The sequence below is a fragment of the Xenopus tropicalis genome, chromosome 2, assembly GCF_000004195.4.
Source record: "Xenopus tropicalis strain Nigerian chromosome 2, UCB_Xtro_10.0, whole genome shotgun sequence".
NCBI classification, from domain to species: Eukaryota; Metazoa; Chordata; class Amphibia; order Anura; family Pipidae; genus Xenopus; species Xenopus tropicalis.
This window is the reverse complement of record NC_030678.2, coordinates 32728332-32846635: the sequence shown is the minus strand read 5'-3', so window position 1 is coordinate 32846635 and position 118304 is coordinate 32728332. Positions and strand designations below refer to the sequence as shown.

At 41.8% G+C, this 118304-nt stretch overlaps 2 protein-coding genes across 4 annotated transcripts; one reads left to right on the top strand and one right to left on the bottom strand.

The window, feature by feature from the left end:
- Positions 1–3218: 3218 nt before the first annotated feature.
- LOC101730287 (protein kinase C theta type-like) lies at positions 3219–10106 on the top strand. The gene is made up of 9 exons (XM_031896671.1): positions 3219–3923; positions 4952–5058; positions 5387–5554; positions 5801–5892; positions 6983–7045; positions 8218–8356; positions 8714–8905; positions 9028–9156; positions 9705–10106. The coding sequence occupies exons 1-9, from the start codon at positions 3470–3472 to the stop codon at positions 9819–9821; spliced, it is 1461 nt and encodes a 486-aa protein (XP_031752531.1). The 5' UTR covers positions 3219–3469; the 3' UTR covers positions 9822–10106.
- Positions 10107–23842: 13736 nt separating this feature from the next.
- Positions 23843–95968, bottom strand: git1 (G protein-coupled receptor kinase interacting ArfGAP 1). Of its 3 annotated transcripts, XM_031896668.1 has the most exons (21): positions 95573–95967; positions 65723–65856; positions 64624–64736; positions 64443–64548; positions 62956–63042; positions 59968–60098; positions 57398–57492; positions 56044–56086; positions 52772–52798; positions 49743–49791; positions 48185–48257; positions 36745–36842; positions 36485–36596; positions 33600–33724; positions 32902–33054; positions 32524–32739; positions 31353–31442; positions 29413–29489; positions 28519–28701; positions 27332–27395; positions 23843–26696 (listed from the first exon to the last, which is right to left on the bottom strand). In XM_031896668.1, exons 1-21 carry the CDS (start codon positions 95622–95624, stop codon positions 26484–26486), a joined length of 2241 nt encoding a protein of 746 aa, XP_031752528.1. In that variant the 5' UTR covers positions 95625–95967; the 3' UTR covers positions 23843–26483. The 3 variants fall into 3 exon arrangements, with proteins under 3 accessions (XP_031752528.1, XP_031752530.1, XP_031752529.1); XM_031896670.1 differs by lacking the exon at positions 31353–31442 and having other exon boundaries at positions 95573–95968; XM_031896669.1 differs by lacking the exon at positions 52772–52798 and having other exon boundaries at positions 95573–95964.
- Between the last annotated feature and the right edge of the window lie 22336 nt (positions 95969–118304).

The window sequence follows — 118304 nt, the reverse complement described above, 5'->3', positions numbered from 1 at the left end:
GTAACTAGGGCTGAAGCCTTGACGCGGCGTTACTGCTCACATGGGTAACCGTGTGCCAATTCAGCCATTTGTGAGACTGCGATTATAACGTGTGTGTGTTATGGCATTCAGAGTGCCTTGTAATGTACTCACACCCTTTCTATTGTATTTCCCTGAGTATCTCATCCTACACTCAAATGTTTCTGCTCATTCTTATTCCAAAGCACTGAAACCCAAACTATGTTAGAATAAAGGGAATTTGCTTATTCACTCCCCACTATTTCATATGTTGTAGCGCCACCTTTTGCCGCAATAGGAGCTTTAAGAGTTTTTGGGGTAAGTACCAATTTTGGATTACAAAGAAAGGGATCAGCAGGCTTGGACTGGGGACACAGGCCTTACCCAGTTCAGGTATGAAATTGCCCAGCATTTCTGCTGCTTATACAGGACTGACTGCACTCAGTATTTACCTTCACTCCTGGAATATATTCACCTTGCAGGGTTTGCATTACAGACATAAACTGAGCTTGTTTGCCTACATGGGGAATATGACACAGGCTAAAGCACTCCAAAACCTGCAGCTATTTGCGCACACCCAGATGCAGCGCGCAAAGTGCAGAAAACTGACCGATTGTGCCCTTTTTGTTGCACTTTGCACCCTTCACCTGGGTTCACAAATAAGGCCTTTTGTGCTTTTGTAGCAGTCCCCTCTGATGGGGCCCATTTCTGCTAACTCACAGCACAGCACATGACGATTCAGCTATGAACATTGCAAACGATCTTTCCTGCAATCATTGGTCACAGAAAAGGTCAAAATTATAAAGTGTATGGCCACCATTATTGTCTTTGACCACTCACATCGTCATTTATAACAGTAGAGTCGCTAACTCCTGGGCTGTATTTCTATATGGTAGCACACCAATAAAATACACAAAGGCAATGTTTTGGGCCCCATCGGCCTTTTGTCAAGTCTGATAAATGGCCCGGGGGGGGGGGGGGGGCAAAATGGTGCCCGTTGTGGTTATGTATATGGGCTTATTATACACCTTTTTCACCATGTAATGTATTGGTAAGTTATTGGTTTTTTCTACTGATGTCTAAAAACGTAGTCCTATATTTTTAAACACCAAGCACCAATCACTAGCAAGGGCTGGGTGCATACAGCCAGTAAAGCCCATAGGGAAACTCTTAAAGAGACAGTGATGTGGAAAAAAGGAAAACTGATAGCTCTGCAGTCCCTTGGATACATACAGTAATTACAGTAATTCTTATCCAGGGCAAATTTGTTTGTTGAGACTGGTAGGGAGTGAACTGTGGCCCTGGAATTATAAATTCTACTTATACATTGTAGGTCAGTTGCAACTTCACTTATTTCTGCCGGCTGCCAGTACTGCCCTATGCCTGCTATGAGACCCAGTTTATCTGCACAGGAATTCAGTAGGTTGTTGGGAATTGAACTTGTAGATGGAAAACAAATGCATTGGCAGCTATGAACAAAAAGTCTACACACGGCTGGGTTGGGGAGTCATTGGAGGCAATCTGGAATTGCAGGGTCTTTGTAACAAGCTATATATGATATACTGATGTATTATGTAATATAAATGCTGCCTGTCTCCCTGCCCGCTTGCTATATATACATTCTATTCTACCTTCACCCTCTATTCTTATTTGCATTAGTCTCTTGTTCAACACCTCACCAGTTAGTGGTTTTATTATACATTATGCGCTGGTCACACTCTTTTCTCTGTCCATCTCCCAACCTTGTACATTATTCCTATGATTACAATATGCAGAGCTTTCTCTGACTTCATGTAAAATAGTAATTGCAGAGCATCCTCAGGCAGTGTTTCACATGCAGAGCAATCGCTTAATAATATATATCTTGTTTAAGAAGAGAGAGACACTATGGGGTGAAATATAAGTGGGAACCTGCCCGTCCCAAAGCACAGGAGTGAAGTTGGCCCTTTCTTTGATGCTAAAAGAGCTTTCACCCTCAGCTCTTCTGGGGGGGTCCATTAGATGTTGGAACATTGTTGGTGGGAGTTTGTCACTTATGTTAGGCCTGGCTCACACTTGGGGTTCCAGTTCATCCTGCAGGTTTGGGTTGGGGTCAGGGGTCTGTGTAGGTCAGTCAATTTCTACCAGTCCCATCCCAGCAAACCCACTCTGTATGGACCTTGCTTTGTGCATTATTGTGCCAAACAAGCCAAATTCTCGCCACAAAGTAGGAAAAAGAGGATTTGTTTACTCACCGATAAAGCCTTTTCTCAGAGTCCCGTCACGGCAGCACAGGTACTAGTGGGTTAATGCAGTCTTCCCTTTAGGAGGCAGGATAGCAAGAAGGGATTTTGGCGAGAGGTGCTTAGCTACGCTGAGTCGGCACTGGCACTTTCCAATATTTTGTCACCCAGTCTATGTTTACTAGGCATACTGGACACCCTACAATTGAGACCTCCAGCTAAATTATGCTACTTACAACTGCAATACTATGCCAAAAAGGCATTATTATTACACTGGAAATCTACAGGACCACCCTCGCTGAACTTCTGGAAAAAGACTCTGTACCAAAACAGAAACTAGTGTATCAAGCCTGCGGATGCCTGGACAAATTCGAGGCTATATGGGGGGCATGGCTCTTGGCAAACACATCACCTTAACTGACTCCGAACAGTCAGCAAAAAAGACACTGGGTTTTCTTTTTAATTTTTTTTTTTCTACAAATGTAATCTTCTGACTTTACACCCCCCCAGCTCATTTCCCTCTTCCTTCTTCTGACTCCTCTTGATCTTCTCTTCTTGCTTTTCCTTAAAGGGACTGTTCTCTTATGTTGTTAAAATTTAAAAATGTAAAATAAAATCTTTAGAAATGAAATACTTTACAAACACATCTGCTCCATGGCATTGAGTACTTGGGAACGTGCATCCACTGAGTTTTGACTCATTTACTTCATTCCCCAAAAGTGACATTTCTGTGGGTTAGTAGAAAAATTGCAAAAGTTGGTTAAATATGCTTGCTGGCTTGGTAAGGTGAGCAGCAATGTCTAATTTCCCCTGTAGGAGTGGAAGTGAATACAAAATCGCAGCAAAGTTCTGGAATTGTGAAACAATGAGCATCAATCAGTATAGGGATATAACAGCTCTAACTGTTAGCAGGTCATGTTTAATAAACATTATGGGCTAAATAGCAGGTCTGCCCTTTTATATTCTTACTAATAAATCATATTTCTGAACTTTATTAATCTCCATCAACTTAAAATGTTTGCTCTTAGAGCAGTTTGCTTCTCTGTAGTGACATAACCAGCTCTCTATGTCAATGTCTATGACAATGCCACTGTCTTTGGTCACATGTCTCAACTGGGTCAGTTACCAACTGCCATTAGGACAGTGAGGAGAGAGGACAGGGAGTTAGAGCAGAGCGAGTTAAATAGCGATAAATAGAGATAAAAACTACAAAAACTGAGGAAAAACAGTGAAGGAGGAGAGAGGCGAAGATGGAGGTGAGGAAGAGAAGGAGTCGGAGTTTGGATGAGGAAGGAAAGGAAGAAAAAATGAAGAAAATCCATGTAGAGGAGAAGCCCAACAATGAAGAGAGGCCGTTGGAAGACCAGAAGAAAAGCCCCATGGAAAAGACAAGTAAAGATAAGAGCAAAGAAAGGAAAAAGAGTGAAGATCAGTTGGAAGATGGGAAGAAAAGCCCCATGGAGAAGCGGAGCATTGAAAATGGGGCCAATAAAAGAATGAGGAGTGAAGAAGGACAGTTGGAAGATGGGAAGGAAAGCCTGAGGAAGATCTGTGAAGATGAGAAGAAAAGCCCCATGGAGAAGCGGAGCATTGAAAATGGGACCCATAAAAGAAGGAGGAGTGAAAAAGGACAGTTGGAAGATGAGAAGAAAATCAGTGAAGATCAGAATAAAAGATCAAGAAGCCCGGAGGATCCCTTGGAAGGTAAGGAAACGCAATTGCTGCTCTTGTGTTTAACCTCTATAATAACAAGTAGCCCCATAGGTACCAACCGCACTAACTTACTAATAATAAGTAGCCCCATAGGTACTGACTGCCCTAACTTTTTATTAATTAATCTTTTCATATTTTTTTTTTTAATCTTGGTTTTAACTTAGGATTGGTTTACTATAGCATAGGAAATACATATATAACAGTGATGTTGCTTGTGTCAACCAGTCAGGGCTGTTTTACTAAAGCACAGGGAATACATATCATCACTGGTTTTGTTGGGTTAACCGATCAGAGCTGGTTTTATATAGCATAGGGAATAAATATGGTAAGTGATTTTGCCAATGTCAGCCAATCATATATTTGCTTTCATATTCGCATATAATCACTGATTTATTCTGCGTAAGATAGGTCTGCTATGTTAGTATGCCAGAAACGCGGGCTTCCAGCATCCTGTTTTGGGAGTTGTAGTCTCTAAATGTGAAGACCCAGGGTTAGGGAAGTGCAGATACATGCAGACAATCGAGACGATTCATCAAAGTGTAAAATTAGAGCTCCCCATAGTAAAATTACCCCACTCTCCATTCACTTTAAGACACATATTTGCAAATGGAAAATTCTAATCTTTCACCCATTGATAAATACGCCTCTAAAAATCCCATGGGAATGAATAAAGAGTAGAGGAATGTTACTATGTTGAGCTCTAATTTCACACTTTGATAAATCTGCCCCAATATTGTACACAGAGAGTCTTTGCACTACATTTTGTGCACTGGCTCAGACAGTTAAGGAAAGGTATTTTACACTTTCCCCATCATTTTTAAATGAGCCATTATGCTTGTTACATGTGAGGGATCATTTACAGAACGTGGGTTCGGGTGCCGGGGCCTCTCCAGTCCTGTAGTGCCCATAGTGCTAAGGAGCCCTGCCTTGTGCCTGGGGTTTGCTGATGGGTTCATTAAGATGTGTTATGTACAGGTTATTTGTAATACAAGTTACTAATAGAATATTTCCCTAACAAGGTGGAAGCAAGCCGAAGAAACTCCGCGTGGACACCGATAGACCTGCCCCCTTGGATATTAAAAACTACAGGTTTTATTCAGAGCTGGCAAGTGGAGGTTTTGGCCAGGTAAGTGAGGGGCTTCCCAAGCATTATTTCTCTTGGTATAAATCCTAGGGAAGCAGGAAACATGGGGGAGAATGAAGGCTTTGGTAGTTTAGTATTAACCTCTATTCTACAGTTGTAAGGCTGTCAGTGTAAAGTAGGGGCAGGGGGTGACAGTAATTTTGGGGGGTATCAATGGAAGCCTTTAGGCTGGAGAAGTTCTGAAATCTTCATTATTCTTCACTGATGGTGCAAAGTGGGTATAAATAACATTTTCATTTTAGTCTCAGTTTTATTGCCTGTAGCTTTACACCGCACTGTGCCATATTTAATATCTGCCCTTCTTTATTAGGTGATGTTGGCTTCGTATGCACCGACGAAGCAGCTGGTAGCAGTCAAGATCATGAAGAAAAAACCAGACAAGAGCAACTTCGCCATCATGATGAAGGAGGCGCGGCTGCTGAAGGTCGCAAGAGGATGCACATTTCTGTGCCATTCCTACGCAGCTTTTCAATCAGAGGTAAATAATACTGTTATTATTATTTAAAGGGAATCTAGCATTTAAATGAACTTTTAGCATGATGTAGCCCAGTGTTGTTCAGTGCGACGGGGTCTCATTTGATCCCCATACAGGCCTGTTACTGTTTCTCCATAAAGCACCATAATGTTACGTTCCACTTATTCACTTACCACTTCCATTCAGACAATTTAACATTTTTGGGTGGGGGATTCTGTGTCTCACCTTCTTCTACTCTTTCTTTAACAGCTGGAAGCCTTCCTCATTCTGGAGTACGCCAGCGGGAAGTCTCTAATGGAAATGATTAATCGCAAAGGAAATCTGCCAATGGGAAGAATCATGTAAGTGACATTAAGATCTATTTACAATACACAGGTGGGTGCAAAGCAAAACAAATAGGTGGAAGCCTTAGTAGGTCTTAGTGCTCCACAATGGCAGCGCTGTATTACTGAGGGGCAAGCTGTAGTGGGTGAAGGTGCAGGCCCGGATTTGTGGTGAGGCCACAATTGCCCGGGCCTAGGGCGGCAGAAATTTAGGGGAGCCCCGCCGCACCAGAATAATTTGCACTCGTAGTGGGGAGAGGACACGCAGAAACTTTAGTGCTGTCCCCTCAGCTCCAAATGAATGAAGTGGCGCGCATGCGCTGCCGTGGCGGGATGGAGGGGGAGGTGCATGCACATGCGTGTGGCTTGGGTGCCGTGTTTGGCGGCAAAAGGGGTGGCTTCGGGGCGCCCTATTGAGAAATCTGGCCCTGTGAAAGTGCCCCCATCCTGCCCCCTAACTTGTGCCATTCAGATGCTGTATTTACGTCAGGACAGGATGCAGCTGGGCCCTGTACTGAGCACTTGCCATAGATAAGTACAGGGCTGCTTTATACAGGAGTTTGGTAAATGACCCCCATAATTTTTACAACAGGGCAATGTGGGGCACATATTTAGCTTACAGAGGTCCATGTAGTGCCTATTACTCTATTTAAGTTTCCTACGTTGGGAATTTTATCCAGCTGCACATTGTCAGGCCCAGACTGGCAATCTTTAAACTCATTTCCCTGTTTAATTTATCTGGTTTAACCTTACTGACATGCGCTTGACACTTTCTAAGGCAATGTAGCTGGATCACTTCGGGACAGTGTCGTTAGAGGTATTTTTTTACTGGAAGACAGAAGAGCCGGACACTTTAAAGGGACTAAAATTATATCCATAAACAAGTTATAGATGTAATGTGTATATTTGCCTGTGCTCTCAGTAAGACACGCTCTGCAGCCTTGTGTATGTTACACTTAGATAAGTGCATTCGGTGCAAGCACAGAGAACAGAGCAAGGGAACACTATAGTTAGCCTTTACCATAGGAGTTTTGACAACTTAAATAAAAATATCCTATGCATTGGGTGTGATTTAGGAATGATGATGATGATTTTGTTTTTGCGAAAGGTTCTACACAGCAGAGATGGTGGTCGGCCTCCAGTTCCTGCACTCTAAGGGCATCGTTCATCGGTGAGTAAAATCTCAGTATATTGTGTCTATGTGCTTTCTGACTCACAGATACATTCACTGTAGCATGATTCCATTCACCGTGCTATGGCTGCTGGTCTGTCACCTTTAAATGTGCTTTAAGCAGGCATTTCCCACAGGAGCCGCTCATCTCTCAGAGTGAGGGGTGCAACACCTTTTTATAAATGGGGAGACTCTTCAAGCTGTGGTGCTTGTACTTTCTCATAAGCAGGGCGTCATTAAAAATCATTGGCCCCATATGAAGCTAGGGGCCAACCAAACAAATTCGATAGAATCTGGGGAGGCTGGCTAGATGCTCATTTAAATGACCTACCTTGAAGCACATATGTGAATAAATTTATATGTTCTGTATAATAAAATGGAAAACTCAACGATGGCTGTATCCCCCCCCCCCCCCCCTTTCTTTCCTTCTGTATCCCAACCCTATATATTGGAAAACCAATAAAAAGAATTTCTGTTAAAAAAAAAAAATCATTGGCCCAATACTATGTAGAACCTACCCTTAAGAAAGCCCAGAGTTTTATTCTGCTGCAGAGTTGCGCTATGAGAAAATACCATTCTAAGCAACTATTCCATTTATATTAAGTAAAAATTGAACTGGGTTTAAAGTTACTGAGTTTAATTTATTTATAACTGTAATATAAATAAATCCCTTTCAGTTCTCCAGCACTGTTTATCAGCTGTCACCTGCTACATTGTCTCAGGAGTGAGAACCAGGAGTGCAGTAGATACAAACAGCCAGACAGATACTAAGTTACACTTACAGTTACTGTAATTAATGTATATTGGAAAAGGGAATTCACTTTTTAATTGCAGAAAAGACTGGAAAAATTGGAATGGGAGAACCCCTTCATCTGTAATCTGTTCAGATAGTTTTTTAATTAGCTCCAGGGTTCATACTGAATAATTCAAACAAATATTCAAATAGGCTTTCTATCCATGAAGTCCTTTCAGGAGCCCACATTTCATTATATCATACATTCTCCAGATATTTAATGTTAGAAAATTCATATTCTGAACACAACTAGTTCATTGTTTTTCCACATTCAAATTTCTGTCTCTTTATTACTTGAGCCTCAGACTTTCATCTTCTTCCTTGTCCTCCGCCCAAGAACTCTTCCCTATGTCAGTTGCTCTTTATGCTTATCCTACAGTGATGTGAAACCTGACAACACCTTGGTGGACAGAGACGGCCATATAAAGATCTGCGACTTTGGCCTCGCCGCGGAGGGCATCTTCGATGAGGAAAGGACGAGTGGAGTAGCGGGAACCCCTGGATACCGGGCGCCAGAGGTGACAAAGATCATGTGCAATATGAACATGGGGTTTAAATAAGGGCAAGGTTTTGTTTCCAAACAATAGAGAACTGCATGTCCGATGATACCTGGTGTAGGGGGATCTGTGCCCAGTTAATATGATGTTACTATTTAGAGAGCAGATGCACTTCTTTTTAGGTGAAGCAGAATACAGAATACATGTATGGGGGATTCCAATTCAAAATATACTTTTCAGATTACTTGAAAAACCAGGAACACTTTTAATAAATGCTCATTGCTGGGTGGCACTGATTGCAAACCGATTGCATTTATAGGATAAGAATCAGTGCAGCCCTGCTTCTTATGTTTTCTCTGTATTCATTTTCTTTTACAGGTTCTATTAAAGGCTAATTACAACGCAGGCGTGGATTGGTGGTCGTTTGGGATTACCATGTACCAAATGGCCACGGGCCGCTTGCCATTTTCACCAACAGGCAGTATTGTAAGGCAGTACTATGCTATAGAGAAGAACAAGCCTAATTACCCCTATTACATGAGCCAGGAAATGCTGGACCTCCTGCCGAAGGTAAATTTCAGCAAACAGAAGAATTTATTATTACAGAATAATTTGTATAATATATATAATATATATTAATGCTAGGAGGTACGTGACATATTAAAATGCATGTTTATTTTTATTTTTTTTAGCTTTTGGAGATGAAAGAGAATAAGAGAATTGGAGTCAATGGAAACATCCGGGAGCATTCATTCTACAGAACGGTCATCTGGGAAGAGCTGGAGAACCGAAGAGTGAAGAGCCCCTTCCAGCCAGGAATGGTAAATACATGCGCTAGACCAAGCAATTCCATACATCTATCCTCTCTCATCCTGCTGGGCAACTGCTGCTCTTTTTGTTTTTATACTTATCCGCCACTTGGCAGAGCAGGGGGTCTTCAGAGATTTTGGTTTCAGGCCCTCAACATTCACTTAGCACACAACTCTGTTAAAAAGGTATGAAAACATGATGGTAACTATAACGTTCCCATAGTTCTAGTAATACTCGATGCTGGTAATAACAAGTCACCTTCAGATTTCAGCTAATCTGGCCTTCAGCCTGGGTTCCACTTTGGCAACCACCATAATAGAGGATAAATAATTGTGTGTCCATAGTGAGGTTAATGTTGAGGTTTACCTTTAATAGCTCCATTGTTGGCCTTCTGATAGACTGATTCATTTTGTTTTAGCTTTCCCCTGCTTCTCATTTTCCTGGGCATAGTTATCTGAATCCTATGAAAACTTTTAATAGATAATTCAAGCCACATTTTTAAAGTTTTTCCTTGAATGAAAGGAAGTATGTGAGAAGTGCCTTGTTTGCTTTCTTATAGCCATCAGCAGATGACTTCACCGAATGCCAGCAAACATTCTCTGCTAATGTTCGGAAGGAAGAAACCAACCTGGAAGATTTCTCCTACGTGGATCCCAACTGGGAAGGGCAGGGGTAAGGCATTAACTGGCTCTAACATGGGATAACATCGTTCATTACTGCCTGAACTTAACAACAACCAGGGCCAATAACATCATAGCGCCTATGGCAAGCTGCGCTACTCAGCAATCCATCCGCCTGCGCCAGCCTGAATCCACCAGCAACGGCGCCACCACACAGGCTTGTGTGGTGATTAGAAAGCCGGAAAGAAGAACAGGAGTTAAGTATTGTAGGTATAACTTTAGTGTGTGTGTGTTTGTATGTATGTGTATGTGTGTGTGTGTGTGTATGGGTGTGTGTGTGTGTGTATGTGTGTGTGTGTCTGTGTGTGTGTATGGGTGTGTCTGTGTGTGTGTATGTATGTGTGTGTGTGTATGTGTATCTGTGTGTGTATCTGTGTATGTGTGTTTGTGTGTGTGTGTGTATCTGTGTGTGTGTGTGTGCCTGTGCATGAGTGAGTGAGTGTGTGTGTCTGCGTATGTGTGTGTTTGCGTGTCTGTGAGTGTTTGTGTCTGCGTGTGTGTGTATCTGTGTGTGTGTGTGTGCCTGTGCATGAGTGAGTGAGTGTGTATTAGTGGAATTAGTTAGTGGAAATGCTCACCCATTCCTTGAACAGGAGAACCCTGAGTTGAACTGATTCTCTTTTTGAATCTTCACTCAGTTCTAGATTAGAAATAATCAGTTCTCCCCTTCAAGGAACCAGTTAGTTGTGTCGGGATATTTCTATAACCTGATGCTTCACCAACTGCAGCCAATACGGGATCAATAGAGCCCGTACCCTCCCCATGTGGCATTGTATTTCCTTTACAAGGCTACTGTGATAAATACACTCAGCTCCTACTGACCCAGGGACTTGTCCGACTGCCATTTTGGAGTCAGGAAGGAATTTTTCCCCGTTTGAGGCAGATTCGAATCTGCCTGGGTTTTTTGCCTTCCTTTGGGTCATCTAGGTCAGTGCTGTACAATAGGACAGCCCTGATCTAGTAAGGTAGGATTTATTTCCAACCTAAGTAATTATTTAATTGCACATAATTGGCCATTATATATTAATACAACTAAATGAAACACCCCCCAAAACAAAAGACATGCTAAAGCCCATGTTGGCTTCCATAAGGCAGCAGTTGGTTAGGGAGGAGCAGGGAAGTAGGGTCTTAGGGAGACTAATAAAGGAAGAACTTATACTTAACTATATATGAATTTATAGTATGGTCCCTATGGATAGGAGAGTATGATAGGATGGGAGACTACTGCAGGTATAGCAATAATATAACAACTACTTATTGTGTCATATTCTGCAGTATGTATGAATGCTGTATGGCTGTGTGAGACTCGTGTGTGAATGTGAATATTGGTCCCTTTATAGTAATTGGTCCAAAAGATCTAGGTCCGTGTTTGGAATAAAGTGCAGGTTTAGCTCAGGGTTTGGGGGAAAAGGTAAAGAACAGACAGGGCAGAATGCTACTTAGGAACAGCCATATTTCTTATTTAGTCTGCTAAATAGGCCCATCATGATTCCTTTATCAGTATATAGCATCTTAAATGCTTCCTGGGTAGGGAACTATATCAGCAAATCATATGGCTAGCAAAGTAACGTGGATTTAATCCCATTTATAGCTCTGCTCCCCATGTGATGCTCCAACTAAATAGGATTAACCATTGTGTGTGTGAGTAAAAGCCAACGGTGTGTGTGTGAATAGTCAGGTACCTCTCAGTATTTGCTGAAGAGGAAAGGTCCCATGACAGTTTATGTCATGTGCTGGACCAGATAGGGAACTATTGCAGCAAGTGATTGGGTGAGCCATTTGCTGCAATGGGTGTGTGAATGGACAGTAACTAGGGCTGAAGCCTTGACGCGGCGTTACTGCTCACATGGGTAACCGTGTGCCAATTCAGCCATTTGTGAGACTGCGATTATAACGTGTGTGTGTTATGGCATTCAGAGTGCCTTGTAATGTACTCACACCCTTTCTATTGTATTTCCCTGAGTATCTCATCCTACACTCAAATGTTTCTGCTCATTCTTATTCCAAAGCACTGAAACCCAAACTATGTTAGAATAAAGGGAATTTGCTTATTCACTCCCCACTATTTCATATGTTGTAGCGCCACCTTTTGCCGCAATAGGAGCTTTAAGAGTTTTTGGGGTAAGTACCAATTTTGGATTACAAAGAAAGGGATCAGCAGGCTTGGACTGGGGACACAGGCCTTACCCAGTTCAGGTATGAAATTGCCCAGCATTTCTGCTGCTTATACAGGACTGACTGCACTCAGTATTTACCTTCACTCCTGGAATATATTCACCTTGCAGGGTTTGCATTACAGACATAAACTGAGCTTGTTTGCCTACATGGGGAATATGACACAGGCTAAAGCACTCCAAAACCTGCAGCTATTTGCGCACACCCAGATGCAGCGCGCAAAGTGCAGAAAACTGACCGATTGTGCCCTTTTTGTTGCACTTTGCACCCTTCACCTGGGTTCACAAATAAGGCCTTTTGTGCTTTTGTAGCAGTCCCCTCTGATGGGGCCCATTTCTGCTAACTCACAGCACATGCGCTGCTCTCACTTACCTGCATATCTGACGATTCAGCTATGAACGTTGCAAAGATCTTTCCTGCAATCATTGGTCACAGAAAAGGTCAAAATTATAAAGTGTATGGCCACCATTATTGTCTTTGACCACTCACATCGTCATTTATAACAGTAGAGTCGCTAACTCCTGGGCTGTATTTCTATATGGTAGCACACCAATAAAATACACAAAGGCAATGTTTTGGGCCCCATCGGCCTTTTGTCAAGTCTGATAAATGGCCCGGGGGGGGGGGGCAAAATGGTGCCCGTTGTGGTTATGTATATGGGCTTATTATACACCTTTTTCACCATGTAATGTATTGGTGAGTTATTGGTTTTTTCTACTGATGTCTAAAAACGTAGTCCTATATTTTTAAACACCAAGCACCAATCACTAGCAAGGGCCGGGTGCATACAGCCAGTAAAGCCCATAGGGAAACTCTTAAAGAGACAGTGATGTGGAAAAAAGGAAAACTGATAGCTCTGCAGTCCCTTGGATACATACAGTAATTACAGTAATTCTTATCCAGGGCAAATTTGTTTGTTGAGACTGGTAGGGAGCGAACTGTGGCCCTGGAATTATAAATTCTACTTATACATTGTAGGTCAGTTGCAACTTCACTTATTTCTGCCGGCTGCCAGTACTGCCCTATGCCTGCTATGAGTCCCAGTTTATCTGCACAGGAATTCAGTAGGTTGTTGGGAATTGAACTTGTAGATGGAAAACAAATGCATTGGCAGCTATGAACAAAAAGTCTACACACGGCTGGGTTGGGGAGTCATTGGAGGCAATCTGGAATTGCAGGGTCTTTGTAACAAGCTATATATGATATACTGATGTATTATGTAATATAAATGCTGCCTGTCTCCCTGCCCGCTTGCTATATATACATTCTATTCTACCTTCACCCTCTATTCTTATTTGCATTAGTCTCTTGTTCAACACCTCACCAGTTAGTGGTTTTATTATACTTTATGCGCTGGTCACACTCTTTTCTCTGTCCATCTCCCAACCTTGTACATTATTCCTATGATTACAATATGCAGAGCATCCTCAGGCAGTGTTTCACATGCAGAGCAATCGCTTAATAATATATATCTTGTTTAAGAAGAGAGAGACACTATGGGGTGAAATATAAGTGGGAACCTGCCCGTCCCAAAGCACAGGAGTGAAGTTGGCCCTTTCTTTGATGCTAAAAGAGCTTTCACCCTCAGCTCTTCTGGGGGGGTCCATTAGATGTTGGAACATTGTTGGTGGGAGTTTGTCACTTATGTTAGGCCTGGCTCACACTTGGGGTTCCAGTTCATCCTGCAGGTTTGGGTTGGGGTCAGGGGTCTGTGTAGGTCAGTCAATTTCTACCAGTCCCATCCCAGCAAACCCACTCTGTATGGACCTTGCTTTGTGCATTATTGTGCCAAACAAGCCAAATTCTCGCCACAAAGTAGGAAAAAGAGGATTTGTTTACTCACCGATAAAGCCTTTTCTCAGAGTTCCGTCACGGCAGCACAGGTACTAGTGGGTTAATGCAGTCTTCCCTTTAGGAGGCAGGATAGCAAGAAAAAAGACTAGGGTCTGTCCCCTGACTCCCCTCCCTCCTCCCTGCATTAGCCCCACCTCCAACAGTTACGGCTAGCACAGCTCAAACTGGAGAAAAGAAAAGAAAGGATGGGACTTCCTGTGCTGCCGTGATGGGACTCCGAGAAAAGGCTTTATCGGTGAGTAAACAAATCCTCTTTTCTCAGTCGTCCCTAGGCAGCACAGGTACTAGTGGGTTGTCCTAAAGCAGAGAGAGTGGGTGGGATACTTAGAGAGCAGGAGTAGGAACAGGAAAAAACCTAGAAACAACAGAAGACTATAGGTGCTCTAACATGGCAACTGAGGGTGAGCATTATGATCTCACCGCGGACTGAAGAACTTTGCGGCCGAAGGCTGCTTCCGCCAATGAAAAAACATGAAACTTGTAAAACTTTGTGAAAGTATGTAGAGATGACCATGTAGCAGCTTTACATAACTGCTCAGCAGATGCTGCATTGGCCAGTGCCCATGAGGTGCTGAGGGCTCTGGTAGTGTGTGCCGAGGTCTTGAACGGAATAGGTAAGCCCTTGTCCCTGTAGGTTAAAGTAATTAGGCTTTTGATCTAGCGGGTGATGGATGCTTTGGAGGCCCTAGCGCCCATGCGTTGGGGGCCATAGACAAATAAGGAGTCTGACTTGCGAAAGTCTGCTGTTCTATGAACATAGAACTTTAGTGCCCTCATCACTTCCAGGTTGTGGAGAAGTTGTTCTTGTGGAGATGACGGCTTGGGACAGAGGGAGGGGAGGACAATCTCCTGATAAAGGTGAAAGCCTGAGGTGACCTTTGGTAGGAATGTGGGGGGAGTTCGAAGTACTACTTTGTCCCTATGGAAAATACAGTATGGAGTCTTATGGGACAAGGCTCCTAACTCCGAGGTCTGTCTGGCCAAAGAGATTGCTACTAAGAAGGCTACTTACCAAGTTAGAAGCTTCAGATCAATTGTAGCCAATGGCTCAAAGGGTGTGCTCTGTAGTGCGTGGAGGACTAGATTCAAATCCCATGGGGGGGGTTGGGTTTTTGTATGGGGGCTTGATGTGTGTCGCCGCCTGAATGAAAGTCCTGACATCTGGGTGCATTGCAAGTTGGAGTTAAAAGAGTAGCGAAAGTGCAGACACCTGTACCTTTAAGGAGTTAACTCCTAGGCCCTTGTCAAGGCCTTCTTGGAGAAAGTCCAGTAGCGTGGGGATGTGACTACTGAAAGTATTGCGCTGCACCTTCGTGCACCATGTAAGGAAAGTATTCCAGATCCGGTGGTAGGATGCAACGGTAACTAAAGTCTTGGTGTAGGAAGGAAGGGTTTGGGTTCCTAGAGCACTGGGCTGACTTTTCCTTGGGGTACAATCTATACAGCCCTGACGGATTGCACCTCAATGGAAGGGGGTCTGCTGTGCTAGGGGAGAGAATGGTTAAGAGGTTGGAGGAGTGTTTAAACTAGACAAGGGGGGGTGGGTGAGCTAGAATTCCATGGGAAAATTAGTGTAGACGGGGTAGGGGGACTAGCAAAGGGTTGTGGGGGAGGAGTGAGGGGGGCATATAGTTTATCAGATAAGGAGCTTCCGTTACAAGGAAAGCAGTCTCATAATTGCCTTAGCTCTAATTCTCCCTTAGCTAATGTAAACATCAGAGGGAGAAGTAATAATCTCCGCTGCATGCTGGCTAATGCGCGTAGCTTGTCGGGTAAATTAGGGGAGCTGCAAGCTATTGCATGTATTGAAAATTATGATTTAATAGGTATCACTGAGACCTGGTGGGATGATAAATGCGACTGGGCTGTGAATTTAAATGGGTATACACTTTTTAGGAGGGACAGAGAGATTAAAAAGGGTGGAGGGGTTTGTCTTTACGTAAAGTCAGACTTAAAGCCATGTAATAAAGACATTACCAATGAAAACGTCGAATCTCTTTGGGTAGAAATTTCAGTAGGGCTGAAGGTCACAAAGAAAATGATCATTGGTGTATGTTATAAACCACCCCGTATAGATGAGGGGGATGAGGCCCAGCTATTGTTGCAAATGGAGGAGGCTTCAAAACTGGGTCAAGTTGTTGTTATGGGGGACTTTAATTATCCGGACATTGACTGGAGTAATGGGGTGGCTAAGTCAGAAAAAGCTAGTAGGTTTGTAAATATGCTAAATGACAACTTTTTATTTCAGGCAGTTCAAGAACCCACTAGGAATGACGCTATTTTGGACCTGGTGATTTCTAATAATAATGAACTTATCTTTAACATTTGTGTGGGTGAGCATTTGGGGAACAGTGATCACAACATGGTCTCCTTTGAGATAATGCTGCAGAGACAGCGCTATAAGGGAGTAACTAAAACACTCAATTTTAGACGTGCAGACTTTGCCAGTATAAGGGCATCTCTGCAATGTGTCAACTGGGAAAGGCTTTTCATGGGGTTAGACACAGAAGGAAAATGGAACATCTTTAAAACATTGCTTTGTAGGTATACGCAACAGTATATCCCCCTAGTAAGCAAGGAGAGGCATCGCAAAGCAAAACCTTTATGGCTGAATAAAAGTGTTATTGTCGAGGTTGGTAAGAAAAAACGTGCTTTTAGGGCATTCAAGTTAGCTGGGACAGCAGAAACTTTCATCAGGTACAAGGAAGCAAATAAAGCATGCAAAAAAGCTATCAGGCAAGCTAAAATAGAGATGGAAAGGGATATTGCTGCTAGGAGTAAAAAGAATCCAAAATTATTTTTTAATTATGTGAATAGTAAAAAAATGAAGCAAGAAGGGGTGGGAACTTTATTATCACGGGGGGGTACGTTGGTTGATGAAAACGGGGAAAAAGCTGAAATTTTGAACTCTTATTTTTCATCTGTCTATACATCTGAGGAGCCAGATAATGAAGGCTTCCCTTGTAATATGCCCAGTTCTAGTAATTTAGCTACTGACGCATGGGTCACTCGGGAGGAAATTCAAAAGAGACTTGAACATGTAAAGGTAAACAAAGGTCCAGGGCCGGATGGGATTCATCCCAGGGTATTAAATGAGCTGAGCGCTGTGATTGCCAAACCTCTTCACTTAATTTTTCAGGATTCATTGAGGTCTGGCATGGTGCCAAGAGACTGGCGGATTGCTAATGTGGTGCCGTTATTTAAAAAGGGATCCCGTTCTCAGCCTGAAAACTATAGGCCTGTTAGTCTGACATCAGTAGTAGGAAAACTTTTGGAAGGGGTAATAAGGGATAGGGTACTTGAATACATTGCAGTTCACAATACTATTAGTTTGTGCCAGCATGGTTTTATGCGTAACAGATCTTGCCAGACTAATTTAGTTGCCTTTTATGAGGAGGTGAGTAGGAACCTTGATGCTGGAATGGCAGTTGATGTCATCTACTTGGACTTTGCTAAAGCGTTTGATACAGTACCTCACAGAAGGTTAATGATCAAATTAAGGAATATTGGCCTAGAACATAATATTTGTAATTGGATAGAGAACTGGCTGAAGGATAGAGTACAAAGAGTGGTTGTAAATGGAACATTTTCTAATTGGACCAGTGTGGTTAGTGGAGTACCGCAGGGGTCAGTCCTTGGGCCTTTGCTGTTTAACTTGTTTATTAATGACCTGGAGGTGGGCATAGACAGTATTGTTTCTATTTTTGCTGATGACACTAAATTGTGCAAAACTATAAGTTCCATGCAGGATGCTGCCACTTTGCAGAGCGATTTGACAAAATTAGATAACTGGGCAGCAAACTGGAAAATGAGGTTCAATGTTGATAAGTGCAAAGTTATGCACTTTGGTAGAAATAATATAAACGCAAACTATCTACTGAATGGTAGTGTGTTGGGGGTATCCTTAATGGAGAAGGATCTAGGGGTTTTTGTTGATAACAAGTTGTCTAATTCCAGGCAGTGTCATTCTGTGGCTACTAAAGCAAATAAAGTGCTGTCTTGTATAAAAAGGGCATTGACTCAAGGGATGAGAACATAATTTTGCCCCTTTATAGGTCCCTGGTAAGGCCTCACCTTGAGTATGCAGTGCAGTTTTGGGCTCCAGTCCTTAAGAAGGATATTAATGAGCTGGAGAGAGTGCAGAGACGTGCAACTAAACTGGTTAAGGGGATGGAAGATTTAAACTATGAGGTTAGACTGTCGAGGTTGGGGTTGTTTTCTCTGGAAAAGAGGCGCTTGCGAGGGGACATGATTACTCTGTACAAGTACATTAGAGGGGATTATAGGCAGTTGGGGGATGTTCTTTTTTCCCATAAAAACAATCAACGCACCAGAGGTCACCCCTATAGATTAGAGGAAAGGAGTTTCCATTTGAAGCAGCGTAGGTGGTTTTTCACGGTGAGGGCAGTGAGGTTATGGAATGCCCTTCCTAGTGATGTGGTAATGGCAGATTCTGTTAATGCCTTTAAGAGGGGCCTGGATGAGTTCTTGATCAATCAGAATATCCAAGGCTATTGTGATACTAATATCTACAGTTAGTACTAGTGGTTGTATTTATAGTTTATGTATGTGAGTATATATTGGTAGGTGTGGGTTAGGTGTGCTGGGTTTACTTGGATGGGTTGAACTTGATGGACACAGGTCTTTTTTCAACCCTATGTAACTATGTAACTATAACTATGTATGTAACTGGTTTATGGGCTTTCACGAGTGTAGATGTCACCTTGGTGGAGAAGCCCTTCCTTTCCCAGATGGGTGCCAGGTTTTCCAGCCCAGGATGGTGGAGCTTGCCCTGGTGTAGGAGATCCGGTCTCAGAGGGAGCCTCCAGGGTGGTGCTATTGCTAGTGCCTGAAGGTCAGAGAACCACTCTCTTCGTGGCCAAAACGGAGTGAGGACTATGGCCGTCATCTGGAACTGAAGAAGTCTGCGGAGGATTGGGTGGATCATGGGTATGGGAGGAAAGATGTATACGAGGTCGAAATTCCAAGGGGTGGTCATTGCATCGATCGCGAATGCCTGTGGATCCCGGTATCTGGTGCAATAGTGGGGGACCTGGTGATTGATCCGGGAGGCCATAAGGTCTACCTGTTGTGTTCCCCAGCGGTATGTAAGTTGTCGGAATACGGTCTTGTGAAGGGACCATTCCCCTGGGTCTACAAAGTTTCGGCTGAGGAAGTCCACCTCCCAGTTGAGGTGGCCTGGAATGTATACTGCTGCGAGGTGGGAATGGTTGTCCTCTGCCCATTGAGGTAGTCGGGATACCACCTTCCAGGAGGTGCGGCTCTTTGTGCCTCCCTGGTGGTTGATGTAAGCTACTGTGGTGATGTTGTCGGACTGGATCTTGATTGGGCATCCGTGTAGGATCTGTGCCCAGTGAGTGATGGATAGGTATACTGCTCGGATTTCCAGTAAGTTGATGTGAAGCTTTGCTTCCTGTGGGGACCATTTTCCTTGTACCGTCCTGTGATCGAAAACACTGCCTCAACTGAGTAAGCTGGCGTCTGTTGTAATTACGGCCCAATTGTCAAATGAGCAGGTTCTACCCCTTAGGAGTTTGTTGGGTTGGAGCCACCATTGTAAGGAGCATTTTGTGGGGCAGGATAGGACTATTGGGCTTCTGAGGTCATGGTGAATTCTTGACCAATGTCTGAGGAAGTCTAGTTGTAGTAGACGCATATAGTATTGGGCAAAAGGGACTACCTCTATCGTTGAGGTCATCAGTCCTAGGAGTCGCATGCAAGTTCTTGCAGTGAATGCCATCGAGGTTATGGCTTGTTGTGCTGCCGCCTTCAGGCATCTCTGTTTTTTGTTGTGAGAAAGACCTTATGTTGGTTGGCGTAGAAGAGGACGCCTAGAAAGATAATGGTTTGCGTAGGGATCAATGTACTTTTTTGAGGTGTATTTGCCACCCGTGTGCTTCTAGGATGCATATGCATTGGTCAGTTCCGGTGAGTGAATGAGAGTGTGATGGAGCTCGTAGCAGGAGGTTGTCCAGGTAAGGGAGGATGTGTAGTCCTTGTTGTCGCATATGGGCCACTAAGGATGCCATTACCTTTGTGAAGACCCGCGGGGCCGTGGCTAGGCTGAAGGGGAGGGCTTGAAACTGGAAATGTCTTCCTTCAAAGGCAAATCGGTGGTGGCATGGGGACATGTAGGTAAGCGTCCCGAAGATCGATGGACGTGAAGAAGTCTCATTGTTGGACGTTGGCTATGACAGATCGGAGGGATTCCATCTTGAATAATGGTACCCTGAGTGACCCGTCCTTTTTTGGGACTAGGAAAAGGTTTGAGTAGAAACCGGTTTCCCTTTCTGGCGTTGGGACTGGTACAATTGCTTTGGAAAGTAACATATTGTTTATGGCTTGCGTGAGAGCGAGCCTCTTTTGGGCTGTAGGGAGGATGTTTGATTCTAGAAACTTGCGGGTGGGGGGGGGGTTGTGATGGAATTGGATCCGGTAGCCCGAAGAAACGAGTTGATGGACCCATTTGTCTGTAGTTGTGGACAGCCATGCCTCCCTGAAGAGTAGGAGGCGACTCCCTACTGCCTCCTGCATTCCGGGAAGGGCTTGATCTTCATGCGTTCTGAGACTTGTCTGCGGTGCTCTTAAAGGGGTGTCTGTGTGTTCCAAGATGTTTTTTTGTTGGGCCGATAGCTCTTTGTTGGGCCTGAGTATGAGTTCTGTGGCCTAGAGCGTTGGGGGTAACGGCCGGTATAGCTAGTGGAACGAAAGGGACGCTTAGGTTGAGAGCTGCTAGGGCGTGGTTTCTTATCTTGAGGGAGAAAGTTACTTTTCTCGCCTGTGATTTTGTTGATGAGTGAGTCCAGCTCTGGGCCGAATAATGAAGCGCCTGTAAAGGGTAAAGCTTCTAGATTTTTCTTTGAAGCTGGGTCAGAGTTCCAGGTCTTCATCCAGAGGGCCCGTCTGGCTCCAATAGACATGGCGGAGGTTTTGGCTAGTAGCTGTGTGTCCATGGAGGAATCACAGAGGAAATGGACTGCGTTGAGGATCTTAGAAAGTTGGCCATGCATGTCAAAAGATTCATCTGTGACCACTGTAAGGGCTTCTTCAAGCCATAAGACTACCGTGCGCGATACGCAAGCTGAGGCTGTTGTGGGTTTAAGGGCTGAATTGGTGGAAGAGAAAATGGTTTTAAGTAAACTTTCGGCCTTTCTGGCCATGGGGTCCCGAAAGGACGTCCCGTCCTCTAGTGGGATGGTAGTGCGTTTAGCCAATGTGGCAACTGGTGTATCCACCTTAGGGATGTTGTCCCATAAGTCTTTGTGTGATTGGTCAAATACATATAGAGTATCTACTCTTTTGTCTTTAGCTAAGAGTCAAATACATATAGAGTATCTACTCTTTTGTCTTTAGCTAATCGGCGATCCGGGGTTTTCCATTCTTCTTCTACTGTCTCGTGTACTGGAAAATGTTTTTGTTGTCGTTGAGACGAACCAAAGAGTTTATCTAGTGTCTTTTGTTCTTTCACTTCTTCTTGTATGCCCAGTGTTTGAAACATGTCTGTAAGTAAGACATTAACCACCTCTGCCTGAGATCTATGAGATAGGCCAGCTGAGTGGTTGACCGGGTCTGTGCTTTCTGAGTCACTAATAGCTGGGTTCTCTTCATCAGAAGTACAACCCTCTGTTTCTAGCTGTATGGGCTCTGCCAATGCACTGGTTGCTGGGGTGGCTATAGTGGCCTTGTCTGATGTAGTGCTCTGGTGAGCTAGTTGAATAGTGGACAATTTTTCAAGTGAAGAAGAAATAGCCAGTAGAGTGGTCTGGAATGGTTTAAACCAGTCAGGTATTTCTGGGGTGCTCTCTGTATGCTGTGGAGAGAGTTTACTTCGTTTATTGTCTTGGGCATGTTCCCTGGGCTTAGCGCGTTTGTTTAGTCGTTTGCCCGTACCCTGAAGTGGGTCAGAGGACCTGGGTGGATCTCCTGTGTCTGGTCTGGGAGAGTTAGACCTTTCAGAAGCCATGTTAGGCTAATTAGTGTTTAATAGTGTGAAGGAGAGAGAGAGGTGCGGTGCTAACTGTACCTGTGGTGGCTGTAAGTGCCCTTTATAGTGCTGCCACCGTGCTAAGATGTGCACTCCGGGTGTTACTGATCGCAGCCTGTTGTCCCACACTGTGTTCCCCTGCTCTGCGCCGTAAAGGAAGTGCACGGCGAGTTTTGAACCAGAACTTCCGGTTGGCGTGTCTCTTGCGAAGAGAGGAGAAATGGCGCCACATTTGAAAAGAGGCGCCAGATGACGGGGGAACACGGCCGTTATGCGGGCGGGTGAATGTATTTGTAACAGTGCTGTACCTGTAACAGCGTTATGGCTTGTTTATGTGCGGGTCGGTGGGGGTGGATAAGGCAGCGCTAAAGCATGCCGTGTAGTCCCCGTGTGAGAAGGCTAGTGGCAGCACTGCAACATGCCCTTGTAGCCCCTTCTCCCTTATTTAGCAGAGCAAAAGCATGCCATAGGTGCTCTGGATGTGGCCAGAAACTCTGGAAGATGGAAAAGGGGGTTGCCCAATCGGTGTCCTGAGGAAAGCAGTAAAGGAAAAAACCTAAATAAAATTAAAAGAATAAAATAAAATAAAATGAAGGGAGCCGAGCTCCCAAACCTCCTTCCTCCAGGAAGCAGGATAGCAAAAAACTGTTGGAGGTGGGGCTAATGCAGACATAAGGGAGGGGAGTCAGGGGACAGACCCAAGTCTTTTTTTCTTGCTATCCTGCCTCCTAAAGGGAACACTGCATTAACCCACTAGTACCTGTGCTGCCTAGGGACGACTGAGAAAGTGGAATTGTCTAGAACAGTGCTGTCCAACTGGCGGCCCGCGGGCCGCATGCGGCCCTCGACCCCCCTCTGTGTGGCCCCCCACCTCTCTGGCTGCTTTGATGGCTTACCTTTGTGTAAGCTTTAAATGGTATCAGTACTGAGATTAAATGGCCCCTGCATGGTTCTCACCTCAGATTCAGGCTGTAATCCCCCTGTATTGTTTAAAAATGTAATCCCCTGTGTTGTTCACACCTTTTAATCTCTGCATTGTTCCCACCCTGCAGTGTTCACACCTAAGGCTCAGGCTCTAATGAACCACATTGTTCACCTCTTCACACCTCATTGTATGTACTGCCTGGCCTATGCTGCCTGTGTATAGGCAGCATAGGGTAGGCAGAGTATGGCACATAGGTAGCATAGGACAGGGAGGGTATGGCACAAACAGGCAGAGGATGGCACCCACAGGCAGCATAGGACAGGCAGAGTATGGCACACACAGGCAGCATAGGACAGGCAGAGTATGGCACACACAGGCAGCATAGGACAGGCAGAGTGCTGCCTGTGTGTGCCATACTCTGCCTACCCTATGCTGCCTGTGGGAGGTGAACCTGGCAGGGGTTTGTTCTGGGAGTTTGTTAGCAGTTGGAAATAGCCATTAAATGGTCCCTAAGGTGTGTAATTATATGCTGGGGGTTGCTGTGCTATCCACAGGGGAGGAGGAGGCATATGGATGTAAGGGTGTGTCTTAATATGACATAATTCTTTAACATATGAATGATGGTTGATATCCCATTGTGATAAAATGGGTGTGGTTTGAAGTGGGTGTGGTTTAAAACGGGGGCGTGGCCAAAACTGGCTTCCATTAGCGGCCCTCCACCATGTATGCAAGAGAAATTCCGGCCATCGGCACCGCAGAAGTTGGACAGCACTGGTCTAGAATGTCTATATTCACCTGTAGAGTTAGGTTTTCTATAATTGGAACAGAGACCTAGCCAAAACCAACAAATCAGCCCCAGACCATTACTCCTCCTCCACCAACCATTTCCAATTGGCATGATGCATTCAGGCAGGTAGTGTTCCCCTGGCATCTGCTAGACCCAAACTTTTCCATCAGACTGGCATGTGGTGAAATGCAATTTATCCATTTATTTCACCAATACCATCCAAGAGATCAATCTCCAAGAATTCAGCTTATAACAGACTCCATGGGACACATTCCATTGTTAGTTGTTTAATTTGATACAAATGTACAATATGAGCAATTTTATACATTACACCCACCACCAAGCTCTCACAAATAACAGGATGGAGAAGGTCGGCCATTTTGCACTAATCTGTATGAACAAGTACGGCAAGGGGGGAGCTGAGAGATTCTGAGCAGCAGGTTTTTTAAAATACAAATCCCCAGCAAGATCAGTGGGTGGCAGCGGGTCCCTCTCATGTAGTGGCTTCTGGGAGCATCTTGTAAGAAGTACAATCATTTTGCCTACTGTGTAAGAACAAAGCTTGCAGATACGCGCGGATGGAACAGCAGGACCGCTGCTCACATTCAATGCCCAAACTACCTTTAGTCTAACCTTACGGCGCTAACCCAACAGCAACATTATTCCGGAAAGATCTAGCCAATATGAAAAGATGGCTTCATGTATGAGGTCCTTTTTCTGTCCTTTACAGTCCATTTAGCTCCTTACGGCTTTCCAAAGAATGCAAAGGGGCATTTGCTGTAAAGAGCAATAGACTTTTGGCCACTAACATAGAATAAAAGACAACGTTACTAGTCCTTGCCATAATAAAAAAAAAGGGCATCTGCTTGCATGTTTTTTGGCACAGAAAGTGACACACAGAAACAGAGAATTGAGGAATCTACACTCTTATTCCATTTAATCTAGCTTTTTATTTTGCCCCCTTCTTACAAAAACATAACGATCTCCAAAAATATAAGTGACTTCTACTTGGCAGCAGCAGGGTCTATATCTCGCCACAGCTGCTTTGTTTTTATGTATTTCCATCTTCTGTGTAAAGAGATTTCCATAAGGCATTATACCGGGACTGTGCAACCTGTGCCCTCTGCCAGTATCAAATATGGCTGCCAAGAGCTGCAATCCATTACAGCGAAAAAGCCACAGGTTGGCATCCCTTGTTTTGGCAAAGGCAAGCATTCCTACAAAGCCAATCTACTAATGAAAGTGGATAATTTTTCATCTGAATGTGAAATTCAGGATACAAATTATATGAGTCATTTCCAGGGTAATAATTGGTCAGCTTGTGGGGGTTTAAAATTAATTTAAAAAAAAAAAAATTCAGTTGGTGTGTGGATTCTACCCAATAGAAGTGTAAGGTCTCTGCCAGCGGCTGTATCTATGGCAGACACTGGTAACATTACTTACGGCAATAGGTAAAATGTTGCGACTCCCACACTAAGTGCAGGCCCCAAGGATACGGCAAGCATAAAATCCATTGGAGCAGCACTGCCAGTGGGATACTGAGCCTTACATTGTACTTCACGTCAGCAGGCAATATATATATATATATATATATATATATATATAATATACATGATTTTGATACATAGACATCCGGGGAGGAGGCAGGGTTAGGGTAGGGGCCTGTCTGCCACAGGGTGCCTAAGAAGTCAGTGCAAACATCAAGTTATATTTCTGGCCACTCTGAGCATTGCCGTTGTGCTACTCTTTAGAGTAAAACATTAAAGTGGTTATCATATCAATTATTTAACAGTCGTCCAACATCAATCCCCCTACTGTTCACATAAAAAATGCTTAGTAAATATTATATGTATATATTCATATATATACACACGCATTGATTCCAGTGTATGTTTAGCATTGGCCTTGATCACATTAATAACAATCTGCGGCACTGCATGGTAAGGACTGGCTGCTCTAGTGCTGGAGCGAATGCATGTCCGGCTCAGCATGAGTCTTGTGCTTTGCCTAGTGTTTGCAGCATGGCGCATGTAACTGCCACCTATGGATGAGTGCTGCCCCCTGCTTGGTGCCAGGGAAGTGTATGTGATTGGCTGCCTGACACAGGCTATGCATGGGCCCTGCTCTAGAGCAAACAGACTGGGGAACATACAATGTGCACCTTTAGCTGCTGTCTATTTGCTGCATAGTACATAGTCATGATGCCTCCTGCCTCAGGGTGCTGCCTGGTCACAGCTAAAGGGTGCCAAAATATGCAGCCCCACAACACAGCTTCAATCACACGCGTCATATCCTACAGCACAGATTACATATTAGTCTCTTCAAACCACTATCAGAACAAGGAAATATGAAAGACTATAAAAGGAAATTGTGCTATTCTGGAACTCTATGATTGCACCTTTAAACTTAAATAAAAGGCGCTGGTTACAGCTCTGTGGGGCTTGGGGTGACATATTCTAGCTGCAGTTGCACACAAGTACATTATGGAACCTGATCCACCTGTACTGTGAGAACCACTTGTACTGTATACTCTGTTCTGCTACATATGATGATAGTGATGGGGAGAGAATTTCACCCAGGCCCAAATCTTTACAATAGGAGAACACACAGGACTGTACTTATATTGCAATCATTATATTCCTTCAGCGTTTAGCGTTTGTTAGGAACGTCCAACCAGAGAGTACAGACAGTAGGATGGTACAGAGCAAGGTCAGTATTGCACATATACAGGGGGGTTATGGGGCTGCACATTTCATCCAGCTATTGTGGAATGTAGGAAGCCAATTCCTAGGGTTAGAGGGGTGACGGGCTGTGCCCGCCCCTCGGAGTCATGTGTGAAATATGAAAGGATAGCAAAATTGATTGCAAATTGACAGTTTGGAAATGGAAATGCCAGTTGGCTGCTGGAGTGGTCACTGCTTCTTCTCGCGGGTGGTGATGGTGACCAGCTGTTTGGCAGCTTTTGCGATGTCATAAGCGCACTGGATGACCTGCTGTGTCAGAAGTTGGAAGTCCACAGAGGCCCCAGGTTCTGGCGGGATGGTTTTGCGGCACTCACTTTGCAGTCGGTAGGCGCTAGCGTTCAGTAGCCGCAGTGATGATCGCACTGTCTCCAGGGCAGGTTTCTGCCACAAACACAGGAGAAAATACAGTGGAGGTTAGAGAGTCACTGGCCAACTGCATAGGGGATCCATGTCTTCTACATCACTGGGAACTAGTTACATCCACACAGATACACAAATACTTTTCTGCCCTCATTTTCTATTGCTTGATTACTTGTGCTCTTATTAGTTCTTTAGTTCTTCTAATATATATATATATATATATATATATATATATATATATATATATTATATATATATTATATATATATATATATATATATATATATATATATATATATATATAAAATCTGAGTTAGTACTGTGTAGCACCAAACATGTAAGGCTTTTTGTATAGAATATATATATATGTATATATATGTATATAGTATATCGTATATATGTATATAGTAAGTTAGTACTGTGTAGCACCAAACATGTAAGGCTTTTTGTATTTCTCCTCTATTAAAGTCTGTTTTAACTTTAAACACCTCTTTTGTCGGATCTATGAGTGCCTGCTGACATTGTAAGTATTTAACAACTCCCAGCACCCCTAAAACTCTTGGCTATGTTGAGTTTAGCAGGGGAGCAACAAACTGAGCCACTCCCAGACAACTGGTTGGCTATAATGTTGCCCTGTGTGAGTAGAAGGCGCTTACCTTGGGGAAGAGAGATGCCATCTCCGTTACTGCTGAGTGAATCTTTTCCGAGCAAGGGACAAAGCTAAATAAAAAGCAGAATGAAAGAAACTGAGTGCAGGAGCCAAAGCCAGCGATGCAGGCAAACGTAGCTCACTTGGTACATGAGTGGGCATGTGGAGCAATACAGTAAGAAGCCAACATGAACAAAACTAAGGAAAGCATATTGTTTACTCACCCATTCTCTCGCCTCTTGCCCTCCCCTTTGTCTTCTGCTCTCCCTGTCTCCTTCTGTCCCTTCCTGCTCTCCCTTTCTCTCCCCTTTCCTATTCTTCTTCCTTACTATCCTCTTATTTGATTTTTACTGTATACCAACTTCTCTCTCATACATCTTGTGTTCTCTCAACATCCATTTTCTCCAATGCACCCTTCTTTCTGCCGCTCTCCTATTTGGCAGCCTGCTTATTACATCCCCGTTCTGTTCTTTTTCTCTCATTGCCATTGATTTTCATCCATTATTTTGTTTATTCTCAACCTTTCTATTCCATTCTGCTTTTCCCCTTTTCCCTTCTGATTTTCCCTTTCCTGCTCTCCATATTTTCCTAACATTCTCTGATGCTGCTCCCGCTATCCTACCCCCCCAACCAATTCTCATTATTATTAGAATGCCATGAGGATGTGCCCTGCTGCAAATCCAACTTTGCTCATCATCTACTTAGGCCATGTTTCACACTGTATTAAAATGTGTTGTTATTGCTTTTTAATGAAAGCTTCTATAGAAACCCCCCTCTTTTTGTCATAAAATCATTCATTTGAATATAAAAGGACAATGGTGCATAACCACAGGCAGATTATCATGGTTGTTGTAGTGTTTATGCACCCTTTTTATATAAAGTGGAATGAGTTCATGCCAAAAGCCTGTTTATTTTCCCTTGAAATCTCTCCTGCATGCCCATCCTATCCAGTTGCTGCTCACTGATCCCATATAGTGCAATCTCCCTGTAAAAAAAAGCCAGAGAAGGTCCCAAATCCAGGCAAAGATACTGTGTATTATTAGACAGTGCTGCAGAATAGTATTTTCTCCCTGCGACTATTATTTTAATAAATGCTGCCCCAATGTCTGTTGCAACACCCCCTAGTTTGCTGCAGTATTATTATGGGGTGCTTTCTTGCAAATGATCCTCAGTTGTGCCGCTGCTCTCCCTCACCTGTCGTGCTTGAACTCCTGTGCAGCCCGCAGCAGCTCCTGGATGTTTTTGGTAACTTGCTCTGTTCGAAGGATCACATCCTCTGTGCTGGGCAGGGCAGGGTCTAACTCCAGTTCCACATCTTCAGCCTCCGTGTGGGGATCCTCATCCCGGGACACATCCAGGTACCGCCTGCCATCGAGCCTAGAAAGAGTTCAATATACAGAGCTCATTACCCACTGTGCACTGGGAGAGAGTGGAACTATCACTGTTACGGCTATAGCACAGGGGTGCACAACACATCCCTATGTCCTACAGATCCCTGCTTGCCCTATTACCATCCATACAACTGTATAATTAGTCAGGGCTCAGCAACCTTCTGTAGCTTAAAGTCAACTGAATTAAGAACTGGTAGTAGAAGTCACTTGAAAAAGGGCCAGGTTAGGGCCTGAAACATTGCTTGGAGTCGGAGATCTAAGCCATGAATTTCCAATAAAAAGGCTATTTACATTTCTAACCCTGGATGGTTCAGTGATTCTGCTAGCTATTATCACCATCCATACTCAGTTGACAACCATATGTTTGAGGTAACTGGCCCCCCAGTGATATTACCTTTCCTTGCCCTTCATGCATTGGTTGAGTTGATGCTGCTTATTTAACAAACTGGATGTTTTTTCAGTAAAGCAAAATATGTGGAGCTATTAAGATGGCTTTTTGAAAACATTAGCAAAAGGTCTGAGTAACCCAACTGCCACATTGGTGACCAGCTCCTACACCATATATAGCAACAGCCAGTCTTGTAAGCACCCCAGAGTATTTTTAGCAATTACTTTGCCCCATGCCAGATACATGATGTATCCTAATAGGCGGCACTTCGGCAAAGGGTTCATTTATTGCCCTTGCATTGTCACATACCCGCTGCTGGTTTCTGTGCTCTGCGTATTATCATAGTCACTGTCTGTGCCGCTGCCATGCCGCTCCGGTTTTGTAGGCTGGGGAAAAAACAAACATTAGGAATCTCATTTTCCTACAACTTGGCTGCTGGAAGTCCCAGGCTCTGTCCCAATAGGGCGTTCAGTATGGATGGAGAGACTGGTAATGCAGGCTCAAACCTGCCATTTGCCCAAAGCTTTTTGTTCCAAAATGTATTACACTAAGTATTTTGTGTATATATTTAGCTACACTAAGGGGCCTATTTATTATGCTGTGTAAAACAGGGCAACAAAATTCGCCACGCATTGCCAGGACTCGCCATGTTAAAAACTGCAGAATCCTTTAAATGCATTTTTTTTCTTCCACTGGAACTTACATAAAATAACAGCGTGAAATGTGGCATACGGACGGTAAAATTCACCATTTATTTTACACAGCATAATGAATAGGCCCCTTAGTATGTTGTGTATATGCTTAGCTACACTTAGTATTCTGTTGTGGCTCTTTAAGTTACATGAAACATAAAGGTCACTAGTGGTTAAGGGGTTAAAAACCTGTATTACAGGAGAGAAATAGGGTGGCACTCAGCAGAACGAAATGCATTCTATTTTTTCCCTGTTGGACTGTTTGGCTAGTTTTAGCTCCCAGGCATATATTTAGTAGTCTGAATCACTGCATTTCTCATTATAACCCCCCCAAAGTTCCCATAATGAAGACAGAGTTGCCAGTACAGAGCGGCACTGCAGGGAGTAAATTGCTCATAAATGAAAAAAATCGCTGGCTGTGTGCATGATAATGGCATGAATCAGCCCAGGCTAATGCAATACATTAAGCTCCTGTACATTCTGCGCAACTGTACAACTCTGGTTCTTAAAGCACCAACATATATTATTCATTTATCATCGTTAACCAGCTTCCACCACATAGAGACAGTAGAGGCTGCTAAATGGCATTTACCTGGCCCAGCCGGCAAAAATAATCCTGGTGTTATTAACAGGGAAAGACATAGCAGGCTGGGTGGAACCCCTGCTGGTAGCTTAGTAGAACTACAGACTACCTTGTATCCCTGTGTAGCCAAGACAGTCTGGATTTGCCGAGCCCGATAAAATCAAGACTTAGGCAAAAGTGGGCGAAGTTTCAGGTACTCCAGAAAGGTGTATAACCGCCCTAGTAGCAGAGTGTTGTACAGGTATGGGATCCTTTATCTGGAAACCCGTTATCCAGAAAGCTCCGAATTACGGAAAGCCCGTCTCCCAGAGACTCCATTTTAATCAAATAATTCAGAATTTTAAACTGACGATCTTTTTCTCTGTAGTAATAAAACAGTACCTTATAACTGATCCCAACTAAGATATAAATAATCCTTATTGGAGGCAAAACAATCCTATTGAGTTTAATTAATGTTTAATTGATTTTTTAGTAGACTTAAGGTGTGGAGCTCCAAATTACGGAAAGACCCCTTATCCGGAATACCCTTGGTCCCGAGCATTCTGGATAACGGGTCCTATACATGTACTGTGTTAGCCATAGATCAAAACCAGAAAATATAGAGTAGGTGATACCTTTTATTGGTAGATAATAAAATGCCAGCTTCCTGGGACTACTTAGGCCTCTGCTTCAGGCATGGGATATATCTCTTACTCTATATTTACTGTAACTGCACTAGGCTGGGCAGATCATGGGCATGGCAGAAGTTTGCATTTTTAATTTTTAATGTCAGAAGGGATTGTACTATGGGAAAGAATAAAGCATTTGTCTACAAGTTGTGGCTACTAGTTCTTCTCTATTACAAACCTTTAAGCCTTAAACGGAAAGTGACAATTCAAGTTGAAATGCAAATTCTGCATTCTTCCCACCATATATTCATTCCATGTGTAATAAAAATAAATAAATAAAAGAATATAAATCGAGGGGTACGTCACCATGTTCCGGCCAGTGTCCGGGGGTCCAGAGAACAGAGGGGAAGACAAGGGGGGAAAGGGCACAGAAGAGGCAGAAATGCCTTTCCGGATCTAAAACAGGAAGGGGAGTGTCAGGGGGCATGCAAACAAACACGAGGAGAACGCTAAATAACAGGAGGAATGGCAAACAGCTATCAACTCACTACATAGAACAAAGACACCACCACCACCGAGTATAACAGGCAGACAATACCCATAAACTACAGGGGCCCGACAGACTCTGGCCAGACACCAGTAGTAAGAAAATGGCAAGTTTATTGTATTGGGTTAAGAACCTCTAAGATTGGGTTCATTAGTATTCATGATTCATACTTGTTTCCCTTTATCCTTAAGCTTCATCTACTCGGTGATCTTTACTGGTTTAAAGATGGCGCTGCTGCTATTTGCTGCCTTTATTGCTTTTTAAACAATTTCAATATGGCAGCTCCTGGTCATTTGTTCAAATGCAAATACAAATTAATATAAGCGAAGATAACTCAAATCTGCATCAATGGCAATGGAGAAAGACAATCTGTTCATAATAAGTTGCATTGCTATACGGTGGATAAGCACCTGACTCCTCCACCAGTGTATGCTACAAAGTGGGTCAAGCTTTCCATTATTGTGCATTGCAGTAAGTTGCATTCCACAATCTATTCACTTCCGGGTTCAGGAAGTGAATCCATCAGAGTATCTCAGATGAAGTACTAGTAACAGGGCACAAGACGCGTCATTATTTATGTGATGTGCACTGTAGCCACGCTGACAGCCTTTAATACTTAATGAGAGAATTAAAGTGATTTTGGATTTTTAAATAAAGTTTGGAGACCTGTGTGTTGTATCCTGAACCCGGACGTTTATCGATTGTGGAAGGACGCTATTGCAGAGAGATTCATCAGGGCAGTTACAAAGCAGCAGTGAGCTCCATAGACATGGTGGTTAAGTGTCTGCAATAAGTTGTTTTGCATCTTAAAAAAAAAAAAGCCCCCCCCTTCCCCAATGATGTTTAAGCAAACATTACTGTTCATCCTGAGATAAGATGATAAATGTAACAGCCACGTATGGGAGTGATTTAATGATGGAGATGCCATGCCTGTTACTGGGTTCCTCTCTGCATTTCAAAGCTTGAGAAACAGATCTTACATTCACTTACCCCAGAGTGAAAAGGCTGCAGTCTGTTACTTAGTTCATCTGTGGACTGCCCAAAAGGCTTGAGTGCAGAGCCCGGCTCATACATAGAAAACGCCTGGCGGACCCGTTGGTGGGCAGCGGACACGGGGTGTTCAGTCCGGTCAGGGTTTGCAGGTGGTGGAGGTGAAGGACCTGTCTGATGTCTAATTTGTGTGTTCTCTGATTGTAGCTTTTGGATCTGTAACAATGACAAACAGCATATTCCTCAGTCCCTATACTGGAACCTAAGCAAGAACATTTATGAGATAATAAATCTGTAGGAGAGACAGACAGGCAGGCAGGGCTCAGCAGCGCTTGGAATACTCAGCAGCAGCAACGCTGTACAGCAATATGCACTTACCTCCCTCTGCAGCCGACGCAGCTCCTCACTCAGATTGTTATTCACCTTCATCAGTTGCTGCACTTTGGCGTCTGATGTCGCAAGTGCTTTTTTAACTTCTAAGTACTCTTGGAGCGTGATGGGGCCGTCTGACAGGTCTGAGGAGTCCATACTCTGCACAAGCAGGAGGAGCATATGTGACATCCTTACACTATGAAATTTGACCACCAAGCATAAAGTGAAGGCAGTTTGAAGGGCTATTGTCATTACATAATCCCCCATTTTTATAATATAATTGAACATGCCACAGGCTACCTAAGGGCAATGGCCCACGGGTAGATTAGTCACCCTTGGTTAAATCTCAGCTACTGCAGGAAACTAATCTCCCTGAAATGCCTTTCCACTGGCAATAAGTGAATCGCCGGTGGGATGGCATATGTGTCATTTCGTTATCCAAAGTTTTGCAAAAGTTTCCAGCAGAAGGAACGTGATTGCTTTCCTTACTTCCTTACAACATTCATGCACAATATCACATCGCTATTTATTCATTCATTTGCTATTCTTCCTCCAACAGCTTCAAGATCTACTACTACAACCTTATAAAATCCCAGGAAATGTAAAAAAACAGGAGGAAGACAAGGCTAATGACAGCCCTCTTAGGACAATGCCCCTGATAAGCAATCATATGAAATGAATATGGGGTATTACTAGGTACTAACCCTTGCTCTGTTGTTTCTGGAGTTCCTGAGCACCTCCTGGTCGGTGTCTTCATCTGATGCTACACTATCATAGTCATGCTGGTCATCGCAGTCATTCGCATTCCGGAATGAGTAGTCTAGATTGTCTAGAAATTAGAGCATAGGAGTTAAAATCTGAGCACCTGTGCTAGGTATTTCTTCAGTTCTAACTCACTACTGTTGTAGCTGTATCAGGCTGGACTGGGATTTCAGGTACCAAGAGGCCCAAACAGCCCCAATAAATAGTGACTGTCTATGGCATCTTACAGCAGCCCCTCTGGCATTTGCCAGAATCCTGATTGCCAATCCGGGCCTGAGCTGTATTATTTCCCTGATGTGTAATTTTTCTGCCACCCAGAATGCCCATAATCTACTTTGTCACTGAGCCCTCAACATATCGGCCAACAGTTAATTCACTGTCACACTAAGGCTGGCCATAACCACTCAGTTGCATTTCTTCCATTTGATTGTTACAAGAACACTGACCCAGGGTCACACATTGCTGTGATAACATACAAATTATACCATGCTTCCAGCGTCAAATACTGTGTTTTGTATAATGCAAGAAAATGTCATTCAAAGCAACTTTCCAGTTTTGAATGGATTTAAAGTTATGTCTAAGGGCTGTGACACACAGGGAGATTAATCGATTTCCTCAAGGCAACTCCTGAAACTTGGGCAAATCGTGCCGCCGTGTATGCCATCCCACCGGCAATTTACATTTTTGCCGGTGGGATGGCATTTCCGGGTGATTAGTGTTTGTCACGCGGCGACTAATCTTCCCGTGTCACAGCCCTAAGAGTTACTGCAGTATTTGGTTATGCCTTTCTTCTTTTTTTGGTCCTGACTTTTGAAACAATGAAGTGGAAATCAATTCCTTCCTGGTCTGTGAAACACCTGGCTTCTGCTAAATAGACGGATACTGCCTTTAACAGTGACCACATTTACAAATTACCATTAGAAATATTTAACGGGTGTGTACTGGAAAGTTGCTCAGAATTATATTTTTGATGCTTATTCAAACTTTTTGGCTGGAGGACCCCCAGTTAATACTGTAGCAATGGGAAACGTGAACTGCATTTTTGTCATCATATCTGTTAATCTACACTGAAACACTTCTAATTTGTATGTAATTTGCACAATATAATGTACTTTTGGGTTATCCTGTATAGAAATCCTACTGTCTCACACTTTGGAATCACTCCAGCTCCAGGTTGAGGTACTTATACCCTTTAGTTTCCAGACAGAAAATACCATGCCATAGAGTTTTCCCAGAACAAGGGCACTGCCACTTCTGGGAATGATAAGATTGCGGCACCATTAGCTTTATGGTATGCATTACGTTTAGTTGTTAAAAGGAGCTGTCCTCTTGCAGCTGATGGAAAAGATCTGCTGGGCAAAAGGCAAACAGGTGACAAAACTATCTAAACTGCCTTTCAACTGCAATCACTTATCCAAGCAAGTCCTAGAGAAAGCAGACTAACCTTTCATTTCAGCTGAATATTAAAGGTGGCCATACTCGTAGCAATAACGATCGTTCCCACCCTCCACTGACGTTCAGGGCTGAATTGTTAGATATGGAGGTAGAAACAACAGAAATTCTACCTCCTGCTGCTGATTCAGCACTAAACGTAGATTTTGCTTGGGCACCATCAACGGTGTCCGATCAAATCTTTTAACCTGCCCGATTGGTTGTCTCGTCGAGCCACCATACACGCACCGAATATTGTACGAAATTAGGTTTTGTATAATATCGGTGTGTGTGTATGGCCAGCTTAAAGGAACAGTAACACCAAAAAATGAAGAGCTTTAAAGTAATAAATATATAATGTACTGTTGCCCTGCACTGGTAAAACTGGTGTGTTTGCTACAGTAACACTACTATAATTTATATAATAAGCTGCCGTGTAGCCCTGGGGGCAGCCATTCAAGCTGGAAAAAAGGATAAAAGGCACAGGTTACATTGCAGATAACAGATAAGTTCTGTAGAATACAATAGTGTTTTATCTGTTATCTGCTATGTGCCCTTGCCTTTCCTCCTTTGAATGGCTGCCTCCATGGCTACATAGCAGCTTATTTATATAAATTATAGTAGACTTTCTGAAGTAAACACAACTTTTACCAGTGCAGGGCAGCAGCACATTATATTTTAGTTACTTTCATTTTTTGGTGTTACTGTTCCTTTAAGTGGTTTCCAAACTGAGGTGTTGGCTCCAAGGGGACAGTTATAGAGCTGTCAGCTGAAATAAAGGCTCAGAATGACTTTTCTGTAGGTTTTTTTTTTATACCAGTAGGTGGGAACGGACAGCCTAAAGGCCACTTCAGGTAAGAAGGAATGCCAATTTGCTCTTCTAAACACTCATAACACAGTCACAGGGCTGATCTTTTATTCTAACTGGAAACTCAGACACATTGTGGAGCAGTGGTTGTAGGACTGCGTTTGGTTTTAGTGCCCTTTTTGATCCAGTATTTGGTCATGGCCAAGGTTGAATAAATAGGAAAACATTTATCAGCCTTAGTTCCAAAAATATCTACTACATAAAGTATTCACTGCAAATCTCATCTTAAATGACCTTTAGGGTGGGCCCTGATCACATATTGGACATCAAAGTGGAACTAGAACCAAACGCAGTCCTACTACCATTGCTCTATAATGTGTCAGACTTGAGAAAGATTATACATAGATCCCTCTCTTTTAAGTTATAATTCTTTTGAAACTGGGATCTAAGGCTGGCACATACTATTACAATATCCGGATTGCTTTCATTCTTTCAAACTAAGCAGAATAAAATGACTAGATACACATAAAACAGTAAAGAGAGGGGTGGATAATAATAATAATAATAATAATAAAAAGGCACCATTACCTGTGGGGATTACGGGGGTCTTTCCTTGCTGTCGCCTCTTGGCCTCGCTTAGGATGTCTATGATCAGAGTAGCAAATTCCCGTGCATTGAATCGTGCCAGCTTTTGGCGCCCCTACAAAAAGTATATTGATAATAAATGAAGTGTGAGTATCCAGCATACAGACAGCAAAAAGCCCTGACAGAGTACAGGACTGCAGGAGGGTACAGACTGAGAATTAGGAAGGTCCTCAGCCAATCCAGAAGGCCCGTCCGTGACTCACCTGATTCCTTGTGGCTGAATACTCAGGGTTAACTGGAAGAAAGGGGACAGCACTGCGTTCCGTGACCAAAGTGCTGTGGTTCTGTGTGGTCAGCCAAACTACAGGGAAAGGAAAGAGTAGGAAGAGAAAATTAGAGAGAAAACATAGTTACACCCTATGCTGGCACACACAAGTATGACTGCTTCCCTTGCCCCACCAGACTGGGCGACGTTACCATGGGGAGACACACTTTTTCCTTAACAGTCCAGTAATCCTGTCATTATAAGACAACATGACATGATACATAGCAACAGAATTTAAATTGGATCAGTGGGAGAGAGTTTGTGAAATGATTCATGTTTTATACCAGGGCACTCCAATAACTAGAGAGACAGAGAAAGGTTATATATAAAAGCCACACTGTTTGCACTAGATCAAGTTACCACAGCACCCTGGTTTTTGCTCTCAAACAGGTAACGACTGATTGCTACCTGCTGATTGGTTACTGGGTGAAAAATGTAATTAATAAACCCCAAAGACTTAAGGAAATAAAAAAAACCGATTTGTGTTACAGTTAACCACATGTAACAGTTGTTACCTGGGATTTGTGCTCCGTGAAAAGTTTTATTTTGCTCATACTGGATTCAGAGATTGGTGCAATAAAGTTCAACACCATGGATATATTACAGTGGCATAACTAGGGGTTACTGGGCCAAAAGATGCAGGGGAGTGGGCAGACGGAGATCCAGTGCCTAGAGCTTCTGGAGTCCCCGGCAGTTGCAGGTCTATAGTTTTTTCTATAGATCCAACTCAGGATATATGCTAAGAAACAGCAATTAATTAGTGGAACAAAGGAAATTGCTATTCTTTATTGAACACCTTGAATTTATTCCTAGCACACTGCCAAACTCTCGAATGAAAAGGAAGTTGCTTGCTGGAGGTCTTTGCCTTTCTATGGACCAACTTTTAGAGGGATTTGGAAAGCCGGAACCTGACCAATTGGCAGTGTATCCTGTTTTCAACTGAGCAAATAGCATAACTATGCATTCATATATAAGTTTATATTGGGAAGATTTTAGCCTTGCTGCAAAATCAGAAGTGATTGTTTTCATATAAAATGGATTTAAGTCATTCATTAAAAGGAAATTCCAGTTATCAAAGTAAAAAAGGGCAGCTCAGCATAACAAAGAGCAGAGACAGGTACAGTAATACATAGGGGAGTGCAGCTCTCATGTTCTGACTCAGCACTACTTTGTTTCTCTGGGCAGGCAAACGCTAATAACGCTTCTTACATTAATTTCATTTTGTTTTGCCAGCTGCGTTAGTGTGAAGGATATCCATACACAACAGATTCTCCACATAACCCTGCCATCCAAAGAAACTCTTTGGTCCTTGTATTGCTGGGGGCAGATGTAAGTATGTATATTTTTATTTATCTAGTGCTACGTGTATATGCAGTGCTATACGCATGTTATTAATGCATTCATACTGCAGAGTCTTGCAGACATAAACATGCACAAAGATGAAGTTATTGTATAAATAACTTTGTTTCTAAGCTTTCCATGCACAGCCTGCCCTATTTAGAGAATAAATATCTGCATCCCAGCACAAATCTGCTCCGACACTCCCTGATCAGCCTAGTATGCAGAATAATTTTTAATGGGCCTCATTTTAACCATATTCCTTGTATTTAGCTAATGGGAATATTAATAAATAGCTATACATAGTTCTACTGGATGACTTCCCTTGTTAGAGGGTTCTACCTTGCATTGTAACTGGTTACTATAAGCAGCCAATCGTCATAACAAGCAAGAAGCAAACTGATCAACCTAAGCTTGCCCATAACCAGTACACAATGACCCCCTATTTCTTTATCAGTGCAGACAGTGCCCTGTACTAGGCATAAGTCTGCTAGGAAATATTAGAATGTAGGCACTAGTGCTTTGCTGAAAATACAACAATAGCATGCTGCTTATTACTTTGCATATTGCCACAGTGCCTTTATAGAAGGCATCTAAAACACTGTCTTGATACAAATTCATAAAGTCATAAATGAAATGCAAACACTGCTGCTGGCCCACCAAGGGATGCAAAGGAGAAGAGAGGCCCACAAAGAGTAACTGGTTATTAACTAGCTTTGACTTTCCTCCATAAATGAATACTATAACCACCTTTTTATCTGTATCCTTGTTTAGAACTAAAGAAGACCTGATGAAATGACAGAGGCCATAATGACAAACATTGTGTTTTTGTTAGTCTAGTTTTTTTTCTTCTCCATGCTGGAAGTCTGATATCAAAACATTCCATACTGCCATCAACTGCCTCCTATGGGAATGATGCTGAGATGCCAGCATGGGAAGAGTTTCTGTTCATCCATCCTAAAAATGTATTTGTAAAAAATACAGGAGAGATTTGAGTGCTGTGATTCCCGAAGGCAATGGAGCCGATTTCGGATGCTTATTAGAGTGGAAAACTGTGCTGTGGTTTGAATGGGAAGCAGCGGCACGTGGTCCCATGCGTAGCCAAGAGAGGATTTTGGAGCAAAGAGAATTTGTTCTGTAACCAGGGACATGTATAACACAGACATCTAAATTATAACCCAGTTAGCATGAAGGTAACCCCACCTCTATTTTCTCCATATCGTGGCTAATTTTAGAGTTTCCCATCCAGCCGACAATTAGGTGTGACCAAATGCTCTTAATGAGAACAGCAGCCAGCGCTTCCAGGCAGGTTTATAAATAGTGCTGGCTGCTAAGTAAGTGCAGCTCTAAATCTGGAATGTGTCTGCTGGATACATGTGTTGGCTTAGCCGGGGCAGATAAACAGTATGCACTTTTTACCTATTTTAACTGTACTAATATCAAAAAAAATTCCATTTTACCCATCCAAGCAGTGAGCACCTTCTGTGACCAGGGATATACTAAATGTACCTGGCTTACAGGTGGTGTCTGTAGGTTTCAGCTCCATGAAAGTTTCTTGATCAGAGCTAAAGACATGGCATGCCTGTGCTCATTATCTTGTCAGCTTTGGGCAAACAATCCCTTTGGCCATTTATTACATTGGCTGAATGAATCAATGTCCCTGGCCTATGGCTATCTTTAAAGGAATACTACACCCCTGAATAATGCAGCTCTCTATAAAGATATAATCGGAGATACCAGCAGATATGTGAAAACCTGCTTCATTAAAATAAAGCATTTTCATAAAAATATACATTTTTAGTAGTATGTGCCATTGGGTAATCCTAAATAGAAAACTGCTATTTTAAGTACTAAAGGCCACCCCTTGGGTTCAAATAATTCATGGTGCACACAAACAAAACAAAGGTACACATACCTTAGGTCACATCATATATATTCCAGTTTGGTAAGATTCCTTCATAGGCCACTTAAAATCATAAACTTTTAATATATAAATTACAAGCATGTCTTGATGAGATGATATAAACTATACGATCACCCAATGCTGGCTCAGGAAGCTGGGAATGCTAGCCAACTGATAAACATTGTGACTGCACACTCACATACTTTGTATTCTCTTGTTTTTAAGATGGCAGTCTGTTTCCAATGCTAGCGGCTGTGGCATGCCATTCCCTCTTCTGCACTGTAAAAAGATAGCACTGTTCCATCTGAACAGCACTAATGAGCATTTTGCCAAAAGCCGGATATTAATAGTATGGAAAGTATTTTCTGTATTGAGGGGGGAATCCTTTGGTTAAACCAGTGGCTCTCAAACTGTGCATCTGGCTCCCTAAGGGCTACGGAACAGTGGCTATGGGCCCAGCCAGACAGGGTGACATCTGGAGAGAATAAGTATTTGTTCTCCTAGGTACGTCTGGTTCATTTGGGGTGAACAGTATTTTTGGAACTATGGTTGAATGGCTGATACAGCAATGATTTATAGTTCTCAGCTAAAGGAGGTCCTTGACAAACGTTGGTCCTCAAAGCAGGGCTTAAAATGGAAAAAAATTCAACAATCACACCAACCATTCTTACAGTGCTTCTCTCCACCTGCTGTTGAATGGCAACTCCTGGCCAATGGTGTTTGATCGATGTTGGACCCAATAACTAACACTGGTTGCAGGAAATATAAGTGTAGTATACCCTATTACATACATATTTCTCTTATGTCACTAAAAAGGAAAAAGATGGATGAAAGCAAGACACTATGGGACAATGGAATAACTACAAACACATAGCAAGAAACCATATTTCTGATTTTATCATTCTAACTGTAGTAGGCTACTTAACCATGAGTTAACTCCATACCTGCCATTACATGCTATTTTACCAGCATCAGTTTAGCACTGAAACCTCCTAGCTTTAGAGCAGGTATGACAATATAACCTTGGGTGAAGTTACAAAAAAAAAAATATATATACCTACAGATGATGGACAGGGCACGATAATGATGTGGAGAATGGACCTGCACATTGGTGATGTCCCACAGATGGAAAATGAGAAGAGCAACAGACAGCACCCCTATTGTTCCACCAAAGGGTATCTGCCTCACATCTTGGTTGGTATCCAATGTACCACAATGCACAACTAAAAAAGCAGCAGTTACTCTATGCGCAATGTGTTGTACAGGCACTAATCTATTCCATCCTGTGCATAAGTGAGCCTTGATTTGTATAATGAACCATCACTAGCAGTACTTTATGGCTGAGATCCTAGCTATCTTTATAGCAAAGCATTCAGACCACAGCATTCCACGTTCTCAGACCTACGGTTTACAACCCTCCAGGATTTTGAGCCATTTTTTAGGATAGAAGTTTAGCTAGCAACAGATACTACACCACAACATATGTCATTTTGTACATACATATAGTAATACAGGTATGGGATCCATTCTTTGGAAACCTGTTATCCAGAAATCTCCAAATTACAGGATGTCCATCTCTCAGAGAGTCATTTTTTTAATCATTACCAACCAGCTTAAAAAAAATGCCCCTTCTCTCAGAATACTTCCAACTGCAGACAGATGTTGAGCTCAGAAAGTCACTGAAGCCTTTGGCATTTGGTAAAACTTCCCCTTTATACAGTCAAACTTTTAACGATCCCACAAGAAAAAAAAAGTGATCTGATAGGAATGGCATGCCTAAAGTATAAAGCGTGTCTGGGATTCACACTAGAAAAACACATCGCTAAACATGAAATCATTTTCATATAAGAAGATTTAACCTCTGTGATGCTGCGTAGGTTTCAAAGTAGGGGTAAAAAAAAAGGGACAGTAACATTTACTAAAGTCACAGAATCTAAAAGCAGACGAACAGACAACTTGCGACAGATAGGAAGTGACAAAAAAAATACATAAGAAACAAAAAAAGGAGATGATTGTAGCATAGAGTACCTGGCAGTTCTGGCCTCAGCGATGGGAAAGAGGCATCACAAACCGAAAATGTTGCTTAGAGCCTGGGAGACAAGCAGGGCAGAAAGGGGCTTTGGAAATGGAACAAAGCCACGGGAGCTAAATGGTTCCCTTAGACAAGGGAGGAGAGCTCCCAGTACGTGCTGTGGTTGAGTGTCTTGTCGGCACTGGGGGTGAGCAAGTTAGACAGAGCATAAAGGGCTGCGTTTACTCTCTTAAGATGAAAAACTATGTTAAAGCCTGCTTACACTGCACAGGAATTGGCAGCCACAAGGAATGTGGGATGGGCCAGGAACTGGTTCATAAAAAGAAAAAAAATATGCATATCAACCATGGAGTTTCTTTCAATATCAATATTTTGCACAAACAACTTGCACTCTGGTGTGGGCAGTATTTTAAAATCATTGAAGACATACAAATAAAGGGGGGCGACTGATTTAACCCTCGCACCCGCAGGGCCGGCTTGCTATTAAGATAACTCCACTTCCCATGTAATCCTGGTACTGCTGGCAGCACTGAGGCTTGTCTGGAACAAAGAGGTTGGGCCTGGCTAAAGAAAACGCTGCTTTGTTGATTTGAGTATTTATTCGGCACCAAGAAACCAGTCTTGGGTTGGACCCCAGGGAAAGGTCATTATCGCGCACACTCACTGCAATATCCTGTATTTTGTACTTTACTCTAAAACAATGGGATAATTAGCTATGAGAGATGTCACACTGTCTGGAACTCCCCATCATACAGAAAAAAGGATAAACTTGGGAGAAGTTACTCTAGGATGCAAATTAATTGTTTTTAGTGTCACAGGTATCGGATCATTTACCTGGAAACTCATTAACCAGAGAGCTCTAAATTACAGGTGGCCATCTCCCACAGATTCACTTTTAATCAAATAATTTCATTTTTAAAAATGATTTCCTTTTTCTCTTTAATAATAAACAGTACCTTGTACTTGATCCCAACTAAGACATAATTATACCTTATTGGAGGCAAAACAATCCTAATAGGTTTAATTACGGTTATTTTCAAGAACACTTAAGGTATGGATATCCAAATTATAGAAAGACCCCTTATGCGGAAAACCCCAGGTCCTCAGCATTCTGGATTACAGGTCCCAAGCCTGTATTATAGTACGCATATTAGGAGACGCGTCTCATAGAAACTTGGAAATAAACATTTCAGAGACAAGGGTATTTGCATTTAAAAAAGAAATATAAAATAGAAGAACAATTTTCTTATTTGTTTCGACAAAATGTGCCTTTCCTGCCCCCAGTTGCCAACTCATGGTATGCGGGCAGTAGGTTAGCAAATCATTGCAAGCAATGGCTCCTTACACCAGCAAAATCTCTCTCTTCACTTATAATTACACCAAAAAATGTGTGTTAAAATAATTAAATAATTAAATAATTTACCCCGAACTGGTAAAACAGATGTGTTTGCTTCAGAAAGACTATAGAGTTTATATAAATAAGTCATTGGGGGGAAACATTTAGGGTCAAGACACATGGAGCTACTAGTAGCAGCTACTTGTCACAGCTACTAAAATAGACAATGCTGATCATTTACTGATAACTGTCCTTATGTGTGTTTAGTAGAGACAATTCTCAGTATTGTCTATGGCAGGAGATTTTCTTGAGTTTAGTAGCCATAATAAATTAGCTGCTACTAGTTGCTCAGTGTGTCTTGATCCTTAGGGCAGTGGTACAGGGGGAGATTAGTCACAGCGCGACAAATCTCCGTTGTCACAGGCAACTAATCTCCCCGCAATGCCATCCCACCAGCAAGAGTGTAAATAGCCGATGGGATGGCATATGCATCACTGGAATGTCCCGCAGTCGCCCAAAGTTTCCTCTGAAGACAACTTCAGGCGAGGGCCATTGCAGTGCCGCGTATGCCATCCCACTGGCGATTTACAATCTAGCCGGTGGGATGGCATTGTCGCAACGCGACTAATCTCCCCGTATACCCCTGCCCTTTAGGTAAAAAAAAAAAAAAAAAGGCACAGGTTACATAGCAGATAAAAGATTAGGTCTGTAAAATACAGTGGTGTTTTCCTGAGCTTATCAGGTATCTGCTATGTAACCTGTGCCATTTAGCCCTCTTTTTCCAGCTTGAATGGCTGCCCTGTGGCTACACAGCAGCTTATTTACATAAACTATAGTAGGGTTTGTGAAGCAAACATACAATTTATACCAGTGCAGGGCAACAGTACATTATATTTTAATCACATTGATACATTTTGATTTTTTTGGTGTCACTGTTCCTTTAACATGTAAAGAAAAACAGTAAAACACTTGAAGGACACAAAGTATACCTAAAGCAGATTCTTCCGCACAAGCAGTTACTCACTATATTACGCAAGACTCAGTTGCCCAATATTTTGGCAAAGGTAAAACGCCTCAGTGCTATTGAGCCACTGTTCTATGTTAAATATCAGCAAGTTCCTCTGTCTTTGTCACTGCCAAAATTCCCCAATATTTATATAGAACAGTGGCTCAAGTGATGGTGGTGAGGAAGTCTGAGGAAAGGACATTGCCAACCATCTGTAGGAATAGAAGCATTGCTGTGATAACCTTACATTGGCTAAATGTGCAGAGCAGCACAAACATGCATGTTTCCTTCAGCTTAAAGCAAATGTCAGTATGAAGTGTTATCAGACATCAAATACATGTATACACAACTTCAAAGCCAATCATATTATGGTTGAATTCCACTGCATAAAGCCCCTTATTCTCCCTAAAAATACATGCTTGCAAGGATAATGGTGCAGAGAACACAGGCAGGGGTCTGCTGAGCAGTGGAAATTACGGTTAAATGAGTCAACCTACACCCTGCCGTCATCACACATGCTCACATTCAAACACACACATGCTCACATACACACATGCTCACATTCAAACACACACATGCTCACATACACACATGCTCACATTCAAACACACACATGCTCACATTCAAACACACACAATCTGGATTTTCAACCCTACTTCTGTATTTGTGTCCAATAATGACAGGTGTGGAGATGGACTCTCTGGACACAGATTCAGGAGTAGGGTTAAAAATCCAGATGGGGTGTGTGTGTGTATGTGAGCATGTTTGTGAATTTGTTTGTGTTGATCTTGTTGCATGTAGATCCACTCATAAAGGAGAACTAAACCCTAAAAATGAATATGGCTAAAATGCCTTTTATACATACTGTACTGTACTGTACTGTACAACTTCAAACTTGCCCCATACTTGTAACTTGTCCCAATCTTGGAAAGTGTCTGTGACACTCATATCACTGTTAGTGCAGCTGTTCGGAAGCCAATAAGCAGAAAATGATGTTGGCCTGTCATATAAGGTGATAACTACATTCTGATGCCAATTGCACTGGTTTCTGATTTGCCATGTTTTTGTCAAATCGCTCTGCAAAGTGGCAGCATCCTGCATGGAACTTATAGTTCTGCACAATTTAGTATTATCAACAAAAATACAAACAGTACTGTCTATGCCCACCTCCAGGTCAGTAATAAACAAGTTAAAAAGCAAAGGACCAAGGACTGACCCCTGTGGTACTCCACTAACAACACTGGCCCAATTAGAAAATGTTCCATTTACCACCACTCTTTGTAATCTATCCTTCAGCCAGTTCTCTATCCAATTAACTGGCTCATAATAAAACTGAACTAGTGTGTGTTAGGTTTCAGAAGTTCAGGTTGCTACAACAGTTATACAGGTCTGGCCCTATAGAATTTGAAATTCTGAAAGTATTTAACGGAAATGTAAAAGAAAATGTCTAATGCCATTGCAGGGCTTCCAATACTTCCATAAATGTATTTGTCAATATACACGCTTGCCTATAAATAAGCATGTAATATACCGGTAATGTATCTCTCTTCCCGAAGCTCTCTCATCATTATAAGTCTCATGGAATTTCTGTTAGGGCAATAACAAGCATTTTAAGGGTTAGTGTGCCTTTAAGCAAATAAGCAGTGTTCGAACCTCCAGCAGTAAAGGTTTAAGGTACCCTTAAGCAGCAAAAACAGCACAGAATTATGTGCATAGTGGAGCTAAATACACAGTTTGGATTTCTACCAATTTGATAACATATTCCATCAAATGAGGGCTTGATGGTGGGCTAAAGGCATGACATTGTGTGAGTAATACTGGCACTGAGCACATTTAAAGTTGGCATTTTAGAAAAGGAATGCACAATGTGCTTGTCCATCTGTTGTTGCACTGCATCTTCTGGGGAGGACCAGAGCAATCAGCTACAGTAGACTTATAGGGTATTTGCTTTCTGGGTTATTATATGTTAGTGGGTTACACTTCCACTCTTGGCCACATAAAGACTGCAGCAGGAAGCACAATACTTTTTTAATGCTACAAAACACACAAGCGAGGGATTCAATGTGCCCTTTGTTTTGTTCTTTTATTTTGGTGCTGCTATTGTGCCAGTCTGTGCAAAGTCCAGTTACTGAACACTTTAGGAATTTGAAACTCTAGAACAAGGTTTTTGCCACAAACATTCCAGGCAATGACATCATGTAAAGGAGAAGAAAATGTCCTAAGTAACAACATGTATTCCATGTACAGGAGAGGATACATTATCCCACTATATAATACAGAATATCATATTATATAGGTTTTGTACTGAACACAGTGAGGTCAAATACTAGCAAAAGAATCCAGACACCTTAGGTTTGTCACCCAGCTGTTATATGACTGGCGTAGCCAGCAAATCCCCAGCAGGGGCCTGTGCCAGTATTACAAATTTAACAGCAAGTACTGTACATTGGCAGTAAATTTGTAAGTGTGGCAAACCTAACTATAAATCTCTGTGGCTGATCACTTCCTTTCAAGCAGAGGCCTGGATCTGAGTGTGGCTCACAAGTAAAATAGTTTGGGGATCCCTGGTGTAAGGTATGGGCAGATTTCTATCATTCTGTGGCTCTAGTTACTACTTCAGTTGCCAATTCTCTATACACTGACACATACTGTGAATTAGCAGACAAAATTATACTGAATGTCTGATACATTTTTATTAGTGCAGCCAAGCTTAATCAATGTAAGTTACTGGTCTGCTCTGATTGCATGAATGCAGTCATTTAAGATTCATTTTTAACATTTTCTAGCAACCATATTCTAGTAGTATTTACATTTAATAAAAGCCTTTTTAGCATAAGAGCCAATAGTATACACATGTGGGTGCAAATACCACTTTTTGAAATATTAGTTCTAAACCACATACACTGCCTGCTGGACTTCAAACCAATGCAGAATGTGGAAATATGGCTGAAACACTACTGCAGACACTTTTGCATAGTGAAGGTCTGCTTATATCATACAGTTTGCTTTAATGTGTAACCACCACCTCTTTACTGCGATGCCACTATATGGCATTTGCATTTGGAGGCACAACGCACACCTCCTTCGCAGCAAAGAACTGTGCCACATAACAACAGACTGTGAAATTAAACTTAATGAGCAGAACCCCTGGCACTCTAGGCATAATAGCCTGAATAGGATTGACAGAACATACATTCAACTGAAATGCCACTCAATGTATGTCCCTAGCTTTAAAGTGATTTACCCAATCTGATAAGATTCCATAAAATACAGGTTACCAGGGCCAGAACTCTTGGTAGGCAGAAAATGCACATACATGAGCAGGGGAAACGCAGAGTGTTTCCTTGCTGATGGTGACATCAGACTCCCTTTCCGTTTTGCCTTACGCACCTTCGATACTTGGACTGGCCCTGCAGGGTACCCTTTAAGAACAGTGTCTGTGTATAGATTTTTTTTAGTCCAAATTTGTGAGCAGGCACATGCATGCAATTTTGTGCCATTTGCTAATGGTGCAAACAACGTATTATCAGGTACAACATTTTGCACTGATATACAGATGGTGCAGTTGTGGGGAAAAGGTGAACTGCAGCTGCAGTTCTTTGCACTTTGCCTTATTTAATAAAGGTCCAATGAATAACAATAGATGGCATTGAAATAACCATTTAATTTATAAGATTGTTCTGGAATACTAAACATTTTTGTTATCTGGAACATGCTCTGTTAATATTACTATAGGTCCAGTAAATGTGCTATTTGCACTTGCCTGCATCATTTTCTCTTCTGTCAACTTCATCATAGACATCCATAGCGAGCTCCTCAAACAGCCGGTTACTGAGCTGAGAAGAGAGAACAAGGCTGGTTACACAGAGGCAAGGAGCAGAGCTAACGTGCCAAACACGGAATCACTACATGCCGGCACACAACGATAAGCACAATTACACAGGGGCCAAATGAGAATATGAAAAATTACTATGAGATAATAAACATCAAGGCTTTTTGTGGACATGATGATATTAGGCCATAAAGAAAGGAAATCATAATGTAATATGGAATAAGGGGATGGCATGGCAAGTAACAATGGCACAAAAGAGACAAAAAATGGTAGTGAACTGGTTCTATAGTGCTTATAAGAAATTAAATATTAAAGGATAAGTAAACTTTTAAAATGAGTGAAATTGGTAATAGTATATAGCTATAATTATGCAATTGACTTTTTATTTAAATTTGAAAATATTAAAGGAAATATGTACTGTTAATAAAAATGAAATATGTTACAACAGCGCTACTTGCTGGTCAGTTTCTGACCGTGATCTAGGCCAGGAGAAAGGAAGAGCCTGATGTTCTTCTGGTTTAGAAAGATTTGGGAAACGTTATCTGATGGTTTCTAATGTTTTAGATAAACAGTGCCATTCTTTCAACAGTAGTGACTGCCATAGGACCCTATTATTAAAAAGGGAAACTCTTTCTATGGAAGTAAGATATACATGTATTATAATCACTTAAAAAGTTTGTAGTATTTCTAAAATAATCAGAGAACTCTTCACCCTCCTCTCAGCAATAAATCTCTCTGCATGCAGGCGTTAGATTCTCATGACTGTCTTTCAATATAACTGACACAAAGTCAAGAGGGGCAGAGTAAAGAGTAACGTGATTATTTCATATATTTCAGATATATTTCTTGTTGCCATGATAAATGCTCATTTTCACAAGTTTCCCTTTCATATGAATAACTGATGCAAGCAGCTGCGACATGTGGGGCACATATGTATTGGGGTATTATGTGTATGGAGCCGATACACCTTGCCAGGCCGGCTCCACCTCCTTAGAGGTGCTGTGTTTGTAAGCCGAGAGTGTCGGACAGAGATGCCATCTCTTTTCTCTATCCTTCTCTCTCTTTTTCCTCATACAGAAATAGTGAATGACCATGCAATTGGCCCAATAGTTAGAAGCAAGAGGGCCCACTGACACCTAGGCCCACCGGGAGTTGTCCTGGTATCCTGGTGTGCCAGCCCGACACTGGAGAAGTCTCCTACTATCATGCATGGCAAAAAGAAAAAAAAAAACTATTTCCCCACAATTAAAAGACTGTCTGGGACTTCCCCATGAGGATCTATAGAGCTGGGATGAATGGTGTTGCTGCAACCCACTGAGCACAAAGAAAAGTAGGACTGAACTTGTTCTACCAAGGAGGTAGCAGACTAAATAAAAGCTGAACTGTTGTTTTAAGCTCCGTACTAATTTGTGCCTCGCCATCGTCACAACAACAACAACAACGGTCTCACTGTCAATTCCCCCCAGAAACCCTACATACAGATACTTACTGCTTGTAGCTTTTTCTTTGCTGCTTTTGCAAGCTCCGACAGGTCCAAACTGCCAAACAGAGAAAGAGAAACACAAATTAAAAGGACAAAGCAATTCCATCAGCCTGAATCACCTATAGAACAAAGCAAAGGAAATGGGCTACAGCACCGGCTGATACTATATATGGTTTAGGATAGATTAGAGGGGAACAGATCCCATTTAAAAGAATACATATTTATCCCTGAGTTACAAAACACTGAATTTATACAGTATTTAGAGCTGCTGCTATATTGATTGTCTCAGTTACTGTGAAGCTAAAAAAAAATTGTACATATACAGATATTGGACTCGTTATCCAGAATGCTCGGGACCTGGGGCTTTCCAGGTCTTTGTTTTGCCTCCAATAAGGGTTAATTATATCTTAGTTGGGATCAAGTACAGGTACTGTTTTATTATTACTGAGAAAAAGGAAATCAAATCTAAAGATCTGAATTATTTGATTAAAATGGAGTCAACAGGAACAGCCCTCCTGCAATTTGGAGATTTCTGCATATCAGTCATGCATAATGTAGAGATTCATTCTATGAGCAACATCTATATTTAAAAAAGAACGGATACCTTTCATTTATAAAGGTAAAGTGCTTATGTGTATATACTTTGCACACTATGACACTTCCTACATTCCTATATGGAATTAGTGATCTATATATAAAATACTGCTGTAATACATTACAACCGACCACAGTTAGCATTCTGCTGGCATAGGGTAATGATAGGAAACCTCTGATTGGCTATGTTGGACTAGGGCCATCTTTCACTGTACAGGTATAGGACCCATTATCCAGAATGCTTGGACCCTGGAGTTTTCCGGATAAGGGGTCTTTCTGTAATCAAACAAACACAACCTGTATCTCTAAGGCAGAGCCTGTATACGACAAATAGGTGCCAAGTTTCTTGGAAATCAATTTATTGGCGACGCCTATAAAGTTGCTCACAACTTACATAATTGTGTAATTGGTATTTAGGGGTGTGTTCGCAAAGTGCACATGGCTAAAAACATGGTTTATATTCTCTGCTTAAACAGCCTTAAGCAGAGAAAATAAACCATGGAAATCTGCCTCTTGCAGCACTGGGAACACATCCCTAAATACCACTCCCATTTTCCAAAATATACCCCAATATGGTTTGGAAAACAGAAAGTATAATTACTACAGAAAACAGATAATGAGCATATTAACCACAGACATGCCAGTACAATGACTAAATAAAATAATCAGCATTTTAACACCAGCCGTGCCAGTGTAATAACTATGGAAAATAGTCTGCATATACGTCACAATTAAAAGCCTTTTAAAGACAGCTGCAATGAGTGATCCCTTCAGATCTCAGTGGTAGAGCAATGGACTATTAAGGATAGCAATATCCAGAGGACGCCGATTTAAGCTCAGCTGGTTGGTGACCCCCTGTTTGTATCTGCATTTGCCTTGTGCTGCTACATCTACTAAATGCATGTTGCAGGGCTGCACTGATTGCATGTAAAGTAAAACGTAATCAGGACAGTATTTCTGAATTTTCTAGACGTGTCCCTGAATTTTCAAGTCATTTGCAGAAACATTTTCAAGGGGAAGGCAAAGTTATCAAGCAAAAACATCCTGTAGTTCTAAGATTGAGCCTGTATACAATAACTAGGTGCCAAGTTTGTAGGAAACCAATAACCGGGGGGGAGAGAGTATAAACCATGGCCACGTGTACTTTGTGAACACACCCCTAAAAACCACACTCATTTTATCACAACATACCCCAGATGTGCCAGTATAATTACTACAGAAAATGGATAACAAGCATATTAACCACAGAAAAGTCAGTATATTCACTAAATAAAATAGATAATGGGCAATTTAAGCCCAGACTTGGCAGTGTAATTACTATGGAAAATGGACAATCAACATATATGTCTCAGTTAGAAGCAAACAGTGATCCCTTCGGAGCTCAGTGGTAGAGCAACGGACTATTAAGGATAGCAATATCCAGAGGGTGCTGGTTCAAGCCCGGCTCGTTGGTGATCCCTTCCCTTTATTTTCTCCCGGGTGCAAAAATAATGCCCCCCTGACCAACAAGATTAATGCTTGATGCCAATGTTATTAATAGGGAGTTATAAGCAGTGCAGAACAGTGAAATAGTGCAGAAGACTATTTATTATTTTCTATTGGATCCCACTTTTATTGTGTTTTACAGCAATTGTGGAAGGAAGAGAAAGAAGTGAATCAGTTTCCAGCCACGGTTACAACTTCTCGTCTGTGCTATGGCTTATAAAAGCATATTCTCCTCTGGATGAAACACAGCGTAAATGACCACAGCCACCTTACTATTCACTTAAATAGAAAACATATGATAGGTAACATGAAATAGGCTGGTGGTTTTACAAGCTATTCCCATTTCAGTTAATGGGAGATGGCTGTAGCATATCTGAGTGATTCTCACTGGATACACTGACTTCCGTTTAATCCTGATAACAGACAGGTAAAGGCTGTTTATACAGAGCTCATTATCTCAATGTAAACACTTTGTATTACAGGGAAAGTTAGTATAACAAAAAAATAAATAAATAAAACAAAAAAATTGATTTCTTAGTCCCACTGTGGATATTTTATTTTTGCACACCGTGTGGGGCACTGAAAATGCATTAAAGGCGATTTGTGAGGTTTTGATGGATAAATATGATTCTGCGCTAGAGTTTAGATCTAATTAAATGAGCCGCTGAGGTACCTTCCAGGAACATGAGCTTGTGAAAAACACATTTAACTGTAAAAATTGTCCCTACCTTACTAAAATTAATTGGAATTTAAGATAGTCTACATGGCAGTTTTAGCAAGCAAAAGCAAGCTTTTCCATGCAGTTATGTTCTCCCTGTAAAAGAGAATGATCAGGAAGAAAGAGAAACAAGAGTACTGCTTTGTCCATAAAATATGAGACTTAACTATATAATTAAATGGTTGTAGCCAAACGCTATTTATGCAGCTGTCACCCAAATGAATGTATGAAACTGTACCTCTGAGGCGCACCTCGAGGCCGGGTTCTAGATCCAGGGCAGCGAAGAAGGAAAAGGAAGAGAAAGCTAAAGTTAAACAGCAATGGACACACACTCACGGACAAGAACATTAGGTATAAACAATAAATTAAGATGAGTTCTGTTACATCACCCAAGCTCATCTACCAATCACCCACATACAGAAAGAAGTGTTGGCCAAGGCAGGAGAATCATACACTTGTTAATTATGAGGTCTTACTATAAGGTTAATAACTATAGCAAATGACTGCTAAATGTTTATGACTGCCTTCAGATTATAATTAGAAGGTGGAGGATAGGTAATGAAACTCGATAAAAATATCATTGGAGCGGGGAAAGTGGGACGTGGGTAAGAATTCAGTAGTAGATGGTTGGAGGGCAAGGGATCTATATCCCACCTCCTAGAGATGAGGCATGCAGCTATTCTGCAGAATTCACATTGTTTGAAACCCACATACACACAGGCAGATGTTAGCCAACTGGGTAAGTCGCCGCGCAAAAAATCTCCCTTGACGATAATTTAGCCCTTAGGCCAAGTTACCAGATCAGCCCCATATCACCCACCTCAATGTAGGCATACTAAGGAAACCTCAGTATGAGTAGAATGAATTGGTAGCTGAAACTGTAAGGCTTGTGCCACACTGGTGGATTCTCAGCCTATGGATAAGCACATACACTCAAAAAGGTTTATCAAAATGCCCGCACACAGAGCATAATGCAGTGTGAAACTACGTACTCAAGCAGCTGTGCGACAAACACCGCTCCGTTTGCCTAGAACAGAGCATGCAGAAGAACATTTGTCTGGGATTCCATTGTTCGACACAGCCTGAAGCCAAATGAGTAGCACACATACTGATAACATTGATTTATATAGACGATTGCAGTTAATATCTTTGTGCTATAGATATCAGTGGCTTGTCAAGAGGATAGGTTGGGATATTCCATCTGCCCAAACATGTTGGCCAGTGCATGGTGTACCTGCAGATATAGAAATAAAGGGGAGCTGCAGTTCCTTTCCTGCATTTCTGATATTAATCACCATAAAAGAGAAACTGAGCAGTCTTTTGGACAAAAGACTCCTGGAAGAGACATTTTCAAGGTTACAAAGTTTAGCATTATAATCAATTGTATCTTGTTCAGTTAATTTGTTGCCATGGTTTATGGAGTGTGTTTGTGTAATCCCCCCTTCAGTGTAGATCAATGGGGAATTTTTTCTTGTTATTTATTGCTATACAATGCTTCTATCAATATCTTCCCTTCATTTGTCATGTAACAATTAGATATAGTAATTATTATACAAATGTCCTATAAAAAACAAGTTCTTACATTTTAAAAGCCACATAATATGAGAAAACTTGTTTGTTTCTGTACAGAAAAGTCCGCAAACCCCAGGACAGTGAAGAAGACAGAGCTCCAAATTACCAAGCAAAAGCAGAGCTGGCTCTGTCCTGGCCTGGCATCGGCGGACACCTCTGTGTATAAAGTGGAATTAACAATAACTGTTCCTTCTAGGTTCTAAGATTATGTATATTTTGCGAAATAAAGCCTATTTGATAACCATAATACTATATAATTCTGACAAACTGGCAGAGAAAAATCAAAAATATAGCACTAATAAGCAAACCAAGCAAATAATTGTCAAAAGTTGATGTTGTTCTGCGCACTAACCACAAGAGGGAGTCCTTGTACATACAATACATAAGCCCAAAATTACAAATTGTGTTACAATCACTGACTTTACTGGCCAAGTAGGTAAAATTCAGGGACAATCTGGGGAATACACAGGAGAAATGGTATGATGCTGGAAGTGGAGACATTAACTATAAGAGATACTGACTTCTAGTAAAAGACTTGTTTTTTTCATTCAAATCTTATATTTTAACCCTTTTATGATGAACGTTGGTCAGTACTCTCCAGCAATATAATATAAAGCTGTGGGTACTGGCTGGGGAGAGTAATGACACAGACATGATGGAATATATAGATAGCACTTAACTTTAGTAGAGAAACAAGCAGGATTAGAGCACTCTAATTTCTGAATATTATGAATCCCTCTGCAGGGAGGTGTGTGAAGGGCGCAATGGAGGGTGCAGGGGCCACTGAGGCAGAAGCCCCGTGGGCCCAGCGCCCCCCAGTCCGACCCTGGCCCTACCCTCAATATGGATGTGATTTACAAAGGGGAGCGGCAAAAACTGGCTTCCATTATAGGCCCTCCACCACATAGGCCAAAAAAATTTCAGCCTTCAATACCCCAGAAGTTGGACAGCACTGTTCTAGATCAGTGTAGCCAAGACAATGTAAATGAATGTTTTAACTTTATTTCAGTTTCAACTGTTATTTCATAGGGATGTTATCCCCAGTTTCTTATTGATGGGTAAGTTATCAGTAATGGCAGGCGCTGTGTCACTTGACATATTGTCCTGCCTGCGGCACAACATTCCCCACATGATGGGTACGAGCGAGTCCAGTCGTTCATTATAAACAGGATGCAGCCGTGTCATTCTCACTTCCTGGACACTATGGGCGCTAACAGAGGAGCCGGTGTGTCTCTCCCAGGCCAGTGTTGTAAATCTGATATCTCTGCTTAATAATACAAATGATGTGGGTCACATGCCAGTACAAAAAAATAGTAAAAAAATCCAGTAGCACACTGAAGATGCAAGCCGTGAAAAAATTGTGTTTTATTTGCCCAAGTACATATAAACAAGCAAAGAGCAACGTTTCGGGACCCTCCGGACCCTTTCTCAAGCTTGAGAAAGGGTCCGGAGGGTCCCGAAACGTTGCTCTTTGCTTGTTTATATGTACTTGAGCAAATAAAACACAATTTTTTCACGGCTTGCATCTTCAGTGTGCTACTTGATTTTTTTGCTGTTGGATATTGACCCCCATGCAAGGTGAGGTTCTTCCAGTATTTGCACCTGATACCCGCTTGGGTAAGTTAACAGAGGGTTGAGCTCTCCAATACTGCTATTGCAGTACAAAAAAATAGTGGCTGATTAGCAAAGTCTTAGAATGACAATGAGAAAGAAATACAGTATCATACTAGAACAGTAGTTGGCAGCCCCTTTTCCTGGGCATATTAGCTGCTGTGTAATCCCCTAGAGGCAATTCCGCTGACAACATTCATGTAACTGAATTAGACACGGCCTGTATCCTATTCTGCACAGCAAGAGGGCTGCAGTTCAAAATAAGCACCAATGTGACTGCACAGAAGCATTCATATCCAGAAGGACAGACTCTCCACATTCACTTACCTGTCAGCCATCTGGGGGATAATGTAATGACCATTTTTATGATCTGGAAAGACAATAAAAATATAGGGTAAATGCCTTTTTAAAGAAGCAAAAACCACAGAGACAGAAAGAGCAAGAGGGAGAGAGAGAGATCTTTCTTTTAAAGCAGAAGCATGAAACATTCCAATACATATTTGGTTACACACTTAACTTGGTGGTTGTCACTCTTAATGGAATGAAGCAAAGCCAGATGATTTACAGATCCACAAAGAATCATGCAAAGTATTATTAAAGTCTTACTAATACTTATTTATAAAAACACCAACATAATTTGCAGAGTTGGGTGTATACATTAGACAGACAAAAAACATACAAAAACAACCAATACAAGAATTCAAGAGGTAAAGATGGTCCTGCCCAAAAGAGCTTACAATTTCAAATTTTTTAGTGCCAAAATACATTATCTTATAAAATCTGACCATGGAAAAGGCTTACTTGGGAAACAGTATATACATACTCACATGGGGAAAATGTATTGTGAATAATAATAAACTGCAGAAAAATTAATCTTTTATAAGTGACAACATTGGGTGATTTGAAAAACTGTATTTTAAATGTCAGTAAATCAGCCTCCATGTCCACTGATCGACAGCAACTGGGACATGTAATTAAACACCTGTGAAGGCAGAGAATGGCCAGTGCATTTAGAAAAGTCATGGCCAGACTCTCCCTAGACTTGCAGAGCCACACTTCTTATACAGGTTGGCATTTTGGCTGGGATAAGAGCAGATGTAAAATGAGGACTGTATCCAGGCATAGTAGAACACATTGTGCAGCCATTGCTATTCCCCAGTACTAAGCACTTGCTTGGGAAGAGTGCTGAGCTCATCCGTGGCACCACCTGCTCATCGCTGCGGTTCTGCTAGCTCGGCACTAGGCTTCTATTGGCATCCAAATACTGCAAGAAGGTTTTTACATTTAATGAGCTGTTTGCTTAGTTTTTCTATATTGTTCTTTTATCACTAAAAAAATAAAGCTCTTACTCTTTACAGGATTTGAAGCAAAAATCAGAAGTTTAGGTAGCAGTAACTAAATGACAGGAAGGGCACGATGTTCCTCCACCGTTTGGAAAATTAAGGCACAAAATATGTCCCCTGTGCTAAACACAAAAAACTTGCCACCCAAATATCAGCTTGGGGAGGGCACAATCATGAACTGACAGCATCAACCACCAAGGTTCATATAGCCAAGATGGCAGATACAGGGTGTCACACTGAGGGAAGATGGAGGCAATAGAAGTGCAAAGCACTGGTCTCCCTGTTTATGTAGAGGAACAAAAAGTTGTGACATGTGACTTACACAACACGGCACCCACCTGGTTTGCGTCCACAAAGGTAAAAGGCCAACCTATCCGTCAGTTCATACTGACACTCCACCAATCGGTCTGCCAGATCATGATGACCAGCCTGCCTGTTGGAAGCAATGTCATAAATATTAACCAATTAATAGGGGCAGACATATCTTCCAACAGCTGTGTTGGGCAAATGAACACAATCATTTTACATAAATTAGTCTAGGCTTCCCTTTTTCAAAGAATTCGCTTTCAACCCCATGGCATAATTGCTTAGTGTGTAGGTTATGTAGTGCTTACCCTGCACCCATACCGATAATCAACCATTAGCACAGAACTGAGCTGCAGTACAATTGCAGGTCTGGACCACACTTGTATATATATACCTGTATATACGAGTTGCTGGAAAGCTGCACACCATAAGAACAAGATAATACCTGGGTGCTCGTGCAGGAGACGTAAATACTCAGGGTAGGAATGACAGCACACACAGGACTTTTTTCATGAAGAATCACAAAGGTTTAGATGAATAAATGTGAGGCTTTATTCAAAGCCTCACATTTATTCATCTAAACCTTTGTGATTCTTCATGAAAAAAGTCCTGTGTGTGCTGTCATTCCTACCCTGAGTATATACCTGTATATTATATATATATATATATAATTAAAAGAAAACTGTCATATGTGGCACGGCCACCTAACAGTACTGCTTGTGTAGTATCTGAGGCCAATTTATTGGTGATCCACACACAGGCAGCAGCTAGCCCCTGTGCTCTGGAATATAATTTCTAGGAAACAAATCTGCACTGGTGGAGTCATTGACATTATATTTTTTTTTTTATTCAACCCTCAGTAAGGATAATGGTACACTACGAGATCTGCAGTGTTTCATCGCCCCAGGAAAGAACAAAATACAGGTATGGGATCAGTTATCCAAAAACCTGTAAGCTCTGACTTACGGAAAGGGCATTTCCCACAGACTCCATCATAAGGAAATCATTCTAATTTTTACAAATGATTTAATTTTTTTCTGTAATAATAAAATAGTACTTTGCATTTGGTTCTAAAGATGATATAATTAACCCTCATTTAAAGCAAAACAATCCTACTGGGTTAAGTTAATGTTTAAAAGTTTTTTTTTTAGCAGACTTAGGGCTCTGGCACACGGGGGAGATTAGTCGCCCGCGATAAAACTCCCTGTTCGCGGGCGACTAATCTCCCCGAGTTGCCTACCTCTGCCATCCCACCGGCGACTTACATGTCGGCGGGATGGCAGACGCAGCGGCGCGATTTTGCGCAAATCGCCGAAAAAGACTCGCGAGTCTTTTTCGGCGATTCCATGAAATTGCCCCGCTGCGTCTGCCATCCCGCCGGAGACTTACATGTTCGCCGGTGGGATGGCAGAGGTAGGCAACTCGGGGAGATTAGTCGCCCGCGAACAGGGAGTTTTATCGCGGGCGACTAATCTCCCCCGTGTGCCAGAGCCCTTAAGGTATGGAGATCCAAATTACAGAAAAACCCTTATCTGGAAAACCAAAGGTCCTGAGCATTGTGGGCAACAGGTCCCATACCTATACTATAATTTGGACCTTGTCCTGTCTAGCCATAGGCGTGTATCCCTCTAAAATGCAGAGTAGCACATTTTCCAGTGATTCCTGTCACTAGCCAGTGACAATTTTCCCTGTGTTATATTATATAATAGTTATATATTATTAACAATTGGCCAAGTAACAAACCAGTGGAAGGCTGCCTATGCCAAAGATTTGGGTCAAGGCAATAAAGTATTCATTGATAACAATCATTTTGGCTCAGAAAAACAGAATAACAGCTTACTGTACTATGTAGAAATATCTGAACTGATACTGCTCTCATCTGCCGCTGCAGGCAAACACTGACTTTAAATGGTAAATAACCTAGCAACTTGTTCTAACAAAGTGTTATAACACAATGAAATGCAATGTGATTCTGAAAGCTTTTTATTACATTTCCCCATTTGTATATTACCCACCATTAGTGGTGCTCTGACCTAGAGCTGGGCGGTATGACCAAAAATTTATATCACGGTATTTTTCAAAATTATATCGGTGTCACGGTATTTGACGGTAAATTTTTTTTCCATGCATGATTAGGTGTTAACCCCATTTACTAATAAATTAGAGAATAATTACTGCAGTATTGAAAATCAGAGTCAGGCAAGCGAAGGATCGGCAACAGAAAGTCGTAAGGTAAATCAGGCAGGCTTAGTTTCCCAGGCAAGGCCGCAGACAACATAGCACAGGAGGAGGCGTTTGATAGCTTTAAATACCCCCCACGCATGCGCAGAACCAGCGCCCTCAGCGCGTCGCGGACGTGCACACTTTGACATGTACGTGCCATTTGACGCACGCGCACCTGGGCGCGCGTGCGCAACGTCCCGCGGACAACGGGACACGCGCGTGCACGCAAGGAGGTGCGCGAGACCGGGCCGTACGGGTGAGTACCCTGTCACCCCGGTATTGCGGTATCTGAAAAATGAATATAGTTTTAAAAAAAAAACACCGGTATTCGGTATTAAACGGTATATCGCCCAGCCCTACTCTGACCCAATCACCTCACCTGCCATAATCAATGGGTGTCCTGCCATTCACATCCGGTGCCCCAGGATCTGCTCCATAGACCACTAACAGCTCTGCCTGAAGGATTTGTCCAGCCTTGGCTGCAACATGCAATGGGGTGGTTCCTTTGTCCTAAGGAGAGAGTCAGGGTTACAAACATCTCGGTGGCTGATACCTAATCCCACGGGTTATTTACAGAGCTGAATGAATAAGGGCAAAGGAAAGCAACCCTGGATCCCAGAAAGCAAAAATTCTGCATACAAACTATAATAATGTATGTTTTCAAACACAAGTGTAAAACAGCTGCAGGCCTGGTAATACAGGTCATGTTAACATCAAGGTGAGGTGACTAAGTAGCAATTCTAATTTACCAGAATTACCCATTTGCTCCCTTCTTTTTTTGTCATGAAAAAGATCCTTATTTATGATGCATGATGAGGTTATCCATTAACACAGATGCTCAGTGATATCATTTGTGTCACAGGAGACATTTGAAATTTGTTTCTACTAGCAAACATTTTATCTCAATAAAAACAATTCAGTATCTAGGCTATTCCACTTGCAAGTTTTTCTAATAACCTCAATGCAGTAGCAAGTCATTGTGGGTTAAAGAGGAAAACCTCTCAATAAACAGCAGACGTTCTGGTGCCCCTAAAGTCAAGTTGCACTTATAAGGTCTTCGAGGTTTTCAGCAAACTGTATTATTATTATTATTAGTTTTATAAACATCATTCTACAAATCCCCTATCTCTGCTGCTCTCCCTTCCAACAGATACTGGCGCGCAGCCAGTGACAACATGACTACTAGCTATTCTGATTTCCCAGAGATAAACAATCTGCATTATGGTGTGAATTCTGCCATTTCATACGCTTCTAAGCACCAATTATGCAGCACTTTAATATGGAGCACTGTGAATAGGATGGGGATAGGCAATATCTGCAGCATTGCACCGGTAACAAGATGGGTTACAGATAGTTCTACCTTTGAATGGTTGTTAGAACTATTTTCAATACTATTTCAATTTATTCATGGGGACCATAATACAAATGCAATTTATCTGAAGGAAGGTCCCCCTAAATGTCAGTGCATGTGGAGAAACACGCCACTGTGGTAAATGGACAACTCTGACGGATTCTGTGTTCCGTAAAATGGGACAATGTGGATGCTGTCAGTAGAATTAAAAAAAAAAAGCACTTATGGGCATGTTTACTAAGACTTGAGATCAATACCACCGGTGATATTGACCGTGGCAACCAGTCAGCTCTTTGCTTTTGATTTTAAACTTGTAGGTGAATGTTCAAATCTAATTGCTGATTGGTTGCTATGGGTAACATCACCAGTGATAGCTATCTCCAATCTTAGTAAACGTGCCCCCATGGCGAATCTCGGCCTGTAGATAAACGCAAGCAAAGAATCAGCCCCTACACCGGCATAAGCCTTTCCCTACATGCAGCGGATTTCAATGCCAAAATGCATACTTCGGTGCTGAAATCCCCTCAGTATGTGCCTACACCCGGGGCAGTCACAGACCAAGAATCAGCCCCATCGGCGCATTAGCCATATAATCTGTATCTTGTTAACTAATAAATATTCTGTAATCAATGTAAAAAGGCCTGGCTTGAATAAATATGAAATAGAAGTATAATATTGATAAAACAACTATTACAGTTTGGTTTAATACACACTGTAGTTATAGTCTCCTCTTGCAAAATATGAACAACAGTCCTTTGTGGCTATAGGCCTGTGACATACCTGACAGCAGCACAGTGATCAAACAGCCCTGTGTGTTATAACCATCATAGAACAGACTGAGAGTCAAAATAGGCCCTGACATATAAAATACACAGAGACTCAAACAGCCCCCCACAGGCCCAAGAAATAGCTGTGATTCCCAACCAGTGGCTCACTAGCAACATGTTGCTCACCAACCACTTGGATGCTGCTCCCAGTGGCCTCAAAGTAGGTGCCCATTTTTACATTTGTGGCTTGGAGGCAAGTTTTAGAAGCTTGATAAAAGGTCTTATGTAACCTGAAACGTTGCTGCTGTTGTTGTTTGCCCCAGAAAACTTTGCAATAAAGGCATTTTAATCTACAAAGACAAGAGGTGCTGTTCCTGTTCTTCTGTGGCAAGTTTTAGAAGAACAGAGGCATAATTTTATCCTAAGCAGAGTCTCCTGTAGACTAGCAATCCACATAGGGCTACCAAATCGCCAATCAAATTATTTGGCATGCCCAAAAAACTTTTTTTCAATGCTTGTGTTGCTTACCAAGTAAAACCATTGGGGATCCCTAGTCTATGGCATCTTACAGCAGCACCTGTGGCATTTGCCAGAATACACAGATTTGCAGCACTGAAATTTTGATCCCATACGGAGCAATGGGGACCTCTCCAAGGGGAGCAGCCTCGGGGCGCCCAGATGAGATAACCGGCGCTGTTTAAGGCTAATGTCTCAAGGAGCAAGTTAGTCACCCACGATAGATCTCTGCTACCAGGTGACTAACCACTCTGAAATGCCTTTCCCCCAGCAACAACAGGCATCACATATGTATCACTTCGGCTTTCCCGAAGATCTATTGCTGGTGACTAACTCACTCCGTGGGACATTACCTTAAGTGGAAGTGCTGATAGGTTATCCAAAACAGAGGCAACTGTTAAAAAAACAGATCTAAGAGAAATCTAAGTATTTTTTTAGAATTATAAATTAAAGAGGGTGGATAGGGGGCATTTATCTGATCAAATAAGCTGAATGGTGTAAAAAAATGAACGTTATTTACTAGAAGCTGTTCTAAAAGATCAGCTCCCTTGCAGCTAATATTAGAAGTCTCGCCATATTTGATTACAGAGCTTCAAGGCAGACAGTAACAGTCAGGTAAAAATCAATAACTCTCGCTCTAAAAGAGACGGGGCCGGATCTGAGAGGGTAGTTTGAGAAATATACACCAGGCTAAACTGCAGAGCAAATGCAGGCAAAAGCGTTCAGTAATTACCGGGTGGAAGAAATTGGCCTGAGCCCCGAGAGATAGCAGCCGCAAGCAGGTTTCCAGGTTCCCAGTCCTCACGCTGGAGTGAAGTTGCTGTGATAATAAAAAGAGAGATGGATTCTATCCTGTGACAACTAAAAGGCGCACACAAGGCAATGTGACTGCAACACTGTATTTGTACATCTGTTTTCAGTCTCTTGACTGAATGTAGAAGAAGCCAATCTCGCATGCTTCTTCTTTACAGGTCTGTTAATTAGCTGGATTCTGCAACATGCCTTCATTAGTCAGAACCAGAGCAGAGAAGAGAAAGGGACAGATTGATACTGCTTTTTATAGGTGATATAATTACAAAATATTTTAAAGCCACTAGAACTTTGTACAGAATGTATATTGGAAAGTTCCAAAGAATTCAAAATTCCTTTATTGGGCAAATGTTTATTATTGGGTTTGCAGCTCCTTTAACTAGAGAGGCTGTGAGCTCTGCAATTACAAATACACAAAATACATAACCCAGTCATTCATTGCACTCTGAAGGGTTATGTAATGTAAAAGGCATTAAGTTTGCCCAACAGCAGTAATGCATAGCTTCCAGGGTAGAAGTTACTGATCACCAATTTAAAAGCAAACATCTTACTGGCTGCTATGAGTTTTTGCTACTGGGAAACCACAGTAACTTTAGGGGTTACATAACCACTATAGAGTGTAATGTATGACTGTACTTTTACTACATATGGGGGATACATGTAACCTAAACAGTGCAGCACAATGTTTAGAACACGTGATCTTTTAGCCGCTCCCCTCGCTACAAAATGCAGAACAATTATTTAATTAAAATATAATGTATTGGATTATTTCCTAAAAAAAAGGAAAGCAAGAGTTAAAACCCTAAACATTTTGCTCCTAGCAAGCTATATTTATTATTATTGACTATGTGGTTTTAGTAAGGGACACAATCTTTGCTGGTTTTCGTGAATGCGTAACTATATAGTACGAGGATTTACATGTATAAGCAATTATTTTCTTTACTAGACAATGCTTAATGCCAGTAGAATGGCCATTCATCATGCACATTTCAGCATATAGTGCCATATGGCATAGAGGCAAGTAAAACAGCACTAGAGGATTTGCAGACTCGTAATTATGCAGACATATCCATACAAGATGAGCTATGAATGGAAATGACCCCGAGCGTTATGTTAATTCCAGAACATCGCTTGTCAAACATTTTTATATCTACAGGGGGTACAGCAAACATTTAACTATAGAAATCTGTTCTGAGGGGGGCAATATATCAGCCACAGTGCAGAACTCTGTCTTCAGTAAATCTGAGCAACAGTATTGGCTGTTACTGTTCAGATGTCTGGATATCTGCCTGCAGTTAGCAAATAAGCCCCTGTGAGTAACTAAGGTTTGCTTACGGTGTCTCCACAGATATGCAACAATGAGGGTAAAGCAAGGCCATTTTCATCCATGACAGTAACACTGTTTGTTACCTTGCTCAGATCTTTAGCCGTCACGCCATCGTCATCCCGACATGGTAGCTTATGTACAAACGCTAGCATCTGATACTTGGCACGAATGAACTCGGACTTTGTGGGGCTGGAAGGAAAATATTCTGATTAGCAGCAGCCATCACCAACATGGCACATCTGTGCAACTAAAGGCAACACTCACTGTAATTTGTCCTGGGGGTTGGCTTTACGTCGACCGCTCTGTACCTGGGCTGGATCCAGAAGTGAGTGCTCCCAAATGGAGTTGGCACCATTACTGGCCAAAGTGTGCACCATCTGTCAGGAAAGAGCAGTATATACAGTGTTCAGTCTTCTACTTATAAAGTGCCAGCATATATTTGCGTAAAGGGTTTAGTTTCCCTTTCAGCCAGCAGAAAAAATGAAATTTTAAAGCCTCAATTCACAAAATATGTAAACTTTAAAAAAAAAAAAAAAAAAAACCATGACAACTATTTTTTAAGCAAACTATTAGAATGAGCAGCAACCTGAGCTTTTACGTCAACAGAATTCTGTTGTTACATGCCTGAAAAACACATAGAAAGTCTTGGTGCTGCAGGTAAAGGGGAACTGTTTCTATATACATAGTTTATTAATACACTGTATTAATACACTGTTTTTTATTGGTATTTTTTCTTTACCACATTATTATTATTATTAATAAGATATATTTATAAAACATCAACATATTCCGCAGTACATCACAGAACCCATTTCCAACCCATTCCTACTTGTTACATTTAGCTGTGTGCTTTACACTGAATAATCTCAACTGCGCTGTGCTTGCCTCATTTTAATGCCATCGGCTTCACAGCTTTTATTGCTGGAAAGGCCTGAGGGCACCCAGCAAGGTATCGGCCTGAAGTTGAGGGTTTAGGACGGGGCAGCACCAGGGTGAGCTTGGATTTTACCCCTAGCATGCTAGAGAGGTGCGACTTCACAACCCAAGTCGACACACAATGCGACAAATGCAAAGGGATACTTTTCCAATTCTTATTTTTATTGTATTGTTTTCTTTTTATTTCTTAGGTATTGATATTTCTTAATTCTCTGACATGTTATTGTTCACAGATTTGACTAAAATATATAACAAACATTGGTGGACATTTAATTTCTGCATAAATACTCATTTCCAACCAATATCCTCATCTCACCCCAATCTGTATCCCATAAACAAGGACTGTTGTCTTAACCGACCCTCTGTGCAATATCCAGAAGTCTGCAGAAGCTAGTATTTAACATTCCCTGCCCTGTTGGAATCTCACCTGCAAGAGAGACGATGGCCATGTACTGTGCCGGAGATGTTTCACAATGGAGATATGTCTCCCCAAGCTTCGGTGCACACTACAACACTCATCACAGATCAGAACGCCACGATTTATAGAGGCCCACCCAGGATCTACACGACAGAGAAAAAAAAACAGTGCAAAAATGTAAAATCTACAGCTCATGAATGCATGATGAATTTTAATTACACCTGACAAATAGAAAAAGTAATGGATTATCCTTAAAAAACAGGTAATATACACTTGTGTACAGATTTCCCTTGATTTTATATAAGTATGTGCTGTAATATTGCCACTTAAATGATTCTCCATAGCCTAGGGATCAGGGACCTCCTCTACTAAGCTTAACACTAAGCATGTCAACTAGAATGGAACTATATTTTGCATTTATCCTATTATTGTATTGTTCCCTGTTTTGTCTTTTAATGTTGTGTTCTGCTGTATATCACTGCATAGACAAGTAGCGCTACAAAATATACACAACCTACAGTAGCAGCTGCCCCCTGCTGGCCATACACAATCACACTGCTGCATAGTACACACAGTACTGTACATAGTTCCTAAGCATATATACTGAAATATTCAGACATAGAATGTTATGTGCCTGCATTTATATTGTGCAACAGGCTGATGGGGAAGAATCAGCAATTGGGTACAGTGGGTGGGAGAAGTAGGGGCATCTTTATTTTAGCATCTCTAAAGGTTCAACAACATACTATGGGCAGGTTTCTAAAAAAAACAACAAAGCCCCAAAATAACATTCTGCATAATGAAGAAAAATCAACTTCTCAATACACATGAATTAGTTCATTTCAGTGGTTTTGAAGTTATTTGCAAGCGATCAACTGAAAGCAGAATCTGTTTGTGCCTTTTCATTCTCTGCACTGATGGCTGTGACTACTGAAACAATGTAGCAGAAGCCAGCTGATAACAAACTTGTGATGAAGCACGCAAAGGCATTGTGATCTAGAATCGTAAACAAGCCGATCTGAGTTGGTCATAAGTCTGCTAAAACAAACCCATGCCCAACCAGAATCCACACACTTGCAATCCGACATTGACCCACAAATTGCCCGATAGTTCTCCCTAAAGAAACTGTATTTTGGGTAAGGACAGGCTTTAGTTTTTAATGTTTAATTGCTATCCACAGCCTACATAAACTACATACAGAAAAAACAGAAACATGCTGGTTTTAGCTGCAGCTGCATTTAGAAATAACTTTAAAACCAATGAAAATTTTGAATTCTTTTATACTAGGAATTTGTTTAGAATTACATTTTCTTTCATTTTGCAAAACTGATGCCACTAAAAAAAGTTCAGAGAAAAAAATTGTTTATATACTGTATACCATGGTATGTGTATACACTGCAGGATGAGTAAAAATATTGAGTTAGTGTGAGTTAAAGGAAGTATTCCTTGCGGTCAGCTAAAGGTTAAGCCAGATTCACCAACCCAGAGCAAACAATGACCCTTTAGGTTCAGGAAACCGGAAGTCAGCTTCTAGTGCCCCTGTTAAGTGCATTATCCCCAGGAAAAGCAGATCACAATAAGATGATTCTCAGTGACAAGGACAATGATCTGTATTGTTCCCAATATTTAAAGGCCACAATTGATATATTTAATTATAAGGATCCCAACAATACCTTTTGTTTGCTACACTTTCTACTTCCACAGTCACTGAACATGTAGCGCTTTATATTGAGGATTTTAGGAATACTGAGCACAAACTACCCTGATGCCTGAATTGAAAACAGGAATAATTCTGGCCCTGTGGATCTTATCCTTTTTAACATTCTGCCTGTCCCAAATACTCAGAAAGCAAAGGAGCACAAAGCACTGTGAAACAAATAAATATAAAGTTGTAGCCAGCCTGGAGACGTTTATCTGCTTAGTAACTTTTCAGAAAGCCGTCTGGCAGGGAAGCTGGGGGAAATGAGCGGATCTCTCGATGTGCCAACCTGAGGTGAGTTATAAATGGCCCTAGGGCCAAACGACTGAATAAAACCGGCAGGCATAGGCACCATCGGACCGAGGGCTGCATCAATGATCCAATGCGGTCCCCAATCCAACAGAAAATCAAACCTGCCCGATGAAGATTTGGCTAATTTTAGGCTTTCCTATTAGAGATGTCACAACTGTGACATAATACTGCCATCCAAAGCTATAAGTTTAAATAAACAGGTAATCAGCTTTGGTTCTGCAAGCTGGGCTGCACTAATGTAAACAGAATTCATGAATGTTTTCTTTGTGCCAATACTGCTGTAGAGTTTGCACCTACACGTACCGTGCACAAAAATGTAAGGCATGCCATGAGGTTATCCCAATGCTCGGCTAATAGGAAAACGAGCTCTCTTAGTAATTGCTTTTCAAGGTAAAACAGTAAAAAAGAAAAAAAAAAAAAGGATTCTAGAGAACAAGCTCATTTCAGAAAGGAAGAGTACTGCTCCGGTTATATACAGAGCAGCGTCTGTTATTGTGCTCCAGAGACAGACAACTGTGATATTATTCAGAAAATTTGTGTTCTGAAAAATGGGAAAGTATAAGGGGGAATGTGATTCCAACAAATAACTAAGTGGGGGTCACAATTTCCTATAATGCAGCACTTTTATTTCCACTCATGTACTAGCATGGCAATGCACACTACTTGCAGTAGATTAGGATAAGGAATGGTATGGAATCAGGTATGGAATCAGTTTGCCAGAAAGCTCCAAATTATGGGAAGACCATCTCCTATAGATTCCATTTTAATCAACTAATTCAACATTTTAAACCATATTTCCTTTTTCTCTGTTAGGATCAAGTACAAGGTACTGTTTTATTATGACATAGAAATCATTAATACTTTGTAGAGGTAAAACAATGCTATTTAGTTAATTTAATCTTTAAATGATTTCTAAGTAGATTTAAATTATGAAGATCCACATTATGGAAAGACCCACATCAGGAAAACCCCAGGTCCCAACCATTCTCGATGATAGGTCCCATAACTATATAAATGCAAAATATTTCTACACCCAGAATGCACCACTAACCTGGTATTTTTACCGTGTAAAGCGCTGCAGGGAATTATGTTTTGTAGCATTCTGAACTAACAATATCTGCAAGGAGTAGCAGGTTAAACAGAAAGCAAATATATATTTTTAATCATACTACACAAAATGCCCTTTTTAAATAAAATATTTGTTACATTTGTAGAATACATTTATGGGACCTGTTATCCAGAATGCACAACCTTGGGTTTGCCGGATAATGGGTCGTTCTATAATTTTGATCACCTTAACTTACATCTGCTAAAAATCATTTAAACCCAATAGGATTGTTTTGCATTCAATAAGAATTCATTATATCTTAGTTGGGATCAAGTACAAGGTACTGTTTTAGTATTACAGAGAAAAAGGAAATATTATATATATATATATATATATTATCTTTTTTAAAATTTTTATGGGTTTTAATGGGTTTCTGGATAACGGATCCCATACCTGTATTACTCAATATATATTTCAAAACTTAAATTACATTTTTAAAGTTTCTGTTGTAAACTTTCCTTTTCTCAAGAAGTCTGCTAACTAAGGGGTCCTCTGCTGGCCACATCTTCATAGCAAACAATGCTTGCCTGATTTTGCTAATGGATAATGCCAACAGTTTCAGGGCAAGGGCAGTAGGAATGCACCAAATCCAGATTCAGTTTGGAATTTGGCCAAGATTCAGCCTTTTACAGCAAAGTTGAACACTTTTAACTGCATGGTTCTCTTTAAAGGAGACATATTGGATAAATGAGAAAAACCCTAATTTTGTAGGCAATTATGAATAATATCCGGTGCTGGTTTCCCTTTGGGCTAAACATTAACCCTATCTGTAACAATGGCCCCTTTATTGGAGCTCCCTATAGATCCTCTGGCTTCTCTGTCCAGTGTGAAATGAAGAGTGGGCGTGTCCTAACTGTCCCTGCCAGAAGCACAGTAGGAGGGGGAGAGCCAATCACAGCCCTGCACTCACACAAGCACAGACAGGCTTCAGTTCCCTATCAGGTCAGCCTAGCTGCTGATTGGTTCCTATTCTACAGTGCAGGGTACGGAGGGCCGCTGGCTCCCCAGCTCATCCAGAGAATTCAGCCAGCAGGAAGTGGAACAGATGGGCGGGGCTAGTGGGGTTTTTGTGGAATTTCTCAATAAATCAGTCTGAAACACAACATTTTTAAGCACAATCCTTCTATATCTAGAGGAGTATAATTCCCTGGTACATTCATCATTTTTATAGGATATGTCTCCTTTAACCCTTCCAAATCCTAATCTGCATATGTAAATTAGGGTTCTTATTCAGTTCTGTATTCGGCAAAAGATTTGGTGTTCACACAAATCCCAAAATAGTGGAATCAGAAGAGGATCCACATTCTTCTATAGCCTCTGCCTGAATGCAGGTACACAGAGAATAGCAGCGACTTTCAGTCTGATCCCAGTTCTGTGTAGCTGCACTCAGACAAAGCTGTGCCTGTCAGTGCAGATACAAGGAGCTGCAGAAGAGTATGGATTCATTTCTCTTCGCCTGCCTAAAAAACGCAGGCTGAGAGCAGCGGAGCCAATGCTCTTTGTGCCTTTGCCCTTAAACAGAGACTGCTTAACATAGGAAAACCTAGAACCTGCGTGCAAATAAGGCCTAGGTAGGCATCTAACTCAAGACCTTAACACTGCAGGGCAGCAATGCTAAATATAATCCAACTTGTTGTCTTTAAAAGATACCTCTTACAGAAATGTTTTTTTAGTCCTCCAAAAATGTGCATTTTTGTAAATCTGTAATTTGTCATTTTGCTTAAAGTAGTCAGGGCTAAAAAGATCAATGGACCTTATGGACAGGTCTACCCTGGGTATCTGAATAGGGGCTGGATTATTCCTTGTTCAGATATATTCCTTATATAATTCAGTACATGTATGCGACCTGTTCTCCAGAATGCTCGGGAGCTGGGGTTTTCCGGATAAGGGATTTTTCCTTAATTTGGATCTCCTTAACTTTAGTCTGCTAAAAATCATTTAAATATTGAATAAACCCAATAGGCTCATTTTGCCTCCAATAAGGATTAATTATATCTTAGTTGGATCAAGTACAAGGTACTGTTTTAATATTACAGAGAAAAAGGAAATCATTTTTAAAAATTAGAATTATTTGCTTTTTATGGGAGATGGTCTTTCCGTAATTCGGAGGTTTCTGGATAACAGGTTTCCGGATAAGGGATCCCATACCTGTATATGCAGGACTATATAGTGGGCAAGACATGGTGCAACAGACATCTGTTGAGAATGTAAAAGAGCAGTTTTCCCTGTATAATCAGCACAAAGACTGACGCATGCTGGGATAACCAGAAGATTTTGCTAAGCTTTTTTTAATAATATCCGCTAATCCATCTCCATTTCATTGAGCATTTTAGCATTACTACCAGGAAGATGATGTTGGTGCTGTAACTGGGAAAGAAAAGTACATGGATACTAAAGGGCCTATTTATTATACTGTGTAAAATTAAATTCGACACAACAAGGTGCTAAAATCTGTGCAAACTAAAGGGCAAATTTATCAAGGTGTGCTTTATTTTACATCATCTGACTGCCAGATTTGATGCTGTTATTTTAAGCCTTTCAGACCAACTTCTGCCAGAACTTGCTCTAAGAAAAAATGTACAAAAAAAAAAATAAATTCTCCCTTTTTTTATGGAGGGGGAATCCTGGCAATGTGTGACGAATTTTGTTGCTGTATTTTTACACCACATGTGCCCCTAAATGTACACAGTGCACTGTAATAGAAAGATGGTCACTAGCTCTAAATCACTTAAAATTCCTTCCAGGACCTTGAAAGCCATTATGAGACCATTAAACATTTAGCACAACCTGTGCTCAACTTGTTAAGCGTGGATCTCAAAAGATCCACCGAAATTGCAGAAGTTTCCCCTCAAGGCAACTTCGGCGATTTTGGCAAATCACTGCGCCGCGTATGCCATCCCACCGGCGATTAACATTGTCGCCAGTGGGATGGCATTTCGGGGAGATTTGTTGCGCGGCGACTAATCTCCACGTCTGTCACGGCCCTTAACAGCACATGGCCCATTATTCACTATATTTTTTTTTTCCAGACAGAATCCTATGATGGTCTGCCTCTGACTCACCTGTACCATTGCCCTGACCTTAGGCTGGCAGAGTCACTTAACCCCTTCCTCACCTTGTACCATATAGAAGTGAGGGATTCTGGAACTTGAAGACCCTCTGCTTTCTGAACACTGCACCATTTTATTTTTACTTAAGCCCAGCTAAATGAGCTCAGGTGGAAAAGGATAGCCCATTTCTCCATTAAACATGTCCCAAGTGTAGGTTTTTGGGGATTATTTTTGTGAGATACGAACCGAGAAGTTAATAATAAAGTCTGAGAAAACAAATGTGACAGAAATTACTCGGCAAGAACGGAATGGCCAGAATTGTGCTTTTATGTTTGTGACTGCTTCTTATTTGCACCATTAGTCATGTCATATTCGCTGCAGACAAGGATTCTGGGAGGCGACACACTGAGTCAATATGAGGTACAAGTTTACACAGCTGAAAGAAATCGCAGGCAGAACCCACTGTGCATTTAGCACAGAACTGCTTCCAGCAAATTCGGACATATTCGGCACCTATACATGATAAAGCACGCACTGTAAGCCTAAAACAAACTTGCTTGAGGTCAGGGATATGCAGCGGCTTCTTTCTGATGCACGCCTGCTGCGTGGAATGACACCCTCGCACATAATGGAGTCATTTGGCAGTAACCCCCCAGTGACCTGCCCTTCCCGCCTACTCCATCAAGTCCCAGCAAGAGCCAGAAATCAGACTCCTACTTGCAACCAAGAGCCGAGGTTTCCTTCAGTGTCACAGCTGCATAGCAGGCCGGCCTTGGTAACTGATCAACTTATAATTACTCACACATAATGTGGAAATGGGACATGGGGCCATGCACAGCGTTTTGCTGCCTGTGCGCTTTCCAGTTCTGCAGGTGACAAAATGCTGGAAATTGCTTCTCTGACTTGTATAGCAATCATCTGAGCCCTGCCGCTGTGCTTAATGGGTAAGAAGATTATCTCCTGGAAATGTAATAAGAGTTGGAAAGTTTGCATCAGGTCTAGTATCCAATAGCAACAAGTTAGAAAACAGCATCAGTATAAAAGAAAACATCTGATTAGTTTAGGGTTGCCATCTGTCCAGTTATCGGAAGGACTGTCCGGGTCAAAACCTCCGGCCGGTTTTCCAAATTAGGAAAACTGGGCAGCACTCTCTGAGATCGACGTTGCGATCGGCCAATTGCCAATCTCTGCATCACAGCCCCGCCAAGTGACATCATTGCCCACCTCTTCCCCGTGACGCCACAACCCCACCTCTTCCCCACCTCTTCCCCACGCCGCCGTGATGTTGTGGCCTCACCTCTTCCCTGCACCCGTGACGTCACGGCCTGCCCCCTGCCCGGCAAAAAAAAAAAAAAGTTGGTGGCAACACTAGATTGTTTGCTATGGTTACAAGCTTTCCAATTCTTAGTACATTACCTCCTATAGATACTAGTCATCTGAAACACTGCCAAAGGTTGCCAGCTGTCTTGTAGTGAGGAGAACAGTTTAAAATAAGCAAATGACACCACAGATTCTACCATTATCCATGAAAATATGCACATTACTACTTGAATTGCACTGTTAAAATGTATTTTTATCTTAGCTGATAAAGTAGAACGGCAGCTCCCACTAATACTACAGATTCCAAAGTAAATATGTGTCAGAATTACCAATGGCCATACGTTAATAAACACAAAAGTTAACAGGTTGTGGGGAAGGTGCAGCAGGGAGGGTGTGCATGGTACGAAAGAATTGTGTCACTGGAGTGGGGAGCAGGGGGTAGAGCCCACTACTAGTGGGGAGGCAGGAGGTAGATAGAACATATGTGTCTGTATTTTTTTGATAAGTCTGCTAGCAGTTGGAATATAAAAGGAGAGAGCTGACTGTGTTCTGTGTGCATCTGCACTGGGCCAAGTGATCAAATTGAAAAGATGGGCATAAGCACCTTTTGGTTCGGGGACTGCATCAACAAGCCAATGCGGTCCATGATCCAATGGAAAAATCAAACCTGTCTGATTTCAGGCCAGATGTCAGTCAGGGAGGCCCGTCAGTGGTGCCCATACACGGCAGATAAGGTGCCGAATCGGTCTAAAGGACCAAGATCGGCAGCTGAAATCTGCCTGTGTATGGCTGCCTTAAGGTAATATCCAAGTGCATGTGATCTTACCAGACTGTAAAGAAATGTTTTAATTTTGGGGAGGGGGGGGAAGTCCATGGCCAGGGTGGCCAAAACCTTTTAGAACTGGTCTCCCTTCGGCCATACACGGGCAGATTTAAGCTGCTGGTTTGGCTCTTTCAGACAGAGCTGGCAGCTTATCTGCCTCTGCCACTTCCTCCCCAACAGATATCTGGCCCAAAATCGGGCAGGTTTGAAAATGCCATCAGGGGAGGACTGCCTCAGCACATTGATTTGATCCTCTCCCTGACAGGTCTGCACAGTCCTCCATTATGATCTGATAATTAGCAAAGCTCTGATCTGCTAGTTTGGAGACCATGCCAAATAATCAGATCTTTATGTGAATGACCAGCTTTAGTAATATCATGTAAAGAGCCATAAAGATGAAGTAAACTACACTTGGATTCTGTATGCCTATAAACCCAAAAGTCTTTCTTTGGCTGCAGGAATTACATTTGTGCAGTGCAACATTATCTACAGGGATACTCTGTAACCTCATTGTTCTTACACTTAGCATTTCTTGCCATATCTTCCTCTGGACGACACTACACTGGTGAATAATTAATGGTAATTCCTTTAAAATGTTCCTTTATAAGTGTGCCGTTAGCATTGCCACTCTGCATGCAAAGGATCTCTGCGGGACGGCTCTGCAATCTGTGAAGTCAATGCAAAAGAACAGAAAGACACTCCGGAAACAGCCGCTAATTGCACACAAAATAGAACTGGCCTTATGTGCCATAATCAATTTAATGTTCTGCTTTGATGTGAATAATATAGAATCTGTATAATTGACTGCAGAATATGCCAAAGCTATTTTATAAAAGGATTATAATATTTCATGCTTACTGTTTAGTTGAACAAATATACAGAAATGAAAGACGTACTTAAACTGTAATGCAGCAAATCTTGTTATAATGGACGCTATTAGCGATTTGGCGCTATTATATATCAGTCAGTGAAAAGTCAACTGCTTGAGTCCACTTGCTTGGTAATATAGGGTTTAGGGCATTGTGGCATACATTGCTTGCGTTGGGCAGTGCCATATTAATGAGAAGCAGGCTGGGGAAGGCAAGATGGCATCCCTTATCCAAACTCCCTAACTTGCACAACTGAATGATGATCATGTTAGGGAGCGCCAGAGGCCACTAACTCAAATAAGTCCTTATGTCAGGCGCTAAGGACAGGGCTGCCTTGTACCCCACCAGCTCAAATTTCAATCTGCCCCAGTGCTGAGTAAATAGGCACTAAGGGGTGGAATTTTGTGCCCCTTAATGCTCTACCACTTGTGTTTGGGGCATATGTTAAATTATCCCTCATGTTTTACTAGTTACATAGGCAAGTAACCTGCAGGAAAGTAATAATAAATAGCTTCTGCAAATCCCATAGAGAGAGTTTACATTACAAAAAGCAGCATGCAATAGTTTTTTAATTTTTTTGTTTTGCACTTCGCACACTGCCTTCTGCCACTGCAAGATATCCACAGGCCTCCACGCATTGTTTCGTAGAGATCTGTGCCCAGCTCCTTAAATAGAGAGCTATCTGCATTAAGCAGTGCTCTAACCATAAGAAGTGGGGTGCCACATAGGCGTGCCCCTACTGTACCCCCTAACTTTAGCAGGAGATCCAAACAGCAAAGAGGCACGGAACTATAGCAGGCTGAAGGTACAGGGCTCGCTTATGCCTCCCGACATTTTCAATCCAGGATTTCCCGGGGTGCAAGTGCTTGTTAGATGAGCACTAAGGAATGTGCTCTTATACCCCTTAGTGCTCTAACACTTGTGTTTGGGGAAAAAGTGACCCACCATGTGTATTCACTTCCATTTTAGTCTACATTTAGAGACTTTTATGCAGAAATATCAGATTTACTTGTCTTATATACTGTAGATTACACAAAAAGATAACGGTTAGCAAGGTGCCCCTGACATATAGGCGCAGGCTTGGCAGTTTAGGTGTTACTGTAAGCTCTAATGTAATGTTCACAGAGGGAGAGTTCATGGAAATATCACTGCTTTGGTAACAAGCTGTACTCCATCTCTCCCACACACACAGCTGGGCCCCCTCCTGCCCCCATTGTAGCAGCTTGAATATTTCAGGGTAATAGCACTGCGCTTTGCAGTTTCATTGACAGACTGCATCAGTAAGGTTTACATACAGAGAGCAAGTACAGTGCCAACAAACGCCTCTCACTGAACACACACATAACAGCCAGGAACAACTCAATCTGGGGTCTTGCCAATTTGCCCCTAAGTTTGAGAAGCAGCCTCTGATTTCATTGAACTTTTGGCCAGTAATCAGTTCCAGTACCTATTTGCTAGTGATGACCAGTCAAACATAAGGAATAACCAGGAGCAGGTTGTAGGCCAAACTTCCTGGAGGGCTCTTCTACGTTGGCTATGTTACCACCCCCTCTAATGATGTAAGCACGGTTACCTCACCTGTCTCTGAACCCCCAGGTCAATGCAATGGCTCAGGGTCCAGGCACAAGGATGTCGGCAAAATACAAGGAGTATGGATCTTGGTGCCAAAACTCCACTCCGTGTGCCTTCCCCTTATTGGAGCTCAACGCAATGGCTCTGGGTACAGGGATAGGGAAAGGCTGATGCCAGGGTAGAGGATAATTCTTGGCCTGCGTTTATCTGAGAATTCGCCCCTACACCCAAAAAACTTACTAATATGCCTGTATTATGCATATTGGTGCTTATATAACCAATTTGATCACAAAATAAAAGTGTAACTCCAGGTTTGTAAAAGAGTGGGCGGACACGCAAGCATGAAAAGATTTCCTGGGCATGCTAAATAAGGGCTTTCATTGGCTTTTTGGCAGCCTCTAAAACTTGCCTCCAAGCGAGGAATTCAAAAATAAGCACCTGATTTGAGACCACTGGAAGCAGGATCCAATGGGTTGGAGTGCAGCATGTTGCTCCCGAGCCACTGTTTTGGGATCACTGGTCTAGCATGTTCTGAAACCAACAGTAAAATATGGAAAAGTGACAATCACTTTGTGACAGTCACAATCATGTGACTTTATCTGCTTCCTTCCTGTTACTAAACAGCAGTCAACCCATATTTCCTGACAGAGCTACGACATATTCTGGGACACAACACAAAGATCAAAGGATTTACACTGTCTACAGTGAGGGTTTCAATAACACATTTGTGCCATAGTAACTACACACACACACACGCCAAGAGGAGGCACAGTGAGGAAGGACACCGCCCACATACAATCCCAAATTAGCTACATAAACCCTGTATTGGTCCTTTTTCCTAGCATTGCTGGTGCGACAAATTACAGCTTTGAGGGTTCTAAAATGTTACTTAATTGCCACTATATTTCCTGACTCCTGACATGTGACATTGTTTCTGTACATCTTCCTGTAGTGATTTAGGTATATTTGAAGGTAACTTTAAAAAATTGCATCACAATCCTAGAAGTCCCTGCCATCCTCCTTGAGCTTCAATTTCTGGCCCAATGGTATAGACCTAATTTGACTAGTTTGCAAGATTAGGCAGCTTTAGTCAACCCACCTAACACATGAAAGGGGTCTAAACCAGATCCTGTACAGCTGTGCCCACATATTTATATAGTTACATAGTTAAGTTGGGTTGAAAAACCAAAGTCCATCAAGTTCAATCCTTCCAAGTGAACCCAGCACACACAAACCTAAACTGACCTATCCAAGAGAACACTTTATTTGCTTTAGTAGCCACAGAATGACACTGCCTGGAATCTGACAACTTGTTATCTAAAAAAATTCACAGATCCTTATCCAATTAAGGATACCCCCAACACACTACCATTTAGGGCTCTGGCACACGGGGAGATTAGTCGCCCACGACAAATCTCCCTGTTCGCGGGCGACTAATCTCCCCGAATTGCCATCCCACCGGCGAAAATGTAAGTTGCCAGTGGGATGGCAATTAGGGGAGATTAGTCCCCCGCGAACAGGGAGATTTGTCGTAGGCGTCTAATCTCCCCATGTGCCAGAGCCCTTAAGGTGGCCATACACGGGCCGACTATAGCTGCCGATATCGGTCCCTTGGACCGATTCGGCAGCTAATCGGCCCGTGTATGGGGAGAGCAGATCGGCCTGGCCGACCGATATCTGGCCTGAAATTGGCCAGATCTCGATCGGCCAGGTTAGAAAATCTGGTCGGATCGGGGACCGCATCGGCTCGTTGATGCGGTCCCCGATCCGACTGCCCCATTGCCGCCCACATAATCCGATCGTCTGGCCCCAGGGCCAAACGATCGGATTATTATTTTTTTTACCTAAATGGTCCCCGATATCGCCCACCCGTAGGTGGGGATATCGGGGGAAGATCAACTCGCTTGGCGACATCGCCAAGCGAGCGGATCTGCTCGTGTATGGCCACCTTAAGTCCTGCAAGACCAATATCTATATACAATGGGCATCGGTCAGTTCATCAGTGGGGCAGGTTTAAAAGTGTTATCTTTCAACGCACTATATTGGTTAGTGCATGGTATATCAGCAGCTCTGCTTCCCTTCCATTAGTTGAGGCCAAACGGCTGGACCCGCTGGGACAATAGATAAGTGGCCCCGGGTAAGGTTTCTGTTCATTCGAACCTTGGTGTATGGACACCTTTGGAAACATTCCAGCACTACAGCAGTCTGATTAAAGAATGCGGTTTTCTGAGGGTAGTATGATTATGTATATGGCAATCTCTGACTAAATACCTGCATCCAGCTGCTGCTGCTGCTATCCACCAATTACTCTTATTTGCCAGAGAAAAGCACTGGGGGTGATTAGAAAGCAGAACCTGTAGGTAGAGACCAACTTTACGAAGCTCAGCTCCCAGTATGGACCTGACCCACCCTAGCTGCAAAAAGATGCATTTATTGTCATAAAGCAATGTATTTCTAAATGGCAAGCTGTAGATTGCACTGCAACCTACGGGGCCATATCTGTTCCATAAAGGCATCATAGGCAACATATTTCTGTACATGTATGGTGGCCCCACAATCCCAAATGATATGAATTCTGGATGTTGGTCAGTTCTTCAGTAGGCTGCCATATCTCCTAGGGCATGGTACATTGGCAGAGGAGTAAAGAGTCGCAGCTCCTTTTCACTGCTGGTTATTCTGATACTTCAGGTCTGCTGAACAATGAAGAGGTAGTAATGCCACGTATGGCCCCTCATAAAGCATCTGTCCATTCGTCCTTTGGGATTGATGTTGGCCAGATACCGTATCAGTACCTGGTTGGCTAATGCATAGCTGCTTTTAGATTAAGGGCACATCTAGAATTTTAACCACTTTACCCACTATCACTACACACCCACGCAAACAGCCATGCCGTGGCACAGTTCATATTTGCCAGCTTTGCACGTGTCTTCCAGGGATTTTAAGCATAATGTCTGGAAACATTTAAAGGAGAAGGAAAGGCAAAGTCACTTGGGGGTGCCAAAATGTTAGGCACCCCCAAGTGACTTAAATCGCCTACCTTTTACCCCGGGCTGGTGCCCCTGTTTTGGAGAGAACAGCACCAGCCCGGGGTAGCTGCAGCGATTCCTCCTTTCTGCTTTGCTAGCGTGCATGCGCATTAGAGTGACGAGCTCAACTTTAACAGAGAAGTCGGCTTTTTACTCTACTGCACATGCGTTTGTCCTTAGTCGTTGCAAAACGAAGCCGGAAGGAGGAAGCGCTCGCTGCTACCCCAGGCTGGTGCTGTTCTCTCCTAACAGGGGCACCAGCCCGGGGTAAAAGGTAAGCGATTAAAGTCACTTGGGGGTGCCTAACATTTTGGCACCCCCAAGTGACTTAGCCTTTCCTTCTCCTTTAAGTGATATTAGAGGTGGAAGAAGAAATAAGTAGATCCTTTTTAATATAAATATAATATTAAAGACATAAAATGACATGCTTTAATGATTAAGCCCAGAAAAATAACCAACACACTGTATAATCGTCATTATATCCTGACACTGACGTTTCCTCCCAGCAACACTGTAGTGCCTGATAAGCCGGCTCCCCATTATCAGTTGTCTTGCCGCAGATAAACAGCATTCCCTATTGTGTTTTCATACGTCTGATTTTCCACAAAATCAGCTTTCTGGAGCCAAGTAAAGAGAACAAACCCAGTCATTGTTTAATAACTGACTGGCAGGGTTATACAGCCCCTCCCAGTCACTGGCCCAAAACTGTAGAAAATGGGGGATTGTCAAGCTCAGTAATAAAGGAGGGAGCAGAGAAGGTGAGACTACAATGTAACATTCTATGACACAGCTGGGCAAATCTTTCCATTGAGTGGGCCAGTTACTTGCTATACTCCATGTTCTGGGGTCATCATAAAATGATATCATCCCAACAGATCAATGGATCTCTTCAGCAGCCTGGGGGCCATAAAAATCTGTAAGGGCAATGGCACACAGTAAAGCTGGCCATACACGTGGCCAGCGAAACATTGTCAGATCCGCCACACACAGTCAGGGCTGAAACAGCAGATGAGGAGGTAGAAACAATAGGATTTCTACCTCCTTCTGCCGATTCAGCCCTGACGGCAGATTTTGGTCAGGCGCCTTCTATGGCGCCCGATCAAAATTTTCTAACCTGGCCGATCGGCGAGTCGTCCGATATCAGCAGCTTCCTGCGATATCGGTCGACTCGCCGACAAGTCACACACGCACCGAATATCGTACGAAACGAGGTTTCGTACGATAGTATCGGTGCGTGTATGGCCAGCTTTAGACTTGTTGCCTGCTATTAGATCTGTGATACCTCAACTAAAACATATGACTCACAGTGATCTGGCTAAATCACTGCTTCCCTTCACATTTTCCCACAATGAAGCCAGACCGTGGCAAGTAATGCATTTTACCAATCATAAAGTTATGCTATGTTAAGTCATTTTGGGTAGATTTGTGACTTGTGGTAGCGTAGATTTAATTGCAAGCAACAAATCTTACTGTTTGCCATTGCTCCTAAAGGACCATATCAAGCTCCAGTCCTCCAGCTAGACACACTGTAAATACACCATCACATAAACAAATTAAAATTTTCAGCACGTGAAACTTTGGGTTAAAGGTGGCCACACACGTGGCGATTTTCGATCTTTCGTGCGACCGGTCGCATGACAGATCGTTCCAATCCGCCACTAACGTTCAGGGCTGAAACAGCAGATATGGAGGTAGAAACAATAGGATTTCTACCTCCTTCTGCCGATTCAGCCCTGAAGGCAGATTTTGCTCAGGCGCCTTCTATGGCGCCCGATCAAAATCTTTTAACCCGCCCGATCGGCAAGTCGACCGATATCAGCAGCCTCGCCGACTTGCCATACCGAATATCGTACGAAACAAGGTTGCGTGTATGGCCAGCTTAAGGTTGCCATCCATGCTACAATTATTATCTTTCCAATGTCTGTAGGACAGATTGTTCCTTCACTCAACTAACATTAAAAGATGAATTGTCAGATATGCAGGTAAAAACAAAGGAATCTGAAGATTCAGCATTAACGTTACGATGTTTGGCACCTTCAAGGGCGTCTGATCAAGATTTCAGTCGTGCCAGAACAACGAGACAGCCTATTTTTACAGATATAGGTTGTGTGATAATCGGTGTGTGTATGTCCACCTTTACTCCCCCCTTAAAACAGAACTCTTCAATCTTCAAGAAGATTGGGCCGTATGGCCAAAAGCAACAAAACTTCCTGACCAAATATGGGCATGTATGGCAAGCATAGGTGAGTTTATTTTATATTTTAAGTTACATGTGAGAGATATGGTAGTTAGCATTACTGCCTTGTTGGGCAGGGGGTTCTATAGTCGATTCCAGCCAGGATACAATTTGCATGTTTACATGTTCCCCTTGTTCTGGAGTGGGTTTCCTCTGGGTACTCCAGTTTCCTCCCACACTCAAAAAGCCATCAGCTAGATAGTGCTTGTATGCAGGCTGACAATCCTCCTCACAGGGCTTTACCCCAATTGGCTCCTGATAAAATTGGTCCTACTGTGTGTGTTAATGTGATAGGGTGAAAACTGGGTTAAGGATAAATGCGCCCTAGGCAGGTTAGTGCTTTATGGGCACCCACATTGACCGAAGTACTGTGTGCAGTGCCGTGTGGCCCACCTCCCTCCCTCAGACGCACACAGTAACCAGCCAGGAGCGGTGGAGATATGAATAAAGCAACACGTTCAGATTGGTGTTTTGATCGCATTCTCAACATTCATTTAAACTGTGACAATTTCTGGGCCCCTAACACTAGATTGGCCCTATGCTAGTGCCCAGAGTGTTTGCACTGGATAGGGACCTTAGATTGTAAGCTCCACTGCGACAGGGATTGAGGTGAAGATGTACGATCCCTACAAAGCCCTGCGGAACATGTTTTTACTTTTCTAATCGCTGGAGACAGAGAAATCACTGCTCCAAACCATAAGGAACCTTGAATGGATTGATGCATAATGACTGAAGCGAATCGATGTACAATCTTATAGGGATATCTGATTCATTCCGTTAAAGCCTGGTTTACATGAGCAATTAACTGCATGTGACTAATTGAAATTCAAAGCAGCAAACCACCTTACACTAGTTCAGATGATGCCCGAGACTGACAGCTCACACTAGCTGTGACTGCCACTGGGGAATTCACAGACAACTGCAGTTTTACTTCATAGTAGGTAATAATATTGGCCAATTATATTTTTCCTTTTATTAAATAAGAGCACTTGTTGCTGACTGGTTGCTATGAATATTACTTTAGATTAAATCCCACCAAAGTAACAGAAAACAATTTCAGATTGCTGAACAGTATAAACAAAGGGAATTGGAGTGCATGACAGTCTCTTGTGTGTGCTCCTGCTCCACATGTATTCTCCATACTGCTTTTTGGGCTCTAACGGGGTCCCTAGCAATGATGGGCCCAAGGATAGAACCTAGGAATCTATCTGAATAACCCTGCTCTGAGCTAGCCAACGATAAAACTTTGCAATCCACCTCTTAGCAAGGTCGTCAAACAAGAGCACCTCTTCCTAATCTGCCCATCTATGGGTTGGGCCAAATGGGGCCTGGGGATCAATGAGAGAATCATACTGGGGGCCTATAGACAAGGCTGGAGGGACAGATTCGGTAGCTGAACCAATGTTCAGCAAGGTCACCAAATGAGCATCCCTCTCTCTAATCTGGCCAAATATGAGTTGGGTCAAGAAGAGGATCATACTGCAGGCCTATAGAGACCTAACCACTACCTGCCTGATACATGGACCAATAAACTGGGGCTGAAGGTGTAGGTTCAGCAGCTTTTATCGGCCTATGTATGGCCACATTAAACCACTTGTATAAATTCTGCTAAACCTTGGCAGGGGAAATAACGCTATCTAAACTATGAGATTAAGCACATATAATTTGTCACCCATGTAAACCAGGCCAAAGGGCGGACTGGGGGAGGGGGGAAGCACCCTTTTCCTAGTTTACACAGGCAGTTTAATCACAGCAAAATCTGCTTTACTCACATTACAATAATAGGTGAGAATTCACAGCTGAGCTGGGCTCTATGTCATTAAGTGACTTACAACTAAAAATAGTGTAATTGAGGATAGTAACAACACTGTACTTAGTTTACTTTCTAATCTCTCCAAAGAATTTCAACCATATATCTGCGGAAGGCCAACCTTGGTGGGACAGCTTCTCTATAAATAGCCCCCACATTTGTAGTGTCTGAGAGAACGTCTGATCAAAGGTAAATGAGCCATAACAAAGAGGAAGCAGATGTCCTTGAATGGCGCAGTCAATGCAAAGTGAAAATCCTTCATTTGCACTAGTTATTTTTATCCAGTACTTGTAGAAGTCTCTGGATATAAATGCCTGATTTTTACCTCAGCATTACCTTATTATGCACTTCTCTGTTGCCCAGTGTAGATATGCCAGCTGAGAAAAAGGTTACCTGCTCTTGTCCGACCAACTTTGTGCATGCACAAAGGGCAGATTTTTGCTTGGAAATGGCAAACTATGTGATTCCGTGACAGTCAGTGCGCAAGCAAAATGCCCCTTGTGCCAATACTCTAAATTCCATTGTTCAAGTTAGATAGAATACATACATAGGATTTAGGCCCATGGGTCATGGACATTCTTCATGAAAGGACTGAAAAGACTGAACAACTGTGCCCCTTTCGGGTGAATAGGAAAAGTGCTTATGATGGCAGATCAAAACTATGTACCAGAAGTCATTTAATTAAAAAAGGTCCAGGTTCAGGTTAATTCAGGATTCCTTTTGTTTTTTAGAGAAACTGCACTCAAAGGGGCTATACACAGGCCAACAAAAGCTGCCAGTGGACCAAGTGCCAACATATTCAGCAGCGATGTGCAACAAATAGATTCCTTTACTGAACATACAGATTACATACTAAATACAACTGATGCAAAAAGTAAAGCTAGCCCTGCCCAAAAGAGCTTGAAATTTATAAGAAGATGGGGCACAAGACAGAACGTGTAGGGATGGGCCACACCAGCAGTCGCCAATTGGGCTGCCACCTGTCCATTTTTTTTTTTAAGGGCTGTCTGGGTCAAAACTGCCTGCCTGGTTTTCCACATGGAAATCTGGACAGTACGCTCCTTGAATGACGCGGTGATCAGCCAATCACCACATCACAGCTTCCACTACAGACATCATAAACCCACCCACAATACAACACCATCCAGCAACGTCACCCGTCTGCCCCCAGTGTCACCTGGCAGGCCACCTGATAAGACTCCTGAAAAAAATAAAAGATGACAACCCTAGCAGGCAAGCTAAATATGTGTCTTTGAGCATTTCATTTATGGTAGTGGCACACAAGGATATTAGTTAGCCATAATAAATCTTCACTACCACAGGATAATAATCTCCTGCAAATTCTTTCCCACTGGTAATAAAGTAAATTGCTGGTGGGAAATCATACACAGCACTTAGTTTTTCCAAAGTTGCCAGTGCTGCATATGTTTTCCCACCAGCGATTTACTTTATTGCCGGTGGGAAAGCATTTGCAGATTAGTCTCCCAATGTAGCAAACATTTGAGAGCGACTAATATCCCATAGCAGCATAAGGTGCGCACTTAAGCTATGTTGAGCTTTTTTTGTTTAAAACCATCTTTTGAGGGTGGAAACTTTGGAAGAAAATCAATTAGAATGTGGGAGAGAATTCCAGAAGGGTGCAGCCCTGTATGTGAAGAGATAATGACTGAGGAGTTGGTCAGTAGAGGAACATAAACAGTTTCATGAGAACCTGGAGATAAATTCAGACATGTAGAATTCATTTATTCATGTGAACTCAATATCTGGGTCACTGAATTTGGAAGGTAGCAGAAGCCAGTGGAGGGACTGGCAGAGTGGCAGACAGGAGGGGCACTTGTGAGGTATATGAGCCTAGCGGCAGTATTCATTATGGACTTGAAAGGTGGCAGTTTCTGGAGGGGAAGGCTCAATTTATGACTCATGTCGAACAGGTGTCTTAAAGGGAGAACTAAAACTGCTTCTGTCGAATCAAACAAGCATAGCCATTGCATGAGCAATGAGTGATAGAATGCAAAAGGACATGGCCAGAGACATAGATTATGGCAGCATCCTTAGGGCTATGGCACAAAGACTGTTTTATCAAAGGGCCACTACACACCAAAGATGCCATGGGTTGACTGGTACCCACGATTATCAATCAATTATTACAGTACTCCTCCCAGCCATGGGTACATCAGTGCACACAGCAGCACAGATAATGGCAAATATTTGAAATATTTGTTATGATTATTTAATTTGAAAATAATAATCAGCATTGAACTTTGCAGATTCAAATAGAATGATTACTCATAAAATTTCAGACTAACCTAACAGTGATCCTGGGGATGACCCTAACACAAGGAACATGCCTTGCTCTAGGTTAGAGTACCAGGGCTGCTGAATCATGTGATGACCAAGCATAGACAATATTCTCCTGTTGTTTTAATGGGACTCATAGAGGTCTATAAAGGAAAAAAAAACACACTAAAACCTTAAAATAGTAAGGTGACTTTCAACACAATAAAAATGCTCCCAAAAACCACAGGAAGGATATATAAAGGCAATTGCTCAGTGACATCTGCATGTGTGCAGTTTCACACAGCACTAAACTGTCATTACCTTTATGTGCCGCTCTATAATAAAACCCTTTCCCAACAGCAAAACAGACGTCCAAAAACAGAAGCCCAATTATGCTTTAAGACTAGAATACCCACTGGGTTTCTTTCTCCAGATGTTGCTTAATTATAACTGCCTTGTAGTTGAGCAGCAGACGAAGCGCTGAGGGTCAATCTCTCCAGCAAAGTCACCCTTAGAAGCAGACCAAACAATTAACTGTCCTGTGCCCCAGAAGCACTTTATGGGACAGAGTGTCCCCCCTGACATAATGTTTGCTGCTGTACATTTCATGTATAGAAATGTCCAGCTACAAATTAAGTCAGTGAGCTCTTAACACCAAACTAGAATAATAAAAGTAGTATACAGGGACCTGTTATCCAGAATGCTTGTGAACTGTGGTTTTCCAGATAAGGGATCTTTCTGTAACATGGATTACCATACTTTAAGTCAACTAAAAAGTAATTTTAACATTAAATAAAATCCAATAGGATTGTTTTACCTCCAATAAGGAATAATTAAATCTTAGGATCAAGTAGAAGGTACTATTAAAAAATGAAAATGAAATCTAAACATTTTTAAAAATGAAAGTTATTTGTTTAAAATGGGGTCTATGGGAGATGGCCCTCCCATAGTTCTGAATCTTCTGGATAAAGGGTTTCTGGATAACAGATCACATACCTGTATTAATGTTGGGCAGGACAAGCCTTGTATCACAGCACAATCCTTGTACCTGTTTACAAAAGGGCTTGCTCATATATAAAAAGCTTGTTGTAACAGTGACATTTCTTCAAGAATTTCTAGGAGTAAGTGTTAATCTCTAAATATATACCAACTTGCCTTTAGGCTGTGCCAATAAATGTCATCTTAACTGTCCATCAAACTGTGCCATCATTCACCCTCATAGGCAATATTCTACCATTATGCAGGTCCCTACTGTATGCCTGAAGGTGGCCATAAACAGGCTGATAGAATCTGCCAATATTGCTCTTCCAGATTAAGCCAGCAACTTATTGGTCCATGTATAAGGCCCACCCAATGTTCTGCCTGACGTATACATGGCAAAAAATTGCATACAAATCTATTGTGCAGGTCAGAAAATCCTGTAGGATGAGTACTGAATTGTTGCATTAATCATATCACTCCGCCTGTGCCCTCATGTGCAGTCACTTCTAGTAGAGACATGCGTAGGTCTGTTTATGCAGACTCGTCCCCAACCTGTACCTGATTACCCCCAACACAAACCTGTTTACTTACCCGCATTCTATTCCCTATCCTGCTACACACGATCCACACCCTGTGTAAGCATCACATAAACCAGATGTGATGCCACGTAAACCGGAAGTGACGTCACATAAACCGCCAGAGAGACACCTGCAGTTAGGGGTGAAGACACATGGAGCTACTAGTACTAGTAGCAGCTACTAAAATAGATAAAGCTGATCTTTTACTGATAATTGTCTCTGCGTGTGTTATAGCAGAGGCAATTCTCAGTATTGTCTATAGCAGGATATTTTCTGGCATTTAGTAGTACTTGCTACTAGTAGCTCCGTGTCTCTTCACCCTTAGGGCTGTGGCACACAGGGAGATTAGTTGCCTCGCTATAAATCTTTGTTACCATGGCCAACTAATCTCCCCGCAATGCCATCCCACCAGTAAATTGCCGATGGGATGGCATACGCCTCGCTTATTTTTCCCCAAAGTCGTCTCTCAAGGAAACGGGATGGCATTTTGGGGAGATAAGTTGCCCGTGGTAATGAAGATTTGTTGCGAGGCGACTAATCTCCCCGTGTGCCACTGCCCTAATGGTGAAGACACATGGAGCTACTAGTAGCAGGTACTTGTCACAGCTACTAAAATAGACAATGCTGATCATTTACGGATAACTGTCTGTACGTGTGTTTTAGCAGAGACAATTCTCAGTATTGTCTATTGCAGTGTATTTTCTGCATTTAGTAGCCGTGACAAGTAGCTCTGTGTGTCGCCCTAAAAGGTACCCGCAGACCACTCACACAGTGGGGAGATGAAGTATATTCCCAGAAGCACAAGTCCTGTGTGCTTCCTCCGGCTTCCTGCAGGTACCCGACCTACTGCAGGACTCTAGCTTCTGGAGTTCTGTTGAGGTATGGACTGAGATATTCTCTATAAATATTGATTACATAACATAAGATAAATGAATACATATTCTCCTTTACACACACATATAAGTCCCAAGAGGTGCACTTTCATAATCAACTATAACAATAGATATACACAGAGATAGATAGATAGATGATAGATCGATAGATACAGAATAGCTCCCAATAATGCCAACAACAAAACAGAACCTTGCAGTAACCAGGAAGATAAAATTCTGCAGATATTTTAGACATAAAGAATGAAAGCAGTAGAGCAAGACTGAACGTAAGGAATGAAAGAGGACAGAAGAGCAGAAAAATGTGTCCTCAGGCAACAGTGATGATAGAACGGTGATGTAACTGACAGTGTGAGAGTCTCTTTATACACAGAAAGTGGTGAAGGGAAGGAAGGCCAAAGGCCAGTTATAAAACACTTTGGACGTTTAGAAGAGGATAGCAATATAACATGGGCCAACCCCAAGTGTAAGGCAAGTGGGAGTAAACCTAAATGGTTGTTTTTTGTATATTGACAGAAAATATAATTCTGGGCAGCTTTCCAATACACAGTAATGAAGATCAGCAATATATAAATATTCTGTGACATTTCCTGCACTGCTGGTCCTGACTATATGTACCAGTGACACAATGTATGTATATTTTTATTTATAAAGCGATACTTATATACGCAGCGCTGTACAGTAGAATAGATTAATACAACAGGGGGTTATTAAAATAATAATAGATACATACAAGGTATAACAATAAATACAAATAAATACAAGGTACAGTTGCAATAAGTTAAGAATCAAAGAGACAAGAGGATAGTGTTTACAATCTAAATGAAGTAGCAGACAGCTATTCTACAAACTCTAATAACCATAATGCCTTTAAACACTTCTGTGATTCTCTTTCTTTACAGGTCTGTAATTCACAGAACATGCAAGGCATTGTGGAAATAAGAGTCATGGCGGCCACCCCACCCAATATCTGCCCAGGGCCTGCACTGGCCAGTTGTTTCACTGTTACTAGACTGAATAAATACAAATATGAATTAACATATAAACACATACAGAAAATAAAATTGCATATGAACTCTATGTTTATGTTACAAAATTATAAGTGCAAAAGTGAAAAGTGCAAAATTTGAACCAGGTCTAGTAACCTGTAGCAACCGATGAAATGTCAAGTGACCAGTAAATGCTATATCTATTTTTATCTTATGCGGTAACCTGTATTTACCTGTAATTTCCAGCTTGTGGCCCGTTGTTTTAACTACGAATCCCAGCAGCCTCGGCTGAGAAATATAACACTCAAACAGGTTAAGGATTTGGGTACCTGGAGAACTGTGCACCAAGCACTGACCTGTATGCAGAAGCAATTTTCTGTTTCATATTTCTTTCACTCTATTAAGTTACATTTTCAGCAATCACTGGTGCTCACTGCATCTGGCAGATTCACATAAACCTAATCCCAAGGGCCTGATTTGCAAATGAATTTACATGATAAACTTAATTCCCTGTCTGTAAACCTGATAAAAAGAAGATAACATCACAACTGGAGAATTAAAGTGATAGGAAAACACAGTGAGGCCCGAAAATAAGCTCTGCAACTCAATTTTATGCTCTTATCACAGTTAAAGCTTATTCCATTGGGTTAAAATGAGAAAATATACTACATACTAACATAAATAATACCCGAGGGCAGATCATATTTAGTTATTTTTTTATATGGACCACCAGATTGCCAAATAAAGGTGCTGGTCTTTTGCAAGTTAAACCAGCATATAAATGAGTAAACATCTGTATGTATATTTACAATTAAACTATATTATGGCCATTCCTTTGCAGATGTTAGCCATATAAAAGCGCCCCACAAAAAAGCCCCAAAATAAACAGGTGGTGCAATAATATTCTTTAATCTTTATTCACTGTGGTGCTTGAACATGGGTTCCCTATACCTAGACATGAAACTTCACATTGATCGATCTATGGCCAAAATACTGGCTTATTCAGCCCCCATCATAGGAGGCTATTCTAGTCCTGTATTCATACTGAAGTGGGAACATATGCTGTGCACATTAATTAGCATTATTAATGTTATGAATGTTAATTGCTGTTCATATAACTGCTAAGGCAGTTCCCAAATAACAGGGTTAGAGAATTGGCCTGAAGGTCAATTAGGGTGCAATTTGGGGTTAAAACATTAGCTATGCTAGATATTCTTTGGACTATGGCTGCTAAGAAATGTTTTCACATTTCTGTATTCTTGGTTTTAGCTATAGAGGCCCTGAATATATATTGGCTCTTAAAGGGGCACTTTATCCAAAAAATATCCAAATATCCTAGATACGCTGATCTAGGGAATGGTAAAAGCTTGTCAAGCACACACACACATCTATGTGTGCACTCCAATGCAAAAAACTTGCACAGCCAAATTTATTTATTTAGCAATAAATATCCCACAAAAAAATCAGATGTTTCAGTCCTCAACAGGATCTCCCTCTCTCCCTATATAATAATAATATTATATATATATATATATATATATATATATATATATATATATATATATATATATATATATATATATATATATAATATTATATATATATAATAATATTATATATATATATATATATATATATATATATATATATATATATATATATATATATATATATAATATTATATATATATATATATGCAGGCTATAAGAACAGTCCGATTTAACATTTTCCTATATGGATCTGTGTCAGCCTGAGTCACTTCCCTATGTAGAAGATGGGCAGACTAATTTTCCCCACCAGTTCTAATATAGGAATCCAATAGCTAGGGAAGTGAGAGGCTGGGAATAGGTCTGCGTTTTAGGGGTGATGCAAGCCAATCTCAATATGAAAAATATGGTTGGCCAAAGTGATCTCATGGTAAATTTACAGGCTCCCTGGGGATTGGGACATGTTGAGGAGCACAAAGTCAGCTTTTTGAGAAGCAGCTGAAATGGTCACTTTGTGACCCTAATGGTAGCCATACACGTTACAATGATGAAAAGATTGTTTGTACTTTCCCCCAATCAAAATCAAAAACTGATATCCAAGGCCTTTGCAGATTGTCTAGTGAGCACCACTTGGTTGCAAAAGTAAATCTAGGCAAAACTCTAGGTTGAAATGTCTGTTTTTTTGATAGGGCTGCTGGTTTCTACACACAAGGGAAAGTGTGGGCCAGTAAAAGGCTTCTATTTTTATCTATCAAACATTTCTTCTCTTATCCTGAATGAAATTCAATGCATGACTGTTCAGTCTGTGAGCAGAGACTGAACTATCTGATTTCAATAATAATGCTTTTAAATTGATTTTGCCTAATATGCACTAAAATTTTCCATCTCCTCCCCCTTGCAACAAGAGAAGCCCGCATAATGAACAACGGGTCAGTTTTAGTCTGAAAAAAGAGGAGGGATGAGGGATTTGTAAAGCTTGTAAAAAACATACAAAATAGATAGTGAAGCCCAACTGATGACAAATTGCTCAGAACAGGTCCATAAAGGCGAACTTCCCCTTTGAACCTGGGCAAAATTCTGGTGAAGCACCTCCAGGGCAGAGAATAGAAAGTGACATGAATGCTGTTTTTAATAGCAGTTATTTTGACAAGTCATTTTTAAGCCATTAAGAAACTGTATACTTTGTATAGTGGAAAGTGGCAACATTTTAGGTTCATGGCACCTTCACCTCTTATCAGTCTTTCTAAATGCACAGGGAGCTGGAAAAGAAGGGGATTTCCATGGATTATAGTTCTAGTGACCAGGCACTGCTCTAATTGGCACCAGGGCACAATTATTACTCCAGAACTTTAGGCAGGTGCTGTTTCAAAGTTTCATTTGAATGGCACTAATCATAAGGTAACTAACAAGTGGTAATTACCTAATGTCATTCCCCTTTGTGCCAACCAATTATGTCTGACCAGAAAATTAATTGGCAGGGCCCAGGCAATTGGCAAGCTGACCTATAACAAAACCTATTATGCCTATAACCCTGGCTTTTGAGCCAAATACACTACATAGTGACATAACCATATACCCCACCCCAATAAAGAGTTCACAATATCCCCAGGCATAATTTGTTACATTTTCATATTTCTAGAAAGAGATACAATCTCAGTTGTACAGAATATTAAATAAAGTGCTTGAGGGCTGCTTAGTGCTACTGAGATACCGAGGTATTGGATTCCAGCATTACGAAACGGAGATGGGAATTAATTGTATGGTCACACCAAGTCATTTTCCCACGATTCAGGTGTATTGGATCATTTTCATAAGCAATAAATAAAAGATTCAAATGTTGAATTGCATCTAATGGAAAGCTTATGTACCCAGGAGATGAGGCAGTGGAGGAAGTTGATGTGGGTACGTGAGGTATAGAGTTATGCCAAGAAGTATGAATAAATACCATTTTTACATGCTGAAATCCAGCTGCAAAACAGTTCTTCTCTTTCTGCATCATTTGAAATCCTGGCAGGGGAGGAGGGACTAAAACACTGATGTTACAAATTTAACAACTTCTCCACACCTTACAGACAGCATGCAGGAACTACATAACCCGCAATGCATTGCACTGTAATTTTACATTACCTATTGACAACTTTTGTGCAGGGGATTGTGGGATTTGAGGGATGCAGGCTGAAGGCAGGCTGAGGACAGTCAACTTGTTACAATTTATTGGAGCCTCAAAGTAGTCAGCCAGATCAGCAGGAGAACAGGGGGCGGGGCTTAGGTAACAGTTCCAAACCACATTATTACATTAAAAATCATGAAAAGGTTGCATATTTTCTAATTTTAGTTTACTGCAAAGTTTCTTGAAATTATGTTTTCTCTTAAAAATGCATTGTGTTTGGGAGGAGTTTCCCCTTTTTATTTTCTCATTCTGCCAATCAATTTTTAAAAAGATCCAAGCTACTCTTTATATGCAGAAATCAAATTGCCTAGTGTGCCACAGCCCAAATTCCTTTAGTAATTTGAGTGAGTAAATGCCTTTTTGGCATGATCGGTGACCACTGTGACAGGATGCATTGTTAGAAATGCAGTTAGTATGTCAGCTGTAAAGCAATTCACGACTGCTGCTGAATAGAGACAGTAAAACAAATGCATAAGCTTAAAGGAACAGTAATATCAAAAAATTAAAGTGTTTTAAAGTAATTAAAATATAATTTTCTGTTGCTCTGCAAAAAACTGGTGTTTTTGCTACAGAAAAGCTACTGTATATATAAGCTGCTGTTTAGCCACGGGGGCAGCCATGCAAGCTGGAAAAAAGGCACAGGTTACATAGCAGATAACTAGTAGATAAGCCCCATATAATGGGGGTTTATCTGTTATCTGCTAAGTAACCTGTGCCTTTTCTCCTTTGAATGGCTGCCCCCATGGCTACATAGCAGCTTACTTATATAAACTATAGTAGTCTTTCTGAGGCAAACACACCAGTTGTAGCAATGCAGGGCAGCAGTACATTATATTGTAATAACTTTTATACACTTTCATTTTTTGGTGTTACTGTTCCTTTAAAATTGATTAGAACACCTTAGAATTTAAACAAATCAGATTTTTCCAGCACTGCACTGATCCACTAAATATGATGGTATGACTGTACTACAGAAAAAGAAACTATATATTTTTATGACCGGGTCCCTTTAAGTGGATGCACACAAACGAAGAGCCACTAAAGGTGGCCATACACTTTAAGATCCACTTGCTTGGCGAGGTCGCCAAGTGAGCGGATCTTCTCCCGATATCCATCACCTACAGGTGGGCGGTATCGGGAGAATGTATGCTAATTCGGTCGTTTGGCCCTGGGGCCAAACGATCAAATTATAGCGGCACTAATGAGCACAGTTGGTTCGGGGACCACATCGACGAGCTGATGCAGTCCCCGATCCGACTAAAATTATTAACCTGCCCGATTGATATCTGGCCGATTTCAGGCAAGATATCGGTTGGGCATGCCCCTCGTTGCTGCCCCTACACAGGCCATTAAGCTGCCAAATCGGTCTAAGGGACTGGCCTGTGTATGGCCACCTTAACTGCACCAGGTGAACTGCAACTTCTGTTGAGATAAAAGGGGCATTTCCATTAATAACACTGCCCTATTGACATGAGGCAAGTTGACATCTCTGTGAGTGGTCCCAACAATGTAAATAGCATTAGTCCTGTAAAGATATACAAGGCTTTGTTACAGAATAGCACTCTATCTGCAAGCAGAGCAACAGAGTCGCACACCAGTCTGCCATATTCCCAAGGGCCAGCATGTAAATGGCTTCTACCAGCCCAGCTCCTGAAAAAGTTCCAGGCATGACGTCATGCACTTTGCCCTTTATACGCAGCACTAGTAGGTAATTGACGTCTCACTGCACCATACTGTGGACACGACACAGAGGTTGGGCCATTCTCAGCACCGGAATCTGCTGTTCCCACACTCTCTGTATTAACAATGGAAATACAAATGCCAAAGCGTAGCAATGTTTAACCCACATTCTGTGCAATAAAAGCTGCTGCCACCAGGCATATAAACATCCAGTGACAAAGAGCCATGGGGACAGCTAGGTAGGTGACCTCATATATACACAATGAAATAAAAGGGAGCAAAGTGCAGGCATCACTGAGGTTAACCTCTTAAAGGAAGTCACAGTGGAGAACGCCAGGGATGCCCTGCTCCCAGCATCTTCTGTCTGTTCTGTTGATTTTGAACTACAACACCCACAATCCACCGCAGTCTTCTACTCCAAGGATCCTGGGAGGTCTAACTGAAGAACAGCTGGTGGGCTGCAGGTTTTACCCTCTCCCATTCTGGGTACCCCCTGTAAGGTATAGCAGGGAAGCAATCACCGAGCGGTAAGGATAGTTATTCATTGGTCCATGGAAAGTCAAGGTGACCAGAAATGTTCTGCTACATACAAGGTACCACAGTCATAAAGAAGTCATGGCACTTTAAGGAGGGAGGAGCCCAAACCAGAGTTATGTCAGCACTGGCCAACCACAGCTCTTCCATCTGCTTTGAACTACAACTCCCAGGAACCCCAGGAAAGTCTGCAGCTATGAGCGGACTGGATGTTATAAGACCAGCGTTAAAATAAATGAAGTAAATAATGGCTAATATACATGTCAGCAAGTGCAAATTGAGGGTCATGGGCCCTACTGAGACTGGGGGGGCAGGGCAGATGCCCAAGTTGGCTTGTGCTAATATTCTTGGTAGGCCTGTGGCATGACCCCCCCCCCCCCCCATGAGCAATTGGCATGGCCCGGCGTAAGAGAGCCAGCCTGGCTGCGTATTGTGCTTGGCACCTTACCTGGAGCGCTGCAGTCTGCACACACCTCGCCTCTCTGCACCTTCCGAGACATCCTCAGGGGAGAGGAGGGGATCCCCTTCTGAGCCAGGGCGCTGCCTTCCACTCGCACCGAACCGCCGAACAATACAGGGGGATCCGCTTGTGTCTGCAGTGGGGAAGGGTCAGCGCCTCCCCGCAGGCTCCCCTCTCCGGTGCTTGGTATTTTCCGCGGCTGGAATCCCTGTGCTCCAATGTATCGGCTGCAGGAAACTGAGAGCGGCCCTGCCCATTGTAGGGAGGGACCCGAGCGTCTCCCCCCCCAGGGGATGGGAAAAGGAAATGGGAGCGAAGGAGGGAGGAACAAGGAGAATTGGAGCAGGGCAGCCGGGGATAGCAGCTTGGGGGGTTATGAACGTCCTTCTAGCAAGGATCAAGCGTGTGGCTTCAATGGACTCATATGCGAATCTGCGAAGCGTCAGTGAGCGCTTTTGCCCCGGGCCCCAGCATCTCAGGGCAAAATGTATCAATTGCTATTACAGTAGCCGTCAGGGATTTCCAGCTTGTGGCCCTTAGCTGTTCAACAGCTCCGCTGGGGCTGCTGGGAGTTGTAGTTTAACAACGGCAGGCCCTGGGCAGCTCTGTCCCCTTACTATCTTCCTTTTGGTTGTGGCCCTGGGAGTTCTAATTCCCGCCATGAGTAGCAGCAGTGCAACAGGGCCTGTGAGTGTGTGGGGCATTAGTCTGTATACCCGCTACTTGGCCCTGTACCCTAGGTGGCACACATTTCCCTAAGTGTAACCATAAACCCTGTTAGACTGTAAGTTCTGCAGATCAGGGCCCTTTGTGTGTATTTTGTGTGCTTGGTATACATGCCAGTGTGCACTGCTGCTGGATATGGCATAGCTTTATAAATACATAAAAACACAGAAATGCAGAATCTACATTGCTGCTTACACAGAGCTACTAGTAGCAGCTACTTCTTGTGGCTACAAAAATATACAATGCTGATTGTTTACTTGATAAGTACTTGTCTCTACTTGTGTTGAGGCAATTCTCAGTATTGTCTATGGCAGGGTATATTCTGGCATTTAGTAGCTGTGACAAGTAGCTGCTACTAAGTAGCTCCATGTGTCTTCACCCTTAAGGTGGCCATACGTGGGCCAATACTATCTGCCGATATCGGACCCTTAGACCAATTCGGCAGCTTATCGGCCCATGTATGGGCACTAACGACGGGACTGCCCGACCCATATCTGGCCTGTAATCGGGCAGATATCGATTGGGCAGGTTTAAAAACATAGTTGGATCAACTGCGCATATACCCGTCGTTCTAATTCAATCTTTTGGCCCCAGGGCCACCCGTAGGTGGGGGAAATCGGTAGAAGATCCGCTTGCTTGGCCATCTCCGCAAACGAGCAGATCTTATTGTGTACGGCCACCTGTAGGCTTGTCTTTTTACCTGGGGGCTCTCTGGCTGAGCTGAAAAAAATTGAAGGGACCTCTGAAAATCGTAGGGACGAGCCAATGGGCTTTATTTAAGCTAGCAAAATACTGCTGTTGTGGTGAGGTTGCCAAACATGGGAATCTTTGTCCAGTTGGACTGATCAGATGATGAGCCATTGAACTGACCTAATGTGCAAGCCAATGAGCTTTCTTATTGTTCCAGCCTGACCAAGTTGTTTGTCCAGCTTAGAAAGATGGCTCAGGGCAATTGTAAGCTTTTTGCCACCTACATGATTTCCAACTTTTCGGGTGGTCAGCAAGGCACAGAATTACATCTTCATTGACCTTAATGGTAACAGGACCCTGCTGAGGCAATTATTATTCAGAAATGGGTACGTAGTATACTTGGATATATTGGCCCAAACTGGTCAGGCCTACAACCAAATGACACAATAACCTTGAGGTCAGCTGGATGTTGACTGAACTAAGGTGACTGGATGGGCCCAAACAGCCAGATACAGTGGCTTGCAAAAGTATTTGGCCCCCTTGAACTTTTCCACATTTTGTCACATTACAGCCACAAACATGAATCAATTTTATTGGAATTCCACGTGAAAGACCAATACAAAGTGGTGTACACGTGAGAAGTGGAAGGAAAATCATACATGATTCCAAACATTTTTTACAAATAAATAACTGCAAAGTGGGGTATGCGTAATTATTCAGCCCCCTTTGGTCTGAGTGCAGTCAGTTGCCCATAGACATTGCCTGATGAGTGCTAATGACTAAATAGAGTTCACCTGTGTGTAATCTAATGTCAGTACAAATACAGCTGCTCTGTGACGGCCTCAGAGGTTGTCTAAGAAAATATTGGGAGCAACAACACCATGAAGTCCAAAGAACACACCAGACAGGTCAGGGATAAAGTTATTGAGAAATTTAAAGCAGACTTAGGCCACAAAAAGATTTCCAAAGCCTTGAACATCCCACGGAGCACTGTTCAAGCGATCATTCAGAAATGGAAGGAGTATGGCACAACCGTAAACCTACCAAGACAAGGCTGTCCACCTAAACTCACAGGCCGAACAAGGAGAGCGCTGATCAGAAATGCAGCCAAGAGGCCCATGGTGACTCTGGGGGAGCTGCAGAGATCTACAGCTCAGGTGGGGGAATCTGTCCATAGGACAACTATTAGTCGTGCACTGCACAAAATTGGCCTTTATGGAATAGTGGCAAGAAGAAAGCCATTGTTAACAGAAAACCATAAGAAGTCCCGTTTGCAGTTTGCGACAAGCCATGTGGGGGACACAGCAAACATGTGGAAGAAGGTGCTCTGGTCAGATGAGACCAAAATGGAACTTTTTGGCCAAAATGCTATGTGTGGCTGAAAACTAACACTGCACATCACTCTGAACACACCATCCCCACTGTCAAATATGGTGGTGGCAGCATCATGCTCTGGGGGTGCTTCTCTTCAGCAGGGACAGGGAAGCTGGTCAGAGTTGATGGGAAGATGGATGGAGCCAAATACAGGGCAATCTTGGAAGAAAACCTCTTGGAGTCTGCAAAAGACTTGAGACTGGGGCCGAGGTTCACCTTCCAGCAGGACAACGACCCTAAACATAAAGCCAGGGCAACAATGGAATGGTTTAAAACAAAACATATCCATGTGTTAGAATGACCCAGTCAAAGTCCAGATCTAAATCCAATCGAGAATCTGTGGCAAGATCTGAAAACTGCTGTTCACAAACGCTGTCCATCTAATCTGACTGAGCTGGAGCTGTTTTGCAAAGAAGAATGGGCAAGGATTTCAGTCTGTAGATGTGCAAAGCTGGTAGAGACATACCCTAAAAGCTTGGCAGCTGTAATTGCAGCAAAAGGTGGTTCTACAAAGTATTGACTCAGGGGGCTGAATAATTACGCACACCCCACTTTGCAGTTATTTATTTGTAAAAAATGTTTGGAATCATGTATGATTTTCCTTCCACTTCTCACGTGTACACCACTTTGTATTGGTCTTTTATGTGGAATTCCAATAAAATTGATTCATGTTTGTGGCTGTAATGTGACAAAATGTGGAAAAGTTCAAGGGGGCCAAATACTTTTGCAAGCCACTGTATATTGTGCTACCATTATATTTATATTTACTTAGTATCATTCTGCACTGCAAGGATTGACCTTATTCACTTGCCTTGTTCCTGAATATCAGAACTATGGTATTTACATATCAATGTTGTAGTCTTGTGATTTTGGATATTGATAAATAAGCCAACCAACTTTGATAGAAAGGCATGACTGTCAGCTGCATAGCATGAGATGAATTGGAGCAATGCAGCAGAAGCCATCTCTCCACCATTGAGGCTCTAATTCCCATAATACCTTGCATGCTTCTTCACAGGTCTGGTTTCAGTGTTAACCAGATAGCTGCTAAAATTCCAAACTGGAGAGCTGCTGAACAAAAAGCAAAATAATGAAAAACCACACACAATAAAAAATGAAGACTAGTTGCAAATTGTTTCAGAATATCACTCTCTACATCATACAGGTATGGGACCTATTATCCAGAATGCTCGGGACCTGGGGCTTTCTGGATAAGGGATCTTTCCATAATTTGGATCTCTGTGGCTTAAGTCTACTAAAAAATAATTTTAACATTAATTAAACCCAATAGGCTTGTTTTGCCCCCAATATGGATTAATTATATCTTAGTTGGGATCAAGTACAAAGTACTGTTTTATTATTAGAGAGAAAAAGGAAATCATTTAAAAAAATTAGAATTATTTGCTTACAATGGAGTCTATGGCAGATGGCCTTTCTGTAATTCGGAGCTTTCTGGATAACGGGTTTCCGGATAACGGATCCTATACCCGTGTTAAGGTTTAAAGGTGAACAACCCCTTTAAGAGCCAGAACAAGCTATGCAGAAATGAATAGGAAAATATTACTTTTAATTGCCATTATATTAACAAGTAACTTTAAAATGTTGAATGTGTATTAGAAAGTTGTTTTAAATTAGGAAATCGGGGGTGGACTGTGCCTTTGCGCTTTATAAGAGAAATTGATAGCAGATAAGAATGGCTGCTTATTTGGAAAAAATCAGCTTTAATTCCTACAACTTCAGCTATTTATGTGCAATAACATGTCATTAAAATTCATTTCCAATATCCCTTTCTTGGAATAATTTAGCTTCCCACATTCCCACAATATTTGTACCACACTATGACATCATCTCAAAAACTTTGCTAATGATCTAGATTTAATTACAATGTATCACTTTCAGTTTCCTTCCGTTGGTTTTGCAAGCCTCTCCCATGATCCAGTAAAGTGTCCTTTAATTTTGGCTAAGATGCTTTTTAATTTGCCACATGAGCTCAATTCTTTCTGAACAGGAATATGGAATTAATCTTAAAGGGGAACTCTGGATTCTGAAGCAAATTTGTTACAGAGCCCCACACAATGCACAAACCCCTAATATACCCAGTATACTCAAAGAGTATGAATAATTACCATTTTATATGCTGAAATCCAGCTGCAAAACAGTTCTCTTTCTGCATCATTTGAAATCCTGGCATGGGAGGAGGGACTAAAACACTGATGTTACAAATTTTAAGTATTTACATAACCATCAATGCAGTGTTCCTTTCATTATTGACATACAGTGGAGGAAATAATTATTTGACCCCTCACTGATTTTGTAAGTTTGTCCAATGACAAAGAAATGAAAAGTCTCAGAACAGTATCATTTCAATGGTAGGTTTATTTTAACAGTGGCAGATAGCACATCAAAAGGAAAATCGAAAAAATAACTTTAAATAAAAGATAGCAACTGATTTGCATTTCATTGAGTGAAATAAGTTTTTGAACCCCTACCAACCATTAAGAGTTCTGGCTCCCACAGAGTGGTTAGACACTTCTACTCAATTAGTCAACCTCATTAAGGACACCTGTCTTAACTAGTCACCTGTATAAAAGACACCTGTCCACAGAATCAATCAATCAAGCAGACTCCAAACTCTCCAACATGGGAAAGACCAAAGAGCTGTCCAAGGATGTCAGAGACAAAATTGTAGACCTGCACAAGGCTGGAATGGGCTACAAAACCATTAGCAAGAAGCTGGGAGAGAAGGTGACAACTGTTGGTGCGATTGTTCGAAAATGGAAGGAGCACAAAATGACCATCAATCGACCTCGCTCTGGGGCTCCACGCAAGATCTCACCTCGTGGGGTGTCAATGATTCTGAGAAAGGTGAAAAAGCATCCTAGAACTACACGGGAGGAGTTAGTTAATGACCTCAAATTAGCAGGGACCACAGTCACCAAGAAAACCATTGGAAACACATTACACCGCAATGGATTAAAATCCTGCAGGGCTCGCAAGGTCCCCCTGCTCAAGAAGGCACATGTGCAGGCCCGTCTGAAGTTTGCCAATGAACACCTGAATGATTCTGTGAGTGACTGGGAGAAGGTGCTGTGGTCTGATGAGACCAAAATAGAGCTCTTTGGCATTAACTCAACTCGCTGTGTTTGTAGGAAGGAAAATGCTGCCTATGACCCCCAAAACACCGTCCCCACCGTCAAGCATGGGGGTGGAAACATTTTGCTTTGGGGGTGTTTTTCTGCTAAGGGCACAGGACAACTTATTCGCATTAACGGGAAAATGGACGGAGCCATGTATCGTGAAATCCTGAACGACAACCTCCTTCCCTCTGCCAGGAAACTGAAAATGGGTCGTGGATGGGTGTTCCAGCACGACAATGACCCAAAACATACAGCAAAGGCAACAAAGGAGTGGCTCAAGAAGAAGCACATTAAGGTCATGGAGTGGCCTAGTCAGTCTCCGGACCTTAATCCAATAGAAAACCTATGGAGGGAGCTCCTTTAAAATCTCCATAGGCTGTAATGTAAAGTTGGATGAGATAAAGTCTGATGGTGTGTTTTGCTCCTGCATCTACGTCCTACAGTCAATTTATTTCAATGAGAAAAAAAAAGGCTGTCAGACACCATGGTATTTTATCTCGTCAGGTGAAGATGCAGCATGCTGCGTACCTTTCCTACAGGCGTGTTGTGTCGGATGGCTGATCTTTCATGTAGTTTACACATCAGATTTTATATTTAGCCCATGCAACTACATCCCAATCGTAGGATGTGCTTTGTCTCTTAGACACCATCCTATAAGAAATCTTCAGTGGAGTTTAGCCCTTATATTTTTTGAGCCTCAAAGTAGTCAGATCAGCAGGAAAACAGGAGGCCAGGCTTAGGTAACTGTTCCAAACCATATGATTACATTAAAAATCATTAAAAGGCTGCATATTATTATTATCTTATTAGGACAAGTGCTTCCAGCGTGGGACATGAGAACCTCTAGTGGCCGACACAGGTAATGCAAGCCTCCACACAACTGAAAAACCTTAACCACAGAACTTGAAAGAACTTAAAATAACAATGACGTAATATAGGTTATTAACCTATACATTTGAGTTATATGTATATGGTAGGTTATGGTTACTTAATTTGGATATATTTTAACTGTGGGTTGTCATCTTAAACCTTATATTCCTAAGCTTTTAAACGGTTCAGTTATATAGTAACATGGCTGCCCAACCCAGGATCTCCCACACAGTGGAGGCAGCCTAGCGCTGTAGAGGGCTTTTTTTTTTTTTTTTTTTTAGAAAAAAAAGTATATTGTTTCCCCCCAACTGGAGCACCTCTGGTGAGGGAAGCAATTTCAGGGTGATAGGTGCCCTGTAAGGGCAGCCCCAGGTCTCAACTGGGGTTCAAAATAGGCCCTGACATTACAAGTACGTAGAGACCCAAACAGCCCCCCACCAGCCCAATTAAGGGCCGTGGCAGACGGGGAGATTAGTCACCCGCAACAAATCTCCCTTGTCACGGCGATCTTCTCTCCCCGATATGCTATCCCACCGGCTTGAGTGTAAATTGCCGGTGGGATGGCATTTGCGGCGCTGCGATTTCCCAAAATCGCAGAAGTTGCCTTGAGAGGAAACTTCCGCATTGTCTATTTTTGTAGCTGCTACTAGTAGCGCCATAAGTCTTCACCCTTTGGGTGGCGACTAATTTGCGCAAAGAAACTTATGCACTAACCTATAGCAAGAAAGTTGCCGCGATTAGTTGCCACAACCAGATTTTTTAAAAGTTGCGGCAACTAATCGCAGCTTGTGTCTTCACCCTTACAACAATTCTCAGTATTATCTATGGCAGGGCATTTTCTGACATTTTGTAGCCATGACAAGTAGCTTCTGCTAAGTAGCTCTGGGTGTCTTTGCCCCAATAGTGACTGTCTATTGCACCTTACCAGATTGCTGGTCTGGGCCAGGGCTGCCCTATAAGTAACTGCCCTGGACTAAGAGCTGTATAATAACTACATTTCATGTAATAAGCTGCTTTGAATACATATATTAAACCTGCCTGTTGGTCAAGGCCCCCACTGACTCACCAATACACTGGTGCTCACAGCATTCACTGTTCTGTTCCTGACGGGTATAAAGCAACTGGAATCACTGGTTATAGCTAACAAAGTGTTAACAGATATCTCAGCATGGAAGCCAAGAGGCTGTGACAGAGACGTAGGTGACTTTACACATATCAAGGTGATGAAACAAAGGAAGCGCAAGTGTAAATCTATACAGATGGTACGTGGATGTGTCTTATGACCCACTTGAGCTGCTAAGCAGGGAAATCCTGACTGCAAGCTGATTTATCTAAGGTTTCCTGTAGGATTCCCAGTGATTTGGCTTGGTCAGGAAGCTTTAGAAACAGATCAATATCAGTTTGATAAATATCAGTTATGATCTAATATTGCCAATTCAATGTCAGAATTCGTTATTTTAACTCTGCCAAAATAACGCCATGTTTCTGATCAAATCCAATCGAAGGCTGCAGTGAAAAAAAACATTTTTTGTTTAATTTTTTTTTTCAAGTGCATTCAACATCATTATTAAAGGGGTTGTTCACCTTATCTGTAAATGATCAGCATTTTCTGTTCATGTAGCTGTGTCAAGTAACTGCTACTAGTAGCTTTGTGTGTCAGCACCCTAGGGGTGAAGACACACAGAGCTACTAGTAGCAGCTACTTAGTATGGCTACTAAAATAGACAATGCTGATCATTTACTGGCGAGGTCGCTAAGCGAGCGGATCTTCTCCCGATATCCCCACCTACGGGTGAGCGATATTGGGCAAATTCAGGCTAATTTGATTGTTTGGCCCCAGGGCAGTTCGGGGACCACATCAACAAGCAAATGCCGTCCCCGATCCGACTAAATCTTTTAACCTGCCTGATCGATATCTGGCCAATTTCAGTCCAAATATCGGTCAGGCATGCCTGTCGTTGCTGCCCATAAATGGGCCGATAAGCTGCCGAAATGGTCTAAGGGACTGATATCGGCAGCTACAATCGGCCCGTGTATGGCCACCTTTAGACTGAAGCGCAGAACTGATGTTATGTTTATGATTAGCACAGAAATAATACCTTAACCTTGGTGGGGAATTATGGTTTGCTTTATTAACACTGTTCCAGTGAAGCTGCACATAAATCATGAGTCAGCCTGAGATATTACATCCAATCTACATATCAAGAGCTGGACACACAGTCACTGAGGATATCGACCCTACATCAGCGGGGGGTAGCAGGGTGGTCAGTGGAACCTATAATGCACGCTAAATCAAAATTTACCTGGGGGACTTGGCCCCTGAAACTACACTCCTTCCCACAACATGCAATTTATCTGCTTGGACTCACTACTCGATCAGACCCGCAACCCAACAGTAAATGTTGTCTCATTCACCTATACCCAAAAATCCTGCCCACAGCCTTCCTACCTTTTTGCAGGTAACCCAGCGGTACCTGATCTGTTGCAGGGCTCTAATACATGTTAAGTAAGCAGTGATGAGTGGATTTGCGTCGAAACACCCACTGACCATCGACCCTGTATTTTGTTAAATTTCCATCAGTTCCACAAAAGCGAAGGCAAAATAGGACAGATTCACTTATAACTATGTCAGAGAATTCTGCCTTTTGCAATCTGCAATCCCCCCCCCCCTGAAAATACAACAAAAATTCAGCCACAAAAGAAACACGGTGCCCTTTGACTCCAATGTATTTTGCACAAAAAACAGTCTCTATGAAAAAAAGGGTCATTGATTCCAATGTATTTGCGTGAAATCCGTTCCTGCAGAAAAAACACCCACTGACTGACCAGAGAGAACAACCATTGTCTCTGTGTTTTGCTAAATTTCCAGTAGTTCCACAAAAGCGAAGGCAAAACAGGACAGGTTCGCTTATAACTGTAAGTCAGAGAATTCTGTCTTTGCAATCTCACATGCAAGTTGACCAGGTGGTTCTGGCCCAGCACCCTTCAACCTTTATGCACAAATACAATACATAGTTAAACGAGTAGGCTACATGGACTGCATGCCACCTCTTAAAGTAATGGTTCACCTTTAAGTTAACTTTTACTATGTTATATGTCCAATTCCTAGCAACTTTGCATAAGAACTGCCTGCACCCAGCCAGAAATACAAACATCTGGACCAATTAATCACATGGAATTCCTTTTACTTTACACTTCAGTAACTTACCCTAATTTATATCAAGCCACTTTGATCCACATTATCCTGTACCTTATCTGTTTGTCCCTCGCAGGCCCCCTTGTATGTGACTTTGTTAACACCTTCCACACAGATGGATATTCCTTTTTTCTGGTTGTTTGATCTATGAGCTGAATGTTGTATATATACATGAGAGCACCACAGCTTCATTGTAATCAGCTTGAAAAAGGAACACATACACATTAAGATCCGCTCGCTTGGCGAGGTCGCCAAACAAACGTATCTTCTCCCAATATCCCCACCTACGGGTGGCGATAGTGGGCGAATTCAGGCTAATTCGGTTGTTTGGCACTGGGGACAAACAATCGAATTAGAATGACGGTAATAGGCACAATCGGTAAATAAAGCAAACCATAATTCCCCACCAGTTAAAGTACTATTTCTATGCTAATCACATAACATCAGTTCTGCACTTCAGTCTAAAGGTGGCCGTACACGGGCCGATTGTAGCTGCCGATATCGGTCCCTTAGATCGATTCGGCAGCTTATCGGCCCGTGTACGGGCAGCAACGCCGGACCTGCACGACATCTGGCCTGGAATCGGCCAGATATCGATCAGGCAGGTGTCAGTTGGGCAGGCCTGTCGTTATTGTCCCCACATGGACCGATAAGCCGCCAAATTGGTCCAAGTGACCGATATCGGCAGCTAGAATCGGGCCGTGTATGGCCACCTTTAGGCTAATGCCACACGTAGTGCATGGAGCATATTTCAGCAAGCTGGAAAACGCTTGGAGAGAATTCACTCTATACGCTCAAAAATGCACCTACCTGTGCCTGCACCCGAATGAATGAAATATGCTTGGGTGCAGGCACATGTAGCCGATATCTGCCGAAAATATGAAGTCTCGCGTTTTTTGGCAGATATTGGCTTTAGGCATTAGCCTAAAATGTTCTGAAAGCTTGCTATGGTTATCTTAGTTAGCCAATAAAGGTATCACCTTTATACCACTTTTGTCATTTTTTATTTCAAAGGGGTTACCTTGCAACATTTTGACTGGCTAGCACAGTACATCAACTTTTCCTGAACTACCCATTTAAAACCCTATTCAAAATCTAATAGGAAATATCAGTGGGCAGATAGAGGGGGCATTAGCCACATGCTTCTCATGTTACTGGCTGGGTGGAAATAAATAAGAATATCTGCGCTCCATAGCTGTTTTGTTCTGCCTTTCAATAGAATGAGTTAACCCTAAAGAGAACATTTTCCTAATGAATTCTGGGCTCTTATTTATAGCTCATTGTGTGAGGGTGACAGTGTCAGAAGGAAACGCAGCGTGAAAAGGAAATCTCCAACATTTGTTGCTCTTGAAGGGTTGTGTCTGTGTGCATAATACTGTTTACTTGAGGCTTTCCATTAACCCCTTCACAGCCAGGGAAAGCTCAGCCTGTAGTGGTTATAGGACATACTGGCGGCTAAATAGTGCTCAGAATGCTTGTGGCTACTCACGTGTATCTAGCCTAAGGTGGAAATATGCAATTGCATGCTCATTTTATCATTTATATCAAGAAAGGATTCCTTGATCTCTATTCCTGTTAAACATAAGCTTCAAATACTTAAATCTGATAGGCCTACAGTCTGGTAAATAGCAACTGGTATGTTGCAGTTTTTCACTTTTTGCCCTATTTTACACAGTTTTTATTGCATCGCTCTTTTCAGGGTGAGCCACAGCCATCAAATTGCCCTTTTTATTAGGTATGAACAAATCCATTTCCTTCGTGAACCAAATCCTAATCCTAATTTGCATATGTAAAGGATGATGATCTCCAATATTTCCCAGTTTGCCAGACCTAGGCAGAGTAGACCCATAGGGTTAGTGGGTGCTATCAAATGGCATAACATTAGAGCAGGGCTGTCCGACTGGAGGCCTATGAGCTCGGATGTGGCCTTCCAAACCATATTTATGGCCCCAGTCTGTTCAGAGGTTCTTTAGCCTTTACTATATGACATCATCATTTTAATTCAGTTGTGCCCTCCAACATGCTGTATATAAATAATTGTCCCACTACATATAATAAGTTGGACAAAATTACTTTAGAGTAAAGCTGGCCATATACACACCATTGGTATCGTACAAAACCTTGTTTCGTACGATATTTGGTTTGTGTATGGTGGATCAATGCCTTGGACATTGGTCGTCTCATTGATTGGGCAGGTCAAAAGATTTAGATAGGGCACCGTTGAAGGCGCCCAAGCAAAATCTGCGTTTATGGCTGAATCATCAGGTGGAGGTAGAATCCCTATTATTTCTACCTCCATATCTGATGATTCAGCACTGAATGTTAATAGAGGGAACAAACAATCTTTCCTGCGACCACTGGATTGCATAACTGGTACATGTATGGCCACCTTTATCAGACCACAGGGTCTGCTTCCTCTATAGAATACTCCCTCCCCAGCTCTCCTAGGTTTGGTTAATGGGATAATATTGAGGCTCCCCACTGGTGCAGTTTGGAAGGCAGGCCTCTGTTGGGGCCTAGGGTTTTGTTCTTTTTTAATATTGGGTACTTGTACATTTTTACTGTATGCTACAGCGAAACAGCAGCTTTTATTAAATGGTAAAATGCTTGCTTTGCTTTACTAACTAATTCCTTTTGCATGCAGCACCATTCAGACATCTGCCCATGTGTCTCAAATAGACTGTAGTAAGTATACATGGATACCACAAATGAAACAATTCTTACATTTTTGTCAGTACAACAAATCTGCCCCAGTCGGAGTGTGGTTTCACCAAGGAGGTAAGGATGCCCCCACCCACTGCTGAACAAAGACAGTTGGTGGATAGACAGCCCCAATCTCATCCTGTCCCCTGGGTTTAAGTATCAGTGCTTTCAATAAAATCGTATCAAATTCGTATCCGCAGTCGCAACAAGGAATGCAGGATACAAGATTACTATCACTAACTGGCAGGGGCAGGATTAAAACTGAGAAATGATGTAAATGTAAAATCAATCTCAGGCTACACAGCCTATTAAAATTAGATTCGTTTAGGGAGTGTAGATGATTGCTTATACGTAAATATTGATTACAAGGGAAAGGTAGGGGTCTAACGCCCAGACACTAATTAATTACTGTTATGGGTAAACCTTACTGTAGCCTTCATTGCCACATATCTCACTCCTACAATTCCTGAATCTGATTCAGATTGTAAATTCATAATATCACAGTTCCTAATACACAAAAATATACATTGGGGTACCTGTGGCCACCTTACATGTAGGGCCCTCTGCCTCATCACCACTGACCACCCCCAACCTAACGGCACCCCCCACAACCCCAGTTATCACTAATTCTTCCTCTCAACTTACAGTTTCCTCACTCCATGCGCACACACTCCCTCTTAACCTGCAATACCAGGTAGTAGGTGGGCACCTAGAAAAGTTTGGGGGGCCAGGGTCAAGCAGGACTGAGGATTTTTCCAACTACCCTAGTGGATCAGTATGTCCCAGAATATAGAGAAAAATCTTCCGTATTCATTAAAAGGGTTTCCACTTTGTCTTTGTCAAATAAACATATTGACATCAGTGATTCTGCCCAAGGTGCTTTTAGTAGCATTGATTATTTATGGCCATTTCAGCCATAAGGCACGCTGATGATCTTGCCACATATGGTAGTTTACAAGGGGCAACGAAAAGATCAGATCTACCTAGAAGTATAAAAATGTTGATTTTAATCAGTCTGTTTTTCTATAGAACTTTACTTCTCTAAACTGCTGTACTTGCTGTCTGCCAGCAGAGGGAACTCTTTCAAAGATATGTGCTGCCTTCCCATTAGAACTCTCTGATTGTATAGAGAGGAGCAGTTTCACAGTAACTGTACAGGCCAGAACCAAGAGTCCTGTACCTGATGGGAGAATGCCAAAGCCAAGAATGTGAAGGATTTTCCTCTTGATGAACGCCTTGTGAATGGCAGAGACAGCTATTCTTCTTGCTGCAGCGCTGGATGGGCACACTGTCAGGCGGGACAGTATGGGGGGGGGGGCAATTCACTAACAGGGGTGCTGCTGCCATAAGGTAAGTTGAGAAAGTTACCAGGGGTGGCAAAAAGGCAGTCCTAGTAACTTAAAGAACCTAAAATTCTGATTTTTACATAGGAATTTGGCTCTTATAGTGCAGAGAGCGCTACTGAGCTACTGAAATTGTCTGCCTCTGACTACTAGGACCCCTGAGGCGCCGCAGTTCACAAAATGTGTCATATAGGTTATATGCATGCAAAATATCTGCATTGCTGTTTTATTGGTACAGGTATGGGATCTGTTATCAGGAATGCTCAAGACCTGGGGTTTTCTAGATTAGGGATCTTTATGTAATTTTTGATCACCGTACCTTAAGTTTCTGCCTCCAATAAGGACTCTTACAGCTTAGTTACCCTCAAGTACAAGCTTCTGCATTATTATTATTATTACAGGGGAAAAGGAAATAATTTATTTTTAATTAGAATTATTTGCTCAAAATGAACTATATGGAGCTGTATGCATAATGGATTTCTAGATAAGGGGTCTCATACCTGCCATAGAAGTTACTGCATCTACTGATGTGAGACAGTACATAACCCAATGGGCTGCCCTGCTGGTATTACTTTCCTTCAGGCATGAAATGATCCCCGTGGGTGCGGTGAGGGTGCAAAGGATTTAGTTCCTGTATAGAAACTGTGTTTGGCAGGTTACTCTTGTATAAACATGATTGTTTTGGGCACTTGTTAATCAAAAAGTGTGCAAATTGTGTGCATTTTTCCAATTCTGAGTTTGTGACACAGACAGTTTTTTTGACAATTCCTTCACATAAGTCAATTAATGAGCTGGAGAATTTGCTCTTCCATTATACTGGGTGTGTCGGACATAGGGTGAGAGTTATAGTTCCAGTAAGTTATTAGTTAATCACAATATACAGTTACATTATGGAGCATTGGTACAGACATATTGTATAGGTTCTATAACATGAAGCCGGCCATGTTTACGATGTTTTCCATTAAAATGAATTGATCTTAACAATGAATGATGATTATGTGGCAAATATTGCTTGCTGTATCACTGATTGTTATATTGCAACCTCTGTGGGGAAATATACAGATAGAAAAAGATGTTTGCATGCTGAAATTTGGGCACCACATAGGGTTGCCACCTGTCCGGTTCTGACCCAGAGAGTACGGTTTTCAGAATGGCTGTCTGGGTCAAAACCTAGGAAAACAGGGCAGTACTCAATGAGTTTGACGCAGTGATTGGCCAATCACTTAATTATAGCCCCACCCTGTGATGCCTTGGCCCTGCCTCTTCCCGTCCCCATGACATCACGTCCCCGCCACTTCCCCGTCCCCCTGGCATCACTGCTCGCCCCCTGCCTGGTGAAAAAAGTTGGTAGAGGTGGCAACCCTAGCACCACATCACATATTTGTCCCCGGATTTCACTTTGACAATCAGGTAACTTTTTGCTGTGGGGGCTATGAGGGACATATACAGCTGACCCTGCCCACTTCTATTTGGCACTAAATTAGTTGCTGGTATGTGAGCTATTTGCACACTAAGTTATGAGTAGTTGTTGTTGCTGGATGGTTTGGGTGCAAAAAAGGTGGTACTGCCAGTGTAATAGAGTTAGGTTTTACGATTTACATTAAAATTGATAAAAATACTGCTTGTTAATACTATTGATAAGACAGAAATATGAACATATAGTTAGACCGGTATTTTTTTTCCAGAAAAGGTGGCAAACAACTCTAGCTGTAAATTTCATGTGAAACTAGTAATTTTCTCAATGGAAAAGTCAATATTTTGTGATAAAAATCCACCCTTAAGCATTCAGCCTTTGGGTTTATTAGTTGGTAAAGTTGGTTGTGGGCAATTCTGGGAATATACTGTGTTTATGGGCTAGCATGATATACAGCAGGGACTAACCACCTTAGTTTCTTTATTAGATGTATTGGGTGAAATTTGTCTCAAAGCCACCCAGACCTTCGCCCATTCTGACAGGACCAGGAGAGCTGGAAATATTTTTCCCATGCATTCACATACTGGCATGGTTCTCCTGTGGTGTCTCTGAAATATTCCATTTCTGCACCTATTTTCCTAGGGAGCCTTCCAAAGAGGCGAAAGCTGAGCTTGGGATGTGTAAAATGTTGTATATGTGGATAACAGAAAAACTTTCCATTAGGAATTTGGCAAGACTTTTCTAAGCATGTAACTCCACAGGTGTTAAAAAAAAAATCACGGAAGTTGTAAAATGAGAAAACTATAGAACTATTGTATAGAACTATTGCAAGAGGAAATAATTAATTTCTTTTTCATACACAACCCTAAAAGCAAATGAAATGGAATAATGGGGTTTGTCATGGTATGTTTTGCAATATTTCAAGGGGATGCCCATTGACTGAGCAGACTCACAAAGGAGCTATAGTTGAATTTTCAAGGTCTATCCAGCCTATAAACCTAGGGGATTGTGTAATTGACTTAGTTGTGCAAGTCTTGCTGCTTAATAATAATTCAGCAAGTATGGAACTTTAAGGCCTCCTTGGGTGGGTAGGCGGTAAAAAACATTTTTATTTACTCTATGATACTTATTATTCTATATAAACTGTAGTTCTTTGTAACTGAGATATATCTGTCATTGATACTGCAATTGGGAGGGCCTAAAAATAATAAAAATAATTTTTGGCAAAAGAACCATTTCAATGTCTGCTATTCATGAGAGAAAACAACTAGACCAACCAGGGAGAGTTGTTTTAATTTTGCTATTAGGAAAGGGTACTCATAGCACCCTTTCCTAATAGCAAAATGGAGTATGATTTGGTACATTTTCCCTCTAAGCAATATATGATAGTAGTTCTTCAGTGGAAAGGGTTCAGTTGTAGTTTAGTTCTAGTAGCTTCACTTGGCTTTTGGTATTATTTATGTCACCTTAAAATTGCACAAAAGTTTTCAAGTAAAGAAAGGAGGTTGATTATAGTAAGGGGCTTGGTTACAGTGAGACATAAGTCATCTGCATGCATGTTAATCTTGTGCGGATGGTTCTTAATCATATAGCCAGAAATGTTGATATCCCTGATGGGTCCCTGTGCTATAGGAATATAAAAGTTTGCTTCCGTAAGAATTTAATGTAGGCCACAGGGTCTCTCTATGACTCTAAGGGGCTGATTTACTAACCCACGAATCCGACCCGAATTGGAAAAGTTCCGACTTGAAAACGAACATTTTGCGACTTTTTCGTATTTGTTGCGATTTTTTCGGCTTCTTTACGAATTTTTCGTTACCAATACGATTTTTGCGTAAAAACGCGAGTTTTTCGTAGCCATTACGAAAGTTGCGTAAAAAGTTGCGCTTTTTTCGTAGCGTTAAAACTTACGCGAAAAGTTGCGCATTTTTCGTAGCGTTAAAACTTAAAAGGTGCAAAGTTTCGCGTAAGTTTTAACACTTCAAAAAAAGCACAACTTTTTGCGCAAGTTTTAACGCTACGAAAAATCGCCAGATTTTACGCAACTTTCGTAATGGATACGAAAAACTCGTGTTTTTACGCAAAAATCGTATTGGTAACGAAAAATTCGTAAAGAAGCCGAAAAAATCGCAACAAATACGAAAAAATCGCAAAATACCGATCATTATGAAAAAAACGCAATCGGACTCATTTCGACCCGTTCGTGGGTAAGTAAATCAGCCCCTAAGAGTGTCTGAGAAGGCGCCTAAGGTATTTTATTTTGAAAGAATGTAAAATAAATATCACAAGGATAATGTACCAAATTCTTTATTGAAGTCTAACACCAAAACTAGTGGTTGTGATTTATTTTGATTTGTGTCAGCTATAACAGTAATCAGTTTTCTAATTCTGTCCATAGCGTTTGTTTTTATTCCAGGAACAAAACCTGATTATGGTGGATTAATCATGGATGGAAAGTACTTAATCTGCTCAGTAGAATTTTGGAAAACAGTTTGACATTAACATTGAGTATCAAAATAGGGCAGTAGTTTTGTGTGTTAGTTGAGTCCTTGTTAGGTTTAGGAATAAGAAGAAGTACTACTACCATATGGAAAAGTAAAGGTGTCTTGTATATTGTGTAATAACTGGGGGGAACCCATCAGGGCCTGGTCTAGTATTGTTCTTTCAGCTTTTTATTGCTTGTTCTAGTTCCTCAGTAATAATGGGAGTGTTGAGAGTAGAGCTTTGTAAAGGAGATAATTTGGGTAGAGTTACTGCCTCCAGCAAGTCATCCTAAGAAATGTGGCATTGTGTTTTAAGAGATGTGTATAACAGTGCAGAAATATTGGAATTTTATGATAATATCAGTTGGGTTATGTAACAAATTACTCCAGTTTAGATCTAAAATTTATAGGAAAAAAAGCCTTTAGTTTAATGTTGTGGACTAATAATATTAAATATTTATATTTTGACCACACAGTGTTTTTTATTTAAGTTTAGGATGAGCCTCAGAGAGGTTAAATAAGGTAGCCAGAGCAGAGAAGTGCTTATGTACCTACTCCAAACTGGAGATTTCATTCATGTGTGGACATTATCTAAGTAAAGAACAAAAAGGAAATACTCAAAACACCTAAGCGTACAACATGTCAGATTAGCACAGGGTGTCTCCCACCCATAACTACAACAACGAACAAAGCAAGAATTGGTTTTGTGCTTCAACTGACCAGGTTAAGACTTAACTTTTATTAGTATTAAAACCATAAAATATTTATCAACACAGTGCTTAGTGACAGTCGTAGTAGACTTAATTAAAACCAAATAGTAATCCAAAACATGTCCAAAGTGTAAATTACCTTAATTAGTACGTGCAAATAATACCTAAAGGACACGTTAAGAGTAGGGGCTACCGTGTAGGAGTCAGCAACAAATATTATATTGTAGAGGTAGAGCTAGCTTAACTGCAGCCAGTGCTTATAGTTTTAACGCTCAGATTCGTAACCCTTATGTAAACAGTCACATCACAATACATATGAATAAAACTAGGTGCGTGGAAGGGATAGACAGAGGATAAGGGTAACCCGAGGAAACATACAAAGGGGGGGGGGAAGAAAAAACATATAGCACAATTCACAGGCCAATGCACGATAAATAATTGCACACACGGGGAAATCATGCACTCATGTTTATGCTAGTCGATTCCAATTCAGGCCAGTTTGGCAGCGATTCGCTTAATCAGACCCAGGCTCCTAACGACTTCCACCTTCTTGCTTTGTTCGCCATTATCTAAGTAAGTCCTCTTTTTCAATATGGCTTAATTAATAAATTTGCCTATTTGGGTAGGAGTGTGATCCTACCATGTTATAGGTTCAATATTTACTGCTCAAGTATAAATGTGTGTGAGGTAAATATGTAATCAATCCTTGCCAAGCACTGTTCCTTGTAAATTAAAATATACCAACTCTGGGTAAGGGATTACTTTTTGTGCCATAACGGAAGTCTGCGGATGAAAGTCTACCTTTTCTGAAAAGGTGGTGGCATAAAATAAGGAAAATCATCTATATGAGGGAAACCTCCTGTTCGCCAGTTAGTTTATTGCATAGCTGCTACATTAGTTTTATTTTCAAGCAACATTGAGCAGCTAGATGCCTTTTATTAGGTAAATGGTAAACATAATGTTCTTTAACATTATGGGAAACTATAGTTACTTCCATTTACACACATTTGAGCCTTAACATTCTTATCTACTAAATACTGTACTTTAAGTCCTCCAAAGAGCAACCATTTTATCAGTTAATAATAACAGCCTAATAGCCATTAAAATATTGCCTTTACTTTGTGCCATAAACTTGCAGTGATATCAGTCTCATAAGCTTAAAAAAATAAAATTTTTATCTGTGAAATGCTGTATTTAGGAATGAAAACATGAAAGAAAAAATACAATATAGATATAACTTGTAGGTAAAAATAGCATTCCCAAGATAAAAAATAATCTTGGGAGGATATAGATGAAGTCCCTGGTTCAACTCCATGAACAGGGACCCGCAAGGGAGTTGGAGTTGTCCAGGGTTTTGAAAACTGAGAGATTATGAATGGAGAAAGATGCAAATTCCGGAGAATAACTCCTCTGAGGAATGACTGGAAATGTAACAGTCAGGTCAATAAAGTCTTCTGCAGGGTTCAAGTGGCTTTAGAGGTAAGAGAATCTGGCGGTGGTTTAGAGCTAGATGGTATTTTCTATTTTCCCGATTTTCTATTTTTCCCATATTGGCTGTAATTGTGGTGGAGAAATATTCTTATCAGGAGCAGGGAAGGCAGGTACGTCTGCTTGGGTCAGTCGAAACACATTTCCAGATACTATTATATAGATAGTACATAGCAGATTGGGGATTATTGCCCAGGCACTGGGTCAAAAATTGGCAAAGAGGTTAATCAGACAGACAGGATATATGGGTCTTATCCAGAATATAAAATAGAGTGTAATTTCTAAAAGTGCAAAACTATCAATATGCCCAAAAGAGACTGCACCACCTGGATAAAAAGTGATAGAAGTGTAAGGAACTGAAATTAGAGACCCCTTACTGCATGTGCTTGGGACAGTGCCAGAAGTTTGGCGACACATATCAGGATTAATAAAAGTGACAGTGGGGGAGCCTAGACTCAAATATGTTTGCAAATAACCCTAAGAGGGCACAAAGTAAATTAAAGGCGGTGTTCCTTAACTCAAAACAAGAAAAAAAAGGAATGATAGAACTTTACCTCTCTGTGCAATCTAATATTGATAGAAATTGATGCAACATGTTTATGGGAGGGTGGCATAATGCCAAGAGTGTGGCACAAACATGATGTGGAGCAAATAAATGAGTTAAAAATGAACCCTGCCAGAACGACTGGTCATCAAAAAAACAAACACAGATAGGCTGTGTATAGAGCAGTTTTTCATTAGTTTTTTGACCAATAAAAATTGTTTATTTTCATATAAGTCCTGTGAGTGCGGGGTACCTTTTTGTATTATCTTCATTATAATTCTGCACCCAGGCATCCTTACTTCTGAAACGTGAGTGCCTGATCCTCTTGGACTTCTATATATATATATATATATATATATACAGTATTGTTTATGAATAACAATAAAAACATTTAAGTAACAAAATTAACTGCTGTTACTGGCCTTCTAAGCAAGATAAATCATATTTAGAAAGGTAAATAGCCTAGGAACGGGAAGAATGTGTAAAAGGAAGAGCAGATTCCTGCTCGGGGCCACAGCAATTAAGAAGCTAGTGTGTAGTGTGGCTGCGGGGCACTGCTAACTGCACATCATGAGAAATGGAAGAGCCGCTTGTCTGACAATCAATAACTCTGACATTTAACCACCATAGCGTTGGAAGTAACTTTCTTTCACCCAGCAAAAAAAAGCTGGTAAATTAAAATGTTCTCATAAATTCCTAATGTGCCATTGATCAGCTTAACCCTTTATATGTCAGCGCAATACATTCTACAGTACTTTTTGGGTTGCCTGATTTATGCCAGGCTGCGTGTTTATTGGCATCAAATAGTGTTGCATGAAAAGGGTTAAAGTTAACTTGCAGTGGGCTTTTTTCGGTTTATTCTTCTCATTAGTGGGCAGATATTGGCATCCGACTTGACCAAGTCAGTAGCTTACTGGCTGCATGACTATATCCGCCCAGCTCAATATCTGATTGGGGTTCTGATAGATATTAATCAGGCCAAGCATGGGTCAGACTGTGCTATGGGTGCAGTTTGTGGCTGAAGGATCTGCACAGGTTCTCTTTGTGCAGAACTTGGCAAAAATACCCTTGTCTATACACCTTGCCTATACACATCATAACAAGTTTGCCACCTCTATTGTGTCTGTGGGCCACCTGCTTAATAATGTGATGTGTGTAGATTAGATTTGTGTATAGGGTTATTACCTTTTTTGTAAAATCATACCATGCAATATCATATCATACCAGCCTATGTGTGGGGAAGTAAGAGATGATGTCACATGGGGTGGGGAAATAAACAGACTGGGGGGAAAATGGGCGGACTGGGTGGGGAATGGGAAGGGCATAGGCAGGACTATCCTTATAAGGGGGAATGTGGCAGCAGAGACAGCCAGGGAGAGGAGGGCTTTATAGGGTATTACAAATTTACTGACAATTACATTTCCAGTAAATTTGTTATTCTGGCCCTGGCCTTGCTGGTGATTTACTGGCAACCCTATTCATATACAAATTCAAGTCCTATTTTGCCAATATACTCAATATGCATAATGTTTAATTTCTAGTAATGTAATGAAATCGTTAAGAAACAATAGACAAGGAAAGTCTATTATAGATATTAAGTCATTGGACAGGCATACCTGTAGTGTGTAAAATGTATTTTCTGTGTAACCATTTAGCTAGTGAAACCCCTTACTTCAGAAATTCAACTTCGGCTCCTGCTAGTGTTGATTTAGAAAGTGTTTGACTTAGAAATGCAAAAAAAAACTTAAACAACTGAAAAACAGGTATGTTATTGAAGAAATATTGAAAAGTTGTTTAGAAATATATTTTTTGCATTAGTTAGTCATTAGTTTTTGGACAAACATTATACAGTTCTATAAATGGTACAAATATATTTCATCAAAATTGGTGTTGGAATCAAACTGTGAACAACTTTGATTAAATTTATTGCAAAGACAAGAAAACACCAATATTCCCCCCCCCACCGTGACCTTCTAAAAATGCACTGGCCTGTGGAAATAATACAAAAAATGTATAAACACCACAAATAAAACAAAAAGGCA

Bases quoted from the DNA above. Each gene is read 5' to 3' on its own strand.
- LOC101730287 (XM_031896671.1), top strand. From the start codon at position 3,470: ATGGAGGTGAGGAAGAGAAGGAGTCGGAGTTTGGATGAGGAAGGAAAG. The intron at 5,893-6,982 runs GTAAGTGACATT...TTTTTGCGAAAG, and splicing joins CTGCCAATGGGAAGAATCAT to GTTCTACACAGCAGAGATGG. The intron at 7,046-8,217 runs GTGAGTAAAATC...CTTATCCTACAG, and splicing joins TCTAAGGGCATCGTTCATCG to TGATGTGAAACCTGACAACA.
- git1 (XM_031896668.1), bottom strand. From the start codon at position 95,624: ATGTCTCGGAAGGTGCAGAGAGGCGAGGTGTGTGCAGACTGCAGCGCT. The intron at 57,493-59,967 runs GTGAGGTGATTG...TGCTTCCAACAG, and splicing joins ACACCCATTGATTATGGCAG to GCAGGCTGGTCATCATGATC. The intron at 33,725-36,484 runs GTAATGGTGCCT...TCTAATTTCTAG, and splicing joins GACCCCCGTAATCCCCACAG to ACAATCTAGACTACTCATTC.